The 136058-nt window shown below is 45.5% G+C and overlaps 3 protein-coding genes across 9 annotated transcripts; 2 read left to right on the top strand and 1 right to left on the bottom strand.

The window, feature by feature from the left end:
- The first annotated feature begins 14386 nt into the window (after positions 1–14386).
- On the top strand, positions 14387–57439 carry Tfcp2 (transcription factor CP2). 5 transcript variants are annotated; one of them, XM_075960669.1, is made up of 16 exons: positions 14387–14609; positions 14940–15079; positions 30023–30174; positions 31004–31080; positions 33434–33539; positions 34947–35053; positions 36749–36901; positions 38189–38299; positions 38616–38704; positions 42361–42409; positions 43036–43129; positions 44014–44104; positions 47419–47534; positions 48424–48566; positions 52892–52943; positions 55642–57439. In XM_075960669.1, the coding sequence occupies exons 2-16, from the start codon at positions 14958–14960 to the stop codon at positions 55677–55679; spliced, it is 1500 nt and encodes a 499-aa protein (XP_075816784.1). In that variant the 5' UTR covers positions 14387–14609; positions 14940–14957; the 3' UTR covers positions 55680–57439. The 5 variants fall into 5 exon arrangements, with proteins under 5 accessions (XP_075816784.1, XP_075816785.1, XP_075816786.1 ...); XM_075960670.1 differs by having other exon boundaries at positions 14400–14744; XM_075960671.1 differs by having other exon boundaries at positions 14472–14606; positions 14941–15079.
- Positions 57440–64238: 6799 nt separating this feature from the next.
- Csrnp2 (cysteine and serine rich nuclear protein 2) lies at positions 64239–81672 on the top strand. The gene is made up of 5 exons (XM_075960665.1): positions 64239–64466; positions 69846–70078; positions 71085–71344; positions 74204–74500; positions 78670–81672. The coding sequence occupies exons 2-5, from the start codon at positions 69928–69930 to the stop codon at positions 79588–79590; spliced, it is 1629 nt and encodes a 542-aa protein (XP_075816780.1). The 5' UTR covers positions 64239–64466; positions 69846–69927; the 3' UTR covers positions 79591–81672.
- A 665-nt stretch (positions 81673–82337) lies between these two features.
- Positions 82338–91948, bottom strand: Letmd1 (LETM1 domain containing 1). 3 transcript variants are annotated; one of them, XM_075960666.1, is made up of 9 exons: positions 91558–91948; positions 90992–91143; positions 89134–89249; positions 88512–88594; positions 86228–86414; positions 86023–86124; positions 85776–85928; positions 84434–84530; positions 82338–83672 (listed from the first exon to the last, which is right to left on the bottom strand). In XM_075960666.1, exons 1-9 carry the CDS (start codon positions 91677–91679, stop codon positions 83602–83604), a joined length of 1083 nt encoding a protein of 360 aa, XP_075816781.1. In that variant the 5' UTR covers positions 91680–91948; the 3' UTR covers positions 82338–83601. The 3 variants fall into 3 exon arrangements, with proteins under 3 accessions (XP_075816781.1, XP_075816782.1, XP_075816783.1); XM_075960667.1 differs by lacking the exon at positions 89134–89249 and having other exon boundaries at positions 91558–91788; XM_075960668.1 differs by lacking the exons at positions 86228–86414; positions 89134–89249 and having other exon boundaries at positions 83462–83672; positions 91558–91817.
- Between the last annotated feature and the right edge of the window lie 44110 nt (positions 91949–136058).

Raw genomic sequence — 136058 nt, 5'->3', positions numbered from 1 at the left:
GAAGAAAAAAATGTTTGCAAGAGAAACTTAACAGTAAAACTGACAATAGAATATAAGCTGACGATAGGCAGCTACTATATATCTTGATATCTGAGGGGGAGGCATGTTTCCATGAGTGAGGAAAGAAGAAGGTCCAAGATATTGACCTCCAGTGTTCCAGAGATTCAGCATGGACTGTGACTCAGGCTGGCCTTGGGTTGTCACTTGCAAGGTCCAGGGGCCGTGAGACTGCATTGGCACAAACTGAACCCCCATGTCATTACATGGGGTCGGGGGCAGAGCAAGGGACTTTAAGCCCAATAGGCAAATGGTTGACCAGTACTGGGCCTTTCACACGGGAACCACCGCCAAGTAGAATCCACGCTCATGAAGGCATGGCCAGAGGTGGGGGGGGGGGATCTACCCTTAGTGGCAGTGTTGGCTATAGAATTCCAGCGATTCTGAGCTAGAAAAGTGATCATACAGAAGGGTTTCACGATCCCCAGCAGTCCTCAGCGGCAAGGAGAGTCTGCCATGTTGACAGCGCCAATGAAAGATTTAGGCATGAGTGACCCTGGCAGGCCCCACGGTGTGTGGGGAACCATGACGGTAGGAAACAGAATATGCCATGTGGACAGAGATTGAGTATGAAGTTATTAAAAAGGGGTGTAGGGGGAGGAAGAGAGGGAGGAGAGAAGAGGAGGGGGGAGAGAGGCAGAGAGCTACCGCTTCAGAAGAATGGCGGACAGAGAGAGAGAAAGGAAGAGAGCTCAAACCAGCTTGCCTTGGTGGGAAGAAGAAGATTGGGAGTGGGCGGAGTTTGTCTCTTAAAGGACAGGTACTGACAGGGAAGGCTAGCAAATCATAACAGATGGGAAAGTCTGTTCTATCTGGGCTTCACTGTCCAACATCAATTCCTCTACACAGCCCCTGAGCCATCTTCCTGCTTTCCAGCTGGATCCTGTATCATTTCTCCGCTGTGAACAGGGTGGCCCGGAGTTGCTGACAGTCATCTCAGGATGGCTTTGAGTGTAAGAGACAGTTTCCGAGAGACTGTGAGGGCCGGTGACTTTTCAGAGAAGGGAGGGCTTGGGGTCTTCCAATTATACAAGTCACTGGAAGAGAAGGAAACATAAGCCACGAGGGAGGCGAGGGTCTCTCCTCCTCACCTACTTGCCTGTAATTGGAATGTGCTGGTGGTGCTTCTCTCAGGGGAAAAACAGGGGTGCTCCTGCAACCTCAGATGACACCTGTCTATGCGGCCATTGTCCATATGTGAAGCTGCCCATTGTATGCTGGGAGAGAAGGGACCAGGTGTAGAGTCAGCCTCCTGGCTTCTTCCCTCCTGAGGGAGTCTGTCTCTCCTGCCCTGGCTGCCATAGGAAGAACTGGGGCACTTATAGTTTCTCCAAATCTTCTGGCCAGATTAAGTAGAGAGTAACAGGCTAGTAACTGGCCAATGCCCAAACCAGGGACTTGGAAATCCTCACCCCCACAACTCAGGATTCACAGCCAAGCAATACTTCTGACCAAGCTGTACTTTTCCAGTAGCTCACTGTGCATGCTCCAAAGACCCTCCAGAAGCCCACCCTTCCACCCAATCTACTGCTTTCTCTGTTCCCATGCAGAAGAAGCTGACATTCTGTGTTTTTGCCCAATAAATCTCTTGTGTGAGGTTTGTTGTGTGGTGTGACTTTATGGTTTTCCTTGACTCCCAGTCACCAAGATCCCCTTGTGCCAGAAAACTCTCATTAGTTCCATGACTTGAACAGGTTCTCCAGGTGTCTGTTCTGCCCCCGGGGTCTGAGCTCACTGGGCCCCTGTCCTCCATCTCCAGTCCACCTGCAGCAGGCTTGCCTTCCAGCTCACCTATCACTTGGCACCTCATCTACCAGTAACAACTCAGGAAGTTTCCCCTGGGTTGGTGGGAACGCTTTCCTGAGTCCAAAGAAGTGAGCTGAGTCTCCTGTGTCCCTCTGGTCCACTTGAGGCAGAGGACTCCCAGGCCACAGCTGGCCTTTTCCACATCCCTGTCTCCAACCCTGTCCTGTGGATGAGACTTTCTTCCTGAGTTCTTTTTCCCGTTTTTGCCTCTGGCTTTGTAGAAAGCCCTGCTACCAGGTACTGAATCTCATTGGACCATTAGCCCTGACCTCCACTAAGTATGGTTACTGTGAAGAGACACTCATTGATTCTCTTGGTCCTCTCTGAGTCTTCAGGATGCCCTCAATACAGACTTCGATCTCTGTCTCTCTCATCCATGGGAACAGCATCATCCAAACCCCCTTCTTCCCCCTTGGGATGCCATTTATAAAACCCCCACACCCTCCACCTGGCATCTGACCTAAAGGGCCACAAATTTGTTTGCTTTTGCAATTAAATCTGGCCTCAGTATCCCTTAGATAGCCAACCCAGAGAGCTGCCAAACAGCACCCCAGATCCTAAGTTTGTTCAGCACTTTGACAAATGCTGGGAGCAGTTGGGAAACAGAAAGAGATTCCATTTCTCTTTCTGTCGAGCTTTCTCTCATCTCCATTCCAAGCCCGGTTTGTTTTTGTCTGCCCCACCCCCACCGCACTGTGTGAATGTTCTGTCTTTTGTTTTGTTTTGGTTTTTTGAGACAGGGTTTCACTATGTAGCTCTGGCTGTCCTGGAACTAGCCCTTGCAGACCTGGCTGGCCTCAAACTCACAGAGATCCGCCTGTCTCTGCCTCCCTAGTGCTGGGATTAAAGGTGTGCGCCACCACCACCCAGTCTAATGTTCTGTCTTTCTAAGTTACCATTAATGGATCTGTAGATCTGGGAGCTGGGAGCCGACAGGGCGGGTGAGGGAGAGAGTCAAGGAGCAGGCCAGCTGTGGCACGCACACACTCCACACACACACCTTGAGGGCTGGCGTATCCTTCAGCTCTCTCCTGCAGGGTCCTCTGTAGCCAGAGTTCAGAAATTTCCCATCTCCAAGCCTTACTTGTTCTCAGCTTACTTGGATTCAGTTTACAGGGATTTGGGTATCTTTTAGGCATGGGCAGTATTATAGTGTTGTTTTAGGCTGTTCCACTTCAGTGAAAAGCTGCCTCTAGGATTGGGTTTTGGCTCTGTCCTCTAGATGCAAGTGTACTTGCTTAAAGTTTCCTCCAAAATCTCTGTCCCGTGTCAGGTGGGTCACCCGATGACGTGACAGGAAAAGGAAAACAAAACTGGACAAAAGAACAGACTCTTCCCACCAGGGACCATTGCTTCGCATCTCATACTCTTTTTGGTTTTGGTTTAAGTCTCTAAAACTTTTGCTCACGTATGAATCTTAAAATTTGTAAAACTATCATGTAAGATTTCTCTACATCAAAATGTATAAGTATATTGGGTATGGTTCAAAATCTGTAACAAAAGGGTTGGCTTCAAACTTGTAACACAGAGGTTGACAGTTAAAAACCTATACAGACCGTGTGGCATGACACCATTTTGGGAATGAAACTCCCTTGGCCTAACCACTGTCATCTCCAACTGGGAACCCCATGTAGTTATTATGGTGTTTGGGTGACCCATCTCCTTCCTTCTGGATTTACTTGGTTCTGACAGAGTTTGGGGGATCCACCTCTCCTTCTAGTTCCCCTATTTTTGGGGGGAGCAGCCTTATCAACCTCACCAAACCCCACCACTCAGTTGTATCTTTGGGGTGTTACCTTTCCCGACTCCTTCCTAGTGGTACCAACATGTGCCATCCTCTTGCAGGAAAAGGACAAAGTGGGAGCCTCTGTTTCCTTCGCTCCCCCATCTCCTTGACTCTGGGCTCAACAGCTGTTGCCTTTCTCCTCCTTCTCCAAGACATACCTTTTGATACGTCACTTCCTTTATTGGTCTCCCAGGTGGAGCCATGAGTATGGGTCACTCAAACCCCTCGACAGCCAAATACCATCCCATTCATCATCCAATTACAAAACCCTACCAATTGCATCACAAAGGGCCAGTGCCCACTCTCTCTCCACAGTCTCGAGGGACTGAAACCTCTTATCTCTGACTCTTAAGAAAAAACCTTCGCCCCCCCCAACATCTTCCCCTTTAACACGCCCATGTTTGCGGTTTATTTATTTATTTATTTATTTTGGTTTTTCGAGACAGGGTTTCTCTGTGGTTTTGGAGCCTGTCCTGGAACTAGCTCACAGAGATCCGCCTGCCTCTGCCTCCCGAGTGCTGGGATTAAAGGTGTGTGCCACCACCGCCCGGCTCCATGTTTGCGGTTTAAAGAAACCCGAAGGAACAAACCTACCGCTTGGTTCAGGCTCTCCTACTAACTCTTCAGTAGTTCCTCTCCACCCCAAACTCTCCTCTCCACCATCCCCTCAGAGGGATGCCTTCTTTTCCGTTTCTATTGATCCCTAATCACAAGATATCCTTGCCTTGACTTGGACTGACCTGGCCACTCACCTTTCCACCCGAGTCACTTGGACTGCCTTGCCCTGGGGTTCCAGCACAGCTTGCATCTTTTGGCCTCTGATTTTACTCTCTTTGACTCTTCCTAAATCTAAGCTTATACAATAGATGATTGCAGCTTAGTAATTAGTCACCTATTATAATCAAAGTTACATTAGGTGTGTTTTTGTTGTTCCTGTGATGAGACCCCCAAACAAGACCACAGAGCCGGTATTTGATGCAAGCCCACAGGGGCTTATTGACTACAGACTCGAGTTTGGATCATCATCCAGCACTCCAATGCAGCGGGTGGAGCCGACCAGTCTCGAACCTTTAAAGCAGGGCATTTTTAAAGGGAAAAACCTCGAGCAGGGTGGTACAGCCTTGGCGTTACATGATTGGATGCAAATTCAGTAAGGGTAGGTGACTTTTGAATTCATTGGCTGGGTCTAGGGGAGTTTCCAAACAGCAATTATCAGATGCCCACAAGGACATCTTAAGCAAGCATTGTTGCTAGCCATTGGCTGGCCACCGGGCGGGGTCACTTTGACCGGGAGCAGGCACAGTTTGTGGTTTTTCTAAGAAATGTTATTTTGACTTTAACTGAAGCTGGGTCAGCCCTAGGTCAAGTGCAGCTAAAATGGAGTTTTTTCTCAGAATGGAGTTTGTCCTGCTCCTTCATTCTCTTTCTTGTGCCTATGAGAACCCAATCATGGGTCTTTGTTTTGTCCCAGATCATCTAATTCCATCAAGCCCCTCTGAGTTTCCTCTGAAAACCGGCAACCACTAGTTGAATAGTTCCAAGTCTTCCTTTGAACTGTACCAGCCTACTTAAAAGAACTTCCCATCCTTCTCCTCTGTAGAAGGGATCTGCAGGTCTGGCAGGAGTGTAATAGATTCAGGAGACTGTGCTGTCAACCTTAATGGCAGTGGGTGTCATCAGCAGGATGACAAAAGGTCCCTTCTACCTGGGCTCTAGCAATGCCTTCTAACATAGACCCAGTCCCCTGGCCAGAACCTGTGGGTTCAGGAGGCACACCAGACTCATAAAGGTCCCTTGAGCTTTGGCCGTACATGCTTGTGTGCACATTGGACTCCTTGTATGGCATCAAGGAGGTCTCTATCATCCAGCTCCGCCAGGAGATCTGTCTGCAGGTTGGGGATAATAGGGGGCTGGGTCCCAAACATAATCTCAAAGAGTGTCTGCATCATCTGATGGGGCAAGTTCCTAACCCTAAGCAAGGCAAAGGGGAGGAGGATCGCCCAGTCTGCACCAGTCTACGGGGCTAATTTGGTTAAGGTCTCGTTTAGAGTTCCGTTCATTCTTTCTGCCTGCCCTGAGCTCTGGGGTCTGTAACCACAATGTAATTTCCAATCACTCCTCAATTCAATGCCTAAATTCTGACTTACCTGGGACACAAAATCTGGTCCGTTGTCTGATCCTGTCATAGTGGGAAACCCATACCTGGGCCGGATTATCTTCTAGGAGCATTTTTTGCCACCACCTGTGCTGTCTCGCGCTTGGCGGGGAATGCTTCCGTCCACCCTGAGAAGGTGTCTGTAAGCACTAGCAGATATTTCTGCCCATGCTTGCCAGGTTTAATTTCTGTGGAATCTGCCTCCCAATACACACCAGGCTTCTCTCCTCTAAGCCGGGTTCAGGATTTTCAGGATTGGCAGCAGCACAGACCTTGCACTGAGAGACTATGTCTGCAATTTTTTTTGCTATCCATCTCTGATTTTAGTTTTGGAGTGTCTCAATAGATCTTGCATCCTACAAATCCCCACATGAGAGGAGCAGTGTTCCAGGTGACTTCCACATCAGGCAGAGGAGCGTCCCTCCATATCAGGTCAGACACAGTGTACCCAAGCCAAGATTCCAGAGAAAGCATGCAAAGGCACTTCCAAGTCTGGGTCAGGTAGTAGGCTGGCTGGGTTCAGGGCTGTGGGCGCCTGAAACGTTATTCTGGCGGGGCTGAGTAACAATGTCTGATACTGAGTCATGCTGGCGTTGTTCAGCAACCTGTCAGGGGCTGCTTGAGGACTCCCTCCAAAGCATGAAGGGTAGTTTATGATAAGATTTTGTCCCAGGTTCAATTTATCTGCATCCTGTACCAGTAAGGCCAGAGCCGCTATTATGTGGAGACAGGGGCCATGGGGCTTCCACAAGGTCTAACTTCTTGGACAGATAGGCCACAGGTCATTTCCAAGGACACTCTTGGACAGATAGGCCACAGGTCATTTCCAAGGACCCGAGACTGGGTCAAGACACCTTTAGCTATTCCTCTATGCTCATCCACAAATAAGTGAAAAGGCTTAGTCACATCCAGCAGACCCCATGCTGGGGCTGAGAACAGATTTTGAGTTTGTCAAAGGCCTACTGATGATTTTCTGTCCATAAAAGGTTCTTGTTGCAGGAGGGCCCCCCTATTTGTCCTGGCTGCCTGGCTAGGTTAGCCCCAAAATAACCACACAGAAACTGTATTAATTAAATCACTGCTTGGCCCATTAGCTCTAGCTTCTTATTGGCTAACTCTTACATCTTAATTTAACCCATTTCTATTAATCTGTGTATCACCATGAGGTCATGGCCTACCCAGCAAAGTTCCAGTCTATCTTTGGCGGTAGATCCATGGTGTCTCCCCTGACTCCACCCGTCTTTCTCCCAGCATGCCATTTAGTTTTCCCTGCCTACCTAAGTTCTGCCCTATCAACAGGCCAAGGCAGTCTCTTTATTCATTAATCAAGAAAAGCAACACACAGACAGAAAGACCTCCTACACCAGGTTCTGCCCTTCCTTGGTGGCCACTTACAGAGGCTTAACCAATTCACCAAAGCCTGGAATCCATAGTGGCAGAAGCCCGCTGTACCTAGGAACTCTCTCACTTGTCTAGCCAAGTTAATTGGCTGGGTCTAGGGGAATTTCCAAACAGCAATTATCAGATGCCCACAAGAGCATCTTAAGCAAGCATTATTGCTAGTCATTGGCTGGCCACCAGGTGGGGTAACTTTAACCATGGCAGGCTTTAGCTTGTTTTTCTTAGAAATGTTATTTTTGAGCTTTTTGGAGCCCATTGCCTATGGTGGGATGCTGTGCTCAGCCTTGATGCAGGTGGGAGGCTTGGTCCTGCCTCAACTTAATGTGCCAGCCTTTGTCAACTCTCCATGGGAGGCTTTACCCTTTGGGAGAAGTGGATGGGGAGTGGGCTGGGGGAAGAGAAGGGAGGGGTGGGAGGAGGGGTGGAAGAGAGAACTGTGGGGGCTGGAGAGATGGCTGAGAGGTTAAGAGCATTGCCTGCTCTTCCAGAGGTTCTGAGTTCAATTCCCAGCAACCACATGGTGGCTCACAGCCATCTGTAATGAGGTCTGGTGCCCTCTTCTGGCCTGCAAACATACAGACAGAATATTGTATGCATAATAAATAAATAAATAAATTGTGTTTGGAATGTAAAATGAACAATAATAATAAAAAGAATTGCACTACCAAAAAAAAAAAAAGAAAAAAGAAAAAAAGAAAGAAATGTTATTTTGATTTTCACTGAAGCTGGGTCAGCCCTAGGTCAAGTGCAACTAAAATGGAGTTCTTTCTCTAAATGAAGTTTGTCCTGCTCTTTCATTTTCAAGGTCAAGCAAAGATATATTTTAGATACACAGGTTATCTTCAAACTCTTCAGAGATCTATAGAATATGGCATTCAAGATGTTTTAATAAAACAGGCTCTTTTTATGACAATGAGAAATGTCTGCTCCTGGCAGCACCAATCTACTGATGTGGGAGTGTCATATATCAATCTGTTGATTTCATTGGCTAAGCAATAAAGGAACTGCCTCGGCCCATTTCATTGGTTAGAAGATAGGTGGGAGGAGTAGACAGAACAGAACACTGGGAGGAAGAGGAAGTGAGGTCAGACTCCACAGCTCTGCTCTCAGGAGCAGACGCAAGAGAGACGCTATGCTACCCGCTCCAGGGAAGACGCACTCTATGAAGCTCCGACCCAGGATGGACTTAGGCTAGAATCTTCCCGGTAAGCGCACCTAGGGGCGCTACACAGATGATTAGAAATGGGCCAGAGCAGTGTTTAAAAGAATACAGTGTTCGTGTAATTATTTCGGGGCATAAGCTAGCCGGGCAGGGCAGGCGGCTTGGGGTGTTGGGGACGCAGCCCCGCCGCCCATATTACTACAATCTACTTCAGAGAAGATAATGGGCATTTAAGAAACACCACATGGAGTTTACTTTCTTTGTAGTAGAAGTAAGCAACTGGGTAAGAAAAGTGCTCTTGCCTTGACTGCTGACAGTATGCTGTCCAAACTGGATAAGCAGGACATAAGAGAAAGTGACTACCAAACATTGTCAAGACAAGGAGAGACAGCCATTCAGAATATCCTGCTTCACAGAAAAGTCTGTCAGATATTCTAGGCCTGTAGGCTGAAGATAGATGCCCTCAACATTGCAGAGGAACTTTGGGTTTTTATTAATCATGCTACAAACGATCTTCTCTGTAGTCATCCCTACAGCTTAGTCAGATTATCACCTACTCCTACTAATAATCTTCCTGTCTGGCCGGGGATACAGGGTGTCATCCTCTAAGGTCCAGCTGTCCACTCCTCAGGCATCACCCTAGACAGAAAATGCCTAATCTAATCACTCACAGTCCCTACCACCAAGGACAAAATTCTATCCTTCCTAGGGGTGACTGACTCTTAGATTCTTGGATCCCCCTTTTCTCCTTTCTTGCTCCCTCTTGGCCCCTCACCCAAGTCCCCCTGTACCTATTGCAAAATCTTTGTGTAAACTTCACTGGGCCCTCCAGCCCAAACCACTGATCAACAGTTTGATCTAATAGCTATTGCTGGGCCTTTCAATAGCAAAAGGAACTGCTGTGAACCGTGCTCTTATCTGACCCAAGCTGCTGTATGGAGTGTGTATGAATCATTTGTTTCTGTTGCCTTTGGTCACCCACCATGTTTGATTCCACATGCCAGAATCTTCCTCTTCATCCATTTCTTCCCTCCACCTGCTCTGACCATCTGTCGTCTCTTCTTGTCTACTTGGTAAGTGTGTTGTTCTCTGGCTTCTGGGGCCTGCTATGCCCTCCAGAGCACTGAACACACGGGCATCTCCCTGCAGTGCCTTCCTAGGCCCTACCACATGGGATACTCTCTATATACTATGACAGCTGCTCCTCTCCCTCTAGAGGAACCCTCCCTGTTTCCTTGCTTGCTCCCCCTAGGAGCTGCTTGCTATGTCCTGCAGCTTCCTTAAGTCCTTCTAGGCCTCTGTAACCTTGTACCTCCTGTCTCCCTCCTGGAAGTCTCACAGCTTCTCTCTGCCTTCCTGGGCTTTTCTTTTGCCTCTCAGCTCCCACTTGGAGCTTATAAAAACTCCCTTGCATGGGGTTTGTCTGCAACCCTTTCTTCCTCTCTAGATTCAGATTTCATTAAAGCCTTGCTCTGGTACTACAAACAGGTTGGCCTCAATACAGCCCAATGACCAAATTTGCATGTTCAATCTTCAAATTCTCTCATATGGTAACACCTTCTGCCACTGCACAAATGAATGATTTGAAAGTCTCCTTTATCTACACTTGCCCTCTCCTCCTCTATTTCTTATTTACACCTGTCTGGAGTAGCTCTTACATATGAGTGTTTAATGTTCAATAGACCCCTCCCCACCTCTAACCAACAGCCCATTCTAATATGTTGGGAAATTGCTTTATATCAGGCTGTCAAATGCCAGTCCAGTTCCCTATAACTCCCGTATCCATCTCTCCCTCACTGGGGCTTACTCTCATGCCTGTGTTCTCTATAACCAAAAGGAATATTACTGTAAGAAATGGCCAGAAACTTAGGGATATTGCCCATATTTGTCTTGCAAATACCAGGAAACAAATCTGGGACTTCCAAATTCCCCCTCTCATCTTTACATAAGGAAGGATTCTTCCACCTCTACATTCAAGACCCATGGGATATCATATGGGAGGATGGTGTCACCGGCAAACTGTATTATGACCTGTTCAATAAGTGTGCTACAGGCATGGTCAAAACACACAGAGAACACACCCCACCCAACCCCAACATCTAGGTATAGAAAAAATAGAAGGTGTGATCTCATTCACCAAAGGTTCTTGCCTACTTAATGTCTCTCATCTTGGGTGACACTAATCCCACCTCTCAGTCCTCATGGTCACTCCATTTCTTGTTTCTGCATATCAGCTACTGAATAACACTCTGCCCAGCTGCCTGCCTTGGAGATTGCTAGTTGTGTGTGTCTCCAGGGTCAAACTCACAACTGGCATTTGTGGCTTTCCCCATCAGTCTATTAGACTCTCTTACCTCGCTGCTCATTAACTGCTCTGAACCAATTATCCTGCGACCCCTCATCTTTCTCACATGTCTCTTCGGTATTGCAGACTGCTTTAACTCCCCAGCATGCTGTGGGATAATGCTCTTGTACTCTGTAAAGATATGTCACTCATATTAGTTTAATAAAATGCTGATTGGCCAGCAGCTAAACAGGGAGTATAGGTGGGTCAACCAGACTAGGAGAATTCTGGGAAGAGGAAAGACAGAGACACAGTCATCAGCCAGATGCAGAGGAAGCAAGATGAGAATGCCTTACTGAGTACCAAGCCGCATGGCTAAACATAGATAAGAATTATGTGTTAATTTAACTTGTAAGAACTAGTAGTAATAAGCCTGAGCAATAGACCAAACAGTGTATTATTATTATAAGCTTCTGTGTGTTTATTTGGGACTGAAGGGCTGCGGGACTGGGCAGGTCAGAAACTTCCGTCGACACTCCAGGTACTCATTTTATGGGCGCACTGGGTTCTTCAGACTAATAATACCCTAATCCTCAGCACCACCATTCAGCCTATATCCCCAAATGTTCACAACACCTCTGTCATTTATGGCACTCAAATTTGCTACTGTATACCTGCAGGTGGTCTGGGACTTGTACCCTGTTGTTCTCTTTCCTAAATTAGGGGTGACCTAATTGGTACCTTTACTGGGTCACATCTTCATTCAGGACCTCCAACCCATAGCTCAGACCATCCTCACCCTCCAGGACCAAATAAGCTCACTGGCCACCATAGTACTACAAAATCAGCAAGGACTAGATATTCTAGGGTGGCCTTTGCTTCTTCCTCAGGGAGGAATGTTGCTTCTAAGTCAACCAATAGGGCATAGTAAATAAAAAACAAGACCCAACACTCCAGACTAATCCCCAAAGTCATATGGAACACCTCTATGCTTCTGCCTGGTGGGACACGATGCTCCAATAAGGAGCTTTCTTAACTCCCCTTCTCTTCCTTTTCCTAATCCTACTAATTGTTCCCTGTCTTATAAACTTATCTAGACTTCTTCAGCAACAGATTTAAAAAATCTCCTAACCAACCCTTTAAACAGTTGTTATTAGAGGATGATCAACCCCGCCCTACAGAATCAGAGTCCTACACCCCCGATTACACACTGACAGTGAAGCTCAAGCTTGTCTCGAGGACTTCGATGCTCCACTGCCACAAACAGGAAGTAGTCTAATGATAACTTTGCCCTCTTTCCTGAGCCCTGATTAGTTATCAATAATAAACACAAAGTGTGGAATGGAGGGTAACAGACCAGTGAAAAATCACCCTGCTCCCTGCCTGTCCCCACACCCATAACTCAGGATCATAGGCCGAGCAATACTTCAGCCATGCTCTGCTTTTCCACCAGTTCACTGCACATGCTCCACGGACCCCACAAAAGTCCTTCTCCCAGCCTCTCGGGGCGGCCACCATTCTGTGTTTCTTCCCAATAAATCTCTTGTATAAGGTTTGTTGTACGGTGTGATTTTGTGGTTTTCCTTAGCTTCCAATTGCCACGGTATTCTTGCACTGGAAAACCGTTTCATTGGTGGATCCTAGGTTCCAGGGATAGAGCATAAGTTCTCAACCATGGAGTGGATGAAGAACAAGGGTCAATACCTACTCCCTTTTAAACATTTTTTTAAAATTTGTTTTATGTGTATGGATGTTTTGCCTGCATGCATGTCTGTGTACTGTGTGTGTTCTCAGTGCCCTCAAAGGCCAGAAAGGATGTTGAATTTCCTGGGACAGTTGCGGGCAGTCATATGGGTGCTGAAGATTGAACCTGGGTCTTTGGAAGAGCAGCCAGTGTTCTTGACTCCATGCTCCCTGAAGACTTTATTTTTAACCATGTGCATGGGAACACCAACAGAAGCCAGCAGAACTGGACCACTCTCGGGCTGGAGTAACACAAGGGTTTTTGGTTGGAGCAGTTTCTGCTCTTAACTTCTTAGCCATCTCTCCAGCCCCTTCCTTCTTTCTTTTTTTCTTTCTTCCTTCCTTCCTTCCTTCCTTCCTTCCTTCCTTCCTTCCTTCCTGACAGGGTTTCACTCTATAGTGCAGGCTGGCCACCAGCTTCCTATATAGCCCAGGCTGTCTTATAAGCACTTGCAATCCTTATGCCTCATGTTCTCAAGTGCTGAAACTACAGGCATGTGCTACTAGGCTTGGCCTTTTATCTATTCTTTTTTTTAACACAGGGTCTAGTAGCCCTTGTAGACCAGGCTGGCTTCAAACTCTTTTTTTTTTTTTTTTTTTGGATTTTTCAAGACAGGGTTTCTCCGTAGCTTTTGGTTCCTGTCCTGGAACTAGCTCTTGTAGACCAAACTGGCCTTGAACTCACAGAGATCCGCCAGCCTCTGCCTCCCAAGTGCTGGGATTAAAGGCGTGCACCACCACCGCCCGGCTAGGCCTCAAACTCTTATTCCCCCGATTTCCCTCCTGGATTCTGGGATTAAAGGTGTAGGCCACCACACTAAATTTCCCCAAACTTTTAGGAGGTAGATATCTCTTGAAAGAAGTAGGTTTCTACAAAAATAAAAGTCAAAGCAGATTGTAAAGATACTGAGATGAACTACAACAATGAAGGGCATTTCCATGTATAGCAGCCTTCCAGTGAGAGTCCACTTTATCGTGACAGTTTAGAGCTGCTAATTTGAGCCCTCCGTCCGTTTTCTGATGGGTAAAATCTGTTCCACTTACCTGTAGAGTTCACTTTAAGACACTAGGTAGACCTGGCTGTCCTGGAACTTGCTATGTAGGCTACCTGGGCTTGAAGTTGTGTTGATCCTCCTGTCTCAGCCCACTGAGTGCCGGGGTTATAGGAGCGCACCACCATACCCTATTAGCGTTCTAATTACAAGCCTGTCTTGAGGAGTTCTAATAAAGTAATACTGTTCATAGCATACAGGTATATAGCTAATGATTAATAAAAATGTCCATAATTTCTTAATCCCTAAAAGAGCAGGTGGAGCTGGTACCATTTGATCCCCCTGCTCCAGGGTCTTCACTATGTAGCCCTGGCTTACATGGAAATCAGATCAACTTGCCTGTGTCTGGAATACTAGAATCAAAGGCATAAGCCACCATGCCTGGCTACGGTTTATTTATTTACAATTAAGTAAATTCAATCTCTGTGAGACTATTCTGGTTATTGAGCTATAAATAAAGACGCCAGGCCTGACTTTGCTCTGCAGATCTTTCCCCAAAACTCCTTTGTCAAAACTTTTTAAAAAGCAGGGCACGGTAGGTAGAGGTTGCGAATGTCTGACTTCCAGGCCAGTCAAAACTACGCAGAGACCATGTCTCAAAGCATCAACAAACACCCCAACAGTTTCCCTGTCTCCTGCTCGAATGCTTTAGAAGGGTGAAGATACGGGGCGGAAAGTGAGGAGAGTTTGAGACATCACCAGGGACACAGTGTCCCTCCAGGGAAGGAGGCGGGCGGGGTACGGCCAGACCGACAGCTCTCAGATCGCCAGACTCCAAGGCAGCGCGACCAGGACCCCACTCTAGAATCCCACTCTAGAACGTGCCACGCCGTCCACACCTGGTCCTCGGGGGCGGGGACCATTAGCTTCGATAGCCTATCACCGCTGCGGAAGCCAAGCCAGACTCCGCCTCTTCACTGGTGGGCGGCAGCGTGACGTCACCTTCGGGCGGCAGAGGGCGCCATGATTGGTTGGCGCTGGGACGGGTTAGCGCTTTGAGTCTACGCCGAAGTTTTCCCGTCCAGGTTTCCGGGCGCTCGGAGGCGCTCCCGAGGGCGTGGGGAGCGCTCTGCAGAAACCTGGGCTTTCTTCTGAGGACGGAGCACGGGAGAACCGGTGACCGGAAGTGATCTGCTGACCGGAAACGAGGCCTGAGGGGGAAAGTGCGGCCCCCCGGAGGGAGGCGCTCTCCGCGGCAGGGGGCGGAGGGGACGCCAGGGCGACTGGCGTGCTGCGCGCCTCGGCTTAGAGGCTGTGTGGAGGCCGCCGAGCGGCCCGGAGGACTCAGCCGCACTCGGGCAAGTCCGGCGTGGTTGAGACCCGGGCGCCTCGCGCTCCCGATAGCCGAACGAGAGGGATCCTGGCCATCGGGGCACCCGGGGAGTAACCCGGGTGCAGCCTCGGGGTCAGGCTCGGGGTTCTGGTGTGCTGCGCGAGGGAGCTTGTTTGTAGGTTCCCTGCCGGGTAGAGTTACGCTCCGTGCCTTTGTACAGGGCGAGGAAGGAGCCGGCATGGCCTGGGCTCTGAAGCTGCCGCTGGCGGACGAGGTGATTGAGTCGGGGCTGGTGCAGGACTTTGATGCCAGCCTGTCCGGCATTGGCCAGGAGCTGGGCGCTGGTGCGTACAGCATGAGGTGAGCGATAGCTTCCTCGCACCTTACCTTCTCAATAACAGGCAGGATCGTGAACATGGGGAAGGCGGGCGTAGAGTTTAAAAAACTGCTTGTAGCGGAGTAGGAGACCTTTTTCCCTTGTTGACTTGAGTGGTGAGGGACAACTAGAGAAAGACTGTGCGAAGTGTCAGCTCTGCAGGGTCTTGGGGTGGGAAGAGTCAGCTCTGCAGGGCCTTGGGGGTGGGAAGAATCAGCTCTTCAGGGCCTTGGGGTGGGAAGTGTCAGCTCTGCAGGGCCTTGGGGTGGGAAGAGTCAGCTCTGCAGGGCCTTGGGGTGGGAAGAGTCAGCTCTTCAGGGCCTTGGGGTGGGAAGTGTCAGCTCTTCAGGGCCTTGGGGTGGGAAGTGTCAGCTCTGCAGGGCCTTGGGGTGGGAGATATGGCACTGGCCTTGTTTGTGTAGGTGGTATGGTATGCCTGATTCATGTGAGGAAAGGGTTACATTGAACACGTGAGGGGTGTCCAGGCAGTTGGAGAGTTGGAAACTGGGGTTAAGTTAACTCGGGTAAGACGTCGACACATAGCCGTCTTTTATGATAAACTTGTTTTAAGGCTTCTCTTCCAGGGTTTCTGTCTTTGGAAACGTGAGCTGAGAAGTTTTTAAACAGTGACAAAGTCATTAGAACTACATGAATTATCAGGGGGTAGAGGCAGGGGAATCAGGAGTTCAGGGCTATCCTTGGCTACATAGCAAAGTTGTCATGGGCAACATGAGATCCTGTCTCAAAAAAATGTAGCAAAGATAACTTCTAGATATTTCTAGACACCTATGTATTGAGCTAATTGTCAGGGAAGATGTGGTGGGGACAGTGTCCCACACTGGTGGAGCAGCTGGAGTTTTTTCCCCCTTAGGAATTGTTGCCACAGAAAGAGAATTTCAGGATAAGCTACTATGAAGCAGATTTGGAGTTTATTAAAATGTTTTTAAACATCCATTTAACCATAGGGACGAAAGGAAAGAAAGGTGCTCAAGGAAGACACACCTGAGATTGGGGTTCAGAGCTGTTTTTACTGTGACTATATGTAGTGGTTTTGGTGGTGCCTGAGTTATACTTAACAGGATCGCTAACCTAACAGATCATGGATCATGCATGGGATTACTCTAGATCTCAAAGGTTGCAAGAGAAGTTACGATGTTTTTCTGTGAACAAAAATTTAGTCTTGTATTGCGGATTCCTAGAAAACATCTGGGAAAGAAGAAAGGCTGTATTTGAAGGTAATGTAGGCATAGGTCTTAAACATGGTTCACTATTTTAACATTTTTTCTATGTTAAAGGAATGTTATTTCTATGTTGATAACATTCTTTTTATATAAAATAAATATTACTTCTATGTTGATAGTCTTCACACCAAATATAGTTACTTGTGTTGGAATGTCCCCCCCCCATTTATTTGTGTGTGTGTGTGTGTGTGTGCGTGTGCGCGCCATGGCACTTGTGGAGATATTTGATGGAAATCTGGAATAGACGGTATTAGGTCATTGGACCACATAGCAATACAGCCAATACAATATAGGTGTAGTGCGCACACACACCATCATTAAGGTTTACCTTTTGTAGGTCCCTTTTTAAAAAATATATATAAGTTAATCAGACTTTCTGGAATGTACTTAAACTTGGTTTTGTTTTGACCTTTTTTTCTATTTCTGCTTTGGAAAAATCTTTAGGACCATACTTCTGTCTGAAACCCCTTTTCAGGGCTGGGGAGATGCCCAGGGGACTCTGCTTTACAAGCTGTGCTTGCTGCACAGAAACATCTGAGTTGGGATCCCCAGGTCCAGCTGCTCCAGCGCACTCCCTAGCCCGGTCCCTGGGCTCACTAACTGTGTAAATTCATGTGGAGGTTGGTGTCCAATGTTTTCTTCATGGAAGTCAGAAAGAAGGTGTGGGATCCCCTGGAACTAGAGTTGCAGGTGGTTGTGAGCCACCATGTGGGTACTGGCAGTTGAACCCGGGTTCTTTGGAAGAGCAGACAGTGCTCTTACCCGGAGTCCCAGTTAATTGTTTCACTGGGCAGAAGCTTCTTAGTTTCATGAAGTCCATTTCCATTGTCCTTGATTCGTAAGCACTTGGGTCCTTCTCAGGAAGTCCTTGTACACACCTATTTCATGTAGGTTAGGAATACAGGCATATGATTTGCTTTATTCCAGCAGTTTCTGTGTTCCATCTGTAGGTTTTTGATCCAGTTGGAATGAGATTTTATGAAGGTGATGGGTACAGGTCTAATTCCTTCTTCTGCTTGTGGACAACTGGAGTTCTCAGCACCATTTGTTGAAGATGCTTTTTTTTCTCCAGCATGTTTTTGGCACCATTGTCTAACACAGTAGCCGATGTTATATGTTTGCTTATGCTTGGGTCCACAGTTTTGTTCCACTGGTCTCCGTATCTGTCTTTGTGCCAGTGCTCTATTGTTTTATTGCTATGGCTCTGTGATGTATCTTAAGACTGGATCTGTAATCCCTTCAGCATTCTTCTTTTTGTTCAGGATTGTTTTGGCTATTGGGAGCCTTCTGTGGTTCCATATGAATTTTAGGATAGTTTTTTTTGTTTTTTGGTTTTTTTTTTTTGGTTTTGTTTTTCTATTTCTGTGAAGAATGAGATGGGGATTTTGATTGGGATTTCATTGACTCTGTACATCATTTTGAGTGAGGTAACCCAGACACAGAAAGACAATTATCACATGTACTCACTCATGGGTGGTTTTTAAACATAAAGCAAAGAAAGCCAGCCTACAAACCACAATCCCAGAGAACTTAGACAACAATGCGGACACTAAGAGAGACTTACATAGATCTAATCTACATGGGAAGTAGAAAGTAGAAAAAGACAAGATCTGAGTAAATTGGGAGCATGGGGACCTTGGGGGAGGGTTGAAAGGGGGAGGGGAGAGGCAGGGAGGGGAGTAGAGAAAAATGTAGAGCTCAATAAATTTATTATCAATAAAATAAAATAAAACAAAATTTAAAAAAAAGAACCACTGATTTAAGATGATTTTGGCTGTGGGCTCCTTGTATATAACTTTTATTGTGTTGAAGTATGTTTCCTCTAGCCCTACATTCTCTAGGACTTTTATCATCAAGGTACGCTTGGTTTTGTAAAAGGTGTTTTCTGCATCTATTAAAATGATCATGTGATTTTTTGTCTTTAGGTCTATAAATGTGGTTTACTGCATTTATTGACTTGTGTTGAACCATCCCTGCATTTCAGGTACAGCACCTACTTGGTTATGGCGTATAATCTTTTTGATATATCTGTGTGCTGTTTGGAAGTATTTTATTGTGTGTTTTTGAGTCTGTATTCATCAAGGATATTTGCCTATAGCCTTCTTTTTTTCTGTTGTCCTTCCCTGGTTTGAGATGAGATGGATGCAGTAGGTGTCTTGAGAGTGCTCCTTCTGTTCTCCTCTTTCTTTGTTAATAGATAGGAAGGACTGGCTGCAAATCTTTACTATCTGATAGAGTTCTACTATGTGTCCACCTTACTCTGAACTTTCTTTTTAGCTGAAAGGTTCTTAGTATTATCTTAGCCTCTTTATTTGTTTTGGGCCTCTTTAGGTTGTTGTTTCTTGGTTTTATTTTGGTGGTTTGGGGGGAATCTAGAAATCGATTTATTTTCAGGTTTCCTGCTTAATGGAGTACAAGTTTTAAAAATACTCTTGCATAGTATTCTGAATTTCTTTGATGTCTATTGTAATGTTTCCCTCTTCATTTCTGACTGTTAATTTTGGGTCCTCTCTCTTTTTTTTTTTTTTTTTTTGTGCAATTGAACCAAGTGTCTACCAATTTTGTTTAGCTTCTAAAAGAAACTGCTCTAAAATTTGTTGATTCTTTGTATTGTTTTCCTTTGTTTCTGTTTTGTTGATTTCTGCTCTGATACTATTTCTTGCCACCAACAGGATTTGGATTTATTTTGCTCCTGTTTTTTTTCCAGTTTTTAAAAATGATTTATTAAGCTATTTATTGGTGCTTTTTCTGGTTTTTTAATGGAGGCATGCAGAGCTGTGATTTCTCATGCAGGACTGCCTTCAGGGATCTATGTTCTGTTTTCATCTTCATTTTAGTACCAGGAAGTTTCTTTCTTTCTTGACTTCTTCTTTGACCCACTTATAATTTTGTAGTGAGTTAATCTCCATGAATTTGCATAATTACCAGAGTGTTTTATTATTTATTTATTTATTTATTGCTGCCAATTTTAAGTTATTACATTATAGTCAGATAGGATATAGGGAATGGCTTCAGTCTTTTTGAATTTGGGAAGATTTTTCTTGTATCCCAGGATGTGGTTTATTTTAGAAAATCTTCCATGTGCTGTTGAGTATATGTGCGCTTGTGTTCTTTAGTGTTTGGATAGCTGTTCTGTGGATGGATGTTATCTTCGTCTGATGTCTGATGTCAGTTGTTTCTGATGTTTCTTCTTTTTTCGTCCAGATGACCCGTCTATTGGAGAAAGTGGAGTGTTGAAATCCATTATTAATGGATTGATGTTAATCTATGTTTTTAAATCCGCTAGAACATTTTTAATGAGATTAAGTGCACCAGGGTTTGGTGCACATGTGTGTAGGATAGTAATGTCTTTTTGATTAACTGCCCCTTGATTGGAATGAAGTGTCTCTTGATTAGTTTTAAGTTGAAGTCTTTTTTGTCATATAATAGCAACACCTGCTTGCATCCTGGTCCCATTGATTAGAATACTTCTGCCCATCCTTTTTAGTCTAAGGTAATATCTACCTTTAAAACTAAAATGTGGTTCTTGTTGTTGGCAGCATATAGATGGAATTTGTTTCTTGACCCGTTCAGTCAGTTTGTGTCTTTTGATTGGGGAATGGAGGCCATCGATATTTAAGGTTGTTATTAAAATATGTGTGTTCGTTGGTCATTGTATTATCAGTTTTTGGTGTTGTGTTCTCAGTGGTACTTTGTGTTTTAATCATTAGGGTTTTGTGTTCCCTTTGCTGTGCTGCTCCTTCCTTCAGCTTGAAATAATGTTTTGTTTAAGTTTGCTTTGTTGGGTATAATTTTTTGGGCTGTTTATATCATGGAAAGTTTTTCCTCCTTCAGATATGTAGATAGTTTTGCTGGGTATATATTCTAGGATGACCATCATTGTCTTTTAGTACTTGAGATGCATTGTTCTAGGTTCTGCTGGCTTTCAAAGTTTCTGTTGAGAACTCTGCTGTTATTCTAATAAATTTTCCTTTATATGTGACTTGCATTTCTTTTCTTGTGGTTTTAATACACTGCCTTTATTATGTATACTCAGTGTTTTAACTATGATATGCTTTTTTTCTATGATATGATATGTTATGCTTCTTGTCATATGGATGCATCTTTCTTTGGTTTGAGGAAGTTTTCTTGTATGATCTTGTTGAAAATTTTGTCTATGCCATTGACTTGGGATTCTTCTCTCCATCTTTGCCTGTAATTCAAAGGTATTGTTTTGTCTTTTTGTTTGTCTTGTTTTTTACATGTCTCACGTTTCTTGTATATTTCTTTCCTATGCTTTATTTTTTGTTTTTTTGTTTTGTTTTTTTTTTGTTATTGTTGTTTTTGCTTATTTGGTTTAGAACCTCTCTTTTGTCTCCGAGACCTAATATTCTGTCTTTTGCTTGATTTATTCTGCTTATAAAGCTTTCATTTGAGTTTTCTAGTTGGGCTCTTGGGATTTTCAGTTCTGTCCTCATGTCAGCTCTAGTTCTCTTCCGTGTCTCTGTCTCCGCCTTGTCTGGTCGCTGTTATTGCCGTCAGCCTGTGTTTGCGGTTTCTTGTGTCACATTACGTCACTCCACATTTAGTCTCCTTACGTACGGTCTTTCTCCTTGCTTCCCCTGAGCTGTTTCTTTGTATCTCCTTTAAATTCTTTGAGGAGGTTTATGATGAGTCTTTTAAGTTCCTCGAGGTGATTGTTGTTGGTGAGCATGTCTAAGTGAGTTTTGGAAAAAAGATCCTGGCTTGATCTTTCACAGTGTTGTTATTCCTGTGATGAGATCTGGATATGTGGACTTTCTTTGTTAGTTCAAGCTAAATCCTGCTGAAGGATGTGGGGAGTCTGGGTATGGAGAGCTTGCATCTTGATGTTCAAGTAGGAGGCAGAGAGAGAGCTAACTGGGAATGATGTGGGCTTTTGAAGCCTGCTCCCAGTGACACACATTCTTCAATGAAGCTACACCTCCTAATCTTTCCTAAACACTCCTCCAGCCGGGGACCAGGTATTCAGACATGTGAAACTATAGCCATTCTCATTCAAACCACTCCACACAAGGCACTGTGAGCACATGTTAACAGCCAGTGGTGCCCATTTGACCATCCACGCATGGGCGATAACACTCAGGAAGCTGTAGACCACCAGGACATTCACACCTACTAAGAGCACCTATGTAAGTTTATGCCACATGGCATTGTAATACAGCATTGCCTCCTGCACAGTTAATACATGCACACCTGTAAAATTAGCACTTGGGAGGTAGAGGTAGGAATTTAAGGTCGTCCTCACCTACCCAGCTAGCTTGAGGCCAACCTGGAGTATTTGAGGCCCTGCCTTAAAACATGGACAAAATCTTGCTGCTTTTCTCATATTAGCTCCTCTCAGATCCTCCTTCCACACTGAATATGGGCATGTGAGCTGCAGAAAGTAGTACACTAGATCTGGTATAGGAGCTCATCCCTAAGGAAAATTCACTTCTCCTGCATTGTGGGGAACCTTGAACTGCCAGGGAGAAGTTTGATGATATTCTTGGAGCAACCATATATTTCCATGAACAGAGAAAACTTGAGACTACAGGAGAGGTCCAGCCACCCAAGTATCCCGAAAAAGTCCAGGACCAGTTCGTGAGTTTGCCATCCTGGATGCTCTAGTGTAGGGCCCAGATGATTGCAGCTTTAGCTGACACTCATGAAACAGATCATTAATCCAGCTAACTCACAAATTCATAAGAAGTCATAAATTATTTCTTAAGCCACTGTGTTTTAGGAATATTTTTGCTAATATTTTAGGAATAAGATAGCAGGGTAAGCTCTAGAATTTTTTGCTCCCAACACATGTGTGATGAATAAACACATAATGGAAGATACTAAGTTTTACATTCACACACGCACGGGCACACACACGCATGTATACATACATGTGTGCATGCACACACAGAGAAGATAGGACACAGTATATTTTTAAATTGCTTATTCTAGTTAAAGAAATAAAACACATAGCCATCTCAGAATATACTATAACAGTTTTCTGAGACAAGGTCTTAGGTAGCTGAAGCCAACTTCACACTTGCTGTGCAGTTAAGTCCGTCTTTGAACCGATCCTCTTTCCCATCTGCCGAGTTTTGGGATTATAGATGTGAACCCCCATGCCTGCCTTCTTTTAAAAGAACAAGTTAATGCTATAAAACAAACTATATATTTTCAATAAAATATGTGCATTTTCCCTCTCTAAAGAGTAGTTTTAGCTGGGCATGGTATCATATGCCTTTAATCCCAGCACATAAGATGCACAGGCAGGCAGATCTCTGTGAGTTTACTGCCAGCCTGGTCTACAAAACTAGTCCAAGGACAGCCAGGGCTGTTACACAGAAAAGAGAAAAGCCCTGTCTTGAAAAACTCAAAAAAAAAAGTTTTTGTAACAAACATAGAAGAAGAACAGGAATGGAGAGCCCTCCTGTCTCCTTCATATTAGTAACTATATCAGAGTAAGTCTGGCATCATGTTTCAGCTTCAGCTCCTTCTGAGTGTGTGTTAATGTGTATTTTATACACTTTACGTACCATCGCTTCAAGAAAGTTTCCCTTTTTGTGTGTTGTGCAGATCCATCTCACAGGTGATTAGTGAGTGCTGAGTCTGGTTTTAACCTCCCTCTGTTTTCTTTGTCTCCGATAATGTGTACCTGTAGAATTCCATTCTAAATGAGGCTTACAGAAATAAGCAGGTTGAAGTTCACGGTGACTTACTGTCCCATGTTTCTGAATTCTTAAGGGCTAGCTGTTGTCAGCCTTGCTCAGATAAAACTTATCATGCCTGTCACTCTTGAGTCTCTGGGCTTTTTCTAGAAGAGAGCATCTCCACAGCTGTTAGGCCTGAGGGTAGGTAGACCATGGTTAAGAATTAGTAGAGACCAATCATGAGCTCCCTTAGATAGGGAGGGTAATGTGTGCTCAGCAGACCATGCCCAGCAGCTTTCCCAGAGTCCTAATGTACAGTCACTCTGCTGCTGCCGTGTAGCTGAGGATGGTCTGAACTACTCCTTTTTTTACATTTATTTATTTCTGCATATGTATTTGTTTGATGACAAGTGCTTTTATCTGCTGTACCATTTCACTAGTGGGTCCTGAACTTTTGATCCTTCTGCCTTTGCCTCCCAAGTGTGGGGTTGTAGGAATGTCCTGCCATGTCTAGTTTATGCAGTGCTACAGATCGAACCCAGTCTCTAGTGCATGCTCGGCATGCACTCAACCAACTGATCTATATCTCCAGCACTCAACTTACCTTTCAACAACTGAACTTTTATACCTTTATGTTTGATTAAAGATATGCCAGATTGTCCAGAGACCTTTAATCTCAGACTCAGGAGGCAAAGGCAGGTGGATCTCTGTGAGTTCCAGGTCAGCCTGATCTACAAAGTGAGTTCCAGGACAGGCTGGACTGTGTAGAGAGACCGTTTCAAAAAACAAAGAACATGGCGGCTCACAACCATCTGTAATGAGGTCTGGTGCCCTCTTCTGGCCTTCAGGCATACACACAAACAGAATATAGTATACATAATAAGTAAATAAATAAATAAATAAATAAATAAAAAAAAAAAAAAACAAAGAACAAAAAACGATATTGATAACAGTATATATGGCACTGATTGTGCAGAATTAAAACAGAAGTATAAAATTCCATCGGTAATATTTACTAAGCACTTATGTCTTAGGGTTTCTATTGCTGTGAAGAGACACCATGACCACGGCAACTCTTATAAAGGAAAACATTTAATTGAGAAGATTTGCCTACAGTTTCAGAGGTTCAGTCCATTATCATGGTGGGGAGCATGGTGGTGTGCAGGGAGAAGTGGTGCTGGAGAAGGAGCTGAGTCTTTCAGGCAGCAGGAAATGAGCTAAGACATTGGACGGTATCCTGAGCATAGGAAACCCCAAAGCCCACCCCACAGTGACACACTTTCACCAAAAAGGCTATACCCACTCCAACAAAGCCACACCTCCTAATAGTGCCTCTCTCTATGAGATTATGGGGACATTACATTCAAACTACCACAAGATAGAAGTCGTGCCTCACACAGCTTCACTGAAATGAGTGAACGAAGCAATTTGATAATGTAATAAAATGCTTGCTTACACATTGACAGACACTATGGAGAGTCTACCAGAATGGGTTTTCCTAATTGGTACTCAGCTTACCCTTGAGAACAGAGCGGACTTTCCCTTTGCATTAGCATATATTAATTATGCACAGTAATGCATTTCCTTACAACATTTTCATTCGATCACTTTCTCCATTACTCTTCCTGTACTCCCACCGTTCCAACCAGTCCTACTTTCATGTCATGCGTGTGAGTAGAGCAGGGTGTCTTAGCTAGGGCTACTATTGCTGCGATGAAACACCATGACCAAAGCAACGGGGAGGAAAAGAGTATATGTAGTTCATCATCAGAGGAAGTCAGGATATAAATTCAGGCAGGGCGGGAACCTGGAGGCAGGAGCTGATGCAGAGACCATGGAGGGGTACTGCTTACTGGCTTGCTCCCTATGGCTTGCTCCGCCTGCTTTCACCTAGAACAGGACCCCTAGCCCAGGAGTGGCCCTGCCCACCTCAACTGGGTCCCTCCCATCAATCTCTAATCAAGAAAATGCCCTAGAGGCTTGCCTATAGCTCCATCTTCTGGAGGCTTTTTTCAGTTGAGGTTCCCTCCCCTCTGATTACTCTAGTTTGTGTCAAGTTAACCCAAAACTAGCTAATTTATTGGTTTTTATACTTCCAAATTGGTTTTATTTTAAATGCATTTTGTTTAAGAGACTGGCTGCTCTTTCAGAGCTTCTGAGTTCAATTCCCAGCACCCACATGGTGGTTCACAACCATCTATAATGAGATCTGATGCCCTCTTCTGGCCTGCAGGCATACATGCAGACAGAGCACTCATACCTAAAAAACATGGGGCTGGAGAGATGGCTCAAAGGTTAAGAGCACTGGCTGCTCTTTCAGAGGTCCTGAGTTCAATTTCCAGCAACCACATTGTGGCTTACAGCCATCTGTAATGAGATCTGGTGCCCTCTTCTGGTGTGTGTATACATAATAAATAAAGAAATCTTTCAAAAAGAAACCTAAAATACATAAATAAATAAAATTTAAAAAAGAAAAATAAGTAGGGGCCTTGGATTGTGTTGACCAGGGATGTGTAGTCTCCATCTCTAGGATTGTGGAACAAATGCTCTTTTGCTCCAGCAGTAAAGAAATGTAGTATCTCCTCCTAGTTCACCAGTGCATGTGCTGCTCTCTGGCTCAGCTTCCACAGGATCTGGAGGCTGCTGCCATTTCACCCATGATAATGGCAGGGTTCTGTGTCCTGTTCTCTAATAAAGTGGTTTAACATAAAAAAAAAAAAAGGCCAGGCAGTGGTGGCACACTCCTTTAATCCCAGCACTTGGGAGGCAGAGGCCGGTGTGAATCTCTGTGAGTTCAAGGCCAGCCTCACTAGTTCCTGGACAGCTAGGGCTACACAGTGAAACCCTGTCTCAAAAAAAGGAAGGAGGGAGGGAGGGAGGGAGGGAGGGAAGGAGGGAAGGAAGGAAGGAAGGAAGGAAGGAAGGAAGGAAGGAAGGAAGGAAGGAAGGAAGGAAGGCAAAACATAAGTAATTCTAGATTGTACAGTCTCTGATGAAGGACTGGTAGACTTGCTCAGTAGATACAGGCGCTCACTGCTAAGTCTGATAGCCTGAGTTCTGACCCAGAAACCACATGATGGGTGGAGAGAACAGACCCAGAAAGTTGTCCTCCTACCCTTGTGTGCACTGTGTGTGTACATGTGTGTATGTGTGTGTGAATATAGACATATTTTGGGTAGTTGTACTGCTTTGAAAACGTTAGAATCTCAACCTTAAATGACAGATCTTTGCTTAGTCATGGAGACTTAAGTGGGGTGCCACACGCTGTGAACCACGACCTGTTGCTGTATGTTAGCCTGCCAAGGCCCTGAGCTTTGAGAAGGAAAATGCCAGTGTGCATTAATGAGGGTTGAGCTGTTGCTATGTCAAAATCCTGATTCCTGGTAATCGTCTATAATCCTTCGTAGAAAGCAGCAGAGCTGACATATCTGTCACAGTGAGATCTCCCAGAGCCCAATCGCAGTTGACTTTGTTTTCTACAGTGTTGTAGCTGGTCTTGAGAATTGTGACAGAGTTCTTTTCTAGAAGACTCCATACTCCTGTGGTTTGAAGTAGTCTCCAGGGAACAAGAGTATTTCTCTGACTGATATGCCTAGGAAGGGTAGATTCCCCACCTTTTTGCTCATTCTCCTTAGGTCTCCTATGGCCCTGACTGCCTTTAAACTCACAGTCAGTCCTCTTCCTTCAGCCTCCCTAGCACTAGAATTAGAGGTGTGTGCTATCACACCAGGCTTTATCTCCCCCTTCTCTTTTTAAAGACACATCTTATTTATCTATTTATTATTTTATATGTATGGAATGTTTTACCTGCATATATGTATGCACCATGGGTGTTTCTGGTGCCTGTGGAGGCCAAAAAAGGGTGTTGGATCCCTAGAACTGGAGTTAGAGATGGTTGTGAGCCATCTGTATGGGATCTGCTGGGAATCGAACCTAAGCAGCTGGTACTTTTAACCACTGAGTTTTCTCTCCAGCCTCACTTTCCCCCTTTTACCTGCACCCATCTGGACAGAATACACACCTTTACAGGCCTGAGGAAGAGGAGAGCACCTTCCATGTCTGGTCTTTTCAGTAGTTCTTAGCAGCAGCAGCTTTCATAACAACTGATTTACAGTCTGAGTGTAGACGCAGGGCTCTAGTCCCAGCTCTTGGGGGGTGAAGACAAGAGGATCTCTCGTTTAGGGTCAGCTTGAGTTACATAGGAGATCCTGTCTTTAAATACAGCAGGCTTCATTTCCTGAGTACCACCAAATCCAGCACGTGTAAACCAATCCAGCACGTGTAAACCTGGTGTTTTTGTTTTGTTGTTTTCTCCTGTGGTGCTGGGGGTCTAGCTGGAGCCCCACAGATGCTCTGTATGCATGGAGCTGTCTCCAGCTGTTTCTTTCCCACTTTGTTGGGCATGGTTATGTGCTTGCCTGTGACCCCAGGGCTGTGTGAGAGGTGGAGACAGAACTGGTGAGCCTGCTAGCTACCAGCCTGTCTAGGTTCAGTGTGAAGTCCTATCTCAAGGGCATATGGCTGAGAGTGAGAAAGCCGGACCCCAACCTTCTCTGACCTTTTGCAGAGGTGCTCTCAGTAGGCATACACCTCATACACACACATATGTCCAGAAAAACATGAAGAGAATCTCCACAAAGGATGCACATGCTTTGAACTGAGTGGGCATGGTGGCACACACTTGTAATCCCAGCACTCTGGAGATGAGGTAGGAAGATCTCTAGATAAAGACCAGCCCAGTTTACATAGTAAACAGTCTTAAAAACAAATGCGAAAGGAGGTGGCTTTGGATTGACCGCAGTTGCTGCAGTTCCAGTAGACGCTGGTTAGGTTCCTAGCACTTGGATTGGGCTGCTTAAAAATTCCTGTAACCTCAGCTCCAGGGGCTCTGACATCCTCACCTGGTGCCTGAGGGTTCCAGGCATATCTCTGTTGTGTGTGTGTGTGTGTGTGTGTGTGTGTGTGTGTGTGTGTGTGTGTGTTTGTGTGTGTGTGTGTGTGTGTGTATGACTTTTTAATGCAGACAAAAAGATTGAGTAATTCTTCAGTACTGTCCTCTTTTTCCACAGGTGTTTGTTGTTTTAGGGTGGGTTTTTATTGTTGTTGTTTGGATTTTTGTTTGTTTTCTGAAGCAGGGTCTCACGCTATAGCCTTCTAAATGTTGGGATTAAAGGCAAGCACCACCATCACACCTGGCTATGATTTTTCTTATTTACAAAATTTTTTTATCATACAAAATCTCAAATATCCAACAAAGTAAACACAACAAGCTCCATGTGCTATTTTAAGGGCCCTTAACACGAGATTGATCCCTTGTTACTCTCCATTTTTTAAAATAAAGAATTATTTTTATTTTATATATATGAATGTTTGCATGCATGCATGTATGTGTATCACATGTAGTGCCTGGTGCCTGTGGAGGTCAGAAAAGAGCATTGGATTTCCTGGAACTGGAGTTACAGAAAGTTGTGAACTGCCATGTGGGTGCTGTCAATGTGTAGGAGCAGCCAGTGTCCTTACAGTGTCCTTAGCCAGTGGGCTGAGTCACCACTCCAGCCCTTCATTTCTTTCTCTTTTCTTTTCTCTCTCTCTCTCTCTTTTTTTTATAGACGTATACAATGTATTTTGATATTTTGATTGTGGTCACCTCTGTTTCCCCTCCACTTTGCCACCCTTTCCTTAACTCATGTCCGTCCTTCCTTCCTTCCTTCCTTCCTTCCTTCCTTCCTTCCTTCCTTCCTTCCTTCCTTTTTTTTTCTTTTTTTTTTTTAGCCCAATGAGTCTGGTTAGTTCTGCCTGTGTGCCCATGGATTGTGGGATCATCCACTAGAGCATGGGCAACTTATCAATGGCCACACTCCCAAATACAAAATAACCCTCTTTCAGAGCCATCAGCTTAGCTCCTCAGCTAGCCATGGGCCTGTGAGCACCTCCCCATCCATGCTGAAATTTTGACTGGCTAGATCTCCTGTAAGTCTGATGCTAACCAGCTGCTGTTGTGTTCATGAGTGCAACAGCCACGTCAGCCCTGAGGACAGTATTTCAGAGAACTTCTTCGACTCTCACACATGTTTTCTGTCCTCTATTCCCTGGCCCTTGGGATGGGGATTTGCATACGTGTCCTATTAGGTGAATACTTATTCTCAGCACTCTGACAATCGTGGACTTCTGTATTGACTATTGCCTGCTGTAAAAAGCTCTATGACAAATGTTGCACAAATCTGTAAATATAAATACAATATTTAAAAAGCAGTTATTGACGGCAACTAAATGGCGTTTGTAGCATTTTTATCATACAGTAGATTCCATCATTCACTATACTTTCCTAACTGAGTTGTCCTACATGCAAGTACATGTTTTTAATGCTGTCTGTCTTCTGTGCTGTTCCTGTAAGTTTGCTATTAAAATACATTAAACTATAAAAAAAAAAGAAAGAGCTGTACTTGTACACTATTGTGGGATTCGCCAGCAGAGGGCTGGCCTGCTTGGCTCTGTTTCCGGCATCATAGGGTAAGAACAAGTGATACCGCCCTAAGACTGGGCTTACAGGCTTATGCGGCTATGTCTAGTGAGAGAAGTGCACCTAAAGGGAGTCAGAGGCGGCCCCTTGTGAAATACCGTGCTGTCAGGAACGCTCCACAGGACTTTACTTCTCTCTCAGTGCACGTGCAGCCCCTTAACCTTGTACTTGTTTCATATTCACAATTCTGCTGTCTCAGTGTTACCACACTGAGGACCAAACACATAGCCATTGCTAAACCACTGCCCCAAATGTCCTAGATTTACATTTTGGAACCCTGGATGTTATTTTTAGTTTCTGTCTATGAGTCCTTTAACACATTAGCAGAGAATACTGTCACTAGTTGCATACTTTGTCTGGTGGGGGGGCTGACACAGTAATCTACTTGGCAGTTTGGACGAGGTTTTACTGAGTGTTTATGGCTTTTAAAGATTTTTGCAGTTAATTTTTTTAAAATTATGTATCTGCTTTTGCACTGTTACCAGATACTAATAGCAGGCATCTGTTTTGTTTCAGTGATGTCCTTGCACTGCCCATTTTTAAGCAAGAAGAGTCCAGTCTGCCCCCTGACACTGAGAACGAAATCCTGCCGTTCCAGTATGTTCTTTGCGCTGCCACCTCTCCAGCAGTGAAGCTCCACGATGAGACCCTGACCTACCTCAATCAAGGTCAGATGCTCTAGAGACCACTGGGCTTATGATTGACAGTGGTTAGAGCTGTGTAATGTGGCCCGTCACACTAGTGCCATGTGAGACGATGTGTCCCTGGCTCCTTTTGTCTCCTGACCACTTCCAGTTACTTGTAGTGAGGAGGCAAGCAGGCCTGCTTTTCGTCCCGCCCGGCTCCCGCATGGTTAGCTTTATACCTGAAGTAACAACACACAAATTGTATTCTTTTAAACACTGCTTGGCCCATTATTTCTAGCCTCTTCTTGGCTAACTTTCATATCTTGACTAACCCATTTCTAATCATCTTTGTGGCACCATGAGGGGGTAGCTTACCGGGAAAGATTCAGCATGTCTGACCTGGCGGCTGGCTCCATGGCATCTGACCCAGAGAAGAGAGACATGGCGATTGCCTCACTTTCCTCTTCCTCCCAGCATTCTGTTCTCTCTACTCCACCCACCTAAGGGCTGGCCTATCAAATGGCCAAGGCAGTTTTTTTATTAACCAATGAAATCAACACAAAACAGAAGACCCTCCCACATCAGTTACCCCCATGGATATTCCTCTACCCAGCTCTGCTGTCCGCCAGTGTCCACGTGGCCTCGGGCAGATTGCTTTGACTTTGTTTTACTTTCCTTATCTGTACAGGCGGGATTGACAGTAACTTAGAACACTGTGTCTGTTAGGTGTAATAGGACTTAGAAGTGCTTAGCACAGTGCCTCACTGCTAGTCAGTACTAGTAGTATTATCGTGTCTATTCAACAGTCTTTCTTTCTGGGTCTAGATAAGTGAATTGTGATTGGTATAATTTGTAATTAATTTTCTTCTAGGACAGTCTTATGAAATCCGAATGCTAGACAATAGAAAACTGGGAGAACTTCCAGAAATCAATGGCAAGTTGGTGAAGGTAAAATAAGCAGGCTGTTTTTCTGTGTAATAGCCTTTTACTGATCTTTTTAGTTTTTTCTTTGCTTTTGTTTTGTTTTTTTGTTTTTTTTTGGTTTTTGGTTTTTGGTTTTTTTTTTTTTTTTGGCAAAGTGTCATTATATATCCTAGACTGACTTGAATTCTGAATCCTGCCTCAGCTTAGTAGAGTGTAATTCCAGGAATGCTCCATAATGCATAGCTGTTGTTTCTTTTTGTCTGTTTCATATTCTTTTGGATCCTTGCGGGCAGGGCTTGGTATCTTTTGGCTGCCACAGTTGATGATCTGAGAGATAAACTGATGATCTTTGGGATCACAGTAAGCCTTGCTGTTCACATGTAGTTTTAATTAACTATGTGGCTGTAAGTGTGTACACATGTCACGATTTGAGTGTGGTAGTCAGACACTATCTTGAGGGACTCAGTTTTCTCTTCCTACCACGAGGGTTCCAGGGATTGAACTCAAGGTTGTCAGTCTTACCTGCTAAGCCATCTTGCTGGGCCTCACATGGGTTTCGCAGACTTGCTGAAGGCTTGCAATTGCAAGTCCTTGTTCAGGAGAGATTCCTACTGGAGTTGTTTTTGGGTGGTAAAATCAGCTTCTTGAGGATTTTAATCTTAAAGATAATTTTGTGTGTATCAAGGTCCTCACTTTTGACTTGTCTGCTCAGACCTGTGTGATCTGACCTGAAGATTAGGGCAGCACATGGGTCACAGTGTTTCCAGAAGTACGAAAGGATATTGACTTCACTAAATTGAATGCATCATCCAGGACTACCTACCCAGTGAAGGAGACCTGCACACTTTTTGTCCATAAAATAAAAAATTTAAAACAGAACCAAAACCCCAGAGCTACTGTTAATGAATAGAGTTCTCTTTGTCAACTGACGGTAAGAATTTGGGGAACTCACAGCACTTGGTACAGGAGTTTTATCAGCGCCTGTAAGCTATGTGGGGAGGCTGGCAGCTACCTCCACAAAGGGAAGCTAGTATAAGGAACATAGCCAGGAGTAGCCTATCGACCCTCAGTGTCTATAGGCTGTATGTAGCATTGGTGAGTGGGTCCTAGTATGTATTTCATACCTACCTGGAGGCTTAGGCTGGATTACGTGATAGAAATGCTTCATAAGGCTAGCAGGATGGCTCAACAGGTGAAAATACTTGCTGCCAAGGGTGGAATACTTGAATTCTGTCCTTGGCACCTGTGTGGTGTAAGGAAAGAAAGAGGGAAATGTAATAAGCACTACAAAAAGAAAAAGTACTTCACATAATGGTTCTGGTGGTATAGTAATTGGAGGACTAGGAGTCCAGGGCTATACTGGGCTGTGTCACAGTGAGACCCTCTCATCTTCACTTAAGAGTGTATTCTCAGTTAACTGTAAAGATGATGTATGACCCCAGCATTTGGGAGGCTGAGGAAGGAGGATCAAGAGTCTGGTGCCAGGGCTAGAGACATGGCTTACTATGTAAAGTACTTGCTGCCAGACATGCCACCCTGAGTTTGATTCCCAGGACTCACCTGGTGGAAGGAGAGAAGAAACTCCCTCCCTCATTTTGTCTGCTCCACATGAGTACTGTGGTCCATCCCCAGATGCACACTTGTACACCCACCCATGCACACATACAGATAAACATCCATGTTTATGGCTTAAAATGGAAAATGTGATGCCAGTCTGGCTATATGGCTTCTAATCCTCACCTGAAGCAAACACAGAGGCCGTGTGTGAGAGCGTCTAAGACGCACACAGACAGCTTGGACGTCTTCAGAAAGGCACAAGAAACGCTAGATTGGAGAGAGAGCACGAGCAAGGAACTCAGGACCGCGAGGGGTGCACCCACACACTGAGACAATGGGGATGTTCTATCGGGAACCCACTAAGGCCAGCTGGCCTGGGTCTGAAAAAAGCATGGGATAAAACCGGACTCGCTGAACATAGCGGACAATGAGGACTGCTGAGAACTCAAGAACAATGGCAATGGGTTTTTGATCCTACTGCACGTACTGGCTTTGGGGGAGCCTAGGCAGTTTGGATGCTCACCTTACTAGACCTGGATGGAGGTGGGTGGTCCTTGGACTTCCCACAGGTCAGGGAACCCTGATTGCTCTTCGGGCTGATGAGGGAGGGGGACTTGGTCTGGGGAGGGGGAGGGAAATGGGAGGTGGTGGCGGGGAGGAGGCAGAAATCTTTAATAAATAAATAAAATACAACCATGAAAAAAAAAGAAAAAAAAGAAACGCTAGATTGTGTCTAGCCAGCTAGCATTAACTCCGCTAGTTTTCTTTTGTCTGGACTGGTTTTCTAGACTCCTGTGGACTGACATTGTCCTTCTTTTAGAGCATATTTCGGGTAGTGTTCCACGACAGGCGTCTGCAGTACACCGAGCACCAGCAGCTGGAAGGCTGGAGGTGGAACCGGCCTGGAGACAGGATTCTCGACATAGGTGAGTCAAGAGAAGCTGCTGCTTGGAGAACATCTGCTTGGGTCTAGATTTGGTTCCCTAATTAGGCTTCCCCACTGAGTCCTAATGGAGTGCTTCAGGGCTAGTTAGCAGGGACCCTGAAGTGGCTTACTGCTTCACTTGTGAAGTTGGCATCAGGATTGAGTAGGACATGGACATCGAGTTCCAAAGCAGTTCGTCTATTGTTTCAGAGTGCATTTGTTTTGAACTGTGGTAATATAAAATATGTATTCATATATCATATAAAACTTATTTTTTCCATTTTAGACCATTTAATAATATTAAGTGGATGTTAATTATCACTATTGTCCATTTGCATAACTTTTTTTGTCTTGCAAGACTGAAATCTGTGCTCCACATAAGTAGCTCTTCATTCTGTTTATTCCCAGCCTGTCAGTTACTCTCCTGCCCTGTCATTGTCTGCTTCAGGCACCTCATGCAGTATTTGTCCTTTGTGACTGGCTTCTGTGAGTTGGCATCAGCCTTTCAAGATTCAACCATGTTGCAACGTGTGTCAGAATTTCTTTCTTTTCTTTTTTTTTCTTTTTTTTTTTTTTTGCGGAGCCTGTCCTGGAACTAGCTCTTGTAGACCAGGCTGGTCTCGAATTCACAGAGATCCTTCTGCCTCTGCCTCCCAAGTGCTGGGATTAAAGGCGTGCGCCACCACTGCCCGGCAGAATTTCTTTTCTTTTCAAGGCAGAAGAGTAATCCAGTGTCCACTACATTCTGTTTACCCCTTACCTGTGAGGGACACGGACAGCTTTTACTGTTGGGCTCTTTTGAATAACATTCCTGTGCACATGGACATAATAATATTTGTCTGAGCCTCTGCTTTGGTTTCTTGTTTGTCTGAAGCAAGATGTCACTCTGTAGCCTGTAACCCAGGCTGGCCTTGAACTCACGGCGATCCTCCTGACTGTCTTGATTGTAGACTGCTAATAATAGCCACTACACTCAAGGCTTCTGTTTCATTACTAAGAAGTGGGTGTATTGGACCATATTCCAGTTCTATTTTTAATCTTTTTTCCCCAGAAATGCCTGCAATGCTTTTTACCAGTAGCATTCAAATATTCTCTATATTTCACAATATTTATGAGTCTCTGTACCCAGTTTTCAAGAGGTAGAAGCAGGATGATTGTGTCTCAAAAAGTTTCCTAATTCTCATATTAGAGCTAGTAGATAGACTTAATCCATCACAGTCAGTTGCTCTCTTACTTCAAACCACGGAAGGCATGGACAGGCGTGGTGACACATTCTTACAGTCCCAGCTTCTCAAGGGACTGAAGCAGGAGAATTGCTTGAGCCTAGGCAGTGCATCAAGACCCCCCATATTAAAAACAAAAACAGGGAGTCCTCAGAATTGTTCAGTGATCCTGTTATATTTCTCAGATATTCCAATGTCTGTGGGTATAATTGATCCCAGGGCCAATCCTACCCAACTAAATACAGTGGAGTTCCTGTGGGATCCTGCGAAGAGGACGTCTGTGTTTATTCAGGTAAGGCATTGCAGTTGCCATCACAGCTACAAAGAGCACCTGTTCTACCAGTTTGTATTTTTAAAGACTAAAACATACCAGGCCTGGAAATGTAGCTCAATTGGTAGAGTGCTTGCTTAGCATACATGAGGTCCTAGATTTGATCCCCTGCACCCCATAAACCTGGTGTGGTGATACACACCTCTAATCTTAGCACTTGGATAGTAGAGGTAGGAAGATCAAAGTTGCATAGTGAGTTCAAGGCAGTGAGCTGATATCTCAAACAATAAACTAGCAACACTATAGGTGAACATGGTGGTGCATGCTTTAATTCTGACACTGGCAGATCTCTATGAACTTGAGACCGGCCTGGTCTACATATCGAGATCCAGGACAGCCAGAACTGCATAGAGATACTCCCATCTCAAAACAAACAAAAGATTCTTGTTTGCACATGAGTTGTGTGCATGCATATGTACTACACATCCTGGGGATTTAACCTGCAGCCTTCTGCATGCTAACCATACATTCTTTCACTGACTTGTATCCCTATTTTTCAGGGTTCTAGCCTATCAGATTCAGGCATCTCAATATGAAGAGTCTTTTAATTGCTCTTCTGATTTTACGCAATTAGAATGTTTGTTGTTGTCTACATAATATACCAATCATTGATTGTAGGTAATTTACATAACAATTATGTAATTGGTAAATTGTTTGATTTTTTTTATTGTTATCTATAGTTATTTTGAACACACATATACTTAAAGTTTGATTTGCATATATGATTATGTCTTTTGGGTTAATTCCTCAGAATTTGTTTATTTGTAATAATTTCAACCAGTAGTTCATTGAATACTTACCATTAAGGTTATCACTATGTTACTACTTTGTAAACATTGTTTTAAGACTTTGAATAATAGTTCTTTAGAATAAGGAGAGTCTTTGAAATATTTAATTTATAATTTTATATTTAAAAATATTCTTTATTATTTTTATATTATGTTTATGTGTGTTAGAGTATAGGTTTGAGCATGAGTGCAGGTGCCCACAAAGGGTTTGGGTTTTTTTGAGACAGGGTCTTTGATGGCATTAGGTTTGTAAATTTACTTGCTTACAGAGGCCAGAGGCATTTGATCTCACTAGAGCTGGAGTTATAGGCAGTTGTGAGCCACGTGATGTGGGTGTTGGAACTGAACTTGGGTCCTCTGTAAGAATAGTGTGTGTTCTTAACAGCTGAACCATCTGTGTAGCCCCAAAATAGACTCTGAGGCCTAGAGTGAGTAAGCAACCGAGCCAAGCCAGTGAGTGGTCAGCAGGAGCCAAGCAGATCTTCCCTATTCCGTCTGAGCTTTCGTATTTACTGTTTTCCAAGCCTGATTGTGCCTCCTTTTTAAATCTGGATGAAAGTTCAGTAACGTTTTGGTAGCTCAGTGTTCTCAGAGGAATTAATGCATTAAGTTCCTCAAGCAGCCTTTCCTTTTTGTTTAGTTTTTTTGAGACAGGGTCTTTGATGGCATTAGGTCTGTAAATTTACTTGCTTACATTTGTAAATTACTAATATGTTTCTAATTTCCTCCATTAGACTGTAAAAAATGGAAAGAACTTAATATATATTGATAAATGTCTATTAAAAGTTTTGCCTCTGTTAGTTGCTCCAAAGTGTAAGCTGGCTAGTTTGGCTAGTGGCACTGGAGCCATGGTGTCACTTCCTTCCAGGTGCACTGCATCAGCACAGAGTTCACTATGAGGAAGCATGGTGGAGAGAAGGGGGTGCCGTTCCGAGTACAAATTGATACCTTCAAGGAAAATGAGAATGGGGAATACACTGAGCACTTGCACTCAGCCAGCTGCCAGATCAAAGTCTTCAAGGTATCCTGAACCATGCACTGGCCTTAAACCTCTTTGGGGTGGGGTGTTGAGACAGGGTTTCTCTGTGTAGCCCTGGCTGTTCTGGAACTCACTCTGTAGATCAGGTTGTTCTCAAACTCAGAGATCTGCCTGCTTTTGCTGAGATTAAAGGTATGTGCCACCATGCCCAGCTAAAGCCTTTTTCTTTATCATTCCATTTTAACATGACGTGCCAAGATAATGAGTCAACTTGCCTGTTTTCAGAATTACAAACTGTCTGAGCTAGATACTAAGACAAGCTCTGAAATACCACTTAAGGTTGTTTACGTGGGGTGGGGGTGGGGAACAAGAACTTGTAAAGCAGGCGGCAGGCAAAGCTGGGTTCTCATTAAAGCCTGTTGACTTGTAAGCTTTTCTGTGTCTTGGAAATCATGCAGAGTTGATTGATTTAGGAACATGAATAGTTTGTGTTTCTGCTATTTATTATTTTTGTTGCTTTGAGGCGGTCATGAGGCAAAAATATGTTTTAAGGTAGCCTACAGTGACCTCAGATTTGCTAAGTAGCCAAGGATGTCCTTGAACTCCCGATACTTCTGTTTCTGCCTCTAAGTAATGGGACTATAGGTGTGTACCACCATTCCCTGCTTTGTTTTTATCATATGAATAAATATATTCTTACTGCTAGAAATTCAGGCCAAGTGTAGTGGCTCACACCTATAGTCTTAGCCCTTGCAAGCCCGAGTCAAGATTGCTATAATCAATACCAACCTGGGCTACATATCAAGGTCAGGTGAACTAGGATTATGATATAGCAAGTTTCTATCTCAAAAAGAAGGAAGCTGGGAGGGAGGGAAGGGCGGCAGTGAGTTGGTGATCTAAAATACATGGGGCACTGCACTGTAATCTCCCTCATTTACTCTTCCCAAGCCTGTAACCTCTCTCCAGAGGTTACCACTGTCACAGTTTGTTACACTTGTCCGGTCCCTTCTGTTCTTTAATGAACGTTTATGCATAGGTACACATATTTTCTCATCTTGGAAACGTAAGTGGGAGTATACTGTATGCGTGGTTTTGAGACTTTATGTTTTTTTCAGTTAGCTATGTATTTTAGTGGTCTTTCTATCAAATTTTCCAACTGAATCAAACATTTAAATATCCTATTTTCAGACGGTGAGGGTGATGCACAGAGTCTTTACAATACTGTGCTCACACGTTTGTTTTATTTGTGAGTATTTAAGAGTTTTAAAGTATGATTTCTGGGTCAAAGTGTGATTACTTGAATTTAAAGCAACTTTTTTCTCATTTCAGCCTAAAGGTGCAGACAGAAAACAAAAAACTGATAGAGAGAAAATGGAGAAACGAACACCCCATGAAAAAGAGAAATATCAACCTTCCTATGAAACAACCATACTCACAGAGGTAAAAGGACTTTTCAGTTCATAATTTTTATTCTTATTCATTCATTCTGTGGGCCTGGGATCAGACCTAGGGCCTTGTGTATGTTAGGCAAGCTCTCTATTACCGAGCTGCATCTCCATTCTTATAAGTGTCATTCACAAAAGAAAAAATAAATTAAAAAGCATATATATGTATATATTCCTTTCCAGCCTAGTCTAAACTTGGTCCTGCGCATATTTTCTTGACTGATGAAGGTGTGCTAGTGAAGTGAGAGTGTTTCGGGGAGCACTGACTGACAGAGCATCCTTTCTTGTTCCCCATATTCTCCTTTGTTCAGTGTTCCCCATGGCCTGAGATCACCTATGTCAACAATTCCCCATCACCTGGCTTCAACAGTTCCCATAGCAGTTTCTCTCTTGGGGAAGGGTAAGTCTAAGAAATGAATTTGGGTTATATTTGAATTAAATATGTATTATTTTATTACATTTCCATCATCAAGTTCTTTCCAAATTAATAAGTGCTTCCATTTGGTCATTCTTTGACCAATTTTTGTACTGTTTAAGGTTTGGACTCTCCTGAAAAGAGATGGAGTTTTATCTAAGAACTTTTCCCCTCAGATGGTGTCAGGTAGCATCAGTCAGTCAGGTAACATCAGAAGATGTCAGGTAACATCAGATGGTGTCAGGTAACACCAAAAGGTGTTAGGTAACATCAAATCATGCCAGGTAACATCAGATGGTGTTAGGTAACATCAGATGGTATCAGGTAACACCAGAAGGTGTCAGGTAACACCAGAAGGTGTCAGGTAACATCAGACAGTGTCAGGTAACATCAGATGGTGTCAGGTAACATCAGAGGGTGTCAGGTCACATCAGACAGTGTCAGGTCACATCAGACAGTGTCAGGTAACATCAGATGGTGTCAGGTGACATCAGAGGGTGTCAGGTACCATCAGATAGTGTTAGGTAACATCAGAGGGTGTCAGGTAATATCAGAGGGTGTCAGGTACCATCAGATAGTGTCAGGTAACATCAGAGGGTGTCAGGTAACATCAGATGGTGTCAGGTGACATCACAGGGTGTCAGGTGACACCAGAAGGTGTCAGGTACCATCAGAGGGTGTCAGGTCAGATCAGATGGTATCAGGTAGCATCAGAAGGTGTCAGGTACCATCAGACAGTGTCAGGTAACATCAGAGGGTGTCAGGTGACATCAGAGGGTGTCAGGTGACATCAGAGGGTGTCAGGTGACATCAGAGGGTGTCAGGTGACATCAGAGGGTGTCAGGTGACATCAGAGGGTGTCAGGCAGCATCACATGGTGTCAGTGTCAGGTAGTATCAGATAGTGTCAAGTGACTTCTTCTATGGGAGATTTTAGTTTTGGTTTTTTGATGAACCTTATTTTGTTTGCTTTGTGTTTGTTCCCTTTCCTTTTCAGACTTGCCCCAGAGAGTGGGCCTGGGAATTAGAAGCATGGTTGTATAGACATTTTTTTTTTCCTTGTTTTAAGAATCGTCATGAGGCCTGAGGTTACTCAATAGCAGGGCATTTGGCTGACATGCATTAGGCCTTGGGTTTGATCTTCAGTATCATAATTAAGAAGCATATAGAAGAAGGAAACAACAACAACCACAAGCATATAAAAAAAGGAACAAACTGTTGGGCTGTGATGTTTCAGTTTGGATTTGGATTTGTTTATACTGTATTTAACCTACTTTTTTTTTTTTAACTCAGGACCTCTAGAATTTAACCTAGTTCTTAAAAGATTTAAAAAGTAGCTTAAATATTTGAATATAACAGTTACTCCTTTTGGTTTTAGTTAAAAGGGGAATACATCTGTCTAAAGCCCCGATGTAATTACTGCTTGAATAACTATGACAGAAATGAAGAAGAAAAGGGGATTTGTTTGTTTAAGACAGGGTCTTGCTGTATACTATTTCAGGCTGGCCTTGAATCATTATATAGCCAGGCTAGCCCTAAGTTCACAGCAGTCCTGCTGCCAGAGTCCCTAATCTTGGGGTTATAGGCATGAGCTGCCGTTGCTACACTATGTTTCATTTTTTTGTCTGTTTGTTTGTACGGTGGTCTTTGCTGTGTTTATAAGCTGGCCTTGAACTCCTGGAGCCAATCATCCTCCTGCCTCAGCCTCTCAGGTAGCTGACTACATATGTGCACCACTACATCTTGACAAGAGGAACTCTTGAAATAAAGGGATTTTTTATTATTATCCTTTAGGGCATGATGCTGTCCACTTGGAGGCAGTTTAAAATACCTGCAGTTTAAGGGTTGAGTTTTACATTTTTTTCTCCTCAACTTTTTCTCTCATAAAGAAAATAAATATTAAACAAAAGAAACTATAAGAGAAACAAACTGTGAAGATAAATGTTGAATGATAAATTAGCACTAATTTTGAATCAACTTTAACCATAATGGATTGGGGAGCCAGAGATATGGTTCAGTAGGTGAAAGTGCTTGCTTCTCAGTCGTGAGAACCAGAGTTTAGAACCTACACCCATGAAATCAGCTAGACATCTCACAAACTCCTATAATTTAGCTTTACCAGTGCTCTCTTCTGACTTCCACATTTATGTATATGCACTGACACGGATCTTTGAGTATACTTTCACAGACACACACACTCACAGGTGGATGAGTGGATGGATGGATGGATGGATAGATGGATGGATGGATGGATGGATGGATGGATGGGTAGATAATTAGGTATACACACTGACATGGATCTTTGAATATACTCTCTCTCACACACACACATGCACACTCACACACACTCACGGATGGATGGATGGATGGATGGATGGATGGATGGATGGATGGATGGATAAGTAGGTAGATTATTAGATATACATACTGACATAGATCTCTGCGTATACTTTCACAGACACACACACTCTCACAGATGGATGGATAGGTAGGTAGGTAGATTATTAGGTATACACACTGACATGGATCTTTGGGTATACTCTTACAGACACACACTCACTCTCATGGATGGATAGACAGGCGGGCAGGTGAGTAAGTAAGTAGATCTAAAAATGAATTGGACCAGCAAGATAGCCCTGAGCGAACAGTTCTTGCCTCTCAAGCCCGGCAGTCCTTGACCCTCAGAACCCATGTAAAGATGGAAGAAGAACCGACGTCACAGGACTGTCCTCGCACCTGCACCACCCAGCAGCATATACATACAGCAACGATAATTAACCAACATTTAAAAACTAACAAATGGGGGCTAGAGAGATGACTCGGCAGTTCAGAGCACTGGCTGTTTTTCTGAAAGGACTCAGTTCAGTTGTTAGCACCCACATGGTAGCTCAGAAAAATAATTGTCTTGAAGAACCGAGGTAGTGCCTTGGGATTGCAACTGCTAGCACATGCAAAGAAGGAACTGGCTTCAACTCCCAGGACAGCAAAATAGTTACTTTGTTGTTGTTGCTTTTGTTTGTTTGTCTTTAGACTTTTTGAGCAGGGTCTCATTTAGCCTTGGCTGACCTGGAACTGGCTATATAGATTAGGCTTTCCTTGAACTCAGAGATCCACCGCCTCTGCCTCCTGAGTGCCAAGATTTAAGGCGCGGCTCACCCTGCCCAGCCCCGTGTATGGTCATAGCATACAGTTTCTTCTGATTCTTCTGTGTTGTGTGTAGCTGCTGATAGGGTTAATACAGTGATGCATAGTTACAACAATGCAGCACTAGGACTTTTATAGCCAGTGCTTTCCCTGTGTGGAGCTCAGAGCAGTGCAGCCTAGGAGACGCTGTACTGCTGACTGTATCTCTAGCCCCTTGCAGATATTTAGTATGCCTAATTTAATCTATCAGTTTCTATTTACTGAAATTTTGATGTTTTTCCTGGTTTCCTCAGTTATAAAAAAAAAAATGTTTCAGTGACATAGTTTCTCCCTTTCCCTGAAATTTCTGAGTTAATCAGCACACAGCTGAAGCACTGGGTTAGAGAATGTTTTCAGATAAAGCTCTCAATTTAAAAGAGTCACCATGACACGGAAGCATGAGGTAATTTACAGAGTGTACTATGGACTCATCCTTTCATTTTCAATGTCTCTCCTTAGAAATGGCTCACCAAACCACCAGCCAGAGCCACCTCCTCCAGTCACTGACGTAAGTCTAAAGCAATGTCAGTTATCGTAATGTGCAGTGCTGTTGTGACTGTGATTGCCAGATGCCAGTGGGCTAGCCGGCTAGAGACTGTTACTCACCCACGCTTATCGAAGTTCAGCCAACTGGAAATTATCCTAGGGACCGGAAACAAAATAAATGCAAGCAGGACCTTGAAAGCTGTTGTGTTTGTTTGCTTGTTCTTAGCCAGACTTTGACTGTACATCACAGGCTGTCCTTGAACTCACTATGCAGCCTGGACTGGCTTAGGATGCATAGTGGTCATCCTGCCTCAGCCTTGCAAGTGCTGGGATTACAGGTGTACACTGTCCCAGATGGCTGCTTTTCCTTCTCTTCTTATGGATCTCATTGTGTTGCCCAGGCTGGTCTAGTGTGAGCTGTAGGCTCATGTGATTTCCCATGTAGCTGCCACTACAGGATCCCTTGACTGTGAAGATCTTATAGTTTGATAGTGAAATATCTCTGTCGTGGTTAGAGAAGACCCTACATGATAGAAACAGTTTCCAGACACTACCTGTGTGGTTGTAGGGTGCAGAAGTGATTGGTTTTTTTATCTAATGAGGTATCAGGTGAACTATTCAGATACAAACGAATGCATTCTCTTTCAGAACCTCTTGCCAACAACCACGCCTCAGGAAGCCCAACAGTGGTTGCATCGAAACCGGTTTTCCACATTCACCAGGCTCTTCACCAACTTCTCAGGTTAGATTAGTTTTTCCTTTTGCCTTCTCCAGCATGGGGTACTCATGTGCATCATAGGGCCTTTTGGTGTCCACATGGTGTGTAGCGGTGTCTCAGTCTGTTTTTTCTGATAAAATGAATTTCATCAAACACTTTGAATTGGCTGCAATTGTACTGTGAGACTCTTAAAAAGAAGCAGCTTCGGGGCTGGAGAGATGACACAGTGGTTAAGAACCCTGGCTGCTCTTTCAGAGGACTTGGGTTCAATTCCCAGCACCCACATGGCAGTTCACAACTGTCTGTAGTTCCGGGGGACCAGGCACCCATACACAGACTTAAAATGCAGGCAAAACACCAATGCACATAAAAATAAATAATTAAAAAAATAAGCAGCTTTCAGTTTGAACTCATTTAAACCATAAAATGTTTATATAGCACTTTTTAAATGTGTATTCCGTGTAATACCTTCTCAAGGGGCCTCTCTGCACATCTGTGTAGGAACATATAGTTGGTAAGATGTACTGATGAGAGTACTCTTTCATCATCTGTGTAAAAGAAAAATCCAAATGGAACCTACTAGATGAATACTAACGCAGCAGTGTGCGAGGTGTCGCTGGAAGGGGCGGGTCTGAGTCTGTCTTACTGTGGAAGGTGTTTCCAACAGAAAAAGCAACAGGCCCGTTCAGCACCCTGTCTGGTCAAAGCGTAGGGTTAAGTGGAAAAGTTAATTGGATGAGAATTAAGAGAGAAGATGAGGCAGAGGCCAGGTCACAAGGGCTTTGTCCACTGCAGAAGACTAACGGACTGCTGATGAGGTGTCCTCAAAGTAGAGCCCACTTTAAAAGTCACTTACGAAAGTAATTTTTGCCTTTATTATTAACCTTTTTGTCCCGTATTTATTCCAGGGGCAGATTTATTGAAACTAACTAGAGATGATGTGATCCAAATCTGCGGCCCTGCAGATGGAATCAGACTTTTTAATGCATTAAAAGGCCGGTATGTGTTCTAAGATACCAGTGGTTAAGATACCAGTCAGATTGGATTTCAGATGAATCTACATTCTGGAATTTTGCACAATATTCTACACAGATAAATATGTCTTGTCAAAACTTAAAAAAAAAAGAAAAAACAGGTTCTAGCCGGGCGGTGGTGCACACGCCTTTATTCTCAGCACTCAGGAGGCAGAGGCAGGCAGATCTCTGTGAGTTTGAGACTACTCTGGTCTACAAGAGCTAGTTCCAGGACAGCTCCAAAGCTACAGAGAAACCCTGTCTCGAAAATTCTAGTCTTGGTCCAGTGAATTCCGTAGGTAAAGAGGTCAAGGCACGTGGAGGAGGTGCTCGTTCTCAGTTGTCCTTTGACCTCCACCCTCCACATGTACTCTGAGATGTGCCCCACTACAAACACAGACACACACTTGCACACAGCATGTGTGCATGCTAAAGAAATGTTTTATTTCTTTTAAAAGAAAAAAAACTTTATTAAAAAATCCCATTATGTACCAAGTAAACATAAATGTAGAATATCATTTCTTAAATTTGATTCAAATAACTCCTTGTGATAGGCAGTTCTCAGAGTAAATAGTGTCGTTATCAGAAGACAGGTACTGTTGCAGGCTCTGGAGGTACACTGTGGACAATGTGCCCATAAAGAAAAGCAGTAGGTGTTTTAGGTAGTGCTAAGAGCTTTGAAAGAACACAGACAAACTACGCGTAGCTCAGCTTGTAGTTCCAGTTCCTCGGAGGGTGAGGCAGGAAGACCAAGAGTTTAAGGCCATCCTTAACTTTGTAGCAGCTTCAAGTTACCTTGGACTATCAGAGACCATGTCTCAACAAAACGAACAAAATAAAGCAAGTTTGTGGTCTATAGAATACCCTGATGTAGTTAGAAAGGATACTCTGTGGAGAGTGTGTGTGCTATGTAGTGTGAGACCTTGTCTCAAAAGAAAAAAGGGTCATCTTAATCCTTTTTGAGATGGGGGGGTTTTTTTTGTTCGTTTGGGGTTTTTTTGTTGTTGTTTTTGTTGTTTGTTCTTTGTTCTTCAAGACAGGGTTTCTCTTGGCTTTGGAACCTGTCCTGGAACTAGCTCTTGTAGACCAAGCTGGCCTCGAACTCACAGAGATCCGCCTGTCTCTGCCTCCCAAGTGCTGAGATTAAAGGCGTGCGCCACCACCGCCCGGCCCTATTTTTTTTTTTTCGTTTTTAAATGTTTCTTATTTTTTATTTTTTGAATTTGCTGTGTAGCCTAGTTAGCCTTGGACTCAGAGCTTCCAGTTCCAACCACTTAAGTGCTGGGATTACAGGCATGTAGTATCATGTTTGGCTTAGTAATAATAATTGATAGGGGGAAAATTAGATCAGTGACAACAGAATTGAATCACTGAATAATTAATTATTAAGAGTTTGTATCTCCATACCTCATAGACATAATACATTGAACTGACTGTAGTCTCGGAAATCTTGTTTTTGAGACACAGTCTCATGGCTCAGGTTGGTCTCAACCTCTGTATGTACCTGAGGATAAAGCTTTGAGTTCCTGGTCTTCCTTTATTTCCTGATGCTGAAGTTACAGGAGTGTGCTGCCACCCTGGCAGTATTGGAAAACGTAAAGGAAAGTGTGTTAGTCAGGGTTTCTGTTGCTGTGAGGAGACACCATGACTATGGCAACTTTTATAAAGGAAAAACATTTATTTGGGGTGGCTTACAGTTGAGAGGTTCAGTCCATTATCATTATCATCTCAGGGAATATGATGTGTTCAGGCAGACATGATGCTGGAGTAGTAACTGAGAGTCTTACATTTCATCTTGCAGGCAACAGGAAATGGTCTCAGTGTCACATTGAGTGAAGCTTGAACAAGAGACCTCAAAGCCCACCCCTACACTGACACACTTCCTCTAACAAGGCCACACCTGATAGTGCCAGTCCCTTTGGGGGCCATTTTTCTTTTAAACCACCACAGAAGGAGATAAAAATTCAAGGATTAAGGGCAAGAGAGATGGTTCAGAGTTCAGCGTGTTTCCCGCTCTTCTAGAGAACCTGTGTGTGGTTCTCAGCACCCACATTAGGTGGTTCACAATTACCTGGAACTCCAGCTCCAGGAGATCTGAAGCTCTCTTCTGGCCTCTGTGGGCGCGCGCACACACACACACACACACACACACACACACACACACACACACACACAACTTTTTTAATTCAAGCATGAAGTTGGAGAGATGGCCTAGTGGTCAGAAATTCAAGGATTGGTGACCCAAGGAAAGAAGATTTTTCAAAGACTGGGGCTGTAGCTCAGTGGAAAATCCTTTGCCTCACATGTACAAAGCCCTGGGTTCAATATGATAGGTAATAGAATTGAGAATTTAAAAGTTAGTAACAGAGCCTTTATTTTTAAGGGTGTTATCTAAGAAGTGTTTAGAAATGGAAAAGAACGAGGTGACCAGATGAAGAAGTGCTGAGAGTAAGTGGGAGGGAGAGAGGCTGCTCGGCAGGCGCTAGGGAGATGAGATCATCTACTTTACTGTGCAGTGTTCCCCCCTCCCTCTCCCCCTCCCTCTCTCTCTTCCTTCTCTCTCTCCCTCCCTTCCTTTCTCTCCCTCCCTCCCTCTCTCACTCTCCCCTCCCATATGAAGGTCATATGAAGATCAAAGGACAACTGCAGGAACCAGTTCTGTGCTTCCACCCTGTGGATCTCGGATTAAACTCAAATGATAAGCACCTTTACCAACTGAGCCATCTTGCCGTCATATATTAGTATTTTTAAGTAAAGAGCATATCTAGAACCTGACCCTTACATAAAACGGTGACTCTTACATTTTGAATATTTCTAACCATAACTCCAAAACTCACAAACTCCGTTGACTTTAGGTGCTACATTGTCATGCAAAGAAACAATAGTCAAAGTCAGGGTTTAGTGAAGAAATCTTGGGAGAATGAGGAGCCTGAATTACCCGGTCTAAGCTAACATTAATATTCTCTTCCTACTACTCCTCTTCTACCCTTCCCCTTTCAATGCTGAGAGCAGAGCCCAGGGCCTTAAGCATGCCAGGCCAACAGTCTACTACTGAGCTGCAGTTCTAGCCCCAAGTCTAACTTTTGAGGGAAAGCAGAATTTAGAAGCTTAAATGGTGCCTCTTGTTGGAACCAATCATCTTAAATAACAAAGCCCACCACTGGCAGATAACGAAACAAATAGCTCTAATAGAGTTCCTCTCTGCTCTGCTCAGTGATGTAGGGACTCAAATCCTACCTGTAGGCGTGCCTACAATGGGAAGGCTGTGTAAAGCCGACAGTCCTTTTCTTCCCCTCACAGGATGGTGCGTCCACGGCTAACCATCTATGTCTGTCAGGAATCATTGCAGTTGAGGGAGCAGCAGCAGCCACCACAACAGAAGCAGGAAGATGGAGATTCCAATGGTACTTTCTTCGGTAGGTTGTTCTAGGCAGACCAACACAGGAAGAAAGAAGTGATGACTCATGGACAGGTGTAATGGAGTTTAGACCAGTTCAGCATTAGAGTTCTGGAAGTAATGGCAATTGCCCACATTTATTGAGCTCATGATCTATGCCAGGTACTTTTTATATGCTTATATAGTGATATTTTATTTGAATTTTATTAAATAAAACTTGCCTGAAGACCAGAGAACAAAACTAGCTACACTAGTCAGCCATACAGGCCAGGGAATGGTGGCACAAACCTTTAATCCCAGAACTCAAGGCCACCCTGAGCTAAAGGAGAGTGAATCAGTCTAATAGAGAAACAGAGGTCACGCCTTTGATCCCAGTACTAGAGGAATATGAGTTCAGTGCAGTGCAGTCTGAGGATTCATGGAGACCTTTCGGTCTGCAGAGTTGGTAAAGGTGAAAGCTCTCTCTAGTGGTTGGCTGCTTTGCTTTTCTGGTCTTCAGCTTGAACCCCAATATCTGTCTCTGGGCTTTTTTGTTTGTTTTTTGAGACAGTGTTTCTCTGTGTGGCCCTGGTGTCTTGGAATTCACTCTGTAGACCAGGCAGGCCTCAAACTCCCCGAGATCCACGAACCTCTGCTTCCCGAGTGCTGAGATTAAAGTTGTGCGCCACCACCTGGCTATGCTTGAATTGTTAAAACTAGTAATGTCCATTGTGCTGTAGGTTTTCTCTCCTCCAGTCTTTAGAAAAAGGAAAGGACTAGATTTTTGAGTAACTTCTCCTAGTTCACATTGAAAAAGGGCAGCGGAGGCAGGGTCTGCAGGCCAGCTGTGTGATGTGTGGGTCTCCACAGGAGCAGTTACCTGCAGGTGCAGACGGCCTTCCCACTGACTGCTGTGCTTTCTTTTGCAGTGTACCATGCTATCTATCTAGAAGAACTGACAGCTGTTGAATTAACAGAAAAAATTGCTCAACTTTTTAGTATTTCTCCTCACCAGATCAGCCAGATTTACAAGCAAGGGCCAACAGGAATCCATGTGCTCATCAGTGATGAGGTCAGTTTCTCGGTCCTGTTGAATTACCTACCATACCCTAGTTTGTGACGGCACCAAGACCAAGAGTGCTCTGCCAGGGTTGGACTCTGTTTTCTACTGAAAGGTTTAGCTTTTTAATTTTAATTCTTTTAAAAATTTTAACAGACGTGGTCTTGCAATTTTGGCCCGACAGACCCTGAACTTCTGGGTTCACATGATCCTCCTGCCTAGGCATCCTTGGTTTCTGGGACTATTAGTATGAACCATTGTGTCTGCCTTAGATTTTGTTGTTTGTTTACCTCTTAATTTTTAAAAAATTATGTATAAAGTTGGGGGTGGTGATGCACCCCTGTAGCCCCATCATGAAGAGAAGTAGAGGCAAGAAAATCATGAATACAAGTTCATCTCTATGTAGTAAGTTCAAGGCCCACCTGGCGTACATGAGATGGTGACTCCCCCTCCCTCCTCAAAAAAAGACAAAACCAAAATCTGGTGAGGGAGAGGTGGCTCAGCAGGTGTAAGTACTTGCTGCACAAGTGTGAGGATAAGAGCAGATCCCAGCACCATGTTTTGGTTTTGCTTTTTTTAAAGATAGCTGTGCTCATCCTCCATGCGCCTATAACCCTAGCACAGGAGGCTCACTGGAGCCTAGGCTCTGCCAGCCCGGCTGATGGGACTAGATGGACGAGTGAGCTCCAGGTTCCGGGAGATTCCCTTAGGAAAACGAGATGGGCAGTGATATTGGAGTTTGGCCTCTGTGTGTCATTATATAGTCATACACGTGTGCATATATCTCATATATACACCATACATACATATATACCTCATACACATGTATATGTGCATGCTGGCGCGCATGCGCGTACACACACACAAAACTATGTATCCTTTGCACAGTGAACAATTATAAGTTTTCTCACTTGAGTAAGAAATGTCATTCCTAGACACACACACACACCCCATTTTAAAATTGGGTTAGGGAGATGGCTCAGTTGGTAAAGAGGTTGCTGAACAGATGTCAGGACCTGAATCGGGACACCCCCCCCCCCACTACCCATGTAAAGCCAGTCATGAGCTCCAGGACCTGCTGGTTTACTGGCACGTGCCACATGCTTTATGTGGGTTCTAGGAGTTCAAACTCAGGTCCTTACTTACAGGCCACAGCAAGCATGTTACCACTGATTTAACCGTTGCTCCTGCCCCTTGATAGCCTTAAACCCCTTAATAGCCAAGGATTAAACTTCCAATCCTCCCACCTCTGCTTCCCCGTTGCTGGGATTATAAATATGTGCTAGCCTGACTTCCACAGAGTTGTTTTTGTTTTGTTTTTAAATGGTGTATGTGTGTGGTCAGAGGAGGGTGTCCAATCCTCTGGAGCTGCTGTTAGAGGTGGTTGTGAGCTGCCTAATGGTGGTAGGAACTAAACCCAGGTCCTCTGGAAAAACAACAAGTAGGTATTTCTAAAATATCAAGTTAAAGGGTTGAAGTATATATACAGAGGTAAACATGCTTAGCATGTACAAGGCATGGAATTTAATCCTTAAAACCTCAAAAGAGGAGAAGAAAAAAAACTATACATGCATCTCTTGTGGGGGTGTGGTTAGTTTCTGTTTTGATTTTTTTAAGATGGAATCTCATATATGACAAGCTGGCTTCAAACTCACCATATACTTAAGAATGATCTTGAAGCCAGGCGGTGGTGGCGCACACCTTTAACCCCAGCACATGGGAGGCAGAAATAGGCAAATTTCTATGAGTTCAAGGCCTGCCTGGTCTACAAGAGCTAGTTTCAGGACAGGCTCTAAAGCTTTTCCCTGTTTCAAAAAGGAAAAAGCAAAACAAAACAAAAAAGAATGATCTTGAATTCCTGCCTCCGTGTTGCAAATGCTGTGATTACAGCATGCACTAGCATGCTCAGCTGTGCAGTGCTGAGGTCAAACCTAGTGCTTCATGCATGCCAGACCATTTCTGTACCAGCTAGGCCTCTTCCCAGCCCTAGCATCCATCTATTAGAGATACTGAAGAAATCACCGATTCCCTTTGCCCATGCTATACCTGCTTAATTACTCTGTAGCTGAGTGCTGCCCCCGGGTTGTGAAAATGGCACGGAATTCAGCATCAGTTCTGTCCTACTTTCCGCTCTGGACAGAAGCCCTGTGAACTTGATTTTCCTAATTGAGAGATAGGGATGGATAGTGCATTGGACTTTTAGAGGCAGGAAATGGATGGGGTTTGCTAGAACAGAATCACTGAATTTGTTTTATTTTTTAATTTCTTAGTTATGTACCAAAAATTATATAATAATATTTCTTTAACATCATCCATCTTTTTGTTTTGTTTTGGTTTAGTTTTAGTTTTTGCTTTTTCAAGACAGGGTTTCTCTGCATAACAGCCCTGGAACTAGCTCTGTAGGCTAGGCTGCCTTTGAACTCACAGATCCGCCTGCCTCTGCCTCCCGAGTGCTGGGATTAAAGGTGTGCACCACCACTGCCTGACTCAAGCCATCCATCTTTTGACAATTGTCGGGGTCACTCAAGTTGGACACCGACACTCACATGTGGAGGAAGGTATATGGAAGTTGGAGATTTGAAAGTTGGGTCCCCTATATGAGCCTGTTAATATCCTTGTACCTCTTACAAAGTCTTGGGGTTCACGTTACAAACCATTGTTCTAGATGGCCTCCAGGAGGAACTTATCAAAACCCAGCTTTTGGGGGCTGGAGAGATGGCTCAGTGGTTAAGAGCATTGCCTGCTCTTCCAAAGGTCCTGAGTTCAATTCCCGGCAACCACATGGTGGCTCACAACCATCTGTAATGAGGTCTGGTGCCTTCTTCTGGCCTGCAGACAAACATGCAGACAGAATATTGTATACATAATAAATAAACATTTAAAAAAAAACAAAAAAAAACCCAGCTTTTATGACAAGGTCTTACACCCTAGAGCTCTCAGCAGCTGTGGTTTCCTGCATAAAGCTGGGCCTGGACACATTTTGTCATGGAGTTAGGAGCCTCTCTTGTAAACGAACCCTGTGATAGGATCACAGAAATTGTAAAGGAGTGTTTTAACCTTTAATCCCAGTTCTCTGGAGATAAAGGCATGAGGATCCCTAAGTGAGGCCAGCCTGGTCTACAGAGTGAGTTACACAGAGAAACTCTGTCTCAGGGGAGAAAAATTAAATGAAAAGAAAGGAGTGTCTTTGTCGTTGTCTTTTGAAATGCTGGAGTTGAGCCTAGAGGCCAGGACAGGCATGGTAGACAAACATGGTAGGACTGGAGTCTGCCCTCTTTTGCTTTTTGAGACAGTTTCACTCTATAGTTCAAACAGCTCTGGATTTGTGATTCTCCTGTAGAAAGGGTTCATTTTCAGCTCCTGGAAACTGCTGACCTCATTGCATCATCGGAGCTCCCTGGACACTGAACGTCTAGAGAAAAGGTGTCTGTAGTCGTAGCTCAGCGCGGGAGCAGGGCTGCGGGCAGCAGTACCGCTTGAGGGGCCACTTCACTCTCCATCAAAGGTGGAGTCTAGACAGAGGCTGGAGAGGGGGGTCAGTGGTTTAGAGCTTTCGTTGCTCTGTGAGAGAATGTAAGTTCAGTTCTGGGCACTCAGATGTTGGCTCACAACCTACTGCTACTCCACTTCCAAGGGATCTGATACCTGCTTCTGACCTCTGCAGGGGTCAGGCATGCATGTGGTTCACAGACAAAGATACAGGAAAAATGATCAGCCATGTAAAATAAATAATTCTTTCGAAAAAAAGGAACCTGGCTCCTTTGGTCATGCTCCCCAAACCCTTCTGAGGTGTCCACGGTCGGCTGATAGAGCTTGCTTAAGCAGCTGCTGCTCTGGAGTGCTTAAAGGATGCTCTTCGCCTTTCTTCAGGGCTGTGGGACAGAAAGTGGTCTGACTTTAGGTGGAAGTTAAGTACATTTACCTCCTACCATGACTTGTTCAGCACCACATTTTCCAAATGCTTTGTTTCTTTTGCTGTTGATTTTGGAGGAAGGCTCAGGTAAAGCTATTTTAGCTTAAAAATAGACTAGTTTGTAAAGTTATGATTTATTTTGAAAAATTTTTGAATTGATTTTAGGTGTTGCCAATACCTTCCAAAGTAAATGATATTAAGGCAGTATTCAGAGTTAGTTGTTCTTTAATTTGAAGCTTGCTGACTAATGGATATCTTTAAGCTAACTAGAGCTGCAGTGTTATTCTTACACTGTTCAAAAGCTTAGTTATAAACATAAAATTTTACACTATTCAGAAGAAACAAAAGAGCTTAATTTCTGCTTCAGGACAATGTCATGAAAAGAAACACTGCAATGATCAGCAAATCTTGCTGCTTTTTTCAGATGATACAGAACTTTCAGGAAGAAGCCTGCTTTATCCTGGACACAATGAAAGGTAATGAAATACTAAAACATGCTTTAACACTTATTGTCTGTTCACGTGTGTGTGAGATGGGTTATCATATGCCATGGCACACAGATCATATGACAACCTATAGAGGTTGGTTCTGTCATTCCACCTTGTGGGTTCTAGGAACCAAACTCAGATCATTAGATTTGGCAGCAAGTACCGTAACCCCACTGAACCTTATTGTCAGCCCAAAATAAATATAAGAGAGTGAGTACATGCATCTGGGTGCGCATGCATGTGCTGAGCCAGAGGACGGTCTCGGATAGTGTTACTTAGGCACTAGCTACCTTTTTTAAATTTATGTTTTCTATTTTAATACAAATCTATTAGAATTATATTTCAAGTTTTATTTTTACATGTGTACCTGTTTTGCCTGCATGTATATCTGTGCACCACATGTGTGCAGTGTCCTGAGAGGCCAGAGAAGGGCCTTAGATGCCCTGGACGAGAGTTACAAATGTGTGAGTTGCTCTATGGGTGCTGGGAATTGAACTGCATTCCTCTAGAAGAGCAGCCAGTGCTTTAAACCACTGAAATATCGCTCTAGCCCGCCTTTAAAAACATTATTTATTTTGTGTATGTGCCTGAGTGTATGTAATGTGCACCATGTGTAAACAGCGGGGCTGTGTTGGTCAGAACTGGAGTTAAGAACTGTTCTGAGCTGCCATATGGGTGCTGGGGACCAAATCCAAGTCAACAAGTGTTCTTAACCACTGAGCTGTCTTTCCAGTTCCATTGGATTTTTATTTTGTTTTTTGCTGGCTTAGAACTTGCCAAGAAGTCTAGACTGACTGCCACTAAAGATGTGTCTCTACCTTCCCAGCACTCCGACTAGATGCACTCAGCACCATCAGGACAGGACAGTTTTTATATTTGTTCTGGGACTCAAGGACAGCTATTCCTTAGCTCCACAGCCCCCTTTGTAAGGAATTGTAAAGGTTTTCCAGACTAGGGTTTTAACTTAGCATACACAAGACCTTGGTATGAATTCTAGTTCCTAAACAAGAAAAAGATCTTTAATATTTTATACCTTTGTGAAATAAAATAGGGAAACTTTTTTATTTTAATGTGGTCTATGAACCGCAGACTAGGAAACTCCTAACTCAGCCTCCCTGGTGCTTGGATTAGAGACATGCACATCGCTCCCGCTCCCGGGTGCGTATTTTCTTCCCTAAGAGGGAGATGGGAAGAGTGTATGCAGAGAAGCTTGGTTATTGTTCTCTCTGTGAAGCGGCTTCCCGACACCACTGAGGGAAGCATACTTGGCAGCACTACCGTTCTCTTACATCTTCCCTTAGCAAAGGAGGAAATCAAGGTGTGTTGTTTTTATTACACATACTTACTCATTTACGGTAAGGCCCCATCCTGGTAAGCCCAGTATAAGTAGAAAATGCTGAAAATCAGTAATGCTTAATGCCAGCACTCAGGAGAAAAGGCAGTGCAATCTTGGTGTTTGAGGTTAGCCCCATCTACATAGTTAGTTCCAGGACAGCCAAGGCTACGTAGAAAGACCCTGTCACACCCCCCCCCCCAAAAAAAGAGTACTTAAAAGCCAGATGTAGTGACACAGACCTGAAATCCCAGCACTTAGGGGGTAGAGACAAAAAAATTAGGAGTTCAGCATTATTCTCTGTGTAGTGAGTTTGAAACAAGCCTGGACTATGTAAGATCCTCTCTCAGAAACAAATAAGCAGGGCCTGAAGAGGTGGCTCAGAGGTTCAGAGTGTTTACTGCTCTTGGGGAAGACCCAGGTTTGGTTCCCAGCACACATACTATGTGGATAATAATTGCCTATGGCTACAGTTCAAGGGGGTCCAACACTCTCTGGCCTTAGAGGGCACTTCAGGTATACATGTGATACACATACATGCATGTAGGCAACACATGCACACACAAAATAAAAATAAAAACTTCAAAAATAAAGTAACCCTTTAAAACAAATAAATAAAGCGTATAAGAGCCGTGGGATGGCACCCAACCTGATGACTGGGTTCAGTCTCCAGAACTCACGTAGTGAAAGAGAAGAACCAATCCCACAAATTGTTCTCTGACCTCCAAGTACATGCATGCCATGGCACACGCTCTCCCAAAATAAATAAGTGTAATTATAAATATTTGTAAAGCATTTAATAGGCCTAATCTTTCTAGCATTATTGCTTTGCAACATAGTACATTGTAGAATACCAATATTTCATCTTGGTGAGCGTGTGTCTGATGTAAACTGTTTGTTGCCACTGCATACCGCTGTAAGAGCATCGTTCTGTGTATCTCTGACCACTGCATACCGCTGTAAGAGCATCGTTCTGTGTATCTCTGGCCCAGGAAAAGTGTAAGATTGATATCTTTACTTTACCTGCTCCTGCCTCCTGCAGAGTGGGAACCAAGGTCTGCCACCACACCTGGCCATCCTATTTGACTCTGTATTCTCTCCCACAAGATAGTTTTCTTCCTTCTAAAGGTGGCTAAAGATCACCCCTTCTCGCTAGGCAGTGGTTTGACACACCTTTAATCCCAGCACTCTGGAGGCAGAGGTAGGTGGATCTCGGTGAGTTTGAGGCCAGTCTGGTCTACAGAGTGAGTTCCAGGACTGCCAGGGCTACACAGAGAAACCCTGTCTCAAAAACAAAAAACAAAAAACAAAGAAACAAATAAAACTCACTCCTCTCTCCCATCTTTTTTACAGCAGAAACCAGTGATAGCTATCACATCATTCTGAAGTAGGAGGAGCATTCCACATTTGCTGGCTGCTGCTTCCGTCCTCTTGACGACTGCCCTTTGAAGGGGACATGATCAGACATTGAAGGTCTTCTGGAACCCAGCTTATGTGAATGTTGGGCAGGGGCATGCTGAGTGACCAGGCCCTAAAGTGGAATTCCAGCCCCCTGTATTGGCCCAAGCAGTATGGCACCCTCAGATCCTGCCAGACATGGAGTTGAGCAGCAATCTGCTTAGTTCTGGTCCTTGTTGGATACCAATATCCAACAAGGGTGTAGAGGGCAGGGGAATGGCGTGACGTTTAATGGAAAGAGTTTAATCTTGTGATATAGAGCTCTTGTCATTTTTCTTTTTTTTTTATTTTGTTTTCATTTTGTTTTGTTTTTAGAGACAGGGTTCCTCTGTATAACAGCTCTTTGTCCTGGAACTTTCTCTGTAGACCAAGCTGGCCTCAAACTCACAGAGATCTGCCTGCCTGTGTGTTAAGATTTAAAGGCGTGCATCACCACCTCCCTGCCATTTTTCTAATATAAACGTGAACATGTGTATTCGTGGAACTTAGGTTATCAGTCTCTTTTGTATCGAGCATATATCAGCTCTGCTTTGTTCACGTGTTGTTTGTTTGTTTGTTTTGTGGAGTGGGGGACAGTGGTCCATGTTCTTGTGTCTACTCTCAAATGCTGGGATTATAAGCATTTGCCACCTTCCCTGTTTCTGCAGTGCTGGGCTTGAACCAGAGCCTCACAGTGCTAGGCAAGTACTCCAGCTAAGCTGCAGCAGGCCCTTCCCTTTATGTTAGAACAGAGTCTCGGGATTTATATTTTATTCACCTGCAATACCACAACTGAGGGTGATTTTAGCTAATATTTATTGGGGTGGGCAGAGTGATAAATTCTATAGATGGATGATCTTGTTTTCATCCCCTTCATAAACTCATAATAACTAGGGGAAAAAGTGACCCCTAACTGAAGATGAGGAAATGTGGAAAAGTGGTGGAGCTTGCTGGGGGACAGGCAGCTGGCAGTGACGCTCTTGGGCCCTGTCATCTGATGCCCCATCCCACCAAGTGCGCTCTTTGTTGTCTGTGCTCACCATCATTTTTTACTGGGGCTCTGTGGAAACTGATGATTTAGTCAGTCAAGAAGGGAGGACATCCCTAAGTAATGATAATCAAGACCTGAAAACCAGACAGGTGCCTGTGACCGCGAACCTCAAGCACAGAGCCGGGGGCGGGAGAGGCCAGAGTGTCTCTGACTTCCAGAGCTCCTTGTTCTTGATTGGGATACTCTGTGTGTATATAAATGAGCTATTCCAGCCTCACTTTTTCCTCCCCTGTTTTATTTTGGCATAGTGTTCTTTTATGTAAGCTTTACAAAAAATGCATTGTTTTCCCATTCAAAATCCTGCTGTGTCTATGTTCTGCCTTCTAACTGACCATGTCTTTGTGCATGTGCAGAACTGTAAAGTATTAGGGGTCTTTTTGTTTTGTTTTGTTTTTTGAGACAGGGTTTCTCTGCATAATCCTGGCTGTCCTGAAATTCACTCTGTAGACCAGGCTGGCCTACACAGAGATCCCCCTGCCTCTGCCTCCAGTGCTGAGATTAAAAAGGCATACATCATCACCACCTGGCCACATACAAAGTTTTATCCAGAAATTTCCTCAAATTTTGTTGAGATGAACAAAGATAATGTTAAAAGATTCTGTATTGGATTTGAATTTATGTGTGTATGTTTTTGAAGCATTTGATAAAGATTACATACACACACACACAGTGTTTTGTTGGTGTTCATTAAAATCAACCTGTAATGTGGTCTCTAATTTCTTCTGGTTTGAAACAAGTTTAAAACCTTGAAACCTAAAAATTACTAACACTGATGCAAAACATTGAGGGGACATTTCTAGTTGTGTTATGGGGGGCTGGCTCCCAGTCAATCCCAACCTTGTCAGGATGGTGAGTGGAAGAGCTGAACTAGGTGGTGACTCCAGTGACACACTCGCTATACAGCCCCGGCTGCTCCCGAACCTGTGCCTCAGCCTCACACAAGCTGAGACTAAAGACGCTGACACCATGTCTGAACTTGAACTGGTAACTTAAGGTTCCTTCCAAATTCATGATTCTCATATTTTTGTGAAGTACAGATGATGCAATAATTCTATTAGCAGTAATAATTTATGTGTTCTAATTTTTATTTGAAGTTAGTTTTTATTGGAGTAGTCTTCAAAATTATAGAAGTGGATTTATATACTACTGTAGTTTTAGATTTTATTTTTGGTTTTTTGAGACAGGGTTTCTCTAACTTTGGACTCTTCCCACCGCCCGGTTTGTTTTGTTTCTTGAGACTAAGATAGCCTGGAACTGCGACTGTAGACTTTGAATAGTTTGGAACTTGCATCGACTCTGTCTCTTCTGCCAATATTCTGGGGTTCATCCCCAGTGTCACACCTGGAACAGACCTCTTAAGACCAGAAACTCCCTTGGCTTTTTTAAATCCCCCTTCCAATGGTGTGGGAAGTCTATCTGTCTCTGTGTTGCTTTTCTTGGTTAATGAATAAAGAAACTGCCTTGGCCTGTTTATAGGGCAGAACTTAGGTAGGTGGAGAAAACTAAACTGAATGCTGGGAGAAGGGTGGAGTCAAGAGACACCATGGATGGGCCACCAGAGATATACGTGCTGGAACTTTGCTGGTAGACCATGACCTCGTGATGATATACAGATTAATAGAAATGGGTTAAATTAAGATGTAAGAGTTAGCCAATAAGAAGTTAGAGCTAATGGGCCAAGCAGTGATTTAATTAATGCAATTACTGTGTGGTTATTTTGGTTCTGGGCAGCAGGGACAAACAAGTGTCCCCTCCTACTTTCCAAGGTATTGCTATGCCTTGCTGTGTAACTGTTGATACACACTTGCTTAGTGATAGAACGTTGTGATTACTTACAAAATTACAATATTCCGTTATTGACCTTTTCAGTTAAATGAGAAATTTCAGTTAGCTTTTCCATTGTAAAAGTCATATTTACAATTATTATAAATATGGATAATAAGGTTATAACTTTTTCTTTTCTCCTAGTTCTGCTCTAAAGACTGTGGGTGGTTTTCTCATCTCAACACTCAGGAAACAGAGGCACAAGGCTGCATGATTGGACTGCCTTAACTTTCTTTTATTGCCATGGCAAAACATCATGGCCAGGACAACTTGTAAAAGAAAGTCTTTAATTTGGGGCCTTACTGTTCCAGAGGGTTAAAGTCCATGGCCATCATGGCAGGGAGCGTGGCACAGGCAGGCAGACATGGGGCTGGAACCATAGTTCTGAGCTTTCATCCAATCCCCAAGCAGGAAGCACTGAGAGAGAGCTAACTGGGAATGGTGTAGACTTTTGAAACCTCAAAGTCTGCCCCCAGTGACACAGCTCCTCCAATAAGATCACACCTCCTCATCCTTCCCAAACAGTTCCATTGATTGGGGACTAAACAAACATACATGCCTGTGGAGACCATTCTCATTCAAGTCACAGAGACCTAATCTCAAAATTAAAAAATAAAATAATTAATCATTACAAGAAATTTTTCCTCAACACATTTATGCACATACATAAATCTCAGAGACTCTAATAATCCATGATTTAGCTTTAGTATTTAACATCTTGAAAGTCTTTCTATACTAGAATCGCTAGTTCTATATTATTGTTTTGCAGAGTGACTTCTCCATGCTCCTGAGCACCTACTTCCCAGCTCTGTAATTCACCTCTATTGTTGTGGGTCCCTCTTCTCCTAAGTAAACCGCCTCTAATTCTGAGTGGGATGTTGAGTTTTCTTAGGAGTATATTCAGGATGCCATTTAAGTTAAACACATTTGGAAAGATTTCCTTCATACATGTTTGCACACATCTCAGATATATTCTCAAAGCAAGATTTGATGGTGGCTGGAGGTAAAACAGGAACTCCAGAAAGCTCTGCATCCAGTCCCTGGCACCACCTACAACCAGGCAGACATACTTGTTCTAGTGCTTGGGGATGGAGCCAGAAGGACGAAAGTTGGAATGCAGCCAGTGTTTGAGGTCATTCTGTGCTCCAGTGATGCCCTGCTTTAAAAGGGGGGGGGGGGAATTTTATGTTTATGTGTCTGTGATTATATATTAAAGTTTAAACTTCCCATTCAAATGAGAATGTGAAAAATGAAATCATATACTATTTGACTCAATATTGTCTGTATTTTTCTCTTGAAATAGAATGGGAAGACCTGGCGGTGGTGGTGCACACCTTTAATCCCAGCACTTGGGAGGCAGAGGCAGGCAGATCTCTGAGTTAGAGGCCAGCCTGATCTACTAGAGTTAGTTCCAGGACAGGCTCCAAAGCTACAGAGAAACACTGTCTCAGGAAAAAAAAATAGAATGGGATCCTTTTAGAAATATATGTATAAAAACATAATAGTGAAACAGGACTTACTGGAAAATAAAAGGGAGAAGTGGATCATTTTAGGGCGCTTTGGTTTTTCGAGACAGGGTTTCTCTGTAGCTTTGGAGCCTGTCCTGGAACTACCTCTTGTAGACCAGGCTGGCCTCGAACTCATTATAGGGCTTTTTAAGAGTTGTTAATCACTGTCTTAGTTAGGGTGACCATTGCTATAATAAAACACCATGACCGAAAGCAAGTTGGGGAGGAAAGGGTTTATTTCCCAAATCACTGTTTGTTGTCAAAGGAAATCAGGACAGGAACTCAAACAGGTCAAGAACCTGGAGACAGGAGCTGATGCTGAGGCCATGAAGGGGAACTGCTTATTTATTGGCTTGCTCCCCATGACTTTCTCAGCCTGCTTTTTTTTTTTTTTTTTTTTGGTTTTTTGAGACAGGGTTTCTCTGTGGCTTTGGAGCCTGTCCTGGAACTAGCTCTGTAGACCAGGCTGGTCTCGAACTCACAGAGATCCGCCTGCCTCTGCCTCCCGAGTGCTGGGATTAAAGGCGTGCGCCACCATCGCCCGGCCTCAGCCTGCTTTCTTACAGAACCAAGCACTAAGGGCTGGAAAGTTGGCCCAGCAGCCAAGAGTACGGGCTGCTCTTCCAGAGATCCTGAATTCAATTCCCAGTAACCACATGGTGTCTCACAACCATCTTTAGTGGGATCTGATGCCCTTTTGTGGCATAAAGGTGTACATGCAGAGAGAGAGCTCATATACATAAAATAAATAAACTTTAAAAAAAAATAGAACCCAGAACTACAAGCCCAGGGATGATGGCCCCAACCACAATGGATTGAGCCCTACCCCATAAATCACCAATTAAGAAAATGCCCTGCAGACTTGCCTACAGCTTGATCTTTTTTTTTTAAATATTTATTTATTTATTATGTATACAATGTTCTGTCTGCGTGTATGTCTGCAGGCCAGAAGAGGGCACATTACAGATGGTTGTGAGCCACCATGTGGCTGCTGGGAATCGAACTCAGGACCTTTGGAAAAGCAGGCAATGCTCTTAACCACTGAGCCATCTCTCCAGCCCCTTTTTTTTGGTTTTTCGAGACAGGGTTTCTCTGTGGCTTTGGAACCTTTCCTGGAACTAGCTCTTGTAGACCAGGCTGGCCTCAAAGTCACAAAGATCCGCCTGCCTCCCGAGTGCTGGGATAAAAGGCGTGCGCCACCAGCGCCCAATCTAAAGTATATTTTAAAAAGAGAATGTTCATGTAAATGATTAAGAAACCATTTATCTGGGCATGGTGGCACACATCTCTCCTCTTACAGCAAGCACTTCACTGACAGCTATCTCCCCGGCCTTCCTTTCCTGTAAATGACTTTTAATTAATTATTAGTTAATTTACGTAGGCTTCTACTATATATTTGTGGCTGACTTGGAACTCATTATGTAGACCAGGCTGACCTCAAACTCTGCCACCCAAGTGCAGGGATTAAAGGCATGAGCTACCATCATCCAGCTGAGATTTTTTTTTAAAGATTCATTTTTATTATTTTTAATTACATATAGTTGTGTGTGTATGTGTGTGTGAGTGTGTGTGTGTGTGAACACACAGGCACACAGTCTCGTGCATGTGGGTATGTGCACAAGAGTGCAGGTGCCTGCAAAGGCCAGGGCATTCAATCCCCTGGAACTGGATGGAGTTTCAGGTGTAAGCCACCATGTGAGTGTTAAGGTAGAGAGGTTTTCATCATGTGTCCTCTGAGTTTCAAGCAGGTAGGTGGATGATCGGTGCTTGCTGTCCTAAAGACACTTTTATGATCTGCTCTTTTCCCTCCTGGGCTGTTGTCCCCTTCCTAGAAAACTTTAAAGTCTCTGATGTCACCTAGGGAAGAAAATCAGAATTCACAGCACTTTTTTTTTTTTGGTTTTTTCGAGACAGGGTTTCTCTGTGGTTTTGGAGCCTGTCCTGGAACTAGCTCTTGTAGACCAGGCTGGTCTCGAACTCACAGAGATCCGCCTGCCTCTGCCTCCCGAGTGCTGGGATTAAAGGTGTGCGCCACCACCGCCCGGCTCACGGCATTTTTTTAAATAGCTTGGTAGCCATTAGAGCTGGATTCATGGTTTCTTGGCTACATGGAGACTGTACTAGGATTTAGAACCACCATACACACCTACAGGCAATTTAATCCCGTCATCCGTCTGTGCTCCTCAACATCAAGGAAACAGATTGTTTTAAAACCCGGTATTGAGAATAAAGTACACTAACAACTCATAAGTCTCATGAAGTCTAGTCAAGTGATGAAAGACTTAAAAAAAAATCAGTAGTGATGCCAGAGAAATAAGAGAAAGAGACCAGGAGAAGCTGTTGTTTCTAATTATGGCTATGATTCCAGCACTCAAGAAGATGAAGCAGGGCCGGGCGGTGGTGACGCACACCTTTAATCTCAGCACTTGGGAGGCAGAGGCAGGCGGATCTCTGTGAGTTTGAGACCAGCCTGGTCTACAAGAGAAATCCTGTCTCGAAAAAGCAAAAAAAAAAAAAAAAAAAAAAAAAAAGATGAAGCAGGATCATTAAGAATTCAAAGCTAGGGGCTGGAGAGTGGTTGGAAGTGCTGGCTGCTCTACCAGAGGACCCGGGTCCAAGTTCCAGCACCCACATGGGAGCTCACAACTGCCTGTAACTCCTATTGCAGGGATTCTGACAACTCTCACAGGCATACTGCTTGTATGGCAGAACACCAGTGTACATAAAATACAAATAAAAACTATTTTTTTTTAAATTTCAAAGCTGAGTTGGTGGTGATGGCAGAGGCAGGTGGATCTCTGCGAGTTCAAGGCCAGCCTGATCTACAGAGCTAGTTCCAGGACAGCCGGGACTGTTAACCCTATCTTAGGGGTAGGGGAGAGAATTCAAAGTCATCTTGAGCTATATAGACCTTATTCGAAACAAAAACGGTGTGTGTATGAGAGAGACCTAATAGGGAGACATTTGAATAGTTACTAAATGAACCTGCATATGATTGGTTGACATAAGACCATTAAGGCAAAAAGCTCAAGGTAGAAGCATGGTTGGTGAATGAGCTACAGGAAAAGCTAATTTGTCGAGGCAAAGAATATAAATGAGGAGAGTAGCAGGAAATAGGATGAGAGATTATCAGACGGGAAACCACAGGATGGACCTAGATCTTGACTTTATAGGTCAACGGAGAAACAGGAGAAGAAAGAAAGGCTATAGGTCATTGACAAGTCCCCCAAATAATTTCTTGATCCTTCCTTATCTTACCCATTTTTTTTTTGTGGTTTTTTTCGAGACAGGGTTTCTCTGTGTTTTTGGAGCCTGTCCTGGAACTAGCTCTTGTAGACCAGGCTGGTCTCAAACTCACAGAGATCCGCCTGCCTCTGCCTCCCGAGTGCTGAGATTAAAGGCGTGTGCCACCACCGCCCGGCTCTATCTTACCCATTTTAAAGATGAGCTACAAAGCTAAGATTATCAGAGATGATAGTAAAAAGGTTTGTTTTGTTTTTTAAAGAACATGGAGAAATCGGCAGAGGGGTGGCGCAAACCTTTAATCCGAGCGCTCAGGAGGGTGGCAGGCGGGTCTCTGTGAGTTTGAGGCCAGCCTGATCTACATAGTGAGTTCCAGGATAGCCAAGGCTACACAGTAAGACCCTGTCTGAAAACAAAAACAAAAAAAAGGTGGGGGTGGGGTATATCAATCCATCATATAGATAGGTCATTTTGTAATTCCTTTGATTAATTTAGACCCGCTGCAGCAAGTCATATGGGGACAGTCCCATGGACAAGGATTACGTTCTTCAGGCATGGGCATGAGGTCATGGCGCGAGGAGAAGGAGGGCTTTATAGGAGAATTTGTTTAGTTAGTGCTGGTGTGTAGCCGAAGGTCGGCAGCCTTCCTTTTCAAAAGGCTACAGCTACCCTGATGCCTTTCTCCAGGGGTCCGATGTGGATGCTCCCTTTGTAGCTGGTTCTAGGGCGGGCTAGGGCTTTGCTAGGGCTTTGCGGTACTCGCCGCCTCCGACTCCCGGCATGCCATTGGGCGTGGGCCGGGTGTAGACTCCATTTCCCAGGCTGCCCCAGGTCCTGGCCACGACGCGCCGGCGCCTATAAGAGGCAGAGCTCCGCAGCCAGAGCCTATTGTTAGCCGGAGCCGGGGCGGTTCTGGGCTGTGCTGCCCGGGGTGCCCGAGTGCAGAGCCGCCCGCCCCCCGCCGCCTGCCGGCCGGCCCACACACCCTACAGCCCGGGGAGCTACGCGACGGGCCCGGGGACCGGCGCTCCTCGGTCTTCTCTCAGTGCACAGGGGCTGAGGCGGCAGCGGAGGTGGCGGAGACCCTGACGGGAGAGGCGTCCTCGGCGGGGCCGGTAATGGGCCTGGGGTGCGGGGCGAGGGGTCAGCCTCGTCCTCTCTGGGCAGCGGCTCCCGGGCTGTCGTGGAGCAGCGCTCGGGCGCAGAGCCGTGCGGAGCGAGGGGGCGGGGGGCGGGGAGCCGGGGCGCCTCTGGGAAGAGGCGTGGGAGCGAGGGGCGCCGGGGACGCCGGCCGGTCTGCAGGCTAGCTCAAGGGACGGCTGGGCGTCTTGGAAGCCGGCAGGATTGCGGCTGACGGCTGAGATCGGGATGGAGTGGGCAGTGATGTAGGATGGAGAGAAGTGAAGGAAGGGGAGGGGGACCGGAGGAAAATGTGGGAGGAGTGGTTGGGAATTTGTGAGTAGCGGGCAGGAGGATGTGGAAGGCTGTGTGGGGACTGCAGATGATCGGAATGAGCGGGAAGGCTAGCGGAAATCGATGGGTTGAGAGCTGAAGGGTTCCTCAGCTGTGTTAAGGTGAGCTGGTGACTTGACATGTCCTTCTGCTCTGGTCTTGATGGCTCCCATTTTTCTGGCGTTGTGTGCAAAAATGAGAGCATCACTTGTCCTGGTTGCTAGCTTGATGTTTTTTTCAGGCCCAAACACGCACCCGCCTGCCTTCCAACCCCATTTGAGTGCTATGGTCTTGATTCATCCTTTTGGAAGGGTTTGGAGTGGCAATGTGACATACAAACTGTTCTTCAGTATGAAAGGTTAGAAGTCCTCCCCAGGAGACAACACTGTTCCCCTTGTCCCCCAGTTTTCGGTTCATGGTAAAAACCGCAGCCGATTCACATTCTCCTTTTCTTTGGTGGCTTTAAATCTTAGGCATCTCTAAAACCAGGGTGTTGGTATGTGGCAGTTACGTGACGCTGTCCTTTAGAGGAGAGCTAATGCAGCATCATGTTCCAGGTCTCCCACAAATATCTTGTGTCTTCCCTAGGATGTGGCTTACACGTGGAAAGCCGGCTTCTAACCTAGTGTTAGTAAACCGGTAGAACCCCGGGGCGTGGGGGCGGGAAAGGGCCCTCTTTAAACCTAGCGGGAGGTTTTCAGTGAGCACCTGAAGTGCTTTTCCGATTTCATGATCTTGGTGAACACAAGGACACAGGGGTCCATAAAATCGTAGTATTTGAGAATCACCACTGCATCTTGTAAAAGGGCAGCAGGGTAAGGCATCTTACTGGATCACTGTGTGGAGTGACAGCAGGCTTTCTACCCCAGTCCTGGCTGGTAGTCCAAGAGATTCCTTACCTTTAGCAGAACACTGGGTTCCAGTTGAGTGGAAAGGCCTTTCCAGTGAGGTGAGCCTTGTCTTAGGATTTTGGACTAATTTAAGAAAAGGCTCACACATCCAAACTGTACAAATACCTCTTGGGCCACAGCTCCACAGTTGCTCTGAAATGCGCCCCACATGTTTTGTTTTTGTTTTTTGGGTTTGTTTTTTTTTTGATTTTCGAGACAGGGTTTCTCTGTAGCTTTTGGTTCCTGGCCTTGAACTCACAGAGATCCGCCTGCCTCTGCCTCCCGAGTGCTGGGATTAAAGCCACTTTATTGATTGCATTGCCACACCCAGTTTTTGCTATTCTTATGGAAGTTAGTATTTGGGGTTTGCAGTCCTTACCTGAAGAAAGCATAGCCCTAATACTGAAATACACACGCTGGTTTGACGTCCTCTATGTACTGCAGCTGCGAACTGTATTGTGTACCTTTGGGAAGTGTTCAGCTAGAAACACAACGCCATGCGGCATGTAGTCAGAATGTGTCAGCTGACTTCATCTCACCAGCATGTGAAAGCTTTGAGGGAGACACCATTATTTGTTGTGTGAGATGTTTATTTAGACATTAAGTATTCTGACCGGCATTTCTAGTCTCCCCTTGGTTATTTCTGTATAGGTTTGAGTGCTTGGATATAACTCATAAAAGTGGAGGGGTAGGGGTTGAGACAAGTTTCATGTAGCCTTGGGTAGCTACAAATTTGCTTAGTAGCCCAGGGTGACCTTGAACTTTTGCTCCTTCTGCACTTAAGTGCTGGGATTACATGCATGTGCCATCAGGTGAGGGCTAAAGAGTATCCTCTGGACTCATGCGTGATCTTTTACCATTAAGGGAATAGCTGAGCCAGTGGGAGTGACTGATTCTTAATAGAACCTGTTCTAGTGGTTACTGTAGTATGCGTGAGTTCTTCAAGGCACTTTGGGACTAACTAGGTGGGAAGTTCATGGTCAAGTTCACACCAAAGAGCTGGATAAGGAGAGCTTCCATTGTTTGCAGGAAATAATAGGAATTTAAGTTCTCAGTGCTGGAGGGCTGCACTTGGTACACACACCTTGATCCTAACACTTGGGAAGCTGAAGCAAGAGGACCGCTGTGAGTTCCATACCTTTCTCCAAAACAAGCTGGGGCCTTGTAGGGCCAATCTGGGCTATATAACTAAACGTAAACAATTTTCAGTAGCAGGTAACTTTACAGGAGTGTCGTAACATCCTGAGTAAGAAGGATGGGACCTAGAACAGTGGAGTTTCAAGACTGTTGCAGAGTAGCACCCATGAACTGGTTTTTATTTTATGGTGCTGGGAATTGAAGCCAGGGAAGGTTTCAAGCGTGGTAGGTAGGCAACCGCTGTCCTACCCAGGTCCCTCCCCAGCCCTTTCATGGAATAGGCCACATAGGTCAGTATACACAGTATTTACTCATGTAGCCCTGGTTATTGGCAACTTAAGGAAATTACTTTTCCTTACGTTTTACAGCTTTCTCCTCCCCCTTTCTTTCCTACCTTTCTCTGTCATTGCCCAAACCACAACCCCAGAAGTGAGAAGACATGGACAAAGAGGCTTAGAGCAAGGAGCCAGCGTTGCCACACTCAAGGGCACAAAGTAACCCTGATGAAAGGGTGCTCTTAAGGGCAGCTGGGTTAAGATAAGGGAGAATTTTACTAATAAAGATGGCTTGGGCTCAGATCCAAGTTCACGTGAGACTTAGAGTAACAGTCAAAGGAAATCCACATTACTGGAAGCAGAGGATCCCAAGGAAAGAGCAGGGTGAACCTTTGCTTCCGGTCATAAATCCGAGTGCTTCCAGGCTGAGGAACAGCAATTTTCTACAAGTATTAGCCGGAGCCAGTTAAACAGAAGGAGCGCTAATGCCATTTCCAAGAGGCAGGTTTTGTGCTCAGTGTTGGCTTCTGTGTAGTTGAGAAGGCACTGTGGTGTGTGTGGTTGATGGACTCCGCAGACAGCCCTCTCCTTTTCCTCTATAGTATCCACATGAATATTTAATGACAAACATGCCCCCTCCCGGCGCGCACGCCATGCTCCTTCACCCAGAATAGAACGGAATGAGACATTTGTTAGCTGAAAGGTATCATCTTTAAGCCCAGCTAAAATCTTACCCATAGAAAGTGCCTTCACCCTCACTCTCGTCATTTCTAAGAAGGTGTGGTCAGACCCAAGGATCACAGCTGACCTGCTGGACTCATTCGATTATTTTAAAAAATGTTTTGGCCGGGCGGTGGTGGCGCACGCCTTTAATCCCAGCAGAGGCAGAGGCAGGCGGATCTCTGAGTTCGAGGCCAGCCTGGTCTACAAGAGCTAGTTCCAGGACAGGAACCAAAAGCTATGGAGAAACCCTGTCTCGAAAAATAAAAAAAAAAAAATGTTTTGGTTGTATTTTATGTGAATAGACTTTTTTTGTCTGCATACCACTGTGTGCCTGGTACCTGAAGAGGCCAGAAGAGGGTTTCAGACTCCCTGAAACTGGAGTTAAAGGGTTGGATGCTGGAACTGAACCTGGGTCCTTTGGAACTGGGTCCTTTGGAAGAGCAGCCCGCACTCTTAGCTGCTGCCTACCAGCCCTTTGTTATCTTTTACATACTTTTTTTTTTAAAGACAGTTTCTGTGTAGTCCTGACTGTCCTGGAACTCACTCTGTAGACCAGGCTATGCTCAAACTCACAGAGATCCTCCTGCCTCTGCCTCCTGAGTGCTGGGATTAAAGCTGTGCACCACCACACCAGGCTCCTTGATTTAAGTTTTCTTCTTAGCCGTACTGACTTGAGGGATTGCGTGCCTGAAACCGAAAGCTAAGACACTTTAGCTCGTCTTGTGACTCGAACGCAGGATTTTTATGTGACCTGAGTATGTATTTTAGGAAATCCCTGAAGCACGCACCAGGTCTGGCTCACTTTGTAGAGCTGATCTAAATTGCTACTAAAGTAGTCCAGAAAACCAGCCTTCTCTGTCTTCACAGTAAGGCAGTGCTGGTAATCCCGCTGCAGTTAACCGCCTGTCTTACCTCGCCACATGGGGGTTTGGCTGGCAGCATTTCTCCTGTACAGATTCTTGTCCTTTCGGAACTCAAGTCCAAAGACAGAGACAGAGAAAAACCAGTGCTTGCTGTGTTGATGTAACCAGTTTTAACTGTCACCTCTTTTTCTGTATTCCCTTGATGGTTTCTTTTTAGAGACCAGAGATTGTAAAGTTTTATTTTCTTTATGCAGAGGGAGGATGAGAGACCAGATTGAAAACGAGCCTGGTTTTTGTGTTGTTTGTGGAGCTAGGATCAAACCCAGGGCCTCGTGTACACTAGGCAAGCAATCTGCGCAGAGCTGCACCCATAGCCCCAGTTTCTGGGTTTGGAAGCCAGTACAGATTCTAATCTTGGCTCCTTTCTTTAGTACTAAATTTGCCCTTTCTAGGAGCCTGGTGAGACACTTCACACTTGCGAAGATCTGGGTCAAGGGTTTTCCTGACTGCCAATGTCCTTCAAAATTGAGAGCCTGGAGCAGAATTTCCCAAAGTGTGTTCCAGGGACTATCTGCCCCATAACATACTTTGGCAACAGTGGGTTCCACAATCAGGTTTTGAAACACTGCACTGTTTTCTTCCAGCCTTTACCATGCAAGCTCATAAGTATATTAAAAAACCCCTAGGCAATTCTGCCATAGCTGGTTTCAGCTATTTTAACAGCAGCCCTATTTTCATTCAAGAAACTATTAATACCAAGGAACTAGTGTATTTAAGATACACACTTGGGGACATGCCAGGCTGTGTTATCACTGGGATAAATATTTGGGCCTGGCTTTGGTTTAAGCAGAGTGTTTGCTGTCTTTGAACAGTGAATGCTAGCCCAGTGACTGCTTTGGCCAGCAGGGTTGGAAGTGAAGCCACTCCTCCATTGGGAAGGGCTATGCAGACTCACTCAGAGTGACTGAGGCTGGAGGAGCCAAAGGAAGCAAGTAAGAATGCTGGCCAGAGTCAACAAAGAAATGACCTGGTCCTGAGAAGCCAGACTGTGCTAGGCCGGGTGCTTAGCTTTTCTTCAGTTGGAGCGATGCGTTTACAGACCTGGCGGGTGTGTCTCTGGACAGCATTGCTGACTCCTCTTCTCTCTTGGGCAGAATCTTAATGCTCCTGGCTAACTGGTGGTGAGCAGCTTTGGGGCCATCGTGGTTGACTCCCCAAGCAAACCATTTGAATCCAATGGATGCATTCTCAGGCTCAGGGCTCAAGAGGAAATTTGATGATGTGGATGTGGGCTCATCCGTCTCCAACTCGGATGATGAGGTCTCCAGCAGTGACAGCGCTGACAGCTGTGACAGCCTCAACCCTCCTACCACCGCCAGCTTCACACGTGAGTGAGCTGCTCCCTGCCTGCCTGCAGCCTGAGACCGCTTCTGTCCATCCTGGGGATGTGCCCTTTCCATAGCATGTCTTGATTTTTGGCAAACCTCACTGCTCCAATAGCATACACTAGCCTGATTTATTCTACTTGTGCTATGGTTTGGGGTGCCTAGAGTGGGTGGGATGTGATGGAGAAACAGGAGCTTGGTATTCTACTTTGACCTCAGAGGACTTGCCTGGAGGTTCAAGAAACTGTAACTGGAGCAGGAGTGGGTATTTGGTTTGGCCACTGTGGCATCTCCAGATCTCTTCCTTCCTATTATCCTGATCCCATAGCTCTCCAAGGGTCTGAACTCTGAAACGAAAGCTGTGAGGGTACCATTCAGAGCCGCCTGCAGCTTTTCCAATGGCACCTAGCCTGGGCACAGCGGCATCTCCCTGTTCTCAGGTTGTCCCTCTAGAGAACCCCTGGTAGTGAGGCCGTGGCTGTGGACTAAGTCTGGTCTGCTGCTCGTTTCCGTGGTTTCATTGGGACGCTCACACCCATTGTTTGTGGTTGTCTTTATGCACTAGCAGCATGCTTGAGGGGTTGCGTCAGAGACCTCATGCCCTGAAGAGCCTAAAATATTTCTCAGCAGGCGTGTTGGAGAAACGCTCCGCTGTGGAGCGCTGTCCGGTTGGACTTCCTGGGTAGATGGTCCTCGTCAGCGTGGTCCACTGCTAGTTCTTAGTCACACGAGCCGACTGAAGTGCAGACTGAAGAGCTGGGGTTTCTAAAACGAGTTTTAATTAGTTTCAACTATCACATGGCAATTTTCTTTTCTCCCAGTTACTGTCTAAAAATAGATTTTTGTGGCCATCTATTCAGATGAAGTCAGTCTGGAGGCAGTAGTATGAACCAGCTGAGGTCCCAGGCTCTTTCCAGTTTTGCATACTTGGAAATAGTCTACTATTTGGGGACAGGTTAAGAGCCTGGGTGGATAGCAGCAGGTGAGAGCCCTGTGTTCCATTCACAGCCACATCCATCCTGAAGCGGCAGAAGCAGCTGCGGAGGAAGAATGTCCGCTTTGACCAGGTGACTGTATACTACTTTGCCCGGCGCCAGGGCTTCACAAGTGTGCCCAGCCAGGGTGGAAGTTCCTTGGGAATGGCCCAGCGCCATAATTCTGTTCGCAGCTACACCCTTTGTGAATTCGCACAAGAACAAGAAGTGAACCATAGAGAGATTCTTCGTGAGCACCTGAAGGAGGAGAAACTTCATGCCAAGAAAATGAAGGTGCCTGTGGGACGTGGGGTCTGGTGCTTCCTGCATGCTGAGGCCAAGGTCTTCAATTAGATCTTAGTTTGAGTCTCCTTGCCATCTCTGGTGGCACTGGCAGCTAAGACAAAAATGACTCTCCCTGCACTATCCCCGTCTCCCTAGCACAGGGACGCTTTGGGGAATGTGAACACGTAAAACTTCCCAGTTTGTCAGCAACTGTCCTTGCCCACAGGAGTAGAACAGAGCAGGCTTTGACCCTTCACTCCACACCATCAGCCCTGAAGACTGACACAGCCCTCTTGGTCTAGAGAGTAGCATTATTTCATGGTTAGTTTCACAGACCAGTACACCACGGTACTGGAGAGATGGCTCGACACTTACAGCATGTGCTATTCTTTTGAAGGATCTGGGTTTGGTCACCAGCACCTACATGGTGATCATATGGCTGGACTGGAACTTGCTATGTAGACCAGCTAGCTTCAAGTCACTAGTAGATATGTGCCCACCTCTGTCTCCCAAGTGCTGGTGTTAAAGGTATACACTACCAGACCTGGCCAAGTAAATCAGTCTTTAAAAAGCACTTACCTACTCTACTGTGCTGACACCACCAGAAGACCCTCTGCAGACACCCATTCCTTAGAGTGCTGACACTCCATTGTCAGAGTTTCTGTAAGCCCTCCAATTTTCCCCAGAAATGGGGCATAGCTTAGTGGTTGAGCAGTCAAAGCCCCCCGTTCAGGAGACAGAGAATATGAATGATAATGGATTTCTGAGCCCAGAGCATGAGGTGGCTGCCTTATTTTCAGGGGTAGGTGGAACTGAACAGGCTATGGCTGGCTGGAGACCTGGCAGCAGAGGGCAGAGACTGCCTGGGTCTCACCAGTTTCATTCTTTGTAGGCTCTCAGTCTGCTCCTAGGGTCTTACACCTGTTACTGTAATGACAATGACATTCGGCCTGCCCTTTCTTCTGAGGAATTCTGTCACTGACCCTGTCGCCTTTATGTTGCTATAGCAACAGCTAGACATTCTTCTCAGTTACAGTGAAGGTCCTCTGCCCCTTTCCTATAAGACAACTCTTCCAAATGAGGCAGAGGAATGATCTAAGTAGCATCTCTCTGTCCCTAGCAGGACATACTGAGTGCTAGCAGTGCTGACAGGGATGTCAGGAAAATGCTTGCCTTCCTCCCCAGGAAGGTTTCCTGCCTTTAGCACTCTAAGGGCACAGTCTTCTCGTGTGCCACTTGATGTCTCTTTTCCTTTGGAGCTGTTCCTGTCAACTGTTAGAACTCCTTAACCTTCATTACATATAATTTTCTAATAGTTTGGTTTTGTTTTATCCATATGGGATTCATTATTGTAAGTAGTGTGAATTAGGTGGTAGTTGTTTTTGTTTTGGGAAAATCTCGTGGAGTCCAAGCTAGCCTTGAACTTGCTGTGGGGCAGGGCATAGCTTTGTGCTTTTGTTCCTCGTGCCTCTACTTCCTAAGTGCCAGGATTATTAAGTGGGCACTCCTGGCCTTGGCTTTTCTTTCCCCAAGAATATCTCATCCCAGCACTGTAATGGCTAGAAGCCTGCACTGCTCCGAAATACCCCTTCCGTGGAGATCTGGAGTCGGCTCGCTTCTCTGATCACTTTCCCTTGAGAGCAGCAGAAATGCTGGGGATGAGCCACGAACAGGAACGGTCCTAAGGTCTACAGATAGGAACCTGGCAGCTGCTTGCCTGGTACAGAGGTAACAGACTGGAGAAGTCCGAGTGGGGTTCCCAGTTCCCCCGCAAGCCTTCCTCCTTGGGCTGTTGCATCACATCTCCCGTGGGAGTTGTTCCTCTCCCAGCACTCCTGCTGTCTGATGAAACAAAGCAAAGACTCCAGCCACTGAGCTTCCAGCCTGCTAGCAGCTCCTGGGGCCCCAGGGGCTGGGGCCTCTTTTCTTTACTTAGATCCTCTAGTGAGTTTGTAGAGCTCATTCAGCCAGAAATTGTCTCCAACCTGTCCTTCCAAAGTCCTGCCCTGACTCTTTATCCAGATCAGTGCAGAAAACCCAGATCTCTGCCCATAGATAACACACCATGTTATTTACACTGCCCACCTCACACAGGTTTTTCTCTGGTGTGAAATAAGCCAGGATCAGAAGGAAGAAAGAGTTTCTTCTAGACTCTGTTGGAAGTCAGGGCTTTGATAGTGGTCAGTAACTGGCTGCCCACTCCCTTAGCAGTAAAATGCAGTTGTTCTGAGTGCACAGGTAATTATTTACAGTGTGGGGGATCAGTTTGTTGACGAACACCCTGGGAGCTGGTGTTATGTAAAGTACCCTTTTTCTCTGAAGATAGTTTCGGGTTCTCCAGGTTTTAAGTTGAGGGTGTTTTACAAGGTTACCGATATCACTGAGGAACACGCAGCCACTGATACACATCCACTGCAGTGCAGGTAGCAATCTAGAGATGGAGGAATGTTTGTGCTGTATTCTAAACATTTCTCTAGACAGGACCATGACCATGATGTTGCCCGTGCCCCTAGCCTCAGCTTCTTGAGTAGGTGGGGTGGTGGCTGTGCTGCCAGACTGGGCAGAGAGCCATCTTTGAGGACCCAGAACTCAGGTGATGTCTCTGCTGTTGACAGTGTAGTGTTAGAGCCAGATAAAGTTTCTGTCTTTCTGCTCTGGTGTCAATCATACCCTGTGTGGTCTAGTATGGCAACCATCACTTATTTGGCTGTTTAAGTGTAAAATTAAATAAAATTCAGTTTCACAGTGTTTACTTTCTGCTGCTCTGCTGTGGTGTAGGACATAGCTCCTCCTGGCTGCAGACCCGGGGTCTGTTGTGGTCACTGTATTGCTGATGCTCCAGCGCTGACCTTTCCTGTCTCCTGGCAGCTGACCAAGAATGGGACAGTGGAGTCAGTGGAGGCGGATGGCTTGACGCTGGATGACGTCTCAGACGAAGACATCGATGTGGAAAACGTGGAGGTGGATGACTACTTCTTCCTCCAGCCCCTGCCCACCAAGAGGCGGCGGGCCCTGCTGAGAGCATCCGGGGTCCACCGGATTGATGCCGAAGAGAAGCAAGAACTTAGAGCCATCCGCCTATCTCGGGAAGAATGTGGTTGTGACTGTCGACTCTACTGTGACCCAGAAGCATGTGCCTGTAGCCAGGCTGGAATTAAGTGCCAGGTCAGTCATATTTGGCCTGAGATGGTATATCTATCCCAACATTGGGGGTGGGTTGGGTGCCAGTGAGGACAGGAAGCTTCCAGTCCAGAGATAGTCCATGGCTGAGAACTGTGCTCCAGTTCCACAGCCCTCCCAAAGAAAGCAAGCAGGGGAAGACTCTTAGGCACCATGGAGGTACCCATTATCTTTTCTGACTATACCTCAGAGGTGCTAAGCAGCTGGCAGCAAAGGAAAGAACGGGTAACTACCTTTCCCACCCGGTAAGTGTGAACAGGGTAACTCCCTTTCCCACTTGGCAAGTGTGAACAGGGTAACTCCCTTTCCCACTTGGCAAGTGTGAACAGGGTAACTCCCTTTCCCACTTGGCAAGTGTGAACAGGGTAACTCCCTTTCCCACTTGGTAAGTGTGAACAGGGTAACTCCCTTTCCCACTTGGTAAGTGTGAACAGGGTAACTCCCTTTCCCACCCGGCAAGTGTGAACAAGGTAACTCCCTTTCCCACCTGGCAAGTGTGAACAGGGTAACTCCCTTTCCCACCCAGCAAGTGTGAACAGGGTAACTCCCTTTCCCACCCGGCAAGTGTGAACAGGGTAGCTCCCTTTCCCACCCGGCAAGTGTGAACAGGGTAACTCCCTTTCCCACCCGGCAAGTGTGAACAGGGTAACTCCCTTTCCCACCCGGCAAGTGTGAACAGGGTAACTCCCTTTCCCACCCGGCAAGTGTGAACAGGGTAACTCCCTTTCCCACCCGGCAAGTGTGAACAGGGTAGCTCCCTTTCCCACCCGGCAAGTGCTCCTCAGATAGGGATTCTGAGATGGAAGGAAACAAGTGGGGCAGCCTTCAGCTTCTCATCTGCACACAGCATCTCCTTCCAGTTTTGTGAAAGGCAAAGTAGTTTTGAGTCTCTGATTCAGGACCAGACCTTAGCTGACAGAACTTAAGTCCTCAGCTTCCTCAAATAAAGTATCTTCTTGTTGGCATTCAAAGAGATTGTTTGAAATTCCCACTTTCCTGGAAACCATCAGTGCTACCCAAAACAGTGAAACCTATGGAACTTCGTGCTGGGGCATGGTGTTGAGTCCTGTGGTTGAACCCTAGAACTCATTTTCCTTGGCTTTATTTAGTAACAAAGAACTATAGTAAGTCTGGCCAAATCTTCCTTTCCAGATTGCAGTCCCATGGTGAGTCAGTCATTCACAAACCTGAGAAGAGTCTTATCAACTGCTGGGTCTAGATATGGATTCCTTTTGCAGGAGAGGGACAGGTCTCATTCCAGGCTGGCCTAGACCTGAACTTGCTTGGCTTAACAAGGATAACCTTGGACTCTTGGCACTGCTTCCACCTCCCAAGTTCTGGAATCATTGGTGTGCATCGCCACACCGTGGGTCTGGAGATTTCAATAAGCTGATACCATAAGACGCGTTTGTATTGTTTGCTCCATGATTCTTAGGAGTTTCAATTTGGGGCAGATAAAGAGGGAGATAAAGAGGCAGAAAGCATCTCCTTGATATTTTTTCTTTAAAACTGTGTAGCCCAGGCTGGCCTGGAACTCACCATGTAGACCAGGTTGGCCTCAAATTCACAGCAATCCTCCTGCCTCTGCCTTCCCAGTGCCACCACCACCAGCACATCTCCTTTCTAGATAGCCCTGGCTGTAAGTCAGTTATCTTGGTCACTGCCAGAACTACACTGGTAACCCTGACGGAGAAGCTGGTGGTGAGAGCTGGTCAGTGTGACCCTTCACCACAGCACTAAGGCACCTCTGTTTAGTTTCCCTAGAGTGTATTGCATTGACGTAGCAAGATCTCCACTCATTTACCACGCCTGTTATTGCAGAAGGCTTGGGCACAGCCTTTTTTTTTGAGGGGGGGGGGAACATAATGTGTATTTTCTCAGTTATAGTTAACAATACTATATTTATATACTGAAAAATTTCAAACAGTAAGTATCAAAGATATCACACCAATAGAAAAACAAAACAGTAAATGAGTGGTAAATATTGCAATTATTACTTAATGATATACATGCATATGAAAACAACAATTTAACAATTTTTGAAATGTATCTAATACTGAGAAAAATATACAAAATTAAAATTATTAAATTATTGCATTAAAAATTCTAAATTTCTTTGAAATATCAGATATAAAAATATATTATTTTATTTATCCATTGCAATACATATGTAGCAAATTTGTGTACAAAAATATTGTATGGCCGGGCGGTGGTGGCGCACGCCTTTAATCCCAGCACTCGGGAGGCAGAGGCAGGCGGATCTCTGTGAGTTCGAGGACAGCCTGGTCTACAAGAGCTAGTTCCAGGACAGGAACCAAAAGCTACAGAGAAACCCTGTCTCGAAAAATCAAAAAAAAAAATATTGTATGAAGGTAAATGCTAAGTTTCGGTGAGATTCCACTGAGTATAAATGACTGTCTTGAAAACATGACAATGTAAGGTGAAATCTCTAGAGCCCATGTCATTTGTCTTGCAACCCCAGAACTCCACCAGTGAGAAGAAAGGCACATTTCAGACAATCTCCATATGCTCTAAGGTCACAAAGCATAAAAAAGGCAAAATAGAAAAAAACCTCTCTATTGAATGCCTTCATTCATATACATAAAAGTATATGTATATGACACACACAGACACACACAAACACCAGCACCGCCATGACCACCAACAGTAGATCAAAGAAGAAAAAGAATGATTTCCATATTTGAGATTATATTTTCAGTGAGTCTATCATTACTTTATTGTTTAAAACCTGAATAATGATTATATATATATATGTATATATGTATATATATATATACATATATATAGTTTTATCCTTCTGGATAAAAAATAAATGTTAATTTGTTTATAATTTCCAGAAATGATCTTATTAACTAAAACAAGCCATGTTGATAAATAACTAGGAGTTTTACTATAACCCCTTGATATACTTAGATATTCCGGCACCATAAATAAATATGGAAAGTGGAGTTATGAGTTGTATATACCAAAGTTACAATTAAAAATATTACAGACAAAAGTGTTAATCATATCTACCTGTATTACCATACCTTGGACCCATTAAATATGTTTAACACTTTTATTCTCTCTTTAACACACTTTAAATGAAGTTATTTATAGGGGGGAGATGTGGGCCTTAACTTGGTATGCCAGACTTTGCATACTACCAAGGGAGGCCTTATTCCCTTTGAGGAGTAATTGCAGGGCAAGAAAGAAGAAGGTTGAGGGGGTGCAAGAAGGGGAAAGAGGGGAAACTGGGGTTGGTATGTAAAATGAAAAAAGTAAATAAAAAGAAATAAAATATTTTACTAAATAATTGATAACCCAATAACACAAGTGTAAAATTATCTCTATTGTAAAAAAGAAATCAGTGACAGGAGAAAATATACTTTTGTTTTGTTTTGTTTTGTTTTTTGTTTTTCGAGACAGGGTTTCTCTGTGGCTTTGGAGCCTGTCCTGGAACTAGCTCTGTAGACCAGGCTGGTCTCGAACTCACAGAGATCTGCCTGCCTCTGCCTCCCGAGTGCTGGGATTAAAGGCGTGCGCCACCATCGCCCGGCATGAGAAAATATACTTTATATCATAATAAAATTAATAGCTAAAGGTTCGAACGGGGAAAACGGGGGTAACATGACTGAATTTTTCCAGACCTATTTTCTGGATCTAAATACCGCTCTCGGCTATTTATGTAATAAACTTGCAACGAAGTTAGTGATGATTACAGATGGATGACTATTAGAATTTAGCCTCTGGTCCCTGATACTTATGAAACAACCTCCAAACAACTCAAATGGGGCACAGCCTTTTATTGTCCCAGTGAACCAGGTAAGTTCTGCAAGTCCCTGAGGCACAAACTCTCTTCTCCTCTGAGGCAGCAGCGTTCAGAGAGGTAGCACTGGGCTTGCTAACTGGAAGGAGCCTTTGATGGGATTTTTGTCTTTTGATTTAGAAGAGGAAACAGAGCCCAGGGGAGAAAATAGATGACCCCTGAGCTGCTGGAGCTGATGTGCAGGCCTTCTCTGCTCACCACTGCCCAGTGCTGTTGGCTTAGACCTGGTCACTGCTCAGATCCCAGCTGCCTGTGTGTGCCAGCTGATGTCACCTACTGCTACAACTATTGGTCTAATCTCACCACAACCTCATATGTCCCTCAGGTGGATCGGATGTCCTTTCCTTGTGGCTGCTCCAGGGATGGCTGCGGAAACATGGCGGGGCGAATTGAGTTTAATCCGATCCGAGTGCGGACTCACTACCTCCACACCATCATGAAGCTGGAGCTCGAGAGCAAGCGACAGGGGAGTCGCCCAGCAGCCCCTGAGGATGAGCTCCTGCCCACTACTGGCTGCAGCCTGCCAGGAGCCCAGAGTTCTGAGACGCAGGACTTCCAGGAGTTCATCGCCGAGAACGAGACTGCAGTGATGCACCTGCAGAGCGCGGAGGAGCTGGAGCGGCTCAAGGCAGAGGAGGACTCGAGCGGCTCCAGTGCTAGCCTGGACTCCAGCATGGAGAGCCTGGGGGTGTGCATCCTGGAAGAGCCCCTGGCTGTTCCCCAAGAGCTGTGTCCAGGCCTGGCCACCCCCATTCTCATCCAGGCTCAGCTGCCCCCAGGTTCCTCCGTCCTGTGTTTTACCGAGAACTCAGAGCACCCCGCTGCCCCCCCGGTGAGCAACCCATCCTACTTGAACAGTGGGCCTCTGGTCTACTACCAGGTGGAGCAGAGGCCAGTCTTGGGAGTGAAGGGAGAGTCTGGGTCGGAAGATGACACAGCCTCCTTCCCTAAGGAGAAAGATCTGAGCGTGTTCTCCCTCCCCGTTACCTCGCTGGTGGCTCGCAACTCCTCAGACTCAGCTGCCCCCTGTAAACCAGAGGTGGGGAAAACACCCGCTCTCGACCAACTGCTGCCCGATGACTGTAACCCTAAGCAGCCTGAGAACGAAGGCTTCCACCCGCCTTGGTCTCCCTCAAGCCTACCCTTCCGAACGGACAATGGAGAAGGCTGTGGAGTGCAGAACTCCCAGCAGAGCGAGGATCGGACCCCGGAAGACTCTGCCCTAGAGCTCCCTCTGGCAGTGTGACCTGAGGTAGACACTGCCCGTTCTCTATTTATTATCTAACACCATTTCAAAACAGGACTGCTGCTCCAAGGTTATTTTATTGAAACTCTTAGGAAAATGGGTAGGAAAGGGTAATTGTTAGTACATGTGTTTTTAAGAAGGGAAAGAGACCAGCCCCAGCTCAGTTTTCAGTACTGAGCTCACTGGGCCACCAGAACAAAGATGTTGCTCACACAGTGAGCTGGGTAGCTCAAGTAGCTCTTCTTTATGCACAGAGCCAGAACTAAGGATGTGAGCAGCTCCCTGCAGGGCACGTGCTCGCTCCTCAGACAGCCATCTCGGTGTATCAGTCACACCGCTGGAAAGGCCACTCAGCTGAGTCTAGAACAGAGGCTGCAGAAGTCTCCACTTCTCTACACAGCCTCCAGTTCTAAACATTGATTCTGCCTTTCTCCCACCTTCTATCTGGGAAATAAGTTCATTTTCAGCGTGTTTAGTATTCTCAGACCTGCTCTGCGGACAGGATTCCTGGTCTGTAACTTGAATTATTTCTTTCTGTGTTCTTAGACACTAGAGTTAAACTTTTCTGCCTTTTCCTCTATCCTTTTTCCTTAAAAGAAAGAATGCAGGTTGGGCGTGGCACAGAGCACAAGGCTTGCACACCATTAGGCGGGGTCCAGTGTGGAACAGTCTGGACGATGACTGCTGTCTTCTCACCTAGTGCGCCCACACACTCCTGGGAGAGCTTGGCTCTACGTGGAATATAAAGTATGTACAGTCATCAGCTAGTGAGGCTCCTCTCTCTGTACCGACCCTCATGGTCCTGGTTACCTAGGGTTAGAAAGCCCTTTGGATGTCACAGTTCAAACCTGAGAATTGTGGGTGTTTATTGGACCCTCTGTCTTGGAGATTTATGAAAATAAACTGATTTTTAGTAATATGACATAGGACTCCCAGACCCCAAAGGATTCAAGGTCTGATTATAATCTTTGAGATGTACAGACTGGGACTCAGACTCAACACTTACCTCAGTCAGCAGGCCTTGCTCCTCTCGCCCTAATTAAAGTTCCCAGATCCCCATTCAGCTCTGACTTTTGCTGGCGATGTTACCTCTGCCCCCTGGTTCAGTGGAAGTGGAGTAAGACAGTTTCCTCTCATTCTCCACCAACCAGGAAGGAAAAATGAAACTTGCTTTGGTTTTCTGAGACAGGTTCTTGCTAAATAGCCCTGGCTGGCCTGGAACTTACTGTGTGGGCCAGGCTGGCCTCCAGCCTGTGGCTGTCCTCCTGACACGCATCCTGAGCGCTGGGATTGCCGGTGAGCACCGCTTTGCTCGACTCTATTTATTTTTGGTGGGATACTAAGGCCCTGGGGTTGCAGAGCGAGCTTGACTGTGTGTGGCAGCAGAAGCACCTGGTTCTCTCTACAGCCTCACAGGAGTTACCTGAGTACCAGAGGCCAAGATGCTCTCACCCTCAGCTAGAATTCTTAAACCCAAGACCGAAGCTAAGCTGAGACTGGCTGGTGGAGAGAAGAATCTTTTTGAAGGTTTGTTGGGAAAGAGGGAACTCAGCACCTTTCCTCCTTAAGACTCCAATGTTCTCATCCCTTGGCCTTGGATTTTCATTAGGAGACATACCTACCACTCACTGTCATCAAGACGAGCCAACCAACCCCCAAGATATTTGATATAATTCTAGTTTCTTATTCTAAATGCATCTCGTCATTAATTCCATGTTCTGATTCAAACTGATCCCCAATCTGATCACTGGCGAATGTCAAGCAAAGGACCTTTCTACAGCTTGGTCCATCTCATTTCTGGTGCTACCTGCGCTGGGCAGAAATGATAGTTCCTGCTAGGAAGGCTAGGCCTCCGACGGAAGCAGAACCAGTCCCCCTCAGTCTAGGCCTGCGGCTCCTAACCGCAGCTCTTGTTCTACTGTCTCCTTGCATACTGTGCACAGGTCGTATTTTCAATGTGAATCCAAAGCTTGTCTGGCTCTCTGAAAACAGTTTCTTCCCTCTAGGTTCTTTACATGGTAATGATGCTGTATTTAAAGAGAATATTTAAATGTAATATTAAAGAAATATTCAAAAGAATGGTTTTCTTTGCAAGCCACAGTTATTTGTTAAGAACGGGTGCTTCTCTTGCTGCAGGTATAAAACTGTTACTTAGGGACAAGTATCAGTGATAGGAATATTCTGTGATAGAAATGCAGATAACTGTCTCTTGCTGCAGGTATAAAACCATTAGTTAGGAATAGTCTGTGATGGAACTGTAGATAATTGTCTTTTGAGCACCGAGAACCTGTCCTGCCCAGGATGCCCTTATAAAACACTTCCGCTTAAACAGACTTGGCCTGTTATACCCTGCTGTCTGCAGTTGCCTTTTTCTCTATTTCTTTCTTTATTCTTTAAAAAATTTGTTTTCATTTTATGTGCATTGGTGTTTTGCCTACAGGTAAGTCTGTGTGAGAATGTTAGATCTTGGGGGCTACATACAGTTGTTAGCTGCTAAATGGGTGCTGGGACTTGAACCCCGGTCCTTTGGGAAAGCATTCAGTGCCCTTAACCACTGAGCCATTTTTCTAGCCCGTTTCTCTATTCTGATTACCGTTCCTGTATGTCTGGTAGATAACACTGAACAGAACCCTCCAGATTTCCTTTCATCACATCAGAAAACTGTTCCAGCCACTTAAATACCCACGAGTTAGGTCACATCAGCCTCATGAAAAATGAGTAGAGTGTGCGTAAGTAATTCCCCAAAACTGGTTTCAGGCAGTCTTTACTTGGGTTTAAAAACAATGCTTCATGCATTTACAGTAAGTTACAGATGTACACACGACAGCCAAACCCAGCTCACTATCTTGATGCAGATCTCCTGGTCTCCCAGGACTAGGCAGTAGTAAGTATCTTACGACCCATGACCTAAAGAAGGCAGCCACTGCTGGCTACAGATGGTTTAGTGCAACACAGTGGAGGTAGCAAACACGTAAGGTCCTCAGGGACTGTGCGACAGCCTGAAAATTAAGACACCGGAGGGAGGGGCCAAGCGGCCATCCTTTAGAATGTTCCCTTAAAAGCAAACAAAAAATAAAAACAACAAAACAAAGAAAAGCGTGTGTTGAGAGAATGTGAACAGGAAGAAGATGAACAGTCCGTGCCAGTGAAGAGGAAAGTGTCTCTACTTTTGGTCACATCAAAAAGTGGCTCACGCCTGTAATCCTAGTACCCAGGAGGCTGTGGCAGAATTTTCAGGATTGCCAGGAACTGAAAGCCAACCTGGGCTATATAGTGAATTCCAGGCCAGCCTGGGCTATACAGTGAGACTCTGTCTCAAAAAGGCCAAAAAAGAAAAGGGGCGAGGAAAAGACTGGCAGGGTGTCAAGGTGCGGGCCCAGGTGTTAGTGCTCCAGTCTAGGCAGTGGGGCTCCTGGCACCCAGAAAGCCTGGCTGGAGAGCACTTGCCTGGCGCAACAAAGGCCTCAGGCTCTGTGTGGTACTTCATCCTGTATCCCAGCCCTGGGAGGTTCACGGTCATCAGATACATGAGACTGTCACAGAAACCCCTCACGGCTATGAAGAGTGTGCTAGAGACCTGAGTCCCAGCACCCAGAAGCCTGAGGTGGGAGGATCCCTTGAGCACAGAAATTTGAAGCCAGCCTGGGCAACATAGACTTATGTCAGAAAAAATAAAAACTTAAGAAGAAACCATGGCAGTCATGGATTTTAGGTCAGATGGTTCCCATCTGGGCAAAAACTGTTAACAGGACCTAAACATCACATCACAATAAAAGTCCAGTACCAGAGGTGCTTGCCAGCTCCTGGTTAGCATGGCGGGATGGCAGCACACGCGGTTTAGTTCAAGCTGTGAGGGAATGTCGTGCCTCCCAGATGGGTAGCGTGCTTCAAAGCCCATGGAACCTGCTCCTCTGCCTCCCACACTAAGTGCAGACTGCTGCCAAGTGCGGCCTGGTCCCACACTACAATACTATGTGACTGCAGGACAGTGTCATTCTCTCCATGGTTCACTCAGCGCCTGGTCTCAAGGTAGTTGGTGGAAAGCAGGACCACGTTGTGCAGCAAGAGGGACAGCTCGGCTTCTGCAAACACCATCAAGGTTAGTGCTTGGCTGGGACTCAGTTTCCCTTCTAACTGCCCTGGAGTTCAGAGCTCGACGTGAGGTAGAAGCCAGGGATGGGGGTGCAGCGGCATGAGGCTGACCTGCGGACCCTGGCTTCACTCCAACCCCACACGCATGCCCCTCTGCTTCCAGTATTTATTCACGCCCACAGTGTCCTGATTCTCACCCAGGACAGGTGTGTCCCTCTCCCCTCATTACCCCAAGCTCAGGACCATCTGCTAGTATCTGGAGATATCTTTTGTTTCGCACACTAGAGATCCAGGGCTGACTGGCATGGAATGGGTATAGGCAAGTATGCTTGTTACATACTCTCCTGTGCATGAGACAGCCCCTAACAGAATGCCAGCAGCGCCCAGGCTAGGAAGCTCTGCCTCAGCAGCAGGCAGTCCTTTGGTCTTACACGGTCTGTGCTCTTGTAGGCACTCAAGTTTGTGCCCTTTCAATTACAAAATAAATACATGTTAGATAAAAGCTTCATGATACTCAGCAAGTAATCCCAGGATAAAGTACAAAAATGAACTGGGTATGGTGGTGCATACCTATCCCAGCATTCAGGAGGAGAGGCAGGACAGTTGCAAGTTCAAAGCCAATCTGGTACATAGTGAGTTCCAAACCAGCCAGAGCACACAGTGAGGCCCTGGGTTTTGGTCCGTCTGGTTTTTATTGTTTGTTTTCTAAAGTTCTGATTTCAGTTAGCACAGCCATAAAGGTTTGCCTTACCTTTTAGGCTGCAGGAAATCTGCAACCATTCTCCCAGCCAAGCCCGACACCTGTCATCAGCAATGTGGGTAGAATTCAAGCCACGAAGATAGCAAGCCTGTACCACTCGGAAGAGAAACATCCTTAATAATCACAGTATGCTACAGAAACAGACATCCACAGTGCCTGGATCTTTTGAACAAGTTGCAGTCTCATCCCCATAAGAAACAGCTGGGCAGTGGTGGCACACGCCTTTAATCCCAGTGCTTGGGAGGCAGAGACAGGTGGATCTCTGTGAGTTCGAGGCCAGTCTGGTCTACAAGAACTAGTTCCAGGACAGGCTCCAAAGCTACAGAGAAACCCTGTCTCTAAGGGGAAAAAAAACAAAAGAAAAAAAAACCTTCACCATGCAATGAAAACTAGAAATGATAACCAAACAGGTCTATTGCTCCACGTCCTGCCAAGGCCCATGTGCTGAAGGCTCAGTGCTGGGTTAAAAACACGTCCCTGGTAGAGTGCTCCTGCAGCTCGCACAGGCCTGCATGACACGTCACAGGGAAAGCCTAGTCCAGGCAACCATGGGGAGGCTTAGTCCTCCACTCTATGCTCCTGGGAGGCAGGAGGAGAAACTAGGAGCTGAAGCCTAGCGAGCAGTCTGCGTTCATGAGCGCGTGTCCTTGCAGGGCACCGTGTGATGCCAGCCTTCCTCTTCCTGTCTTTTGCTGCCCAGCTTCCAGGACATGAACAACTATGCTTCATCTCATACCCTGAGATGCACCAAAATCAACAAGGCCAACTGATCAGGACCAAAACCTCCAAAACTGTGAGCCAAAACCACCAAAAATTAAAACAAAAACACCACCTTCCTTCTTTTTAAGTTGATAGACTCAGGTATTCACTACAAGAATGGAAAGCTAACTGGTACATCTACATGACTTAAAATAGCAAGCTCAAGATATACTGTTCTTGAATTGTTTTAAACAGGTTGTGCTGGGGCCTCCCAAGTGCTTGCTCACAGGCATATACATCATACCCTGCCCATGAGCCTGGCTTTCTTTTTTTCTCTTCCTACTAGTTATGTACATCGGGGGAAAATTCATAAACATAAAATAAATTAACTTAGAGCCAGGTACAGAGGCTTTTACTATAACCCCAACACTTGGGAGACTGAGACAGGAGGACTGCTCTAAGTTTGAAGCCAGCCTGTGCTGTTTGAGGACAGCTAGGGCTATATCGTAAGATCCTATATCAAAAACTACAACAACCCAGAAACAGCTTGAATTTTGGTACAAGCAAGATAAAGAGCCCTGTAAGCTTCCAGTTCACTCTGGGACACTGCTTGACGCTGCAATCAACCTCTTACCGATTTCACCTCCTGAGCAGTCAGCTGGCCAATCCCCAGCTTTGCCAGAGCCCTGTCCAGCTGGTGAATCACTGTGGTATGACTCTTTAGGCGCCATCTCAACAAGGGCGGAGGCAGGTAAGGCGTAAGGAGCAGGGCTCGGCTCAAGGCTTTCTGTGACACAGCAGAGGAGGAAGAATTGAGATAGTTTTACTTACAGCCTACAACACAGTGATTCTGTGGACATACAAGACCTCTAAGTGCTCACCATTTGCAGAGCCTGGAGTTGATTCAAGCCCAGGGGATAAGTTGAGAAGCATTCTCTGAGAGCCAGGATGTCATGGGCTGTTGGCTGGGTACCGTTCTGCACCTTGTAAGTAAGAAGTGGGTAGGTTTTAGAGACCCTGGTCAGCTGTTCCTAGCAGATCCTGTGCAACGCAACCAGCTGGAGAAAGGCTTGGCTGAAGCAGTACCTTGGTGCACACGTCTGTCAGATGCCAGCGAAGCCTCTCATCAGAAACCAGTGCGCTGGCCCTTTCTAGAAAGGCAATGATTTCTGAGTGGGACTGCTTCCGGAGACTGTGATATATGTCTAAGAAATCAATTTGTTGTTTGGGGGTCCAGAAATGCTTGACAAGCAGTTGCCTAGGAAACAGATACCTACAAGGAGAAAGCATCACAAAGTAACTTCCTGAAAGTGGGCTCATCAGGCATCTGGCAGAGACATGTTCCTCCACCCCACATTCTTTCTCCTGTAATTTCGGCCTGATTGCAAGTGCAATTACTGAAGTGTGGCTGGAAAGAAACCCTGGTGGGCAGCACTCAGAAAGAATGCCTCTTTTTGTACTAAAGCACGTGGAGAACTTACCTGGGACAGCTTCATAGAGCTGCGTGCTGTGTGTAATGCTGACAACCTACCCCAGGACAGTCATGAGGACACAGCACAAGAAGGCCATGGATGTGCTCTTTAGTTCAGTTACTCAATGGAAGGTAGTTTTTTAAAACATGGCTACAAATTCTCTTTTAAGGGTAGGTAAGATTTATTTACCTCTTTCTCCCACTCTGTATGATTAATTCCCACAGCAGAGCTGAAAGGGGTCTGCAACCTCTAAGACAAAGCTATCGAAAGGACAGGCTAGTGGGCACTTCGGTCCTGGGAGGCAGAGGCAGACAGACCTTTGTGAGTTTTAAGACAGCCAGGACTACATGGTGAGACCTTGAGTTTTGTCAGTACAAAGTCACGTGCTCGTTGGCCTACTCATCCCTGGAGCTCTGGTTGTGCTGTAAGACACTCCACCATCCAGCTGCCAGCCTGAAGAGGCAGTCCATCTCCCAATGTTGGCATCAAGACAAAGTGACCGCAGGCCCTCGTCTGGTTCACTCGAGCTAAACACCACTGCAAAGCCTGTTAGCATCACCTAGTAAGGAAGCCGCTCACCCTCCTGAGACTGTCCAAATACTTTTCTTTGATTTTGCTTGTTTGTCTGTTTGAGACGAGGTTTCTCTGTGTAACAGCCCTGGCTGTCCTAGAATTTACTATGGAGACCAAGCTGGCCTCGAACTTACAGGGATCCTCCTGCCTCTGCCTCCCAAGTGCTAGGATTAAAGGCGTGCACCACTACCTCCTGGCCAAATACTTTCTTTTAAAGTATTGTTTTATTTATTTTACTTTTGTGTGCATGTGAATGCAGATATTAAGGGTCTAGAAGGGGGTGTCAGACCCCCTGGAGCTGGGGTGACAGGCAGCTGTGAGCCACCCAGGTTGAGTGCTGGGAAGGAAATGAGGTCCTCTGTAGGAGCAGTGCATGCTCTTAACTGCGTAGCTTCTCTCTGCTCCTCTTCCCTTATTCTTGACCCCAAAATCATGAAAAGAATGGTGGCTTTCATCTAGTATGTTCTGAAGCTGCCATGATACCACATTGACAGCTGAAGTAACACACAGGGTCATAGCTTAGAAGTGACATCTCTGGCTGTAGGATAATAAAGCCATGATATCAGATTATAAAAATTATTATTTTGCTGAAAAAAAATTCAAAGTGTTGTTCCTGGGGACAGGGAAGGCACAAAGGTTACTTCACATACCAGGGCCGCTGAACCACCTACACCTGAACTGCCCTGTGTCGGGATCTGACAGTACTCAGCAGCACACGGAGAACCCAGGCTCAGTTCCCAGCACCCACATGATAGCTACAGCCGTATGGAGGCCCTATGTCATGTATATACATCCTCATAAAATAAATCGGAAAAAAAGAAAGAAACTTTGAGATACTAAAAAGACTGAAGTAGGAAGTCTGATGACCTTTCAATTTCTAAGATGAAAAGTTTTTAAAATAATTTTCTTGGGGTTGAAGAGATGGCTCAGGGTTTAAGAGCACTATCTGTTCCTTAGAGGACCTGGGTTCATTCCCATCATCTAGATGACAGCTCACAGGCATCTCTAGATCAGGTCCAGGGGATCTGATGGCCTCTTGTGTTCCACAGGATCCTGCAGGCACGTGAAGCACAGGAGCTCACACACCCACACAGACATAAAAGGTGAAAACAAGTAATTTAAAAATAAACAAATAGTTTAGTGGCCTTTTTTCCATTTTGTTTGTTTGAGAAAAGGTTTTATGTAGCCCAAGCTAGCCTTGAACTTCTGATCCTCCTGCCTCCGTCTCCCAAGTGCTTAAATCATGTGCCACTACCTCAGGCAAAATGATTTTTAATTGTTAAAAAAGTCTGTAGTTTCGGGACCTGGTGTTAGTACATACTCACATGAGCAGGAAGACCAAGTAGTTGGCAAAGGGTGGGATGGAAATGACACCTACGAAAAGACACTTGGTGACATCGCGATGGAACTAAACAGAAACAGACAGAGACGGCTTTAACCCAGGTAAGCTCTCGGTAACGTGGTCAGCCCTCCATCCCACTTGCTGTGCAGTGAACCTGAACTGCAGCCTCAGAAGGACCGTGTTCACGTCTGTCTTCTAAATGGGAAGTTCCTGACGGTAGACCTCTGATGTTAATTTCTCTATCCCAAACCCCTCAGTGAGCTCTCTGACCTCAGAATGTCTCCTGACTCTTAGCTTAAACTGCCTGTCAGCTCACTGCCAAACACTTTCCTGCTGCCCTGAAGCTCTGTGGAGATCTTTGTATGTTCAAAACCAAATTGGATCTTATTACTTACAAATGGAATCAGAGAATGTGCCAGAAATTCTATATAGCACTGCTGTGAAGTTCATTCTCAATGAACCTAATTCTGACAACCGAATGACTCACTGCCTCACGGCCAAGGGAAATGTGTGACCAGTGATGAACAAGAAACAAAAGAAACAAACGTAGGATCTTGGTTAATTACCTCACCATGAACGGCTGGGTATTTGTCCCTGGCCCATACCTGTCTCAAATGCTCCATCTCCCGGTAAGAAAGTTGATGAAACTTTACATTGTGCTTCCACATATTTGCCTTTATTCTTCTAGCCTTTTTGGCATCAGCCCATAACATCTGTATTCCTGCCCCATTAAAGCGGAGGACAGAACGCGATGTTACCCCAGTTTGAATCTCACCATGGCGTCCTAGTCTGAGCTCACTCCCATGCACACACACGGCCCCGCCCCCGCACTGCCTGCACAAGCTTTAAACTAGGAAGCTTGAAACCCCTCCTAGACGCCCCCATCCTTCCCCCAGCAGAATTATGATCTGCTGTGGCAAGGTCCCCTTTGAGCTCATTACTTGTCATCCCCTTGTTGTAAACCCTAGCTCCGTAACACAGTGCACCATGATCAATTAACCCTATGTTTCCCAGCCAGATTAGCTTGCTGCTGTGGGAGGCACGTTTACGAGTTGCATAAATTGCTATGATCCCATTTTGAATCTTCATTCTGTGATAATCCTTACATTTATCTAGTTTTTAAAAATGCTTCCAGAGCTGGAGAGGTGGCTCAGAAGTAAAAACCACTGGCTGCTCTTGCAGAGGACCCCGGTTCAGTTCCCAGCACCCATCCACAATTTGTATTCCTGGGGATCTAATGTCTTCTGACCTCTAAGAGCACCAGGCATGAACATGGTACACATGTATACATGCAGGCAAATGGTCATGCAAATAAAATATTTTAATGCTTCCATACTTATAAACAAAATGTTATCAAGATTGGCTTCAAATAATACCGAGTGTTATTTGTGTGTGTGTATATGACTGATGATCACTAACTCTTTTGTTTTGAGTTTCTTGCTTTTACAGAATCTTGCTAAGTAGCTGAAGCTGGCCTTGAACTCCGAATCCTCCTGCTTTGGATTGCTGGGTTGTGAGATTACAGACATAGAACCACCATATCTGATAAGCAAGCCATTTTTACCTCCACTTTTTAGATAAAGTAGGTAATTTTCCAAGTCTATGAAGCTAATAACAATTATAGTAATATTCAGAGTTGACATTCTGTTTTCTTTTAATTAGAGGATAAAAGTATAGGATATAATAGTAGTAGTAGTCAGTACATATTGGGCACTTACTGCATAGATACCATATTAATATAAATCAGGCCCTGTTCTAAGCACTTTATGATGTAGATTTAATCTTCACAGTTAGTGTGGTGACTCAAGCTTGAATCCCAGTACTCAGAAAGTGGAGGCAGGGAGATCAGAAGCTCAAGGTCATCCTCAACTACACAGGAAGTTCATGGCCAGCCTTGAACTGTGTAGCCTAAGCTGCAATGACATCCTTCTAAATAAATAAATAACATTCACAACTATATAACCAATAGGTAGGTTCTATTATTGTTTCATAGATGAGAAACCCAAGAGACAACCAATTTAAGTCACTAGGGCAGGTGCACAGTCAATAAGTCAGTCACAAATTGGGATTTGAATCAGACATTCTGGTTCCTGAGTGGCCAACTGACATTATAGGTATCTACCGGACCTCCATTTTAAATCAAAACATTCAGAAATCAAGTATATACAGTGGCATTTCCCTACAAGTCCCCTCAGCTGGGCATCTGATAAGCATGTCAAGCGTTTTGTTACGACAGCAGATAAATCACTGGGGCAGGTCTGCACAGCCACAGGTCCTTGCTCTTGTGACGGACAAGGAAATTACAACTGTTCCTATGGTATCAGAAGTGGTTTATAACATCTTTGTAGATATTTAAGATGATGAAAGAGAAGACATCCCAGCTCACGTCCGTGCAGCAGAACCCGCCCGTGATCTCACTGCCTGTACTCTAGCTCACCCGGGGATTTCTATCTTAGTGTTTACCTTTCATGAAGACTGTGTATAAGGCATAGAAGCGGGGGAAATGACGACCCAAGAAACGATGGTATGTTCCATTAATCGCTCTTGTCTTGGTCACCACGTAAGAAATCAAATTCTTCACGTCTGCCTTGGGAGAGAGATGAAGCTTTGAAGACCTACAAAGAAGATCAAAGAGACTGTCTGTGATCTTATAGAAGCCACTTCTACCTGGGGCTTCTATTGTAAAATACAAGTTTCTGAAAAGCAAAGCTCTTTGGTCTGAGAGGGGGCAGATCAAGCAGAAACGGGATGACACGGCTGAGCATGGCGTGTGAGCAAAGCCTGTGGGGCCAGCAGAATGCAAGCTAAGGCCATGGAGGGATCGGAGAGGGAAGCTGAATGGTGAGCTCAGGATGCGCGGGAAAGAGCAGACAACACGGAGCAGAGAGCGTCAGGGACCCGCATTCAGTAGGGACCCTGCGTGGAAAAACAAAGCCCCCGGGAGCAAGGCGCGGGACCCCGAGAAGCCGAGGTGGAGCCGCTCCAAGGCTTCTACGTCAAAAATGCTCTTCTCTCTCCAGGGCCCTCACCGAGGGGCCCTCCACGCAGAACCAGAGCGACCCAGCTGCAGCCGCCGGGTGACAAAGGGTCCAGGGGCTACGGCAGAGCCCCACAGAGCAGCCCGAGCCCAGCACACCCTGGACAGCGCCATGTTCACGCCAAGGGAGGGGTCGTCTCCGGGTCAGAGTGCACGCCGCAGTGCGCGCGCGCGCCGATCGCCAGTGCTGCCTGGCGCCCCCCACGCGCGAGCCTGGAAAGGGGAGAAGGACCCGATTGGACGTGGCGCCGCTTCCGCTGGCAGGACCGGAAGCGGGCCGTCCCGAGGAGGGAGCGTTTGTGAGCCCGAGGACGCCTTCTCCTTGAGGGGCCCTGTGCGCCCGTGCAGTCCCTAGGGCCCCGCGGCTCGCGGGCGCTGCCCTTGACCTCTGCGGCGCCTAGGGCGCTGGGCTCGGGCGGGGTCAAGTGGCGGGGACGCGGGGTGGCGCGGCGAGCGCCCTCTGGTGACTGTCCTCTCCTGTCCCTGTGCCGCCTGGGTCTGTCACCTGCGGCCCTCTCACTCCCCACCCAGCCCTCGGCTGTGGGCCTCAGGTCCCCTTGTCACATAAGAGGTGCGCAGTGAGTATTTTGGGATAAATGACCACGTGAAACTAGGAAGGATTCTAGGCGTTTAGCTGCCTACGAGTGTCAACACGGCCCTGCTGTGTCCGTAGGCGTTTTTAGCCAACAGGGACAGTGGTGAAAACAGTGTCTAAAGTCAGTTACGACACTCACATCTCCTTTAGTGTATGTGACCTTGGACACGACCCTCAGTGTGTTTCCTGTGCAGTGTACCCTATGTTACAAGAACTCTGTGAGGATGGAAGGATGAGATGTTTGCCTAAGTTCCCACTGTAGTGATTCAGTCACAACAAGGCTGACACTTCCAGGTTCCAGGGCCACGCATGTGCAGACAAGTCCCCAGGCAGAAGTGCCTAGAGGCCTCGGGAATCTTTTTTTTTAATATATATTTATTTATTTATTATTTATACAATATTCTGTCTGTGTGTATGTCTGCAGGCCAGAAGAGGGCACCAGACCTCATTACAGATGGTTGTGAGCCACCATGTGGTTGCTGGGAACTGAACTCAGAACCTTTGGAAGAGCAGGCAATGCTCTTAACCACTGAGCCATCTCTCCAGCCCCCGGCCTCGGGAATCTTAAAGGACCCCCGTGACCCACGTGCAACATGGTTGCATCATCTAGTATGACCCAGCTGTGTGAGCCCTTGCGAACATGCATGAGTTCCATCATCTGTGTATGATGTAACCACACCATCCCCCTGTGCGCATGTGCTATGCAGCCCTTAAAAGCTGGAGGTACCATCTTCAGTTCTCTCTCTGCACACTGACTTTCCCAGGCCTGAACACACCCCTTCTAATAAACTCCTGAGTGGGCTTGTGTTCTGTGTTTCCTTCTCACTCGCATCAGGTAATCTCACTGGTGCTGAAACTCAGAGGCTCTCCTTCCCCGAGCCCCTCTCCTGGGGTCGGGATCCAGACCCGGGTATTTTTTTCCATAACAACCATGTGTTCCATATGTCTGAGTGTGACCTCTACACACACTACCGTCTTTAATTGGTGAATTCCCCCATTCTGGTCAGCTTAACTGTTTCTCTCTGAACTGGAGGAATTGACCATTGAGCTCCCGGAAGTCTGGTGTTCCTAGAAATGGGGGGACAGCCCCCACCCACGGCCTTCATGGCTATGGTTGAGCCCTTTGATGACATTCATCTCTGGATTGCTTCCCTTAGCTGAAATTGTGTTTGGACGACCTGGGGTCAGTCCTCCTGCAACTGGGGGCCCAGGGTCCCTCAGATTTTTCTTTTCTTTTTCTTTTCTTTTCTTTAGGACCAGTCATCAGTGTTCCCCTCTGGCTTCTGAGTTGACCTGACGGGAACCAGTCAGGCTTTAACACCACGCTTGTAGACAGAGGACTCTCCTGCAAGCCCTGTGGTATTTGCTGCCATTTTACACCCTGTCTATAGAGGGGTGCCGTCCCCCTATAAGCCTTGTGGTGTTGCCATTTGTTTAAAATTATTTATTATATATACAGTGTTCTGCCCAGAAAAGGGCACCAGATCTTATTACAGATGGTTGTGAGCCACCATGTGGTTGTTGAGAATTGAACTCAGGACCTCTGGAAGAGCAGGCAGTGCTCTTAATCTCTGAACCATCTCTCCAGCCTATGGTGTTGCCATTTTCGTGGGTTTTCACGGTTTCAGCTATGGGTAACAAGCCAATGGGTAACAAGACCACCAATCCAGCCTCCTCCTGGGATGCCTTTTAGAGGCCCTGAAACCCCAGGCCTACTTACAGATTCCCACACTTATCTATCTTTGTTCAAAAAATGGTCTCCTTATAATTTAGATAACCATTTAAAGTGGCCACCTAATGGCACCTTTGATCCCTATATTCTATAGGAGCTGTGTGTCAGCACACAGGCAAATGGAAGGAGTTTCCTTATATCCAAGCCTTTTACTATCTAAGCTCTAAGTCCCAGTCTTATAGTCTTTCATGATGTCTATATGATCCTATCTAATAACCTACTTCCTGAAGAGCACAGGCAAGTTTGGGACCAGGTTCACCAAACACATGCAACACACCCCCTGGGGGCAGGGGTGGTCCCCAAGCAAGAACCACATTGTGATTATAACACCCCAGGTGGAGTTTTAGCTAGGGATGGGTTTTTGACTTGCCTTCTGGCAGGTCTCTGTAAGGCTGCCCTCAAGCCAGTAAACTATAATAAGCTCTCAGAGGTCATTCAAGATATGAAGGAAAATCCTTCTGCATTTTTCGAGCGCCTCACTAAAGCCCTGTTACAATACACTAACTTAGATCCAGAAACCACGGAAGGCAGACAGCTACTCATGACTCATTTTTTCCCCCAGTGCTACCCTGACATTAAGGCTAAACTTAGACGTTTGGAGAAAGGCCTTTTGACCCCGCAGGCAGAGTCTTAGAGCTGGCTTTTAAGGTGGACCATGTGAGGAATGACAAAGCCCGGAATCATCACTGTCATGTGCTAGCCATCACCTGATCCGTCCTGTCCGTGCTGCTCCCTTGCCCCCTGGGGCTCGAGAACCACCAGGCTTGAGTTTCAAATGTGGTAGAGCTGGTCACTGGGCCCGAGCATGCCCTAATCCTCATCTTGGTCCTGTGAGACCTTGTCCAAGATGGCATAGGGAAGGACATTGGGCAGTGGATTGTCCTCGTGAACATCATTGCATGGAGACATCAAACCCAGAAACTTCCCACGTTGACCTTCTAGGTCTGCCCATGGACGAGTGAGGCTGCCCGGGCTCCTGGGACCCGACCACAACTGTCATCTGTAACAGGGAGCCACAGGTAAACATCACGGTATCAGGATGGTCCACCCATCTCCTTTCTCTTGGACAGCAGAGCAACATACTCAGTACTGAGGGAATTCTGGGGGCCTACCTCTCCTTCTAGTTTCCCTATTGTCAGGGTAGGGGAACACCCTTATCTACCTCAGCAGACCCCACCACTTAACTGGGTTTTTAGGGGTATTTATCTCATTCATTCATTTTTAGTCATGCCAACCTGCCTGGTACCTCTTATGGGAAGAGATGTTTTATCAAAAATAGGAGCTTCCATTTCATTTGCTCCTTCCATTCACCTTACCTCAGACTCGCCAACAGCTCCCCTCCTCCTCCTCTAGCCCCAACCTCCCAGCTCCAATGTGTCTTTTTCCTCTACCAGCCTTTCAGGTGGACCCCCAAGTCTGGAACACCCAAATCCCCTCTGTTGCTAAACACCATTCCCCCATTGCCATCCAATTACAAGACCCTACTAAGTACGTTATCCAAGCTCAGTACCCCCTCTCTCTCCAGAGCCTATTATCTCTGACCTTCTAAGAAAAAAGCTACTTTGCCCCACCTCCTCTCCCTTTAACACCCCTATACTTGCTTTTTAAAAAAAAAACTAACAGAACCTATCACCTGGTTCAAGACCTCCAGCTCATTAACTTCACAGTGGTCCCTCTTCCTCCTGTAGTGCCTAATCCTTACACACTTTTTTCCACTGTCCCCTAGGAACCTCCCACTTCTCAGTTCTAGATCTCAAGGATGCTTTTTTCTCTATTCCTCTCAGCTCTCAATCTCAAAATACCTTTGCCTTCACCGGGCTGACCAAGCAGCTAGAACAGCAGCATTCCAGAGCCCAAACCTACCTCAGTCACCTCAGGGGGTTCATACAGTACAGCCCACATTCTCACAGACACCCCCTGACACCCAGAAAATTCTGTCCTACCTACATCAGCTCTTTCATCTTAATGGCAAAGCTCTGTTTTATTTTGTCAAGGCTCACCTCCAATCCACCCCTGAGAACTTAGAGTTTTTAAAAGCTATCACTGCCTCTTGTAAAATCTGTCAAAAGTCAGATCTCAAGACCAAATATTGGAGCTTCCCTTTTCCACCCACCAGGCCAGGGGCTCTCTTCCAGGAACTGGCTGGCAGCTTGATTTCACTTTTATGCCCATAGTCAGATGAATTAAATATCTTCTGGTTTTGGTGGATATGACTGGGTGGATTGAAGCATTTCCCACCACCAATAAGAGGGCCCAGGCAGTTTCTGATGTTCTTCTCCGAGGAATTATCCCCCAGTTTAGAATTCCAACTTCTCTTTAGTCGGATAATGGCCCAGAGTTTACCTCCCAGATCTCTCAAATTTTATCTAAGGCTCTTAACATTCCCTGGCATTTTCATATTCCATATCACCCTCAGTCTTCAGGGAAGATAGAATGAACTAACTGTTCCTTAAAAAATGTTATTGTTAAGATGTCACAGGAGCTTCACCTTGACTGGGTAAAACTTTTGCCTCTGGCCCTTCTTAGGCTTAGGGCTCTCCCCAAAAGCCCCCTGCATCTTGCCCTTTGAACTCACATAAAACCTCTCCCCTTCCTGATCACCTGCTTACTCCACTGTTATCCCTTCTACACTCCCTATTATGGGATTTTACCGACTTTTCATACCTCAACCATGTGCCAATTCATGCCCACCGCCTATTAAAATAGGGGATCAGGTACTATTCTCTCCCCCAGACCAACGCCCCTCACCCCTTTCCCGTAAATGGCAGGGCTCCTTTAAAGTAATTCTTGTAACTTCCACAGCTGCCAAGCTCGGGGGACTCTCTCATTGGATCCACCTGTCCCACCTTAAACCTTTTACTCTTCCAGCTCAAGATAACCCCTCATATACAGTAACGCAAGCAGATCCCAGATCTCTTAAGTTCCAGAGGGCACCAAGATCAGCCACTCTTTCTCCAGTTCCAGAAAAATAAGTTTCATCACCATATTCAACTCTCCTATGCCAAAAACTCCACATACTCTCCCTCTTCCTCTTTCTCCTATCTGCTTTACCAACTTCTCTAACATCTCCAATGTCATACTTAAATTTTCAGAATAACCACTCAGCTGTTATTACAGGGACCATCATTAAACATAGAGCCAGAGGTACAAGGACTGTCAAAATCCCAGGCGGTAAGAAACAATAAGTTTGGGGACATTCACAGCCAAAACTCCAAAACTCACAAAACAGACTTTAACATAACAGGTTTATCACTGACTGCAGCATGTCTCCTGATGTTAAGGTAATACCATGATGCTAAAGAGAACAAGTGTCTTAAGATTTGCTTCAGGTAAAAAAATTAAGAGGTCTAATAATTCCCCTTTCCAGTAATTCCCCCTTCTTTTCCTCCCTCCTTCCCACCATCTTCTATTCCAACGCTATATCATCGTAATCATAAGCTTTTAATGTCAAAAATTTATTTCTTTTCAAGCATTTTTTATAAGCTCCAGGGAACCAATTGGACCTATCTAAACAGACCAGACTCGCCCAGAGTAAGCATCATTTAATTCTTCCCTTATCATTCCTGGTCTCAGGAACACCTGGGAAATTCCCTCCTCCACCCCCCCCCAAACCCCTCTATCTACCATCTTGGGACACTCCTCCCTTAGTCACCAAGATCTAATTTTTTTCCAGACATAATTTTCTGCCTTTCAGCATCTTGCGAAGTCCAAGCCGCCAGCCAGGCTGTTCCACAGAGCCTGGAAAAAAACACAAAATTAATCAGCCACCCCAGGACATGGTCAAGCATCTCAACTCTCTGACACCCAGAAAATCATCACAAAGCAGTCTTGAGAGACCTGACAATGACCCATTCCCACCCATTAAAGACCCAAACTCCCCAAATTTATATAATAAACAAAAGGGTGGAATGCAGTGATTCAGCCACACAACATGGCTGACACTTCCGGGTTGCAGGGCCATGCGTGTGCAGACAATCCCTCAGGCAGAAGTACCTAATGGTCCTGGGAATCTTTTTTTTTTTTTTTTTTTTTTTTTTTTGGTTTTTCGAGACAGGGTTTCTCTGTGGTTTTGGAGCCTGTCCTGGAACTAGCTCTTGTAGACCAGGCTGGTCTCGAACTCACAGAGATCCGCCTGCCTCTGCCTCCCGAGTGCTGGGATTAAAGGCGTGCGCCACCACCGCCCGGCGGTCCTGGGAATCTTAAGGACCCCTGTGACCCATGTGCAGCATGGTTGCACCATCTACGTATGACACAGCTGTGTGAGCCCTTGCGAGCATGGAGGCGCCATCTTCAGCTGTCTCTCTGCACACTGACTTCCTCAGACCTGTACACGCGCCCCTCTAATAAACTCCTAAGCGGGTTTGTTGTGTGTTCCATGTTTCCTTCTTACTCGTGCCAGGTAATTTCTCCCACGACTGTCAAATGTCTTCATGTTAGAAGGGGCTGGTTATGGTTGCACGGCTCCAAGGCTGTACACAAGTACTAGGCAGATGAGGTAGGCAGGATAGAAATTGACCAAAACATGGTTTCTCTCTGTTCTCAGGCAGCTTCTGAGTCCTCTGACTACTGTGGTTTCCAAGAATATTCAGTTCAATAATAGTAGAACTCCCAGGAGAAAAGGGTGGGCAGAACAGACAGTTTTGTAAAGCAATCCACAGGAAGAACTAACTAAAGGGAAGGCATTCGTGCAGAGGGGGGAGGGGGAGGCTTGGCTGGGTAAAGTGCAGTGCAAGCCTGCCGCCCACGGCTAAAGCCAGGTATGGTGGCATGTGACCCATGAGCAGCGCTAGAGCCCAGACACTCGAAGGAGGAGCCTTGGCCTTGCTGGCCAGCCAGTCTAGCCAAGTTAGCAGGTTACAGGGTCAGAGGGCAGCCTGTTGCAAAGAAACTAGGTGGAGAGGATTGACAGGCACTGTTGACATACAGCAGCCCAGCAGCACACGCTCACACGTGCACAAACACATGCAAAGAGAAAAGTGGCAGGGACTCATTCCATACAACACTGTTTACTGCCTTCTTTCCCCTTACCCTAACACATGCGCATGCACGCGCGCGCGCACACACACATGCATGCACACACGCACGCACGCACGCACGGCCTTGTTGCTCTAACACGCCTCACCATTACAGTAGCCTCCCACTGCTCTCTCCGCCATTTTTTCTTTCCTCTAGTTCCTCCACCTGTAAATACGTAGCCAGAGAACACTTTGTTTCTTTTGTGTTGTGTTTTGAGACATGAGCTCAGTATACTCAAGCTGGCCTCGAACCCCCAACTCTCTTCTCCCAAGTGCTAGAATTATGGGCATATAGAACCATTCATGGCTCAGAGAACATTTTCAAAATAGTCTGTCAAGCATGTTAGCAAACGCCTGTAATCCCAGCACTTGTGATAGCAGGAGCATGAGTTTGAGACCAGCTTGGACCACATAGTGAGATCTCTCTCTCCCCCAGCTTTCTTTTCCTCTACCCCCTCCCTCTCCTCTATTTCTCCTCTTTCCCTCCCTTCCTCTCCCTTTCTCTCCTCTCTTCCCTCCCTCTCCCTCTCCCTTTCTTCCTCTCCCTTTCTCCCTTTCTCTCTCTTCTCTCTCTTCCCTTTCCTTCTCTCTCTCTCTCTCTCTCTCTCTCTCTCTCTCTCTCTCTCTCCCTCCCTCCTTCCCTCCCTCCCTCCCTCTCACACACAGAGTTAAACACGCATGGAGTTTAAATATTTTGTATACAAGAAAACTACTTTAGAGCTAAGTTACTTGTGATCGTTACCTTTCTTCCATCTCTGCATGCATCTGTGTTTCCATAGCAACTCCCTCTGGTTGTGCCTACTCTTTAACTAGGCGCTCAGCAGCATCCCCTTTGGTAGTTTGCCTTCTGCTCCTAGGGCGACTTACCGTCTGCATCTGTGTTACTCCACATCTCAGTTTCTTTGCAAGAGAAGTGGGTGGCCTGAATGTTCTGTTGACAAGAACTGAGCGCATGGGCCCCTTGAGCTCCTTGTTCTCCTTTGGTGGGGATAGAAGTTCTTATTTCTCTTTCATGATGGGTCTTGTTCGCCAGAGTCAGATTTTCCTCTCTGCTGAGCCACCTGGTCTTCCTCCTCCGAGCACTGCTGAAAACTCCCGCAGCTGACTGCAGCAGCACTGTGTGTACTTTCTGGCAATCTGCACAGAGACCGCTGGTGAGGACCTCTTGCCTCTCCCCTTCCCCCTTCCGAAGGCAGAGGGTTGTTACACTCTCACGCGCGCCACAGCCCTGTGTGTAGAAAACCAAGCTCACCGCGTCAGATGCTTGCAGCCAGCGGTGCTCACTCATTCCGTGTGTGAGTATGTATGTGTTCGCGTGTGCATGTGTCTAAAAGCGGACCGCAGGTGTCTGCCTCACCTGCTCTCCACTTTGTCTTTCGGGACAGAGTCTCTCGTTGTCTAGGACAGCTTGCCAGTGAGCTCTAGACTCTTGGCATCTGCCTGTCTCCGGTTCCCCAGCACTGGATGGGCCTCTGAGTGCTTCCACGCCTGGCTCTTTGTGTGGGTGGGGATCTGAGCTAAGGCCCTCACGCTCGCTGGAAAGCACTTTGAGCAGACCCATCGCCCCAACCCTTTTACTCGTTTCTCACAGTCTTAATAGAATCATAATTAGCTGCAATATTAGATATTTCATGACGATCTACCCCAAGAATTTAGTTCATTATACTTTCAGTTCCTTGGTTCAGGCTAGTGTGCTGCTGGCTTTAATGTCAACCTGACCCAGGCTAGAATCATTGTGCAAGAGGGAATATCAGTTGAGAAAATGCCCTCACCAGACTGACCTGTAGGCAAGCCTGTGGTACAGTTTTCTTAATTAGTTATTGATGTGGGAGGGCCCAGTTTGTAGGTGGTACCACCCCTGGGCTGGTGATCCTGGGTGCTATAAGAAAGCAGGCTCCTTGGACGTGGTGGCGCACACCTTTAATCCCAGCACTTGGGAGGCAGAGGCAGGGGGATCTCTGTGAGTTCAAGGCCAGCCTGGTCTACAAGAGCTAGTTCCAGGACAGGCTCCAAAGCTACAGAGAAACTCTGTCTTGAAAAACAAAACAAAACAAAATCAACAGAAATGAAACTCAACAAAACCCAACAGAAGCTAAGTGTGTCAACTCACACCTGTAATCTCAGCACCCACGGCTGAGACTTCAAGATCATCTTGGGCTACATGGTCAGTATCTCTGTGTAGCAAAGCCGCATCTCAAAGCTGACAGAACTGTGCAAGCGCGGGGCCCAGAGTCTAAACCCCAGAGCTCGTTACATGAAGCCAGAGGCAGCAGTGGGTACACTTTTCCATCTTTATTTTTATTTTATGCATATGGTATTTTGCCTGGTATAGACAGTACCTGTGGAGGCCAGAAGAGGGCATCAGATCCCGATGAGACTGGAGTGACAGACAGTTGGAAACCCTTAAGTCATCTGGAAGAGCCTTCTCTCCAGCCCCAAGTGCATACATGTATAATCCCAGCATTCCTGTGGGAAGGTGGGAGGTCGAAATGGGAGAATCCCAGAAGCTCGCAGTCAGTTGCAGGGAAAAGAGAAAGATGGGAAACAAACCAGAAGGACAGACAGCTTAGGTTGTTCTCTGTGTGGCACGGGAGTGGATGCTGACACTCACACGTGCATGCTCACACACAGGCAAAAGTTAAAAATGAAAAAGGAGTACAGAGAAACCCTGTCTCGAAAAACCAAAAAAAAAAAAATTGCTGTGGTCATGGTGGCTCGTCACAGCAATAAAACCCTAACAGAGAAAGCTGATGTGTTTGAACACTTGGTCCCCAGTTGGTCTGTTTGGGAAGGATTAGGAGATGTGGTCTTCCTGGAGAAAGTGTGTCACTGGGAGTGGGCTTTGAGGTTTCAAAAGCCCAGGCCACTCCAGTTAGCTCTCTCTCTGCCTCCTGCTCTCAGCTACCGCTCAGCACCTTCTGTCTGCCTGCTGCCATCCTCCCCACATTGTTGCGGGAGGTCCTCCCACTCCTCCAGCCTATCGCCGCTGAGATACCAGCCCCTTGGGGCGTGGTCTCTCTCTCCCTTTAAAAAAGCGGCCACTTCCCTCTCCTCTCTCTCTTCACTTCCTGCTCCACCGGCGACTAGACTTCTGGTTGCGTTGCGTAGAGGGCCGTTGCCTGGGACAGTGATCTGTAAGTTTTTTCCCCTTTAAATAAATATCACCCTATTAATCATAATCCCACATTGGTGTGGCATTGTTTGTGACTTACGCCTTCATTTTGGCACCCAACGTTTGGTTTTAGAACCTCTCACGGCTCGCAGCCGCGAGTTCGGCTTGGCGGCCGCAAGTTCGGCTTGGCGGCCGCAAGTTCGGCTTGGCGGGAGCCCTTGCTTCCTCAGCCGCTGCCTGTGCCTTGCAGCGGCGGCCTTGGCCTCCCGTGGTTTGCTCTTTTCTGAGTTGTTTTTAAATCTCCCTTGCAAGCACAGCTCTTAAAGTGGCGCGAACCAGAGCACGCGGTTGCTGAAAGCTGCAACCCCTCAGGGTGACTCTGTCACATGGAGGCATAAGCAGCTTCCAGATTGCTCTTCTCTACCCCTGGATTCTGGGTTTCTGGTTCCATCTCTGGAATTGATTTAATTACATTTACTTTGTTGAGAAACTTGCGTTTTCCAGTTTTTAACATCTACTAAGGCACTGAAACAGGACCATGTTTTCATCGCGATTCTGCAACATCGCCACCTGCTGGACAATAGGTAATATGGCAATTTTCGTTTCTAACGCAAATTTTACTGCTTTGTTTTCACTAATACAATGGATTAGTAATTTTGTATTTACTAATACAATGAATTACATCATACAAGGTCTATATGATTATGGGATTACCTTAATTTGCTTGTTACTAGGCTTCAGTTTTCTTTTCCATATTCTATCATTAAGGAAGAATATGGCACTCCTAAGAATGATAGAATCTTTACGACCTAATAATGAACAACTAATTGACAGGATTAAAATTATTGAAAATCAGAGGTTATCTGAACAAGTGGATACTATGACAGACAAAATTGATTCCATATCCAAGGGTATTAGAAAGTTACCTGAAAGGGTTCAGGCTATTGAATTTGACCTTCAGAGTTTATCACAAAGTTTTGATAAGGTAACAGACAGAATGTACCTCCAAGATGTGAATCTACATGATATACAAGAAAAGTTTAAGGAGGACATGTTATCTTTGAAGGAAAACATTAAAGCTTTGGAATCACAGGTGCAGAATGGGGACCAAAAAATTGATACCTCAGTGAAATCACTGGAAATATATACAGGTCAAGAGATTCAGGATTTAAGAGAGACAATGATAAAAAGATTTGAAAAGATTGGAGAAATTATTGCAGCTGGTGAACAGAGTAAGGAGGCACAAGGACAGGATACAATGCCTCCACCAGCTATTAGAACTGGCTTACCCAGGGTTCTAGCGACATACCCTATACTTGATTCTGACAAAGCGTCAACTTCTAAAGGCTCAAAGGGAGTCAGAGAAGCTAGATGGACACCAATAGCAATGAATGATCTGAAAGAAATTAAGCAAGCTGTTGTTAATTTTGGCTTGCACAATGCATATGTAAAGGAAATGATAAAGACTTGGGCTTCTAATGCTAGAGCTATCCCCCATGATTTCCATCAGTTAGTGTCTGCAGTTTTAGATAAGGGACCTTCCTTGATGTTTGGAATTTATTTCAGAGAAGAATCCAAACATATGGAACAGCAAGGAAGAGCAAAAGGTATTGAGGTTTCCCAAGATCAAATTCTTGGTGCAGGAGAATATGCTGATCCACAGGTCCAAGCTCTTTATGACGATGAAGTACTGTGTCTATGTCACCAAGCAGCTTTAAATGCTTTGAATAGGATACAAGATCCAGCAAAAAGGGTTGAATCATATACCAGAATTAGGCAGGGACAGAGAGAACCCTTTATTGACTTTTTGCAAAGATTGATTAAGGCTCTGGACATAGGGGTAACAGACCCAGAATCTAGACGAATACTTCTTGAATCTCTAGCTTTTGAGAATGCAAACATAGAATGCAAAAAGATAATTGGGCCTTTAAAGTCTAGATCAGCACCTATGGATGAATGGATTCAGCATACGATGAATGTTGAAACGTTTAGCTATAATGATGAATCTTGGGTAGGAGAAGTGATTTCCAAAGCAATGAGGAGACATCAAACTGCCAGGTGTTTTAATTGTGGTAAATTAGGACATTTACAAAGGGATTGCAGGCAAAGAATTTCTAGGAATAATATCTCTTCTGGGAATGACAAAAATAGGAGACCTCGACCTTCAGGTATATGTAGGAGATGCGGTAAAGGCCGGCATTGGTCCAACGAATGTAGGTCAACAACAGATAGACGGGGCAATCCGATATCATCGGGAAACTCCATGGGGGGCCTCTCGCAGGCCCCCAAGCCAACAGTGGCCCAGTCATTCCCAGTCACAGTGGAGAACGTGCCTCACCAAGAAAATTAAAAGCTCCAATTTCTGCTGTAAAAAGTAATACTGGTCTAAATGATGAATTACGTGTGGAGGATGAGTCAAAAAACCCAGTAGGACAGAGTAAACGTATATTTTGGCAGACTTCTATTAATGATCAAAGACCAAAGCTAAGAGTCTGTATAAATGGCACTTTTTTTGAAGGCTTATTAGACACAGGTGCGGATGTAAGTATCATTACCCCAGAATCTTGGCATCCGAACTGGCCTCTTCAAGAGGTAGATGTTCAGTTCCTAGGAATTGGAACCCTATCTCGTGTAAAACAAAGCACAAGATGGGTTGAATGCGTAGGGCCCGAAGGGCAAATAGGAAGACTAAGGCCATATATAGCCAATATTGCCATAAATTTATGGGGCCGTGACCTGCTACAGCAATGGAATACCCAGATTAACATTCCTGTATTTCCAGGAATTCATAATTCGGGGAAGGATATGATGAGGTATTATGGAAAAAGGTCACCAGCCATTCAGGCTGTACAAGAACATACAGCAAATACCAAACCTTTAGAGGTACCAACAGCCCTACCTTTAAAATGGCTAACTAAGAAGCCAATATGGATCAAACAGTGGCCTCTAGCTGAAGATAAACTACAGGCATTGGAACAGCTGGTACAAGAGCAACTAGATGCTCACCATATTGAAGAATCAACCAGCCCTTGGAATTCTCCTGTGTTTGTTGTAAAAAAGAAATCTGGTAAATGGAGAATGGTAACAGATCTAAGAGCTGTCAACAAAGTAATTCAACCTATGGGCCCACTACAGTCTGGAATTCCTTTGCCTTCTCTGTTACCAAAAGGATGGCCTCTTATAGTTATTGATTTGAAAGATTGTTTTTTCACTATACCATTACAAGAAAAGGATAGAGAAAAATTTGCCTTCACAGTGCCTACTTATAATAATTCTCAGCCTAATAAGAGATATCAGTGGACTGTCCTCCCACAGGGTATGCTCAATAGTCCTACACTGTGCCAATATTTTGTAAGTAAGCCATTGGAAATAATTCGTAAACAATTCCCCAAGTCCATCATTTATCATTACATGGATGACATCTTGTTATCTGATTCAAATAAAGATACTTTAGAAAGGATGTTTGAAGAAGTAAAGAAAGTCTTGCCTAGGTGGGGATTACAAATTGCCCCTGAAAAGATTCAAAGAGGAAATTCTATTAATTACCTAGGTTACAGAATAGGGTTAGAGAAAATTAAAACGCAAAAGGCACAAATTAGAAGAGACCGCTTAAAGACTCTTAATGACTTCCAAAGATTGTTAGGAGACATTTCCAGTCTACGACCAGCTGTTGGGATAACACCTGATCTAATAGTTCATTTAAACAAAACCTTAGATGGTGATAAAGATTTGAATAGTCCAAGAGAACTGACAGCTGAAGCAGAAAAGGAACTGACAATGATTGAGGAAAAATTACAGGAGGCACATGTGGATAGGGTGAACCCAAATCTTAGATGCATCCTAGTCATATTGCCTTCCAGAATTTCTCCTACAGGGATTCTAATGCAGAGGGAAGATATTATTTTAGAGTGGATATTTATACCTAATAAACCAAGTAAAAAATTAAAAACTTATGTGGAAAAAGTCTCTGAATTAATTATAAAAGGTAAGCTGAGACTTCGTCAACTAGCAGGTATAGACCCAGCAGAAATTATAGTGCCTTTTACTACTGAAGAAATAAAAAAGTTATGGGAAGACAATGAACCGTGGCAAAGAGCTTGTGCTAATTTTTTGGGAGAAATTAATAGCAACTATCCCAAAAGTGGTAGACTTAACCTCATAAAAAGAACTTCTTGGATTCTTCCTAGAATTGTACGTGATGCTCCAATAACTGGAGCCCGTACTTTCTATACTGATGCAAATAAATCAGGGAAAGCAGGTTACAAGTCAGATGAATTGAGTAAGGTGGAACAAAGCCCTTATAATTCTGTCCAGAAGGCAGAATTATATGCCATCCTTATGGTGCTAAGGGATTTTAAAGAACCTCTTAATATAGTTACAGATTCACAATATGCAGAAAGAGTTATCTTGCATATTGAGACAGCTGAATTTATACCAGATGACACAGAGTTGACTTCATTGTTTATCCAGGTACAAGACATAATCAGGAACAGGCTTTGTCCGATGTACATAACACACATCCGGTCCCATACAGGTCTGCCTGGTCCTCTAGCCCAAGGCAATGCTGAGATTGATCAATTATTGATTGGAAGTGTGTTGCAGGCCTCAGAATTTCATAAGAAGCATCATGTCAATAGTAAAGGCCTAAAGAAAGAATTTTCCATTACTTGGCAACAAGCTAAGGACATTATAAAGAGATGTCCTACTTGTTCTTTCTATAATCAAACACCGTTGCCTGCAGGGAGTAACCCAAAGGGCACTAAGAGAAATGAAATCTGGCAGATGGATGTGTTCCACTTTATAGAATTTGGTAAATTAAAATATGTACACCACACCATAGACACGTATTCAGGTTTTCAATGGGCTACTGCCCTGAGCTCAGAAAAGGCTGATTCAGTAATCACACATTTATTGGAAGTTATGGCCATCATGGGTATACCTGCGCAAATAAAGACAGATAATGGTCCAGCATATGTATCTAAGAAAATGAAATGCTTTTTTGATTATTATAATATAAAACACATTACAGGTATACCAAACAATCCTACAGGTCAGGCAGTTATAGAAAGATCAAATCGTACTATAAAGGATATGCTGAACAAACAGAAAGGGACTGAAAATACCCCCAGAAATAGATTACATAATGCTTTATTAACCTTGAATTTTCTTAACGCTAATGAGAAAGGAACGACAGCAGCAGAGAGACATTGGATAATGGAAAAGTCTGCTGAACTAAATCAACCGATTTATTTCAAAGATGTGCTGACCTCTCAATGGAAGCCAGGAGATGTGCTACGTTGGGGAAGGGGTTTTGCTCTTGTTTCCACAGGAGAAGAAAAATTGTGGATACCATCAAAATTAATAAAGTTTCGATTTGAAGAGGAGAAACCTCTTGGAAAGGAGAAATGACAACTTATCTACAATGATGATATTCATACAGATGGTAAGAAAAACATATAGAATGGGGGCAGGGTTCTGTTCTTATCTCCACAGGAAAACACTCATCTTTGAAAAATTCAAGGGACCCTGGATATTTGGATGCTGACAGATGGAAAAATACCTGCCCAATAGGAAATATCAAGAAAACTGAAAGGGTTGTGTAAGTAATATTAAACCATATTTCTAAATTTATAAAGCTGGTTTTGAAGTTGGACTCTGGCTCAGTCCTTCTCCAATTCCAAGCCTGTTAGTAAGAGAAAAACCCAGAGTTTCTGGAGTTTCTGTCTCATGTCAAGAGCCATGATATGGGACAGAAAGAAATATGAGTTTAGAAAACATCTTTGTTTTTCTTCATATCTATCATACTTTTCATTGAATATATCTATCATGTCTTTCATTGAATATATATATATATATATATATATATATATATATGTCTATATGATTAATGCTTAAGTTTTTCATAATGAACAATGAGTTTTTCCTGAAGTGACATTTGAAGTTTCCAGGAAGAAGATGGGGCCCCATAACAACAACTCCACCTGGTTGATATGACGTCATGATACTGATAGCGCTACAACAAGACCTGCTTTGGATACCAGCTGCACAAGACAGTTCCAACTTGGTTAGCTGAAATGGTGCACATCTTATACAACATTTTGGCCAGACCTGCACAAAATACTCAGAGACTATTGGCAATTTTAAAAGACATTGATCTTGAAATTTAACCATCATTTTACTTTCACAGGATCCCCCAGAAAGAACGTCGCCCCTATGACAGCTGGAAGTAATTTTAGAGGACGACATCCCCTCTCCCAGTAAAGTTTGCCCTTGGGTTTAGGGACATCATTTAGGGGTTGATTATAATTAGTATACGATTGAGGGTTGGGGGAGGAATTTTATAAGCTCAGGGATCATTTTGAAAAAAAAAAAAAAAGAGGGATGATGGGATAATAGATTTGTAATTGTGAGTTACTGTTGTTAGACAAATATATTGATATAGATTCTTGTATATTGATACAAAGTTAAACTGTATTGACTATTGTATGCATTCATGTTTCTACCTCTGTTTAAAACATTTTTTATGTATTGACATATATTGTATTGATATATATATATTGTATATATTTACCATATTGCAGTGTACATTTCTACCTCTGATTAAGATACTTATATAATGTTTGTGTATTGATATATATTTACCTACTGCAATGTATATTTGTACATTGTTTATATTTGGAGGTCATTGTCCTCATTTGTTTCACAGTCGTTTATTGTCTTAGTCTTTAAGTTAGATAGATATTGAGAATTATATAGACTAATAGTCATCTAAGTTTGTCATTTATAATTAGACTAATCAGGTTCTTTAGATATATAGAGATTATACTCAGTATAGATAGATAATCTTCAACTTCTTCAAAGAGCTGTAGAAAATGGCCTTTAATCTAACTCAGAGTTTTGTGGTAGTGAGACACAATTGCTCCTGGCAACACCACACTATTCCCGAGAGAATGTTGAGCACCAAAGACACTCCACCTGGAGCATTTCTTTTTGGCAGAACTGGCCTTGGGGCAAAGAAATGCCCATACCTCAACCACTGACAAAGATACAGAGCGTGCATCAATGGATAAAACAGGGCTGTCTTATCCTGCCAAGACAGGGTAAGATAGTTTTGAAAAGTTGCTTGCCTTCGAAAATGGTGTGTCAGTTATGTTAGGCCTTAGCCAAAGTTGGTTGCTTCAACGCTGCTAATGTGACTTTGGGTGATTGCCTAGGTAGCTAGTTGTCTCTGTGATTTGTTGCATGTTTTGGAAGTTGTTTTATTGAACTTCCTAATTAACCAGGTAACATTATTTCCCTTCTCAGATCTTTGATGGGGTTGAAGACTATATAAATGTAGTTACTTTCTCTCATGACTTGGCCAAGTTATTTATTATACAAGACCTAAGCTAGTTAGAATAGCATATTTGTACTTATTGTATATAATTTCATAGTAGGTTTAGAACTCTCTTATTTAAACAGAAGGGGGAGGTGTTGCGGGAGGTCCTCCCACTCCTCCAGCCTATCGCCGCTGAGATACCAGCCCCTTGGGGCGTGGTCTCTCTCCCTTTAAAAAAGCGGCCACTTCCCTCTCCTCTCTCTCTTCACTTCCTGCTCCACCGGCGACTAGACTTCTGGTTGCGTTGCGTAGAGGGCCGTTGCCTGGGACAGTGATCTGTAAGTTTTTTCCCCTTTAAATAAATATCACCCTATTAATCATAATCCCACATTGGTGTGGCATTGTTTGTGACTTACGCCTTCACCACATGATGGCTACAGACTCACCCTCTGGAACTTAGGCCTCCAAACTGCTTCTTCTATAAATTGCCTTGGTAATGGTGTCACAGACAGGGACCTTTACTCAAAGACTTAAAAAGCCCCACTGCAACAAAACGTGCCTTGATTCATGATTAAGAATTGACATAACATTGATGAAATTTGAGTTAGTAAACATCTCTAAATACATATGTATTCATATGTATACACACACACACTTCCCTATATGACGTGGTCTCCAGGTGGGCTTACCTTTCAGTCAGGCTGGCTGAGCTCCCTGGCACAGCCTGCGTTAGGGTAGAGGCACAGCCATGCCCAGCTTCACGTGGTCCTAGGAGATGAACTCAAGTCTCTCTGTTTGCACAGCAACACCCATACCTCTAAGTCTTCACCCGGTCCCAAGGCCGTCCCCTTTGTCCTGGCCCTCTCCCTGATGCTCTAATAAAATGTCTAGAGCAGTATTGTGGGAGTTCCTGCAAGAGTCCCAGCCGACTGGTGGGAAAATTGTGTGAGGTAGGAAGGGAACCTGGCTCAGCCTGATTTAGCTGCAGCTGATTCAAAATTCTGGAGTCTGACACCAGGCTGATTTGTTTAAGACATATTTAGACAAAGAAAAGAAAAAACAAGAAAAAAAACAAAGGCATATTTAGGTCCAGTACCATTTTGGAAAGAGTTTCCTGGTAACAATTTATTGGTGCACAATAAACCTTAAGCCTTGACTACATTGAAACTGCTTTGCAAAGTACATGTGAACTCTTCAATGAAGATAGGGGCTAGAATTGGGTGTGGTCTCTGACTGAGATATCATGTAGGTCAGCAGGCTATAAAGTGACATCTCCCCTCAGGATGGGTTCTATTGGCTGAGAAAGAAAAGCTAAAGATCTGGGGAGGGACATGAATATTCTGGGAAGCTGGGTATGGCAGCGCACGCCTTTAATCCCAGCACGTGGGAGGCAGAGGCAGGCGGGTCTCTGAGCTTGAAGCCAGCCTGGTCTACAGAGCTAGTTCCAGGACAGCCAGGGCTATAGGGAGAAACCCTGTCTCAAAAAAGCCCCTCCCTGCCGGTTGTGGTGGCGCAAGCCGGTAGGATTTGCTGAAGGAGGCAGAGGCAGGAGGATCACGAGTTCGAGGCCAGCCTGGGCTACACATTTAAAAAAAAAGCCCCTCCCCAATTTTTTTTCTTTTTTTTTTTTTTTCTTTTTTTGGTTTTTCGAGACAGGGTTTCTCTGTGGTTTTGGAGCCTGTCCTGGAACTAGCTCTTGTAGACCAGGCTGGTCTCGAACTCACAGAGATCCGCCTGCCTCTGCCTCCCGAGTGCTGGGATTAAAGGCGTGCGCCACCACCGCCCGGCGCCCAATTTTTTTTAAAAGGCATATCAGTAGTTATGATATGAACTTCTATGAACAAACAGAAGTTGGGGCTGGGCAGTGGTGGTGCACACCTTTAATCCCAGCACTCGGGAGGCAGAGGCAGGCGGATCTCTGTGAGTTCGAGACCAACCTGGTCTACAAGAGCTAGTTCCAGGACAGGCTCCAAAACCACAGAGAAACCCTGTTTCGGAAAAACAAAAAACAAAACAGAAGTTGGGGTGGGGCAGGTGCTGCGCTTCACACCTCTATTCCCAGCACGCAGGAGGCAGAGGCGCCTTGTTCCAGGCCCATCAGTGCCACGTGCTAAGACCCTGTTTCAAAACAATCAAAAGTAAAAACAGGCTGATAAGATGGATCAGTGATAAAGACTCTTTGAGTTCTCTCTCCCAGGTATACGTGGTGAAGGAAAGAACCAACTCTCGAAGTGTGTCATCTGTCCTCCACAGGGGAACTGGGGCACGAGTATCCCTGTGCACTCTTGCCCAAATGTATGTATGGGTTCCACATGCATGTCTGGTACCAGAGGAGGCCAGAAGGTCCCGGATCCCCTGGAATTAAAGTTTTAGAAGGTTGTAAGCCACCATGTAGAACTGAGCTCTGGTCCTTCGCAAGAGCAGCAAGTGCTCTTAACCACCGAGCCATCTCTCCAGCCCCCAAATGGTATTTTTAAATAGTTCCAGATTTATGACGCAGTAAACGGGGCCAACTGGAGATGTAGCTCAGTTAGGAGCATTTGCCCAGGACGCAGGAAGCCCTGGGTTCTGTCGCTAGTACTGTAGACACTGGGTGTGTTGGCACATGCTGTAATGAGGAAAGAGGCTCCAAAGGTCAGGGTCGTCCTTGGCTTAGCAGGAGTTGAGGCTAGACCTTATCTCAGAAGAGGCTATAGGGCTGTGGGTGACTACAGTAGGTATTTAGTATATATAAATATATCATATTTAGGATATAGACTACAGATAGATGCTAACTACCCCAAGGCACACGGTATTTACCCATCCCTGCCTCACCATGACCTTTTGCTGTTTGTGCTTCATCTTGATGAGAGCCTGCTCTGTAGCCATTCTGCTAGGTTTCAGGAAAAGAAAGGCGAGTTCCGGGCAGGCCTTTCTCTCAGAAAGCTCAGAATTTGGAGAGAAAACTGGCATTGAGGCTGACTGCGGTAGGGCTGGAGAGATAGATAGCCCAAAGGGGTATGGGCCTGGCAGTCCATCAGTTTTTAGGGTTTTTTTTTTTTAAATACCTTATTTTATTTTATGTGCATTGCTGTGAGGATGTCAGATGCCTGGAACTGGAGTTTCAGGCGGCTGTGAGCTGCCATGTTGGTGCTGGGAATTGAACCTGGGTCCTCTGTAAGAGCAGTCAGTGCTCTTAACCACTGAGATATCTCTCCAGCCCTTAGTTTTGGTTTTGGAGACAGGGTTTCTCTGTATAGCCCTAGCTGTTCTAGAACTCACTATGTAGACCAGGCTGGCCTCGAACTCAAAAATCTACCTGCCTCTGCCTCCCAAGCGCTGGGATTAAAGGTGTGCTCACTACTGCCCAGCTTGCAGGCCAGAGTTTCTAAAGAAACAGTTTCCAAAGATAGCAGAGTCAAGGCGGGCACTGCTGTTTTTTTTGTTTTTGTTGTTATGAGACAGAGTCTTACTATGTAGTCCAGGCTTGCTTGGAGCTTATTATGTAGCCCAGACTATCCTTTTATCCACAGCAATCCCTCTGCTTTAGCATCTCAAGTGGTGGGGTACAAGTGTAAGCAATCTACCTACTGCAACTGGAGGGCAGGGCCGCCGCAGCAGAACCTTTCCTGGGGAGGCCTGCAGGTCTTGGGGTTGACTGCTTCTTGGTCTTTGGACTGTTGGTGCAGTCCTGGCCCTGTGCCTTCCAGGTTTCATCCAGGACATTTCTGCAGGGCGATCTTGCACACAATGGATGTACCCCATCTCTGTGGCTTTATAGATCCCTCCCTTTCTTTTAGAGGGGCAGGGGAAAAGGGGTCTTTCTATGTAACCCCGACTGTGCTAGAACTCACTATGTAGACCAGGCTACATATTCACTATGTAGACATCGATCCACCTGCCTCTGCAACCCAGGTACTAGGACTAAAGAGTACTTTCAAAACTCCCTTGTTTGGTATTATTCCATTTTGTTTTGTTTTGTTTTTCGAGGCAGGGTTTCTCTGTAGCCCTGGAGCCTATCCTGGAACTAGCTCTAGTAGACCAGGCTGGCCTAGAACTCACAAAGATCTGCCTGCCTCTGCCTCCCGAGTGCTGGGATTTTTATAAGGCATGCACCAATATTATTCCTTTAGATCCGTTGTCCATGTTGGTTCTCCGGTCCAGGACTTCATTGATGTGTCAGACTATTTGGAAGGGCATCCTCAGGACACAGGTTGAGTTTCCGCTGTGTAATACGGAGAACCTCCGTTGTTCTCTGCTTTTCAACGATGGGATTCAAGGCATTGAAAGCAAACATATTGAGGGAGAGCTGGCCAGGGCCGGTGGGCTTCTAGGAGCTTCCGTGTGGCCCGTGGGGAAACCACAGGAAGCTGCCCACCTTGTCCACCGTGGCATCTCCATCACTTCTTGGCTTAGGCTTTCTTCTGTCCCACCACTTTCCGTGGGGTGACGGCAGGGTCTTACAGGTTGTCGGCATTACATTGGTTAATACATGTAAAGCAAAGTGCTTAGGCCAGTCCCCTGCCACCAGGTGTTTTTATTACTGCCTGCGCGCGCCTGCTGTTACCTGGCTTTGACCTTCTCAGGAGTCTCTGCTCAGAATCCCTTGGGCTGTTGCCAGAGGTTCCCCAGTGTAGCGAGCTGCGTGGTGTCACACCTGATGGAGATGTATAATCAACTCCTGAGATGGTTAAGGCCTGACCTATGCTATGATCACGCAATGATTATCAGCTGCCTGCAAGTCCTGGAATAAACTGCAGTGAGAAGAGCTCCGGTGGTCGCGGCATTCCTTGCTGGACAAGGTGGGGCGTGACACCCCAGGCCAGTGCTTCCTAGCCATATTATTAGTCTGAAAGTGCAGTTAATTACGGGTGAAGACAGGCGCTGTGCTAGTCTGAGACATCCGCTCTGGAAACCGTCGGACTGTCTGTAATCGAAGCTCACCGACTATCTGGGCTTCATTAGCTAACAGCCTCCATCCGGCTTGTTACAGGTGTATGTCTGTTCATTTGGTGTTTGCTTAGTTTGGTTTTGCTATTTGACCCAGGTTGGCCACAGACTCGAGCCCCACTCCACAGTAATGAGATGACTGCTGTGGGCAGTTTATTTTGGACACACCTAAAAGGCTGGGGCTGCTGCTCATGTGGTTTCGTGTGTTTCCGGAAGGCCTGTGGGACTCAGAAGGGGAATTTCTGAACACCCTGGCAGCACCTCTTGTTGAGGAACAGGGAAGCTGCATGTGACTCTGAGATTCTCTGAGGAAAGCGGTGGTTCCTCGGGTTACAGCAGAGCTGGCAGGAGGCTTTGGTTCAGCTGTGACTCAGGGAATCAGGTTCCAGAAAGCAGGGCATCTACAAGTCTGGGAAACCGTGGATTGCGTTTGTTGGCCAACAACGGCAGCTAAAAAACAATCAAAAACAACAATCAAAAAGCATACTGCTTGCTCTTTTGCAGTGCGTTTTCATGGGGATTTAAGTACTCTGAAGAGTCCTTTCCAGTCCCTCCCCTGCCAGAGCACACTCTGCAGACAGTGAGAAGCGTGGGGCTTGTTGTTTGCTGACTGGAAGACAGTGATGAGAAGTTGGCTTCTAGAATCCATTTCTGTTTTGGAGTGGTACATTACTGAGATTTTAGAACAGACCACGGGTCTTGTGTTTCATTGGCCTTCCTCGCTTTCTCTCAGCGCCTAAACCGGCTATATGCCTCTGCAGTAGCCACAGCCTGCTCTCAGAGCTCACGGGAGCACCGCCTTACAGGCAGGAAGCAAGTATTTGGAAGGCAATTTGATGGGCACGTCATTTACACTTGGCAATCCAGTAGCAGCAGCTTCTCTTCCTGGGCCCAGGACTTCCCCAGCCAGGGGCTTTGACCAGCTTTACCATCCCCGATGTGAGTGCTCTCCTGTGGAGCAAGCCCCAGGTCGGTGAGGCTTGGCTGTTTACCCCACAACCCTCAAATGCTGTTGATCCGGCCTGGCAAGTTCTGCAGTACAACACGCGGGTCAATGACTGAGTAGGTGTTGATGGCAATCGTCAATCCTCCCCCCACCCGCTGCAGCCTGCTTAGCACCTCTAGCACTAGACAGGGAGGGAGCTCCAGCTCACTTCAGCTTGTATTGTTAGGGGCCAGGAGCTCTTAATTGCGTAAGGGGCTGGGATGTAGGTGAGTATTGGCTCTTGAGGTGTTCCGGTGTTTAGGTGTGTGGTGGTTTGAATGAAAATGGCTCCATAGACTCAGGGAGTGGCATTATTTTTTTTAATGGGTGAATTTTGAGTTTATTATTGAATATCACATGCATCTTAAAGACAACAGCGAGTATAATTCCAGCCCAAAGAAGACCAAGAAACATGTATGAAAAAGTTATTTTGAAGCAAGGCCCCAAAGTCCAGTAAGATGTTTTTCCTGAAGGGCTGGGAAGATTATTCAGTCAGTAAAGTGTTTGCGCATAAGGGAGTGGCATTATTGATGGTGTGGCCTTGTAGGAGGTAATGTGTCCCCATGGGGGTGAACTTTGAATTTAGAAGCTCAAATCAAGCCCGACAGCTCACTCTCTCCTCGAGAAGCCTGTGAATCAAGATGCAGAACTGTTTCTTCCCCAGCACCACGTCTTCCCTCTGCCATGTCCTGCCATGATGATGAGGACTATCGCTCTGAACTGCAGGCCAGCCCCAGTTCAGGCTTTGCTCTGGAAGTGTCCCTGTGGTCGAGGTGGCTCTTCCTACCTGAGACAGCTTGTTTGCCACTTTGTTCTCATCTGTCAGGAGATTTGCTACACCGGTGGGAAACTGCAGCTGTTGCCGTTATGGTCTGGACAGATAAATGTGCTGCCAATAAACAGCAAGTCTGAGAAGCCAATAAAAACCTTTCACTGAATTCCAGCTTGCTCCTTTTGTTTCCTTCATCTCCAGTATATTTGTTGTCATTTTTGTTTGTTTGTTGTTTTTGGAGGGGGGGCGGTTGGGATTTTTTTCTTTTTTGAGACAGGGTTTCTCTGTGTAGCCCTGGCTGTCCTGGAACTCACTCTGTAGACCAGGCTGGCCTCAAAGTCACAGAGATCTGCCTGCCTCTGCCTCCCGAGTGCTGGAATTAAAGGCGTGTGCCACCATAGCCCGGCAATGAGCCAGTTTTTTTTCCTGCCAAAATCTGCGTCTTCTGCATTGCTGGTTCACATGTGGCAGTATTGACAACCACGCTGATAAAGCCAATTAAAAGTTTTGAGTGCTTATTTGTTGAAGGCCAGGCCAAGAGTGGGCTCGTGCCTCTGAAAAGTCTCCTGTCCCCAAGCTCAGGGGTACAGCATTGTTAAAGCCACATTGCAGCAGTGCTGGGCAGGGGTTCCATCATGATGGATTGCCGAGGCCTGGTAACATCTGATCTCTTTGCCAGGCTTCCCGGTGTCTTCCAGACACTACAAATTTGTCTGGACCATAGTCGAGGTCAGGGACCCCAAAACCTTTGCCTAGGCTGTTGGAGCTGCAGATTGCGAAGTTGGACAGGACTGGGGACACCTTAGTCATTCTCTTTCCTGTTTGTTTCAGCTTTTGTTCATTTTGTTAGAATTTTGTTAGGGTTTTTTTTTAGGGGCTTTGTTTTGCTTTACTTTTAGACAGTAATACCATAAGCCAGGAACACACTGTGAAGCCCACCATACTGGGAAGCCTGGAAAGCACTGTGAAGCCCAGGTTGGTCTCAAACAAGTAGCAATCCTACTACCTCAGCTCCCAGGTGCTGGAATTTCAAGTACTAGACCGCCATGATCTGTCCTTTGTTTTTCTGTCAGCTCTCACTAAATATACCAGGCTGGCCTACGACTTGCTATGTAGCTCAGAGTAGCCCAAGCTGACCTAGAACTTTCTATATAGCCCAGGCTGGCCTAGAACTTGCTATGTAGCCCAGAGTAGCCTTGAATCATAATCCTCTTTCCTCATTCTTCCCATTGTCCACACACTCACGCACACACACAGACACACACACACAATTTTTTTTAAAAGATAATGGGGGACTGGAGAGAGGGCTTAGAGGTTAAGAGCACTGGCTGCTCTTCCAGAGGACCCAGGTTCAGTTCCCACCACCCACCTAATGTCTCACAACCTCTGTGACTCCAGTTTCAGGGAATCCAGTGCCCTCTGCTGGCATCCATGGGTCCTGCATGCACATGTGCACAGACACACAGCAGGCAAAACATCTGCACACATAAAATAATAAAATAAAGCAGTGAGAATGTTTAAAGATAATGGAGGGCTAGCAAGGTAATTTAATTGGTGAAATTGTTTCTTGTGCAAGATCTGAGTTCAGATCTCCAGCCTCAGCAAAAACCCCACTGTGGCATCATGAACCTGTAACACCAAGAATGAGGGATGAAGCATTGGGTCCCTGTGGGCCCTGACAGCCTTCTCAGCCAATCCGTGAGCTTCATATTTGGTGAGGGGCATTGTCTCAAAAATAAATAAATGAATAAAATAATATGAGACAGTCAGTCAGCATAACCTCTGACTTCACACACACACACTCACACATCTGTGCACCCATAAATAAGTAAAAGATATAAGCCGGGCAGTGGTGGCGCACACCTTTAATCCCAGCACTCAGGAGATAGAGGTAGGCGGATCTCTGTGAGTTGGAGAACAGCCTGGTCTACAAGAGCTAGTTCCAGGGCTGCCTCAATAGCTACTGAGAAACTTTGTCTCAAAAAAACAAAAACAAGGGGACTGGAGAGACAGCTCAGTGGTTAAGAGCACTGGCTGCTCTTCCAGAGGACCCAGGTTCAATTCCCAGCCCCCACATGGCAGCTCACAACTGTCTGTAACTGCAAGATCTGACACCTTCACACAGACATGTATGCTGGTAAAACACCAATGCACATAAAATAAAACAAAACAAAACAAAAAGGTATGGAGGCTGAGTGTGCAAACCCAGCAGGAGGAAGGCTGGAGGTTCAAGAGTTCAAGGTTATCCTCAGCTATTTAGCTACATGAGATCGTGTCTAGAAGAAGAAGAAGAACAGGAAGAGAAAGAGGACGAAGAGGATAACATGGGCTGGAGAGATGGCTCAGCAGTTAAGAGCACCGTCAGCTCTCCTAGTAGATGCAGGTTCAACTCCCAGCATTCACATGGCAGCTCACACCTGTCTGCAGCTCTGATTCTGTGGGATCTGATACCTGGTTTCCTCATTTACACACTTACACTCAAAACACCCAGACTGGCCTCAAACTCACTGAGATCCACCTCCCTCTGCCTCCCAAATGCTGGGATTAAGGTTGTACACCACTGTCCCCAGCAAAATTTTTTATTAAACAAAGATAATGAATGTTAAAGGTTTCAGAAATACTTTCATGCATACCCTTTCAAAAAAGATCTGTGTTAATTTCATTTGTTTGTTTGTGTGCGGGAATGTGCCCTTCGATGCCAGAAGAGGGTAGTGAATCCTCCGGAGCTAGAGTTCACCTGACATGGGTGCTGGCTAACAAACTTGGCTCCTCCAGAGCAGCAAGTGCTTTCCAGCCCCCTCAAGTTAAAAAAAAAACTTCAAAGTGTTTCCATTCATAATAAAATAAAATTAAGACATATCCATCTTCATCTGGCTCATGATTTCACTCTATCCTTAAATTTCTCAGTGGAAGGTGAAGGGCAAGGAAGTATCACCAAGGTGAAGAACAGACAGACAGACAGACAGTCACACTTGTGGGAAGTGCTTGCTAGTCACCTAAAGCCTCCCTCACAGGATGAAGGCTCATAGGGTTTTCTTGGGGTTCTCAGAAAGCCTAAACTTTCCTCCCTGTTAAATGACATTTCGCAACACTGCAAGTACAGACAGTCCCATCTTCCATTTGGTCCTCACCAGCAAGAACTTCTAGACCCAGGAAACAATCTACACGAGCTTGGGTCCTCCCATGCCAGCAAGGGCCGTGCCCTTTAGCAGTTATGTGCATTGGAATGTTTAAAAGACTGAGATCCCCAGGACCTGGGAGATGCTTTGAGTGATGGGTAAAGGCACCTGCCTCTCAGCCTGAAGACCTGGGTTCAACCCCCAGTACCTTGTAGGAGACTCTTGAAGGTTGGTTGGCATCTGACTCCCACCATGCATGACAGCATGTGTGTTCCCACTAGCACTCACACATAAATAAATAAATAAATAAATAAATAAATAAATAAATAAATAAATAAATAAATAAAGCAAGCCATTTTAGAACTGAAGATTAGGCACCATGGACTGCTACAGCCTTCTGGAAATCAGCCCGTGAGCGGAGAAGAGCTTCAGGCTCAGTATCTGTTAACACGGTGCCTTCCTAAAGTTTACTTTTGAGCACGAAATTTTAGAATGGTGACCGGGCCCCTCTGAAAGGGTAGTGGTAAGACACAGAATGTTCTTGGGAGGCTCTGAGGGAGGGGCGGGCACTCTAGAAGGACCTGGGAGCAGTCTAGAATTTACTGCTTCCTGATGGACCACTGTGACTGATCTCCGTGCACCCCTCTAGCCGGTCGGTAGGTGTCACTGTGGTCGTGAAGTTCTCAGCAGCTCAGAGTGCGGTTTGGAACCACAGCGACTTAAAGACTGTCATCAGTGTGCCTGTGGAGGGAGACAAGCGCAGCAGAGTCTTCCAGAGCTGTTGTCTTGGTAACAACAGCAGTAGGTGTAGGGTAAAAGAGCCAATCAAAGAAACCCACCCTGGCTCTGAGACCTGAGCCAGTGAAAAACATACTTTAGCCCTGAACCCAGAACCAAAGAAACCTGTCCTCCTCCTTGGCTCCCACTGCCAGGATCCCTTTCCTTCTGAGCTGTGACACTTCCAGTAGGGACAGCCCTGATGGGCTTCTGGTCTTCCAGCTCTTCTGGCTGAGAATGGCTTCTGTTCCTCTGTGCCCCAAAGGCTTTTTTACTGTCGCCAGTCATTTCAACTGGCCAGTGGTGGCACTTTTAAACCCCAGCATGTGGGAGACAGAAACAGGCAGATATGGCCAGCCTGGTCTACAGAGCAAGTTCCAGGACAGCCAGGGCTACACAGAGCAACCCTGTCTCAAAACAACAACAAAACAAATATGACAATCTTGTCTGCTTCCAATTTCCAGGAGGATCTATATATGTTTTTCTTTGGGTTCACCTTGTTATTTGGCTTCTCTAGGCTTAATGTCCTTTGTTCATGGCTAGAATCCACTAATGAGTACATACCATATTCATATTTTTGGGTCTGGGTTATCTCACTCAGGATAGTGTTTACTACTTCCATCCATTTGCATGGAAAATTCAAGATGTCATTGTTTTTACCGCTGAGTAGAACTCTAATGTGTAGATGTGCCACACTTTCTTTATCCATTCTTCAGTTGAGGGGCGTCTAGGTTGTTTCCAGGTTCTGGCTATTACAAATAGTGCTGCTATGAACATAGTTGAACAAATGCTTTTGTAGTATGATTGGGCATCTCTTGGGTATATTCCCAAGAGTGGTATTGCTGGGTCCTGAGGTAGCATGGGGGTGGGAGGTGGTTGGGGGGAAGGGGAGTACCCAGAATCAGTGTATTAATTTCGAGCTCTCCCTTTTGGAGGTTATATAAGGAACTGAGCCCAGGTCCCCATGAAGGCTACCTGAGCACTCTACCACTAAGACTCATGATGAAACTTTAAAAAAAAAAAAATTGTCACAACTTCTTACCTACTGGCTGGGATGGACTCAAATTCCGGATCTTCTTGCCTCACCATCCGAAGCAGTTAAATCACCACACCTGACAATTTAGGCCTCTTTTTCATCGTTTTGTTTTGAAATAAACATCTTTCTTTAGGCACAGTGGTGTCTAGGGTTTAAACTCTCAGGCACTGAGAAGATTAAGAATGGAGACAATGCCAAATGCATTCTGATGACCCTTGTGACCCAGCTTCAAGATGGGACTCTCCCTCAGGATGACGTCAATAAACACATGAGTGCTTTTGTATTTTAGACCTGTGTGTACGGGAAACCAGATTTCAAATGCTCTAAGTCTTGAGCCCTGTAATTCTGGCTCCATTATCCTTTGATACCTGAGAGGAGAAAAGGGTTTCAAAGAGTTGCTGACGGTCCTAGCCCTCAGGAAGGGAGGCAGGAGGATCATGGTCCACTGAAGGTCAGAGTAGTTTATATTTGAGTTCTAGGTCTTTGTTTTAATACAGCCTGGGCTAGCCTGGGGTAGCAACTCAGCCTGTGTCCAACCTCCACACCTGGATGCCGACAGCCCAAGAGACAGGAAGAACACTTTCTCTGAGACCATTGGTGTCAGATGCCTGGGAACAGCATGTCTGTTAGTTTGTTTGATTTTCTTCTCTTCGTGAACAAAGGCAATGATTTCTTCTTGAGAAAGGAGTTAAAAGCTCACAGTTACAGGCTTTGGCAGGAGGCCAAACCCACTCTTTTGTGGTGAAATTCTGTCCTAGCCAGTTCTCAGCACAAAAATAACCTGACGGGTGTAGGAATGGGTCAGAGGCAGGTTACCCTCCCGGCATGCAACCCTCTGAGTCCAGTGACCGGCCTGGGACAGCCACACCCCAGTGAGTACTTGCATTTGACTTTCATGAAAAGCACAGGGTCAGAAGAGATGGCTCAGCAGTTAAAAGCACCTGCTGTTCTTGCAGAGGATCAGGGCTTGGTTCCCCGCAACCACTCGGTGGCTCACAGTGCCTGTACTTACAGTTCCAGATCAGATGCCTTCTGACCTTGTGCTCATTTGATACACTCATAGTGCACATGCAGACATGCAGGCAAACTACTCACATACATCATATACATTCTTGCTGTTATTTTGTTTTTAGATTTATTATATGTGTATGGGTGTTTTGTCTGCATGTATATATGTGCACCATGTACGTGCCTTGTTCCCACAGAGATTACAAGAGGGCATCCAGTCCCCTGTAAATGTAGTTGCAGCCATGTGGATGCTGGGACTTAAACCGAGGTCCTCTTTAAGAGGAACCAGGGCTCTTAAGCTCTGAGCCATCTCCCCAGCCGCTCTGGGACAGCATTTTTACATCTAGCCTAGCAGGAATTTATAGACTTCCTGCCCCGCCTTCCCAGTTACTGGGATTACAGGGCCATGCCAAGATGTCTGGCTCCGTTTCAAGCCTCTTTTAAAATAGAGACTTCTCCTTTTTAAAACAGTTTTTAGTTTATTTATTGTTTGTGTGTTTGAAGTAGGGTACCCATGTGAAAATATGTTCATGAACTTGGACAAGTTCGTGGAGTCAGTCTCTCCTCCCATCTTTACAGGGGTTCCAGGACCGAACCCAGGCTGCCAGGCTTGTGTGACAGGCACCATTACCTCTGAGACATCGCACGCCCCTCCCCCCCAATAGATCCTTGTTGATGCATAACTGTAATCCCAGCACAGGGAGGCCAAAGAAGGAGAATTTCCCGGTTGAAGCCAGCGTGGGCTGCATAGGAAGTTCTAGGCCGGCCAGCCTTTGCTCTAGAGGGAGACCTTGTCTCAAAAGAACTTGAAACAGAATTTAAAAAAAAAAAAGTTTACATATTAGATCTTTGTTTGGTCTAGGACAAGAAAGGCAGGCTGCTGTCTCACAAAGAGGCGTCCGGTTGCTGTCTTCTAATGAGATAATGTACTGTGCAGCTTCCGGCTCACCTCGGCTGCCATCCCTAGAACAATCCTCGCAGGCAAGGCAGTTTTCTTCCTTTAAAAATGGATTAACTGACTTATTGGGTATGTGGGGCATTGTGCCATGGCATACCTGTGGAAGTCACAGCTGTGGGACTGGGTTCTCTCCTTCCACCATATGAATTCCAGGGACTGGACTCAGCTTCACCTGTGTCCCCAGCACCCTCTTCTGGCCTCCACGGGCTCCTGCAGACACAGGGTGCACAGACACACATGCAGAAAAGCACTTATATGCACAAAATAAGGCAGAGTTTGAAGTCAGCCTAGTCTGCAGACTGAGGAGTGAGTTCCAGGACAGCCAGAGCTGTTACACAGGAAAAACCCTGTCTCAATGCCCAACCCCCAATATAGGAAAGAAGGGAGGGAGGGAGGGAGGGAGGGAGGGAGGGAGGGAAGAACCGAAAGATACTGGACCTTTTTTCATTCTTTTTTTTCCCCTTGGTTGTAGTCTCTTGTGGTGCAGGTTAGCCTCAAATTCCCTCTGCCGTGAAGAATGACCTTGGAATTCTGACCCTTCTAGCACCACACCTGGTGTGCACAGGGGATCTGACCTGGAGTTTATGCAAGCATCATACCAATTGAGTCGTGAGTCGTACATATTCCCATTTTCATATTTAAGACTTAAATGACTTGGGGCCATGACCTGCTCAGTCACCCCAGTTTGTTAGGCCTGCACTGCAATGGCCCACAGTGGTGGGCTTCAGTATGCCCTGGCCTATGATGTACCCACCCCCACCCCGGCCACAGATCCTCTGCCTGGGTGCTCTGGGTATTGGAGAAAGGGTTGAGCATTGCCTCCATGGTGGTACTAACTACAGCCTTGGTCCCTGTGACAGCCCGTGAGGCCTGGATGGTGACTCCGAGCTTCCTGGCTTCCCTGCAGCTAATCTTCCTGAACTAGTGGAATTTGTTAAGGTTGGGCCAGTGCTGGATGTGAAGTTGTTCCTAAGCTGATGATGAATGGAACCTGTGGTTCGTTTTCATGTAGAACACGAGAAAGCCCAGGGAAGCTCCCCTTCCACATCCCTCAACGACTTCCAAAGGGAAATCTCCACATTGAGAGCGAGAGTCGGCTCCTCATCCTAGAAAAGGACATACGAGTTGTTACTTTTTCCTATTGAGACGTGGCTGGACTCAGACTTGCCATGGACCCAAGAACAACCTTGAGTTTCTGATCCCCCTGCCTCTACCTCCCAGGTGCTGGATGCACTCTAGCACCCCTGATTTATGTATTTCTGGGACTGAAGCCAGGGCTTTGTGCTGCTGAGGCAAATACTCTACCAACTAAGCTACGTCTCCCAGAACCACATAAACCAGGCGTGGTGGTGTGTGAATGCATCCCAGCCCCCGGCCCTAGTCCATTCTTATGGAACCCAGTACTTGTTCCCTTCCCCCTTGGGATCATTTTTTGTGTGTTTGAGGCCGGATCTCATGATCACTGAGGTCAGGAGGACCTTGACCTCTGATCTTCTTACCTCCATCTTGTCCATGCCTGGTCCCTTAGGAAAGTTTTAAAATAATTTATTTAACTTTATTTTATGTTTTGTGTGAAGGTGTCCAATCCACTGGAACTGGAGTTACAGACAGTTATGAGCTGCCATGTGGGTGCTGGGAATTGAAACTGGGTCCTCTGAAACAGCAACCAGTGCTCTTAACTGCTGAGCCATCTCTCCAGCCCCCTTTTATTAACTCTTGGTTGGTGTAAAATAATAGATTTCATCATGACATTTTCAAATATAGTATATGTATATAATTATACCTGGCTTGTGTTTTCTCTGTGAATGAGGTAACTTAAAGATGTCTGACAAGGACTTGTAGCATGGGGGAAAGGTTTATAGAAACTTCTAGTTAAACAATCTTTTATTTTTTACAAGGTGTTTTGTTTTGTTTACTGGTTTGACCTTTTCAGGGGTCTCACTTTGTAGTTCAGGCTGGCCTGAAACTTACTTTGTAACCCTGACTGTCCTGAAGTTTGCTGTGTAGCCCAGGCTGTCCTGAAGCTTGTTGTGTAACCCTGGTTGTCCTGAAGCTTGCTGTGTAGCCCAGGCTATCCTGAAGCTTGTTGCGTAACCCTGGTTGGCCTAGAACTTGAACTGATCCTAGACCCCCGCCTGTCATGTGTTATGGGTATGAGCCACTATGCCAGGCAGTTCATTCTTTTCAGATTTCTTTCTTTAATCTGTAACTTTTGTCCCTTGGATCTTTCTGTTTGTCAGTGTAAGGTTTATGGGAGAAGCAGACCCACTGTAGCTGCAATGTAGCCCAGAAGGAAGCTTTGTTGAGGTGTGAACTTCCTGGATGCCTTGGAGAGAAAGGAGAGCAGCCCCACCAGAAGCGGGTTGGGTTTTCATAGACGGTTCAAGTTGGGCAGGGCAGGGGGGCCTCTGGCCATTAGGATAACAGGATGCTGTGGGGCGGGGGTGGGGGTTAGTGCGGCAAATGCAGTAGGTCTGGGGTCGGATTCCTGAGACTGCAGGTTTCCGAGACATGCAGTTTCTAGTTCCCCAGAGGGGCTGGTTCCCTCTTGACCAGGGACTTGGGTACTTAGGAACGTAAGATTTGAGATGACTTTGTGCCCCTGTCAATTAGTACAAAGCATCAAATGTCAGTGGGAACATAGGTTGGGAGGATAGATGTTGAAGTACACAGGTCTCCCATCCATGTACCGGCCAGGTCCAGTCCTGCTTAGCTTCCAAGACCAGACAAGATCATGCAGTCAGGGTGATAAGGCTGTAGACAATATACTTTCTCTCATTCTTCCTTCCTTCCTGTCTTTTTTTTTATAAAAAAACAACAACAACAAAAACAAAACAGGGTCTGACTGTGTAGCCCAGGCTGGTCTTGAACTCACAGTGATCCACCTGCCTCTGTGTCCTCCTAACTGTTGGTATTAACTAACTGTGTGCACCACCACACCCCACTTTTAGAAAATAATTAAAGGGTGCTGGAGAGATGGCTCAGTGGTTAAGAGCACTGGCTGCTCTTCCAGAGGATTCAGGTTCAATTCCCAGCACCCACATGGTGGCTCAAAGCTTTCTGAAACTTGAGTGCACCATCTCCTGGCTTCTGTAGGCACCAGACACACATGTAGTACACAGACATGCATTCATGCAAGACACCCACCCACATACAATAAAATAAATTGGTTTAAAAAAATTTTTTAAAGAAAACAATTAAAGGTAACCCATCAATTATTTTCCTAACGTGTATAAATTACTTAGTGAATTGTCTCTGTCCCTCTGTTTCTGTGACAAAACACCATGACCAAGGCGACTTAGGAAGGGTTTGCTGAGCAGTAGGCACACCTTTCAACCCAGCTCTTGGGAGGCAGAGGCAGGTGGACCTCTGTGAGTTTGAGACCAGCCTGCTCTACAGAGCAAGTTCCAGGGCAGCAGGTCTACACACAGAGACCCTGTTTTGAACCCCTTCCCCCACAAAAAGAGTTCATAACTCTGTTGTTTGAATAGTAATGGCTTCATAGACTCAAGTATTTGAGTGCTCGGCCCCAAAAGAATGGCATTATTAGGGGGTGGGGCCTTGCTGTAGAGGGTGGGGCCTCGTTGGAGTACAGCCTTGTTGGAGAAAGTGTATCACTGTGGAAGTGGGCTTTGAGGTTTTATATGTTTAGGCAGGCCTAGTGTATCAGTCTCTCTCTGCTGCCTGAGGATCTAGATATAGGACTCCTAGCTCCTTCTCCAGCGCCATGTCTACCTGCAAGCCCCCTCACTTTGTGCCCTGATGATAATGGACTAAATCTCTGGACTGCAGGCCAGCTCAGTTACAAGTTTTCCCTTATCAGAGTTATCATGGTCATGGTGTCTCTTCACCACAATCACTGCGAGGAGAAGCTCGGGAGAAGCGGGCGGGCCTGGCTCGGGAGCAGCAGCCAGGAGTGTACATCTTGATTCACAAGCAGGAAGCAGAGAGACATCACCAGATACTAGCACATGACTTTGAAAACCTCAAAGCCCCCCAACACATATATTTCTTCCAGCAAGAGCGCACCTCCTAATCCTCCCCAAGCAGCCACCAACGGGGGACCGCATATTCAAATGCCCCAGATTTATGAGGACATCTCTCTCAAAGCCTCCACCACTAAACATTTATAAGAGGTATAGAAAATGACCTAAACCTACTGGAGAGGAGGAATAGAGAAATCCAGCTGGACCGTGTTTTACTGTTTGGTGTACAACAAATAATGTAGCTTTTGGCTAAATAACATAAATAATAAATGAAATAAATATAAATTGTTATATTTATATTAAATTGCCAGTGTTAGAACCCAGATCTACAGTGCCTAAGTAAAAAGCTGGGCATGGTTACACATTCCAGTAATCCATCACTGTGGGCTTCAGGGACAAGAGAATCTCTGGAACTTGCGGCTTGTCAGCCTATCCCTGGGTCCAGTGAGACTGTCTCAAGGGAAGAAGGTAAGAGGACGACAGCAGAGAAACCCACATCCTCCTCGGTCCCCTGCCTGTGTACACACACGCCACACACACCCCTCTCTTGCCACTCTGAAACACACACGCCCCACAGGAGATGTGAGCCGCAGCTTCCTCACCGGTTAAGGTCACAGCTGTTTACACAGCACTCCTGGTAGCTTTTCTTCCTGCATTAAAACCATGCCGATCCAGACTGAGTGGAAGGAAGGGAGGACCAGAGCAGGGCAGGGAACCCAAACTGCCCTCGGCTTATTGCCCACATTAGACCTAAGGGCATTTAAAGGCCTTCTTTTTCCCTCCGGCGATAAGGCAAATGCTGTCAGGCCACGGCATAAGGTAGCGAAATGGTATCAGGTGGAGATAACTTAATCAAGTGGGTACTTTGGCCAAGTTACAGAGAGCCAGCTTTGAGGCAAGCAGGGATTTCCTGCCGTAGAACATTTGTAAATAAGGAATATAATGAACTTCCAACCTCAAACGGAGGATCCTGTTGCATGTGTACATGTACATGAACACATACTTATGCATGCATGTATTTACATCTATCGCTGTATAAATGCACACACAAACACGAGTTTTTATTTATTTGTTTGTTTTGAGTTAAGGCCTCTCTATATTACCCCAGCTGTCCTGAAGCTCTCTCAGCAGACCAGGCCGGCCTCGAACTCAGAGATCCCCCTGCCTCTGCCTCCAGAGTGCTGGGATTAAGGGTGTGAGCCACTACTCCTGTAGTATTATGAATCTTTTTTTAGCTTCCCCAGGAAACTGGGCCATTCGTGTGGACAGTTATCTACCAAGGAAGGTGGGGAAGTCTCATTAATGAAATATTTAAGTCCCCCCGTTTGTATATAGAGGTCAAGTCCACCTCCATTTGTTTATTTGTGTGTGTGGAGGTCAGAGGTCAATTTTTAGGAGTCTGCTCTTGCGGTCCACCATCTGGGAAGTCAACTTAGGTCAGTAGGCTTGGTGGTGAGTTGCTTACTTTCTGGGCCACCACTCTGGCCCTAGTGGGGATTCTGTAAATATTGATTCTCGATTGGCACTGATTCCTATTCTCTCAGAATTGATATAAACTCAAAGTAGGAATTCTGGGCTGGAAAGATGGCTCAATAGGTAAAAGCATTTAAGCTTTTGTAGAGGACCTAGATTTGATTTCCAGCACCCACATGGTGGCTTCATCCACCTGTATCTCCAGTTCCAGGGGGGTCTGATGTCCTCTTCTGGCCTTCTTAGGGTCTTGCCCAAATGTGAAACACACTCACTCAGGTACACACATATGTACCTAATAAATAAATGGCACACGCCTTTAATCACAGCTCTTAGTAGGCAGAACGAGCAGATCTCCGAGTTCCAGACCAGCCAGAGCACATAGTGAGAAACCTGTCTTTATTTATTTGTTTGTTTGTGATTTTTTTGTTTGTTTTTTGAGACAGGGTTTCTCTGTAGCCTTAGAGCCTGTCTTGGAACTAGCTCTTGTAGATCAGGCTGGCCTCGAACTCACAGAGATCCACCTGCCTCTGCCTCCCAAGTGCTGGGATTAAAGGTGTGCGCCACCACCGCCTGGCTCAAAATTGAATTTCTTGAATTTAATGAGTTGAGGGCTGGCGAAATGGCTCAGCAGGTAAAGCCACTTCCTGCCAATCCCGACGACCTGTGTTCCATTCCCAGGATCCACATGGATAACCAAGTCCTGAAAATTGTCTCGAGACCTCTCCACTCATGCCACGGCACCTGCCCTGCAGCCTGGGAGTTTGCTTACAGTTAAAGATGGCAGTGCATCCTGCCATGGTGGGAGGCAGACAGATAGGCCACTGGAACAGTAACTGAGAACTGTACAGCCTGGTCCCCAGGAGGCTGGCAGAGAGACACTTGGTCTGGTGAAGTCCACTCCCCAGCAATTCACCTCCCCCAACAAGGCCACACCTCCTAATCCTTCCAAACAGGTCAACTGGAGTTTAACCAAGCTTAGGCCGTCCAGTTACACCACCACATTCCATTGTCTGGCCCCACAGGCTTGGATCCAGACCATAAAGCAAAATGCATTTAATCCAGTCTCAAAAGCCCCCCCCCCATAGTTTTTAAATCCCAAGACTGCTGAGAAGTCCTCAGTCTCTTCTGAGACTCAAGGAAAGGTCCTAACCCTAAAATCAAAATCAAAGAGCAGACTGTATACTCCAAACATACAATGATATAGAATGTTCATTACCATTCCAAAAGGAAGGGAAGAGAAGCACAGTGAGGGAATACTGGACCAAAGAGACTGAAACCTTTGATCTCTCTACAGAGACCAGTCTGGCCTGAACTCAGAGAGACCCGGCTGCCTCTGCCTCCTGAGTGCTGGAATTAAGGGCATGCCATCCCTTTATATATATGATAATTTATTCTTTAGCACAGGGCCTTTGGAGACATTTCATAGACATTCGGTAATGGGAGATTAAAAACTGAACATCCCAAGGCCTTTGGGTTTGTCACCTAGGCCACTGTGGAGTGAGAGGACGCAGCTGTGAATGAAGGGCATGGGTGAACGGAAGGGTTGTGAACCAAAGAGGCTCGGAAAAGGTTCTTAGAGACCCGGTGTCCAGTACAGTGTGGCAAAGACTTCAAAAAGAGATTTTGTTTATGTGTGTGAGCATATGCCTGTATCAGGGTGTGGTGCCTACAGTGACAAAGAGGTCACAGTGGTTCTGGAAAATTTGGTGGTGGTGATGATAAGGTGGAGGAAACGTCAGTGGTCACAGTGACTGGTGGGAGTCATAGTGCTGGCCACGGTGGCCGTGGGAATGGCACTGGATTTGGTAATGACGGAAGCTATTTTGGAAGTAGAAGCAATGATTTTAGTGACCACACAGTCAGCCATCGGTTTGAAAAGGAAGAAGCAGCCGGGCAGTGGTGGCACACACCTTTAATCCCAGCACCTTTAATCGGGAGGCAGAGGCAGGTGGATCTGTGAGCTTGAGGCCAGCCTGGTCTACAAGAGCTAGTTCCAGGACAGGATCCAAAGCTACAGAGAAACAGAGAAACTCTGTCTCGAAACACCAAAAAAAAAAAAAAAAAAGAAAGAAAAGAAAAAGTAAAGGAAGAAGCTACGGCTCCTGTGGTAGTGGAGGCCAAACCAGGAAACCGAGGTGGCCAAGGTCATTCCACAGCAGTTTCAGTAAAGGCAGTAGCTGAAGGTTTCAATTACTGCCAGGAAACATAACTAGACAAGCTACAGCAACGGGCAACACACAAACAAATAACCCTGCCCTCAATTTATGCTGATTTGTATATCAGGTCCTTAAAGTTTCTGTTCTTTGGAAAGTGTAGAACTCTAAAATAACTCTGAGGCCTCTCAGCCTTAATGCTTCCCCCTCCCCTGGGAACCAGGAGTCTAACAATTACCCGCACACATACTGAAATGTTGGAAACTCTCCATCTCCCTGAGTCTTTCTGAATGTTCTCCAGATAGAACTTAGTTATTAAAATTGGGACAAGGGCTGGAGAGATGGCTCAGTGGTTAAGAGCATTGCCTGCTCTTCCAAAGGTCCTGAGTTCAATTCCCAGTGACCACATGGTGGCTCACAACCATCTGTAATGAGGTCTGGTGCCCTCTTCTGGCCTGCAGGCACACAAGCAGACAGAATACTGTATACTAAATAAATAAATATAAAAAAATAGAAAAAAAATAAAATTGGGACAAGATAACCCTTAAGATGTTGACTCAATTCCTGATGTTTTGATTCAGTCCCTGGGAAGAGGTCAAAGTAACCCTCAAATGTTTCCTCTTACCTCACCTGATCTGGCAACCACCCTCCAGCCCTGGCTCAGACCAATTATTAATAGCCCTTTGAATAAGCCAATCCCAATAGTTGGAAAACAACCCCTGAGTTCCCACCCCTTGTTTCTATGGCTTTTTGCTTTAAGAGTAGCCTGTACCAGCTATTCGGGGTCCTTGGCTTGAATGCTGAAGGACCCTGTTGCGACAGAATTAAAATCCTCTTGCTTTTACATCAACTGCAGTGTGAGAGTGTTTTCTTGGGGCGACTCCTCCTGGGTAACTGGATTCCAGGGTACAACAAAAGTATAAATTATTCCAACTGTCTTAGTCTAATTTCTGTTGCTGTAACAAAAACAACTTAGGGGAGAATGGGTTAATTTTAGCTCCAAGTTCCAGGTTGTTCTGGGGAAGTCACCGTGGTAGAAGCTTGAAAGGTAACACCCACAGTCACCAGTGGAGAGAGCTCATTGTGCCACAGCTCACTTCCCCTCACAGGGAATGTGCCACCCACAGTGGGTGAATCTTCTCAGTGTGGTTAACATAATCAAAGTAATTCCCCACAAATATGACTTCTGACCAACCGGCTCTAGACAACACCTCCAGCCCCTTGTATATATATATTATTCAACGATCTCTTACTGAGACTCTCTTTGCAGGTCAAGTTCATAGTTGACTAGACTATGTTAAATTCATAACTAAAGCTAACATTGTAAGATTTATGGCTCGAGAGGGATCTGGTGGGTCCCAAGGTGAGTGGGGGACCGGGTGGGAAACAGAATATGCCATGTAGAGAGAGCTTGGGTATGGGGAGTTTATTTAGTGGGTATTGGTAGGGTATGAAAGGCAGGGTAGGGGTAAGGAGATAAAGAGAGGAAAATAGAGGGGCAGAGAAAGAGTGGCAGAGGGAGAGAGAGAGAGAAGGAGAGAGAGAAGGAGAGAGAGAGAGAGAGAGAGAGAGAGAGAGAGAGAGAGAGAGAGAAGGGAGGGGGAGAGAGAAAAAAATGGCCTCTTCAGAAGAATGGCAGGCAGAGAGAGAGACAGACAGACAGAGAGACAGAGAGAAAGGAAAGAAAGCAACTTGCCTAGGTGGCAGGAAGGGAGAGATTAGGAGTGAGGGAAGCTTGTCTCTGACTGACAGGGAAGGCCAGCCTAATTCTAACATGCCCATCTTTCTCTGTTCATAAAAAGGTGACGAGTTATGTGTGGCCAGTTAAGGGGATGAGGGTGTTGAGTTCCAAGACTGCTTTCTGCTACCGAGAAAGTGTTATTTTGTTCACATATGAGGGTTCTTGTGTGTATGGAAGCCAGAGAGCATTCCACAGAAGGTTTGAGCACTTGGTCCCCAGGTAGTGGCAGTCTTGCTGGAGGACATTTATTCTGGGAGGTAGGTTTTGAAGTTAAGAGTTTTGCCTCTTTTACTCTCTCTTTGGGATTGCAATTGAGGGTGTAAATACCTAGCTCCCTGCTATGGCCTCTGTGCCTGCCACTTGCTGCCACGCTTCCCCCGTGATGGACTCTTCCGTAAGTTGCCTTGGGCATGGAGTTTTATCACAGTAATATAAAGGTAGCTATGCCGGTATGCCGGTAGGATTTGCTGAAGGAGGCAGAGGCAGGAAGATCACAAGTTCAAGGCCAGCCTGGGCTACACACACACACACACACACACACACACACACACACACACACACAGAAAGTAGCTAGATGGGTGGTGGTGGTGCAGGCCTTTAATCCCAGCACTTGGGAGGCAGAGGCAGGCGGATCTCTGTGAGTTCAAGGCCAGCCTGGTCAACAAGAACTAGTTCCAGAACAGCCTCCATAACTACAGAGAAATCCTGAGATAAAGGAAGAAAGTAGCTAACACACCATTCACTTTGTCCTTTGAGCAGGCCCCGTCGCTGGTATCGCGCTCACAGAGTAGGTTGGGACTGCAAGCGTGTCACTGTGCCCACATTGTAATGCGGGTTCCAGGAGTTAACCTTGACTATTTAAACTCGCAAGGCAAGCATCTCACTGACTGAGCTCCTTCAAACCCACTCACAAATGCTGGATTGGGTTTTCTTTGTGTGTGTTGTCTGCAGGCTGTGTACATACTTAGAATAAGTGTGCACCAGGCTGTACATGTATGAATACACATGTGTGAAGACCAAGGATAGATGTCTCTACATAGCCATAGATGTCTTGGAACTCTATGTAGACCAGGCTGGCCTTGAACTCACAGAGGTCTATTTCTGCCTTTTAGTGCTAGGATTAAAGGCATGTGCCACCACATCTGGCTTAGACTTTCAGGTTTTTGTATCACTTTTTTGAGAGACAGGGTCTCTCACTGAACTCACACATAGATTTGGATACTCTAGCAAGCCAAAGGGTTTGATGTCTCCACCGTGCTCCTCACCGTGCCTGTTACGGTGCCTGAACTAAAATAAAAATTGTTTTCACATTTATTTTGTGTTGGGGAGACAGAGTCCTTCTGTGTAATGCTGGGATTAAAGGTGTGTACCATCATCATAACCACCCACCCCCATTTTTTTCATTTATTCCTTGAATAATTTTTTTTTTTTTGGTTCTTCAAGACAGGATTTCTCGGGCTGGAGAGATGGCTCAGAGGTTAAGAGCACTGACTGTTCTTCCAGAGGACCTGAGTTCAATTCCCAGTACCCACATGGTGGCTCACAGCCATCTGTAGTGAGATCTGGTGCCCGCTTCTAGCCAGCAAGCATACAGACAGACAGAACACGGTATACATAATAAATAAATAAATAAGACAGGATTTCTCTGTGTAGCTTTGGAGCCTGCTCTGTAGACCAAGCTGGCCTCAAACTCACAGAGATCCTCCTGCATCTGCCTCCTGAGTGCTGGGGTTGAAGGTGTGTGCCAGTGTGCCAACACTGCCCGGCGGTATGCTTATTCTTTGGGTTTGTGTAAGTATTACTTAATTTATTTATTAATTTTCAAAAAATATTTGTCAAGCTGGGGTGGTGGTGGCACAAGCCTTTAATCCTGGCACTCAGAAGGCAGAGGTAGGTGAGTCTCTGAGTTCAAGGTCAGCCTGGTCTATGTAGTGAGTTCCAGAATAACCAGGATCACATAGAGAAATCCTATCTCAAAAAACCAACCAACCAAATGAATAAATAAATAATATTTGTCTGCTGGTCAATCTTGGTATAAAAGGAGACCATGGCTGTTGATGTATAAGCCCCCTAAAGCTATCATTTCCAGGGCTGGAAGGTAGCTCAGGTGTGACTACATGGTAAGGTCTGACTAGCATTAATAAGCCCCGGTTCATCCTTAGCCCCATAAACCAAGTGTGTTGCTACACTCCTGTAATGCTAACTCTGGGAGGAGGCAAGAGGATCAGAAACTGAAGGTCATCCTGGGATACACAGTGAGTCTGAGGACAACCTGGGATACTGTGAGACCACGTGTTAAACCACCTCGTCTCTCTCTCCCCAAATCTCAGAGCATCAGTAGAGAAGACTGGCAGTCAAGAATTGTACTGTAGCAACCAGCACTGGGCAGAGACCTGACCAAGCACAGTGTGAGTCACAGGAAGAACAATCAGTCTGGGGGCTGGGGACTCCGGGAGAAGAGGAGTCAGCTTGCAGCTCTGTGGGATTTAAACTGGACCATCTGCCCCGAGGCTAGTCTTCCTAAAACACTGGAGAAAAATCTCAAACTGAAAGTGCTTTTCTTGTTGCTTAAGCATTTATCACTGTGTATGGCCACACACGTCACATGTGTTTGGTCATGTGTACGGCACGTGTGTGGTTGCGTGTATGCCGTGTGTGGTCATGTGTGTGGCATGCACTTGTTTGGTCATGAGTATGTCACATGTGTATAGTGTTGTGTATGTCATGTGTGTGATCATGTGTATGTCACGTGTATATACGGTCATGTGGGTGACTGTGGATGCTAGAAGAAGGCAGTGGGACCCCTGGTGTGAGTTGTCTGACATAACCCCGCCCCCGGCCGGGGCATGGAGGAGCAGTATGTATTTTTTGTTGTTGTTGTTTTGTTTTGTTTTTTGAGACAGGGTTTCTCTGTGTAGCGTTGGAGCCTGTCCTGGAGCAGTATGTACTCTTAATCACTGAGCCATCTCTCCAACCCTTGGTTTTGTGTTTTAAGAGTGGGTCTCCCAAGTGCTGGGATTAAGGACGTGTACTACCATTGTCCTGCCGGCACTTGGGAGGCAGAGGCAGGCAGATCTCTATGATTTTGAGCCCAGCCTGGTCTACAAAGCAAGTTTCAGGACAGCCAGGACTGTTACACAGAGAAACCCTGTCTTGAAACTCTCCCTCCCCCAAAAAATATCCAGCCAACCAGTGGTGGCGCATGCCTTTAAATCCAGCATTTAGGAGGCAGAGGCAGGCAGATCTCTGTGAGATTGAGGCCACCTGGTCTACAAGAGCTAGTTTCAGGAATCCAGGACAAGCTCCAAAGCTACAGAGAAACCCTGTCTTGAGCTACCAAAAAAAAGTGTGTGTGTGTGTGTGTGTGTGTGTGTGTGTGTGTGTGTGTGTGTGTGGAGGGGGTATGTGTTTGTCTCACTATGTAGCCCTGACTGGACTGGAACTCACTGTGTAAACCAGGCTGGCCTCCAACTCACATCAATTCTCCTGCCTCTGCCTCCCAAATGCTGGGATCAAAGACGTGTGTCACCATGTGCAGTGGATGAAACGGTTTTGATAACCAATGTGTAACACAATTTTATGACGTTCTCTCAGACCTCTGGGAAAGACCTAAACTCCATTCCACGTTCTTTCTTTCAGAAATGTTTTGTTTCATTGAGATAGGGTATCAGGTAGACCAGTCTAACCTCCAACTTGACACTAGCTAGGGCTGGCCTTGAACCCCTGAGCTTCCTGTTTTCCTACCACAGTAGAAACACAGACCGTGCTGGGGTTGCGGTGCCAC

The sequence above is a fragment of the Microtus pennsylvanicus genome, chromosome 2 (genome assembly GCF_037038515.1).
Source record: "Microtus pennsylvanicus isolate mMicPen1 chromosome 2, mMicPen1.hap1, whole genome shotgun sequence".
NCBI lineage: Eukaryota > Metazoa > Chordata > Mammalia > Rodentia > Cricetidae > Microtus > Microtus pennsylvanicus.
The sequence above is the reverse complement of the archived record's forward strand: the minus strand, read 5'-3'. Positions and strand labels throughout refer to the sequence as shown.

Excerpts from the sequence above, each read along its gene's own strand:
- Letmd1 (XM_075960666.1), bottom strand. The coding sequence starts at position 91,679 with ATGGCGCTGTCCAGGGTGTGCTGGGCTCGGGCTGCTCTGTGGGGCTCT. Across the intron at positions 91,144-91,557 it reads TCTGCGTGGAGGGCCCCTCG|GTCTTCAAAGCTTCATCTCT; the intron begins GTGAGGGCCCTG and ends TCTTCTTTGTAG. Across the intron at positions 89,250-90,991 it reads ATACACAGTCTTCATGAAAG|GAATACAGATGTTATGGGCT; the intron begins GTAAACACTAAG and ends TTAATGGGGCAG.
- Tfcp2 (XM_075960669.1), top strand. The coding sequence starts at position 14,958 with ATGGCCTGGGCTCTGAAGCTGCCGCTGGCGGACGAGGTGATTGAGTCG. Across the intron at positions 33,540-34,946 it reads AGACAGGATTCTCGACATAG|ATATTCCAATGTCTGTGGGT; the intron begins GTGAGTCAAGAG and ends TATATTTCTCAG. Across the intron at positions 43,130-44,013 it reads GCTCTTCACCAACTTCTCAG|GGGCAGATTTATTGAAACTA; the intron begins GTTAGATTAGTT and ends TATTTATTCCAG.
- Csrnp2 (XM_075960665.1), top strand. The coding sequence starts at position 69,928 with ATGGATGCATTCTCAGGCTCAGGGCTCAAGAGGAAATTTGATGATGTG. Across the intron at positions 71,345-74,203 it reads TTCATGCCAAGAAAATGAAG|CTGACCAAGAATGGGACAGT; the intron begins GTGCCTGTGGGA and ends GTCTCCTGGCAG. Across the intron at positions 74,501-78,669 it reads AGGCTGGAATTAAGTGCCAG|GTGGATCGGATGTCCTTTCC; the intron begins GTCAGTCATATT and ends TATGTCCCTCAG.